This window comes from Bacillus rossius, chromosome 1, assembly GCF_032445375.1.
Source record: "Bacillus rossius redtenbacheri isolate Brsri chromosome 1, Brsri_v3, whole genome shotgun sequence".
NCBI lineage: Eukaryota > Metazoa > Arthropoda > Insecta > Phasmatodea > Bacillidae > Bacillus > Bacillus rossius.
Window position 1 is genome coordinate 237725805 of NC_086330.1, and position 144179 is coordinate 237869983.

A 144179-nucleotide genomic window follows, 5' to 3' on the forward strand; every position below is an offset into this window, starting at 1 on the left:
AAACAGAATAAAAAAGGAGAAGGTAAAAGATGTTTATAAGTTGCTTGAAAAACATTTTGGAGATTTGTGGCAAAACCTGCCAGTGCTTTCATTTTACAAGAATTTAGATAGTGGTAATAATGAGTTTGAGGATTGTTCATACCAGGAGCACGAGTTTTGTGAAGGTGGCTATGAAGAAAACGATTTGAGAATATAAATATTTTTTAAATATGTATATTCTTTACAATGAAAGTGTAACATTGAAAGTGCTTTTATTTTAAGCTACATTTGTTTGACAGATTGTAACTGTATTTTATAGTAATATTTATGTATAAGATATTTAATTGCATGTAATTGTAACATCGTCATGTCTATAGAGATACGTATTTCTTGATTACAACTTCAAATTTTGTATTTTCAAAACACCTCAAAACCTAAATCTGAAAATTTAAGTTTTCTTGTTATTTTCAAAAGCTGTCATATCAATGTGTGTTTATTCCAAAAGTTTCCTAACACCACTGTTAATTCCAAAACATGCCTTCTTCAATTTTGATTTCATTATAATGCTCACAATTAACATTTTTTGAACATTTAGCTTTGAAAAAACTGCCCTTTGATTCATTTTATTTTGATATAAACACAAATCTTGCTAAATTTATTGTTTGATCAATATGAATACGTATTCCTTGATTATTGTAAAAACACCAAAAGTGGAAAAGGCAGGTTTTGGAACTATACGACTCAAATGCTATATCTGGCCTGCTAATCTGCGATAGGTAGATCAGGCTGCCTACTAGTTACCTATATAGGGAACATCCACAACAGCTTCTGTGTCAGTGTCTTCTAACCTATATTCCATTGGTATGGAAACCCCTTTGCATCCACCATGTTGAACTTTTTTGTCATTTTTTCAATAAGATTATGCTGACTTATTTCCATTTGATTTCCAACTAATTTCACTTCTGTCCCGATGAAACAGTGCATGTCTCCTAGGTCGTTGGCACTAAATTCTTCTCTTAGTCGTGTAGATATTTCTTCTATTTTTGATGTCTCACCTAACAGCAAAATGTCATCGACCCATAGGACCAACCCCAAACTATCTCCGATAGATAAACAGACATCAAAGTTGGACCTCCTCAAGTTGTTTTCTGTTGCAAACTGATTGAATTTTTGGTTCCAACAATGTGGCGACTCACGAAGCCCATACAAAGCACGCTGAAGTTTCAGGATTTTTGTCTTTTCTTTTCTTATTTTGGTTGAAATATGTAGGCATCACTGTCTAGTGTCCCATTAAAAAAAGCTGTAGGAACATCCATTTGCTTAACAGTCCAATATTTCTGTAACGAGAAAGACAATGCAAGTCTGATAGTGGGCATTTTTACTACAGGTGCATACACTTGTTCACTTCTGCCTGTCTGAAAGCCTTTTGCCACCATCCTAGCCTTCTTGGTTCCATCTGGTTTGGTGTGGAAAACTCATCTTGTTTCAATTGGTTGAATTTCCTTGTGTGGATCAGCTGTAGTTCATGTCTGGAATTTTTTGTGAGCTTCTAATTCTTTCTGAATTGCATTTCTCCATTCTTCACTTTCTTGTACTGCTTCTTCATAAGTCTGTGGATCACACTCACCCAACAAGCAGTAGGCAACGTAGAGTTCAGAATTTTCTAGATGTCTTGGTTTTATTACTTTTCTCTTAGATCTCGTGGGTGAAGTGCACTCACTATCATCTGTGAATCCATAAATCTTCTCGTCACTTTCTGCCACAGTAGGAGTTTCTTTCGCGGGAGAACGTGTTTCTTTGTTTTCCGATACTGTACTGATGTTTTTAAAGTCTTCTTCACCAAATCTAACAGTTGGCATGACCTGTTTTTCTTCTACTTTATAGAACACATCAGTCTCATCAAATGTAACATCTCTTGATAACTGCACACTATCTGATACAGGGTCCCATACCCTGTAGCCATTTGGTCTATAGCCAACGATCCTTGTTTGTTTGGCTTTTGGATCCATCTTGTCTTTCTGAGGCAATTTCATTGCCCATGATTTGGAACCAAAGATTTTAATTTTTGCAAGGTCCACCTTCCCAAGAAAATGTTGTGCAGGGATTTTTCCTTTCAGTGCAGCAGTTGGGGAACGATTTAGTTGGTATGCTGCAGTGCGTATGGCTTCTCCCCACAGATGTTTTGGTAGATTCGTTCCTACAAACATTGACCACACTTTGTCAAGTAGTGTCTTATTCATTCTCTCACGAACACCATTCATTTGAGGGGAGTAAGGTGCTGTATACTCCAACTGGACACCTTTCTCAGAACAAAATGACTTTAATTTTGCTGAAGAAAACTCACCTCCATTGTCGCATCTTATACGACTAGCACAATTTGTTCCAAACTGGGATTCTAGTCGTTTAATGTAATTGATTACATTTCTGCAGCCTCAGCTTTAGTCTTGAGCAAATACAGAAAACAGAAATGTGAGTAATCATCAATGATTGTCTGGTAGTATCACTCACCATTAGTCGTAGGAGTTGAGACAGAACCCCCTATATCTGTATGTAGTAGCTCTCCAATTCTGTAAGACCTTGATGAAGTACTTCTTGGAAAAGGCTGTCTGTTGGCATTTCCTCGACGACAAGCATCGCACACTTTGCTTGATGATGGCAATCCCATTAACCTCAAACTATGGTGGTTCAGGTGGCCAAGTCTTCTGTGCCACAGGTCTTCGACATTCACTAAACAACACATTTCCTCTACCAGTAAGGCAAACTTTACAACATACAATTTACCATATGTACTACAGAAAATGTTCAGGCCACTGTCATTTGCACTATTGGCACTGAAGATCACCTTCCTTCCTGAGTCAACCACTTTTTTCACCGACAGCAAATTGAATGTAAGTTTTGGCACAATAAGTGCTTCCATGTTTATCTTCACGTCACCCTTATGAAGTCTTACAGTCCCTTTTTGATTTGAAATCAACTCTTCTCCATTTGCAACTCTTATTCTGATAGGATCTTCAATGTCTCTAATATCTGCCATATGTGGTAGCAAATCTGGCATGACCAGATGATCTGTACAACCAGAGTCTAGAACAAACTTGATTTCTTCCACACTTATAGCTTCTTCTGTCTTCAGCATGGCTTCTTCCATCTTTGTTGTAGCCACAAATGAAATTTCCGTCTCGTCAGAACAAACGTAGCTCGGGCCATGTCCGTTGCCTCCACGATAACTGTATCTCTGATTTAGGCCTCTGTAACTTTAATTTACTCGATCACGAAATCCATCTCTAGTGTTGGGGTGATATTCCACTTTGGGGCAGTATGCAATCAAATGACGAGTATCTCCACACCCAAAACATTTTCTGAATTCTTTCGATGTTACGAATGAAGATTCCTTACTCGTATCATATGGTTGTAGATGGACAAGCTTTAGTTCTGCATCAAGAAGTCTTGACTTAACAAAGTCTAATGTTAAGTCAGTATCCATAGTTTCCAGCGCTGTGATAACGTTTTCATAACGTTCGGGAAGTATCAGTAACAGATGACACACTTTGTCATCTTGCTCAAGTGTTGATCCCATTCCCTCTAAATCACGAATCAAGTTATAAAATTTGTTGAATGCTCCTAAAGAGATGTATTGCACTTCAATGTTAGCAATTTCTTTCTTATCAATAGTTTTGAAATAGTACTCTTCCTCTCAAAAATATTACTTAAGGCAAACAACATTTCCGCCGCTGCTTTCGCATCCTTAACATAGTCTATGTGACTATCTGTTACACAGTTTATGAGAAGATTCTTGGCTTTCTTATCTGCTGTTTTTGCCATCTCAAGATCATTTCCTGTAAATTATTGCAGCTTTACTTCTCCATCCACGATCCATCTCACGTATTTTTCATCGAGCAAAGACAAAACTCGGAACTTCCAGTTCTTAAAATTTGTGTCCGTTAATTGTGGCTAAGGTGTAGAAGGAACTGCCGCCATTTTTCAGGACACTTGACGAATACACAATTTTTTTTTCGTTACTTTCCGCACATCATTCACTTTTAATTTTCTTATCGCGTGTTGCGTAACGATTAACATTTACTTAGTTTCTACAGCAATATATCTGGGCCCATAACCTGATAAAGTTAATATATTACAGTCGGGAACGACACACACCACACCATGTTTAGAGGTTACACATTCAACTGTTTTTATTCTATCGTTACATAGGTACATACAATTGCGCATGCGCACGCCAGTGTTCACAAGCCGAACTAGTCATACTATTTACTAAGTTATCTTGACAAGTTCATGTACAATTGTATCTCAAATTCACACAAAGATATGCATATTTTGCATGAAGGCCAATGATTTTCTAGGTGACAATGCTATTTATTCTTTGAAAACACCCACATAGCTGTTTCTGAAATGCCATGATCTTTTAGCATGTGGCTGGCTCTTCATTAAGTCTGTCGAACCTGTGAAGAAACAAATATCAACAAATTTTGAACTGCTTATAGGCAATACACTGGACATACAATAGTGAAGGAATATTTAATGTACAAGCATGTTTAATAAAAATTTTCAGATTAATATAAGGTTATTTATTCTGCAGAGTAACAGCTGCTAGGAAAATGTAAATAATAACTTGAAAGGTAGGTTAGGTTATATATGCTACATTTGTAATACCTACATATTTATTTACATATACATTACATAAGTTATGAAAGTAGCCAACCTAACCAACCTTTCATTTCAATTTATAATTGCCTAATTTTCCTATATAAAAAAGATGGAATCATATTTGATTATATCTGAAACCCCATTTACCACAATGTTAAATCCAGTGTATCATGACTATTCTTTATTAATATAGGATAGTAACTGCAATATTTACTCCTTAAAACATAGTGGTTTTAGTGATCCAGTAATATTATATTGTAAATTCTACTGGAAGTAGTATGTCATTTAGTAATGTTATAAGTGATGTATATTCTTAGATTTTTCTGTAGAAGTTTCATATCATGTAACCAAGTTTATCCCTTGATCCTATGGCTATATCCTGTTTATACTGATCCTGTAGTACTTGCGATGCTTGATGTTTTAATTTATTAATGTTGAATGATTCTGGACATGGCAAAAACTCATGATATAGCAATGTATTATGGTTGTAAGTAGAATACAAATGAAAATATTCCACAAGACCCGACATAATTTGTTTTTATTCTGACAGATGAGTCTGTGCTTGGTCAAGATCTTATGGTTTACTAAATTATGGTGTCCACACAAATCTATAATAATATTTCCCAGACTTCAGATTGTGCGAATACATTTAGCGCGATGTGAATTTTACTGCCGCCTGTCTTGAAAAGCACGTCTGTAAACTTCAGTTAGCACGAAATCTCAGCAGGAAATAAAAAAGTTGAGCTATGGCAAGTTAAATTGCGGCTATGGAGTGTAAAGGACCAAATGTTTTTATGTCCGCGCGTATGCAGCCATGCTGTACCGTTGTCGCCTGGCCACAAACCAGGCCGTTAACTCAGTCCAGCCAGTGGCAAGGAATTCACTCAAAAGCAATGTCTGCCCATTCTGCTACCGGTAACTGTGCATACTTGATCACTCATAATGCATTGTGTTCAAGTATTTGAGACAAAACTAGAAGTATCACAAGATGCAGCTTGTCATGAAGGCCACACTTATGTTGGTCGCACTTTGGTTTCAAGCAAGTCAACTGTGCGCACAATCGTACGAAATAAGGACTCTTACCAAAAGTTTATATAAGTCTGATGCTGTTGGTTGTACTAGTGGGGATATATTTGACATTAGATACCGGAACAGAAACGAACAGATAATTCAATTGAAAAGGATTTTAAATGGATTTTGCAATGAAAAAATAATCATTGGCCTGACAGAAATGGTGTGAACCAGGTGGTAATATGCGAATAAGCACTTTAATTTTTGAAAAATTAAAATGTAACTATCGGGACAGTAATATAGGTTCCACTGTCAGTAAAGGATGGTTGGGAAAGGTACACGATGTGAGTTGAAGGTTACACCCGGGCGGGCAAATCAGCTAGCTGACTGATGATAAATTACATAAAAACGTATATACCTTTACACCAGGGGCGAATATTCCATGGAACCAAGGGAACCATTGGTTCCATACTGCTGACAAATAAATAAAATTTATATATTACTACTTATCTACTATCGTAAATAATTCAACTTGTATTTTTTGAACAGATCGCCCTAACACTTTGTGCAGGCGCGTTCGCGTGTTGAACCTCTTCAGCTATCGCTTTATCTCTCTCACGCCTCTCTTTCTCTCTCTCTGCCTTCCCCGCTCCCACCTCCCTCCCTCCGGGTGTTTCCATTGCTTTCTGTGCCTTCATTGGTGGCCGACTCCTTATCGGATCTCTCCGCCTTCGCCTTCGGGTGTTTCCGTGAACACTCGGCTTCGGCTGCCGACCTGGGGAAGCAAGCCAGAAGGCTGGTTCCATCATGTGCCGCGTGGTCTATTCTTTGGAGAAATTGTGTAATTCGCGTTGCTGCAGACTTGATCACTGACACTAACTGTTCGACCCGAAGGTCCAAATCTCGGGGAGTACGGATGGAGAAGTCCAGGAGTAATTCGCGCATTATGAGCTGCTGGAATTGGCACCAGTTAGCTTGCTAGAAGTTGAACCTGGGGGGCGTATTACGAAAAAGAGGTTGAAGGTGAATGTGGCTGATAACTGGATAGTGATCAGAAGTACCAACACACACAACAGTAACATCAGTGATCGTGAGGTTGCTGTTGGTAATGAAAAAGTCAAGAATATTCGGTAGGCGGTTGGCAGCCGCTGGATAGTATGTGTCCTCTTGCGGGGGAAATATGTACAGCAGTGTGAGACGTAGGTAGGAGTAGAAATGGCCGCCTCTCCGGTTGGTTGTGGGACAGCCCCAGTGGCGGTGTGTGGCATTAAAATCCCCCATCCAAAGAACATGCTGGTCCAGGTGCCGGATGGATTCCATGTCTGCGATGGGAAACCGATGCCCAGGTGGTATGTAGGCTGCGACAACGGTGATCGGAGTGTACATCTCCTGCAGGTGAATGGCAAATGCCTCGATGGTGTCCAGAGGCAGCCGAATGGCATGGCATCGGAGAGAGGAACGCACGAGTATTGCGACCCCACCCCCTCGGTCAATACGGTCCTTGCGATAGACGGTGTAGCCGCGAAGTGACAGTCGATGTTGTGGGGTGAGCCATGTCTCGGTGAGGGCTTCGATGTCGGGGTGACGAGTTTGTAGCAGTGCGAGAAGATTCCCCATCTTACAAGCGAGAGAGCTCATGTTCCAGATGGCCATCAAAGAACGAACACAGCACTTCGAACAAGATCTGGAATTTCTCGCTGGTGGTACGTGCACCAAGCAGGCGGTGGACTGCCGTCCTCACAATGGGTAAGAACACACGGAAAGTGTCTAATAGTGGACGCAGTTCCTGCATGAAGGTAAACATGTCGGAGATCGGAGCAGTAGTCGATTGAGTAGTGTCAAGAGTAGGTACATTGCTGGTCTGCCGAAGGATGGCGGCAAATGTCTTCGGAGCCTCTAGACCGGAAGTCGACGGAGGTCGGTGCACCGCAGGAGACTTCTGAGGACTAAAAGATAGGAGCTTGGGAGCTCGACGCAAGTGGCGGTGCCTTAATGCTTGCCTGTTTCCAAGCTTGTCTTCGAGGGCACAACTGTGAACTACCTACATGAGGGCCCTCGCAGTTAGGACACTTAGGGGTGCGGTCCGGCGGGTGAGGACAGTCCTTGCAAAGGTGGGATTCGGCACACTTCATACATTGAGGTGTCCTGTAGCAGGCCCGGGCTGAGTGACCATACCGCTGACAGTTGAAGCATTGAGTAGGGCCATTTGGTGTTAAGTGCTCCGCTTTCACCAGAAAGGGGCCGATGTGGCGAATGGTGTGTTCGCGTCCTGTTCCTGTGTGTGGCTCTCAAGGGTTATCAAGTAGAGTGGCAGGTATCCTGGCGATCGGGTGATTTAGGGTCACCCAGTTTCCGGATCTTGGCATCGCGGAAGCCCTGGGAGGCCAGACTATCTGCAATGTCTTGAGTGTCAAGTCCTTGGAGAACCGAAATAATGCCTTCGCATTGGATAGGTAAAGGGTTCTATCCCCTTATCAATAAGAAGCTGAAGAAGTGATGTGTGAACTGCAGGTGCAGAGGGGTCGAATCGGATCTTGTGCCCTGCTTGGTGCACTTGAAAAGTTCCCGACTGTTGCTCCAAAGAGCGAAGGAAAACCATGGGCGTGTCGCCCAGAGACCCGCGACAGTAGATCGAGGGAATTTTCGGTGGCCGAGAAGGATGGTGCTCGGTGCGAATAGGGCCAAGATGAGTAGGATGCTCGGTGCGAGTAGGGCCAAGACGAGTAGGTTGCTCGGTGCGAATAGGGCCAAGACTACTCTGGTTTTGGTTTGGTGGTTGAGTGGTGTTGTTCCTCTGGAGCTTGAGTGGATGGTATGTGCCCTGAGATGTGTCTTTTCTCGTAGCCGTCTGTGCTGCAGAAGCCCTGGTCATCGGAGGATGACTGTGTGCGAGCCCTTTTTGTCCTCATGCACACACTTACTAAGCTGATATATGTATAGGACCCACTTGGAGTGCCAATTAGTTATGTGGGGAAACTTCCTGCTTGAGGCCCCACACACTAAAACGTTGGGCTGAATTAAAACTGTGTAATAAATTTTATTTCTTAAATGTGTGACTCTCCACTGGTAGTGTTGATATTATGTAGGTCACAGTTAGGTGTTATTTGACTGGTTATAAACATACATCAATATACACTGGAGTAGGTGAAATCACAAATGACATAACACAACACTTTGAATATTAAATATAGAATTATTTTATTCCCAATGTAAAAACGATTTAAAAGATTTCAATCTTATTAATATATTTAATTTAATTGCTACTCATATTCAAACAACAATATAACTTAACATTGACATCATAGGAATTCAATAAAAGTTCAATTACCAGGAGTTATGTTGCGCACATTTAAAATATTTTCAAAAGTCTTTATTTGGGTTCGTGGACACTACACTGTTTTTAATTAATGTTTTTAGGGAACTTAAAATCAATTTACCTCGGCTAGTTAGGTTCAAAAGTCATCGGCAGAGCTCAGAGCCTCTCATCTATAGGACCACTGAGTCTGTTAATAAATGTGTAAATTCGTAAAATCTATCTCCAAGTATTATTTAAATCATCTATAAAGTCAATTTAATTCATGAAATCAATGTTTATATTACGTTTCGGCGACGATGCGACATAAAAACGGGAGTTGCGTGATTCGTGCATAAGATTAGAGACACAAAAATCTGGGCACTTTTATTACTCACGTTATTCACTCCTATATTATTTATCCTTTTAGATAAATCCTATTTCCATATTCTGAACTCCCTAATGGTTCATAATTATCATCCTCTATCCGGGATGCCTGATGCTAAATAGCTAATTTTCAGGATTTAAAATCGCCGACGTCACGAAGTTGCCGCTCATTCAGCTGGCCATTAAGAACTCTCTTTCTTACTAGCTTCTCAAATAAACCAGTAAGACTCAACTTTTAAATGGTGGCCCGTGATTGGCCAAAAGGACCAATTCGGTTACTTAATTTCTTACCGAAAACGTGAACTCCGAACGCAACAATTGCGCGGATAACAAAATTTCACTTATAATTCAAATACATAAATATTAAAATCATAATTTACATAATAAAATTACGGCGTTAATTTTACCGTTTACAGTTTCCAAGTCCATTAGTCCTTAGAGGGGTATCAACAATACCTCGTTCAAATAGTCCGGTAAAAATCCAAAGAATCACTTTTCCATAGACATACATAACAGAATATTGCCGTTTCTGAAAATAAATAATATTATACATAGAGCAAACAAAATAAAATAAATCGTAAATAATAATAAATAAATAAATTGTCAAAACAAACATGTTGCAGTACAGATTTTGCCGCCCTTGTCAATTACATTTAACAGTGCTCTTTGACCTGTTCAAAACGGTGCAATGTGATTGGCACTTCCCTTTCTCCGTCGCACAATACACAACACTCTTCGTTGCCTAGCAACGCGCGCACAAAACGACAAACAAAAAAAACAACTTGGGAGAGACTACCTCTCCTCCTGGATTCGTTTTTTTACCGTTGCGCGCTTGAAAATCGCGCCTTTTTAAACACTTTTCGTCGGGTCGTCGCTGCTAACAGACCTGCGTGATGAAGTTCACGGATTTTGCAGTGCAAAAATCTTCGAAGGCGGGAACTGCTGCGGCTCTCCGATTGCTTCTGCCTTGAGCCGCTCCTGTTGAGAGGGACTCGGGAGGACTTACTTACTGTGAGTATGATTCACTAAAGGGATTAGAAGGGGTGCAATGTACACGTGAATCAACAATAGGACGTTCTCCAGGTCACGTCACGGCAGTGGGTCAGCGTCCACCTGCGGTGATGACTGCATCCTTGCTGCGACTCCTCCTTCCTGCAGCGGACAGCGGCGTCGAGACGGCGCCTGTCCTCAAAACGACCAACAAACCTGGCCTGGTTCACCACGCGTCGACGGGGTCTGGCGTGGGGCGATGATGCTGTACCAGACAGCACGGCATCTGGCACTGCAGTTGACGTCATCAACTGCTGATGTGGCGGCATACAGCCGCCCTGCCTCACGACTACGCGCGAGACGGCGTCGTGGCGTCTGCGGTGCTGATTGCGTGGGGCGAGGTCACCACTTCTCACAAGGAAGCACTCGTCTATTCCCATCACTGTTAGGTACACAATCGTTGCGAACCGCACTATGTCTAGCTCACTCTAGTGTAACCTTCGCACCTGACTTAAGCATAGGTGTCCGGGTCTTAATCGATAACTTAATCACTATGTGCGTACTTGTACTCTTGCAAATACAAGTGTCTGCAGGCAATACAACTTGTGTACTTGCCGCGGAACCCTATGATGTCAGTGTTAAAACAAAAATATCTTAAATTAACATTAAAATTCCTAGCTTAACATATAACATTCACATTATTAACATCATTGTTAGAAAAAAAATAAATACAATTAATTATTAAATCTCAATTCTTGCATAACAATGCATGGTTATCAATAACCAACAAATTCAATATTAGGACTTTGCTTGCTACTAACATATCACATTGTTAACATGCATCACAGTGTATTTGCTTGTTTGTGTTCTCATTTCATGAGATTTCATACATTTCACAAACCATATCATTATAGCATATCATTATTTGATATTAAACATCACATGTTTTGCTTTTCATAATAACATATTGATAGCTAACACAATTGCTATTCATTACTCAATGTTTGTAACTTACATGTTTACATTTCATTATTAAAAATATCTGCATTTAACTATAGCATATTCAGCTTGCAATTTACATTTGTATTTCATAACACTCGTTAACATTTCATTAAAGAATGTATATCATATCATGTACATACTGACAATTAATAGTTCATTATTATGTTTACATGGCCCATATTAACAATTGATCATAAAATATAACATTTACTTATAATTATATATATTATAACATTTACATAGCATAACATTTACATTTCATTATGTTTACAAGTTAAACAATTCAAATTTCATAATGTCTTTACACATTGTTTACATTATCATCTCACATACAGAGAAATCGTTGGTTTACACAATTACCAACTTAGTGATTTTTCCAACTTCAGTTTGCTGTGTTCAGCTCAACAGCTGTAGAAGCTTTATCTTCCTCTTCTCATCTTTCATTACTGTTGTTTTTCATCCCGTAGCGGTCTCGCTGGGTTGAATAAGTGTTCACATTTCATCTCATCTTGGTTACTATCAGTAACATGAGTCTTGTAACCTACTGAGGCTCCTGGCTTCAGTGTAGCTAAGGTTCCTTTTACCAATCAGCTGTTTCACAAACATGCTGTATCAGGATAGCTTTCAACATATGGTATAACCTGTTTAATATTTTTTTCATTTCTTTTTAAGGAAAGTTTTCTTGCTTTTTCAATTTTATAACTTCTGTTAGGCGAAGTTGCTTGTGGACACTTGTTTGCCGGAGTACCTTCACTTCTCGCGACAAAGGGCTTAGATCCTGAGTTTTTCAGATCCACATTCTTCGCTATTCTTCACATCATTCGAAGAATACTATTCAAGCAACTATAACAGTGCTGCGAGTGAATAGTGTTGAGATGACGTAATTTTCTTGTATAGGGGCTCCTCCAAATAAATCCTCAAAATCATCGATCTCAAAATTTCGTGTTTTCATCTCATAAAATTTCAGTACCTTGACATCCAAAGTTTAATAAACTAAATATTTTCTTTAAAATCTGATTGGATTTGTATGCGAAATGAGTGCATACTTTTCTGATCTGCATTCTGGGTAGAATGCAATCCTAAAGATCATTCTTTTCCCTAAATTCATCCCAGAAATGGTAATAAAATAGTGAAGTTTTAAAATCTTAGTGAGTTCTTCTATAAATATTAGAAAAATTAGTGATTTTCTATTTTTCATCATCAACATCACTACGCCTATTGGATTACTCAGCATCATCAATAAATCAAGGTAACCTGCATTATATTATTCTGCTTGTAGTTGCGAAGTGTTATGTGCTTTTAGAGATGCTTTGCATGCCAGTGTTTACATATGTTTACACAGCAGGATGGGGTATCATACCACATAGTTACATCGACACTAAAAAAGCTTAATTTCTTCTCGTTTGTCAGTACACAGTACATACAGCTTCCCATAGGTATAGGCTAGTCTAGCGTTAAATATATGTCTCCATGACATTTGAGTTCATACTCATACGAAGAATTGTGCAAGCCAACTGATACATAAATACAATACACATTGTACACTGGTAGCTTCGCAGGCTACAATAACATCTGTATGGGTGGCATTTCACTTCACCTCAAATACAGCAATATAGCGGGAATTACACTTCCGCATAACCACAGGGTAAATATCTGCATAGGTGGCATTTCACTTCACCTTTACACAGAAACAAGCGGGAATTACACCTCCGCTTAACATTACAAATTACAGTGGCTGCACTACGCCTCACATGGCGTACTAGATCACATAATCACAGTGACATACACTTACTCCTCTGTACAGTTCAGATCCTTGGTCTGAAACTTACACTTAGACTGCTCTCAGCTGTTTATGGTACTATACCTTGTACCATCACGAGGCATTCACAGCTTAGGTTGGTACTGCTTACATAGTAGTAGGGCTCTTGTATTCCCTTAACTGTGTTATATTATAACGGCCTACTGGTCGGCCTGTTGCTGGCTCTGCTAGTGCATAGCAATTCTCTTGTACTATGTCTGTGATGACATAAGGACCTTCAAATAACAAAAACAATTTCTTGGTTACATGTTCCCAGGCCTTGCTTACTGGAGTTGTTTTCTTCAGTACCTGGTCTCCAATTTTTAAATTTTGCTAATTTTGATGCTGGTTTCCTCTTGCGTCTGATGTCAGCTTCTGCTGTCAACTTCCTCTTCACTAGAGCTTCTACCTCTTCTCCTGTAGGTAGTTTTTCCTCTTCATTAGGGGTTTGTTTACATCGGGGTAAATATTTCGGGTTGATCGCCACCGATCTATTCAGGCTCATGGCTTCTCCAGGGGTAACTCCAATAGAACCATGTACAGTATGGTTAATAACGCACTCTACATATGGCAACTTATCTCGCCATGATTGCTGCGAGTTATGGCATAGCGTACGTAAAAGACTCCCTATTGACCTCATGAGTCTTTCCACAGGGTTACTTTGTGGATGTCGTAAACTGATGGTTGTAGGTATTGCACCTAATTTCCTGACTCCTGTTTGCCACAAATCACTGGTAAACTGGGTACCTCTGTCTGACAATACCACTTTAGGTAAACCAATTTCTTCAACGAAAGTTTTTAATTTTTGCATAACTGCTTTTGCAGTTGGGTTCACAATTGCATACAATTTCGTGAATTTTGTGAAAACATCTTGCTTGTGCATTGTATATGTGCCTGTGCATAGGTTCACTGTACAATATTCCTACAAAATTTTCCCTCACATGCCACTTGCCTGTGAGTGTGACTGGGGTTTCACAGTCATTCGAATGAATTGCACATAGTTTAAAATCTATCACTACACCAAATTGTGATAGAAAGTCAGTACCTATTATTAGCGGTTTTGCTAGGCCTTTCACAACTAGTGCAGTCATGTCTTTTGGTCTGCCTAGGCCGTGTACTGTTATCAGTACCTGTCTGTTTACAATAGGGCTTGCCCTTGATGTCACTCCAATTATCTTGAGTGCTGGCACTGGTATCTTGGGTAGTATTATGCCTTGGTGCTCGAGGTAGTTCACCAACTCCTCACTGATACACGTGACTTCAGCGCCACTGTCAATTAATGCATCCACATTGCATTCTTCAATTTTTAATGTCACATGTGGACAAACTGTACAAACTTGATGAACCCTATTTTCATCATTTTCATTATATAGAAAGTCTCTTTCACTTTCTCTTAGCATAACAGTGCATATAAATTTATCGTAGCTGATGCAGCTGTAAATTGGAGTTTTATCGTTTTGTACCCCTGAGCCTGAATAGTGGGTTTCTGTTCGGGGCGATCCAACTGAAACCCGTTCTAGTTTAACGTGCCCTGGTTGGCACGTCCACCTGGAACACGTTGTTGTTGTTCGTTGTGGTTCCAATTACTGGGTCCTGCGACGCTGGACACTGCAGCCTTGAACTCGGCTGCAACCGGGTTCACTTCCCCTCGTTGGTAGTATGCAGCCTGATGTCCTGAATGCTGCGCCTGGAATGGTGGTGGAAACGTTGCGTTCTGGTAGCGTTGTTTGTTTACAGAGAACTGGCTATTATGGGCATTGCCGCCATGATTCTCTGTCGTCTGGGGGGAATAATGGTGGGGTGGCATTCGGGTTTCTTCGTGCCGGCCCTGGTATCGAGGTTCTTCCGTCTTGCGGTACTTCCTCGCGTACTCTCTCTTGTCTTCAGACGAGGATCTTGGGCGTCGGTCACGGGACTCCCTGGGAGGCCGTACTTCAGGCGAGTAGGAGCAGCGGCGGTTGTCGTTGCGGTCGTCCTTCCTCTTGCGCTGGTACATCTCTTCGTCGCTATGGTAGTTTCTTCCGTTTGACCACCATGTTTTTTTCTTGTTATAAGGGCCTTTGCGTTGGCCCGCAGTGTAACGGCCATATGAACTTTGCTCCCTGCCCTTGGGTTGCCACGTCATAGTGTGGACAGCTGCCTGACGGTTGTCCCTTGGCTTGTTGTCTCGGTTCTGCCAGTAGTTGTTCAGAGGTGGCTGGCGGTTCTGTTGAGGTACTCTGTCGTGGTCCTCCTTGGGTGCTGGCGTCCTGTCCATTTTCTCAAGTTTGTCGTAGTTCAGGAGCCTCTCCCTGAACTCTGTGACGTCTCGGTACGTTAGGCCGGACAACTGTTTTTGGTAGCGCAGCGGCAGCTGAGTCAGTATTGCCGCTACGAACTCCTCGTCCGTCATGGGCAAGTCGAGGTATCTAGTTTTCTCAAACATTGTGGAGAGGTGGGCCTCCAGCGTTGTGCCCTTCCTGGGGTCATACCTCTCAGTATGGAGCTGGGCACGCAGATTGCTCTGAATCCGCAGACTCCAATACTGCTGGCGGAACATGGCCTGGAAGTGGTTGTAGCTACTGGTGGTTGCACTCAGCATTTCCCACCAGTAGAAAGCCTGCCCCTTCAACGCGCTGTTGAGGCACTTTAATACCTCAGTCTCGCTGAGATTGAACGTGGCCGCATACTCCTCGAAGCGTTTCAGGAAACGTATCGGGTTCTCGGTAACCCTTCCTGAAAACGTGGGCATGGCCTCTGCCCAATGCTTGGCCGGGTGGTGGATCAGAGTAGCAGGGTCCATACTCGACGTGTTTACAAACGCCCTGCTACCTGGCCGGTGAGTGATGGGGGTGACACGTGACTGTTACTGGGGCTGGTGCTCAGTGTAGCATTCGGTGCCGCCCTGTCGTTTGCCCGCGGTGGGCAGTGTGGGAACAGTAGGTCCATGGCACTCGCTTGCCTGGGCCTGGCCTATACTACCAGCTGATCCCGCTGTAGGACTTGGTTGGACAGACAGATTTTCAAACCTGTCCCTCAGCGTAGCTGTGGCCACCTCAATATCGCTGAGCCTGCTCTCCAGGTGCTGGATGTGCTCGCGCACCTCTTCCCTGGCATTGGCCTGCCCTCGGTGCTCGTTGGCCATCATGTTTCTTAGGGACGTGACGTGGGATTCCAACCCATATACCCTGCTGTTGTACTGGGAGACCTGTTCTACTATCTGCTGAATCTCCTCGTGTTGTTGTGAGAGCCTAATCTCGATGCTGTGCTCGAGGTTCCTTATACTGGTGCTGGCCTCATCTAACTTTGCAGTGAGCACAGAATTGTTCAGCTCCATGGCAGTACTGTTCTGTTCCAGTCCAGCCCTCAACTCAGCTGTGAGAGCAGTGTTGTTCTGTTCCAATTTCTCACTAAGAATTGTGTTACTCTGCTTCATTTATGTGTTGTTTTGCAGCAGAATCTTCATCAATGACTCTAGTGTCACTGGTGGTGTTGTGGGAGTACTGTCCTGGGGTGCAGCTGTGTGTAAGACAGTGTCATCCATATTTTCCCGCTCCATGATTAGGGGAGATGTGGGCCGCCCTGACCTCTCCTCACAGGTGACTACAGGCGAATTCCCTGCAGATGATGTAGGATGCGATTCACTGCTTGAAGTCTGTGCAGTAGCATACTCCTCACCTACACTTCGTGATCTTTCTCTAAGAAAGTATGTGTTTTGCTCGCTAGCCATAGTGGTGTGCAATGAAATAATCAACAAGATAATATGTTACACAAATAGTGCACTTGCACACAGTACTTGGGTAGTACAGAATTTACACACAAAAAAAATGTTGAGGTGTCCCTTAACCTCAAAATCGTGCCCCACCGTATGGGCTCCAATTAACTATGTGCGAGCCCTTTTTGTCCTCACGCACACACTTACTAAGCTGATATATGTATAGGACCCACTTGGAGTGCCAATTAGTTATGTGGGGAAACTTCCTGCTTGAGGCCCCACACACTAAAACGTTGGGCTGAATTAAAACTGTGTAATAAATTTTATTTCTTAAATGTGTGACTCTCCACTGGTAGTGTTGATATTATGTAGGTCACAGTTAGGTGTTATTTGACTGGTTATAAACATACATCAATATACACTGGAGTAGGTGAAATCACAAATGACATAACACAACACTTTGAATATTAAATATAGAATTATTTTATTCCCAATGTAAAAACGATTTAAAAGATTTCAATCTTATTAATATATTTAATTTAATTGCTACTCATATTAAAACAACAATATAACTTAACATTGACATCATAGGAATTCAATAAAAGTTCAATTACCAGGAGTTATGTTGCGCACATTTAAAATATTTTCAAAAGTCTTTATTTGGGTTCGTGGACACTACACTGTTTTTAATTAATGTTTTTAGGGAACTTAAAATCAATTTACCTCGGCTAGTTAGGTTCAAAAGTCATCGGCAGAGCTCAGAGCCTCTCATCTATAGGACCACTGAGTCTGTTAATAAATGTGTAAATTCGTAAAATCTATCTCCAAGTATTATTTAAATCATCTATAAAGTCAATTTAATTCATGAAATCAATGTTTATATTACGTTTCGGCGACGATGCGACATAAAAACGGGAGTTGCGTGATTCGTGCATAAGATTAGAGACACAAAAATCTGGGCACTTTTATTACTCACGTTATTCACTCCTATATTATTTATCCTTTTAGATAAATCCTATTTCCATATTCTGAACTCCCTAATGGTTCATAATTATCATCCTCTATCCGGGATGCCTGATGCTAAATAGCTAATTTTCAGGATTTAAAATCGCCGACGTCACGAAGTTGCCGCTCATTCAGCTGGCCATTAAGAACTCTCTTTCTTACTAGCTTCTCAAATAAACCAGTAAGACTCAACTTTTAAATGGTGGCCCGTGATTGGCCAAAAGGACCAATTCGGTTACTTAATTTCTTACCGAAAACGTGAACTCCGAACGCAACAATTGCGCGGATAACAAAATTTCACTTATAATTCAAATACATAAATATTAAAATCATAATTTACATAATAAAATTACGGCGTTAATTTTACCGTTTACAGTTTCCAAGACCATTAGTCCTTAGAGGGGTATCAACAATACCTCGTTCAAATAGTCCGGTAAAAATCCAAAGAATCACTTTTCCATAGACATACATAACAGAATATTGCCGTTTCTGAAAATAAATAATATTATACATAGAGCAAACAAAATAAAATAAATCGTAAATAATAATAAATAAATAAACTGTCAAAACAAACATGTTGCAGTACAACTGTCTGGGGGACAGTTTCCGTTTGGGGTTCTTGACACACTGAGAGCCAGTGTTGATATCGTCACGACTGGAAGCCCAGTCGGCTGCGGAACCTACGGTGGACATATCGCCACCATCATCAAAATCTGAGAGGATGCTCAACCGACTGCCGAACACTCGCGACGAGGGGGTGCCATGTTGGGAGTAGTCATCCATCTGTTCCTCTAGGTGAGACTCACCGACAGGTTGAGGCTGAGAGGATGCGAGCCCGCAAGAAGTTGTCTCATCTAGCAGAGGACGATCACCCTGGGTGGCAGCGACATCTATCACTTGAGTAGGTGGCTTCTCAGGGATGAGCCGTATAGTAGATATGTCTGGAGGGGCATCCTGTAGAGCCTGGGGCTTCGGACGAGCAGAGGATAATGCTATGTCACTGGTCAGCTCTGGAGAGCTTGTGTGTCCACTAGGGGAGGGTCAGGTCACGTGCTGCTTCCAAACATTAAGTGAAACAAGGTTCGAGTCCAGTCGGGTTTGTGAGCGGAGGCTTTTCACTACTGCTTTTGCGCACTTGCGGGGGTCAAAACTTACGGGTCTTATGACTACGACTATCGGAACTGTTGGACGATCTGCCCGACCTATCTGATTCTCTGGCCTCGGTCGAAGACCTCGGTCTTCCCCCGGCTTGGGATGGCCGCGGACTATTGCTTGGGCCATTCCAAACCTCAAGCAGTTCGCCCCCTTACCAGAATAGGGTTCGGTGCCAGAAAAAGTCACTACTAAACCTAAATTAACTACAAGAGCACTGAACAAAACAAATCTAAGCTAGAGTCCACAGTTGCACTGCACGCGGAAAAAAAAAATAAAATTGCTGAAATCTGCACTAAAACAGAAATGGAAATATTAGCTTTCACACTACTAGCACCCTGATCCCGCAGATTTCTCTAGGGTAAGGATCTCTAACTGGTTTTTTTTCCTAACCTAAATTAAAACTAAGTGTGTTTGGGAAGGGTCTGGATTAGGGACAGACTCTAAGTGCATCTCAGGCCGAAGCCTATACGCTCTAATCATGCAGGGGTTAGCCATGCGGGAGAGGGTGCATGCATCGTGTGCTAGGAGGGGATTGGCCAGCCATGGCAGCAATTGGCGCCATGACTAACTCCCCTCACTGACTATTCTAGACTAATACTAGATAAGTTAGGCCCAGGTAAAACCTGCACAGACACAGGGATGCAAAATTCATGCATTATTACATGCTTGTTGGCTACGGGAGTAGAAGGATGGCTCAGGAAGAAGAGTTGGAAGAGTAGAAAATATCTACTAAGCAAGGGCGGTCACTTGGACATTTCTGTCCGCATTTGGGGTTTTTGGGCATGACTGGTTTTTAGGGGGCGACTTTCGTCGTTTCCCATTAGGCTGCCAGCCAGCCAGGTTTGCTGAAAGAGAAGTACATGTTACAGCTATAATTATATGGCCGCAGCACCCAGGTTGCCCCAGCTACCACGTCCATGTATGCCCGACACATTGAGCTGCCAGCCTGGGCATGTCAATCATTGGCTAGTCGAATGTTGCATATTTGCACCGCAGGACGTGGTCAGGCACATGGTCGGACACCTATTAAACGAGCGTGAGTCTACTCACCAAGTAACTATAATAATTGCTGGAAGTGTTTGTGTATTCATTAGAGCCCCGCTGGGCCAAAAATTCATTAGGGCCCCGCTGGGCCAAAAATTCGTTAGAGCCCCGCTGGGCCAGCTCGCTGCTGTGTCAGTGTACTGGGAGGTGCGGGAGGACTTAATTCGGCCACATCGTGCTGCCAGCCTGGGCATGTCAATCATTGGCTAGTCCAATGTTGCGTATTTGCACCGCAGGACGTGGTCAGGCACGTGTTCAGAATTTAATTAATGCTAGTATTAAAGCTTAATATTATGGCTTAAAAAATAATATACTTAATACTAATTGTGGAGCTGCCAGAAATACGAGTGTCGAGCTGCGCGATTCTTAGGCAGAATTTTCTCGCCAGTCCACAACCACAGAGTTGGGGTCCGGGCTCGGCTGAGCGCAGGTGCGTTGTGATTGGCCGGAGCTTCCAGCCAATCACGGGCCACTACAGTGGTCGGTGCGCCAGGATGGATTTTGGGCGTTTGTATTTTTGTGTTTCGTCGGGATCATAATTCCCGAGTGAGGAAACATGCGGATTTAAACTATTTACGCATTTATCGTAAAAAGTTTGTGTTGTACGAGTGTAAAAGTCTTGCAAAGTTTCCGACTTGGTTTCACGATGCAAGGCTTCTACAGGGCAATAGCGTGGGGCGTTTGTAGCGATTCGAATACACCTGTTCTGAATTCGCTGTAATTTTAGTAAGTGTGTAGGGGCAGCTGTTGCCCAGACAGGGGCTGCATATGTGATTATTGGGCGAATTAGAGCTTTGTACAGCAGTAGGCCGGTTTTAACCTTGCTGCCGCATCGCCTGCTCATGACTGGATATAGTGCACTAATCCTAGCCTGCGCTTGCGCTCGCTTAGTGTCAATGTGGTGGCGCCAGAGTAGCTTCCTATCCATGTATACGCCTAGATATTTCACTACATCCTTATGTGGTGTTAGTTCGTCAAACAAACGTAATTGCAGCCTGTGTTGTGCTGGCGGGAGATTTTTTCGGGTAAACACAATAGTTTCTGACTTAGTTGTGTTTAATTTGATGCGCCAAGTTGTGCACAATCGTTCAAACTCGGTGAGCGCGACTTGCAGTCTGTTCGTAGCTAGCTGGAGGTTGTGGGACCTGCTATACAGCACTGTGTCATCTGCATAACAGCCCAGCTTCACTAGGCGGTGTGCGGGGCGTGGCATGTCGCTGACATAAACATTAAATAGCACGGGGTCTAGGATGCTTCCCTGTGGAACACCTGCTCGTATTTATTTTAGGTCAGATAGAGCTCCTTCAGTAAATACTCTAAAGGTTCTGCCTGCTAAGTATGATGCGACTAGCTTGATATAGCAGTCCGGGAATCCTGTTTGGTAGAGTTTGTAGATTAGTCCCGCATGAAATACTCTGTCGAAGGCTTTTTCTACATCTATAAACGTAGCAACAACGTAATCTTGTACGTTAAATGCGCTTGTGATTTCTTCAATCAGGCGCACTAACTGATGCAATGTCGAATGTGTACTGCGAAAGCCGAACTGTTCATTCGGTAGTATGTTATTCTCGTGAATGTGTACATTCAGTCTGTGTAGTATAATACTCTCCACGACTTCAGACACAGTGCTTAGCAGACTGATAGGTCTGTAATTCTGTGGCAGTGTTTTGTTTTTGCCTGGCTTGTGGAAGACTATAACTCTAGCCTCTTTCCACTGCGAGGGGAAAATATTTAACCTAAACATTGCATTTATGCATTCGGCTAGATATTCTAGTGTTTCGTTCGGGAGTTGTTTGAGAACAACAGCCTGAATGCCGTCATTCCCGGGAGCTTTTCGCGGCTTTATTTTCTTGATAGCACGCTTTATTTATTGCGCCTGTGTGAGCAGAGGCGCAGAGATTGTGGGTTGTCGCAATTTAACACGGATTTCGCGGTAAATTTGCGCTGTGAATAGCCTGTCGCAAGGCTGCATGTTGGGCTGGAATGCTGTTTCCAGTGTGTCAGCGAAAGCTTGTGCCTTGTCACGTGGCTGGAAGACTATGCCATTGTTTGTTTGGAGGGGCGGGATTTTATCCGATTTGTTTAAATTTCGCTTTGTCATTGTCCAGGCGCTTCCGTCCTGGGTGTCGAGTCTTGCGATTTTAGTTTCCCACTGGCTGCTTCGCCAGAGTGAAATTTCATCGGATATTACTGTTTGTAATTCATTTATTCGGCGTTTGGTCTCCTGTGTGCGACGCCGTGTGTATTCACGCTGCAGTCGATTTTTTTGTGAAATCAAGCTGCGGATGTATTCTGGCAGCTCGTCGTGTGCTAACCTAACCTCCTTTTCCGGGATGCACTGGCTTATACCATCCTGGATTTTGTTTGTTAACTCTAGGATCGCGGAATTTAAATTATCGCCATTTTCAATGTTTATTTCGGTCGCATCAGGGAGATTTATTGTAAAGTAGTTTTAAATCCTTGCCAGTCCGCATTTCTGTAATCCCTGATTTTTCGTGGTGGGTTGTAATTTACGTTGGCGCCATCGAATATCAAATGAACTGGAAAATGATCCGATGACATGTCGTGTACAACCTCGAGTTCGAATCCCGTGTTGACACGTTTGTTCAGGGCGATATCTAAAATGTCAGGCATGCTATTCAGTCTGCCGGTGTCATGTGTGGGCTCGGGGGGAGCATGTACATGATAATTTCTATTGAGTTGGTGGGTGTAGAGTAGTCTGCCGTTCGCTGTAGTGCTCCTGCAGTTCCATTCTATGTGTAGGTGACATTGTAACTGTAGGTGACAATGAACCTGAAAAATTAATTTCTGAGAAGAGAAACGCATTCAGTTCAACAATTTGGTCTGTCTTCAAAGATGACCCTCCCACTAAAAAATGGTGTACATCTGAGGAAAATGATCCAGAAGCTAGTTACAGAAAACTGTATTTTGAAATTATTGATAATATTCTAGTACAGCTTGTTACACGATTCAGCTCACTCGAAAATTTGAAGTTCCTAGTTCTAATAGATCCAAATAAAAACGAAGAAAATGCAAAAATATTTCCCGAGGAAGCATTCGCCTCTTTAAAATCTTCTTATGGCAACTACTTCGATTTACCTAGTTTAAGGAGTGAATTAATTGTAAAATTCAGCTTAGCAGATTTTATATCAAAATCAATTTATGAGATACGTACTGCAGGTATTGAAACAGCCGGGTTTAAGTGTTGATGGTTTTCCTGAGCTGTATAAATTGTGTTCGTTACTAGCTACAATTCCAGCAAAAAGTGCATCTGTCGAGCGCTCGTTTTCCTCACTGAAACGAATCAAATCCTACATCAGAAACGCCCAGAAACAAGAAAGACTGTCAAATCTTGGATGCATTTCAATTGAACAAAAATTATTGCTTTCCCTGAAACAAAGTAAAACTTTCTACAGTGATGTAATTGACAATTTTGTTCGCAAGACACGACGACTAGACTTGGTTAACAAATAACTAAGTAGCAGCCCACCTCAGCAATTCCCCGGATGTGGAATTACCAGACAATGTTGCTGGCCAGCAAGTTTATTCAAGATCTCCTGTGTTCCCCGCTCTTGCATTCCAGTGCTGCTCCACCCCACCTCATTCAACTGCATCAGTTCTCAAGACCACAAATGTTAAGCGCCGCCCAAATCTCTCCACTCCACAATAATGTCTACAAGCTGACAGGATGGTAAGTAGGGAATTTCCTAAATTACAGAGCTTTCTTCAATATTTTGGTTTCAAAATTGTTATGTATGCACAAGACGCACGACACGGTAAGCCAATGGTGTCATCAGCTTTGTGCCGAGTACATTGGAGTGCGTATCGGCGTAGCTTCAGCTACAAAATTTACCTATTACCCAATAGAAATATGCTTTTACTTTTAATTATTTAAGTGAGTAGACTCATTATTGATTAATAGGTGTCTGACCATGTGCCTGACCACGTCTTGCGGTGAAAGTATGCAACATTGGACTAGCCAATGATTGACATGCCCAGGCTGGCAGCACAATGTGTCGGACATACATGGCCGCCGCAGCTGGGGCAACGTGGTTGCTGCGGTCATATAATTATTTTCTTTTCAACTAATTTGGCTGGCTGGCAGTCTGGCGGGAAACGACGATAGTCACCCCCTAACAACCAGTAATGCCCAAAACCACCAATGTGGACAAAAATGTCCAAGTGCCCGCCCTTGCTTAGTAGATAATTTATACTCTTCCAACTCTTCTTCCTGGGCCATCCTTCTATTCCCGTAGCCAACCCGCATGTAATTAATGAATGAAATTTCCATCCTGCATGTAAGTGCCCAGGGTTTTCCCTGTGTCTATGCAGGTTTTACCTGGGCCCAACTTATCTAGTTTTCAACCTAGAATAGTCAGTGAGGGGAGTTAATCATGGCTAAAATGTTGCCATGGCTGGCAAATACCCTCCTAGCACATGATGCATGCTTCCCCTCCTGCATGGTTCATAACCTGCATGCTTAGAGCATATAGGCTTCGGCCTGAGACGCACTTAGAGTCTTCCCTACCCAGACCCCTCCCAAATACACTTAGTTATTAGTTAGGTTAGGAAAAAACATGTATGCACAGATTTGTTAACATTTTGGCAGTATATATATATTGAGATATTTTAAGACTGTTTCGTATGTATTCATTGCTTAAGCGAAATATCCTAACAAACGACCATACATGATCATGCTTGAAAGTGAGAGTTAAGATTATTAAATTCTGTGTGACTTAAACATGTATTGCATTGACTACCAAAATCATAATTTTATGAATTTTGATATATGCTGGTGATGTGTTTCCGAGCGTATCTTTCACTGTTTCACTGATTAAAAAATCTTGCTTCGTGTAACGACGATTGCTCAAGTTTTAGTCATACCAGCTTTTTAATTTTCTTATAATATAGGAAATGTTGACTTAACATTTTATAGAGAAACTCTTAGGCCTAGCTTTCATCGACACTTAAAATTGTTTTGCTGTGGAAGCTGCCTTATTAGTCGAGGCAACAAAAGAAAAATAGATTAAAAACATACTAATAGACCCATTGGTCGGTGGTGAACGGGAGGTGGGAGGGCTGTTTAAAAGTACAATTGATCGCTTTTGCTTAAGTATTTTCCAAACTATGGGTTTTAGCAAAAAAAAAAATTTGATACTAAATTAAAGAGCATAAAATTTCCTGCAAAAGAGATACGTTAAACCCCTTAAATAGTACCAATTTTCACCTTAAAATAAAATTTTTCCGACGGAGGACCTCCGGACCCCCCCACCTTAATAGGGGGAGACAGTGAACATACTTGGTTCCCCCACTTTGAAATTCACCCTTCGCCACTGCTTTAAACGGTGTCGTATTTGTCATACAAAGTGCGATGGGAGGCATGTAAAGATAAATGGTGTGACATATTTATAGTTGAGTGTTAGTCAACACATTTATGTTACGTAAAGTATATATTTTTTAGACAATTTGTAACTTATTAATTAAATTAGCCATTCTCTTTAGGGAAACTAATGCTTCAGAATACGCGATTTCGAATAACACGAGCATTTTTAGGAACAAATTAGTCGTGCTAAGTGAGGTATGGTTGCATGGTTTTATAGGTTAGGTTTGTTACCTTTATATAACATTTACAGAACAACACAGAAACATCAGCTCAAAATTTTGATATTTTAAATAATTCACAAATATACCTGCAAAACAAAACACTGCTTTCATTTTCAAACTTTTGATGACATCCATACGCAACACATTATTCAAATATATACACAGTAGGCTAAAGAACTATCCATTCCTCGAGTTAAGCAACGTAATTTCCAATTAATTCAGACATTCTTCATCAATAATTTATATCTATGCTAGAGGTGGGTTGTTACAGCAATTTTCGGTATCTGTTCCAACCTGATACTGATACAGTAATGTACCTAGTTACAAGTCTCTGATACTTCTGTATCAGACGGTCCCAGGAAGCAACAAAGCTCCGCGTACACAGACCGTGCTACCGGAAGGAGAATCTGATACATTATTTATCACGCCCGGTAATTCTCTACCTCTGTTACTCTCATGCCCGCCTGATACAGCCAGTATCAATCAGTTCAACATTCACTGGAGTTCGTCCTGGCCGTGTATCACCATGTACATTGTTGCGGGCTGTCATGCTTTGTAGTTAGTATCTTTATAGTGAAATAAGGAATGGATAAGTGCACGAAAAAGACTTCATTTGTGTGGAATTTTTTTACGGAAAATAATGAGTTTGCTAATTGTAATTTGTGTAAACAAAATCTGAGTTATAAATCATCATCGACTATTCTGAAGAAACATTTGAAACGTAAACATTGATATAGTATGCTCACTAATATACGTATCTGTTTTTTTTTAATTTTTAGTTTTTTATAAAATCGTAATCTTTTAATGTATGAAAACACTAGTTACTAATTGTTTTCGGGAAAAAAAGTCCTAATGTTGATTACATCTGTTATTAGTGTCAACTGAGAATTTATTTGCATTTTCATAGCTGTTAGGTGCACAAATATAAATATTATATCTTGTATTAATGTACTTTTTAATATTAAAATATCATTAGTTTTATTATTGAACGAGACGGTGCACGCACTGCGCACTGAGTATACTTTGATGTAGGACAATAAACAAAACGACTCGTAACAATTTCGCTCTGCCCTGCGCCTCTCCTTCAACGCATTCCCCTGCGCTTCCTCCCCTACATTATTTCCCTTCTTTATCCCTTATTCGTCGTTCCTGCTCCCTCCCCTTTCACAAGCTCCGCCCAAGTGACCGTCATCTGCGATCGGGTTCTGCGCACATTGGCCGTGGTGTTGTTCCAGGCGAATTCTGAACAGATACTAAAGTACTTGATACTTTTCAAGTGTACTCATTTGTCGTTCCTGATACAGGCTCGTATCAGTGCCAAAGTATCAGGTTGATACTTTTCGACCCACCTCTAATCTATGCACATTTATGTAAACAAACAAAGCCTATAGTCTCTCGTGGACGCAGTTATCCCAAAATAACACGCACGATAGCCGGCCGCTACATCGTTTCAAATGGGAATTTTTCTTCGAGTAACCTTAAGGTGGGTCTACACTATATAACAAAAACATGTTATATTTGTAACATGTTATATAACAAGTTACACAACTTGTTTCATTAAATGTTACATAACAAGTTAAATAATAAGTTATATAACAAGTAATACAACTTGTTTCATAACATGTTACATGTTTTTAAACATGCATACAAGTGTGGATAAACGGCCAACATGTTATACAACAAGTTATTTAACTTCCTTTGATCTTTACCGACACTGCATGGGAAACATATAACTTGTTTTATAACACTTATTTTGTTATAAAACATGGTGTTATATAACAATTTTCTTCATGTTTTCATAACAAGTTATATAACTTTGTTGTATAACTTGTAATATAATTTTCATTCTTTTCATTTTGTAACATGTTGTATAACTTTGTAATATAACATTTTATAACTTGTTTTGTTATACAGTGTAGACCCACCTTTACAACTGCTGTTTGAGATCCCGGTTTCATACAAAAGACGAATGAGCTCTCCATAATATATTTGTTCATTGCTTGTATATATTAAAATATATATATCTACTCTATGGAAAATTTGTAATTAGAGTGCATGAAATAGGAAAATGATGAATCCAACCATTGACGTGTCGTTAAGCGGTATATAAAGCATGGTGTCGGGACAAAGAATTGTGCAAGACTTATGAGAAAATTACTTTATCAGGTGAGATTGAGTTTACATTCTACATAGTGCTTATTATTTTATTTTATTTATTTTTTATTTATTATCTTCTTGTTTTATACACTCACAAGGTGAAATAGTTGTCAATTGATAACAATATTGTAAATGATAAAAATCATAAACAATATAGTAAACATCACACAAGGTATAAAAATGACATATTATGTAAAAGCTAATAAATATAAAACAAAAATACACAATAAAAAAATAAAATTGACAAGACAATTAATAAGTATCTATACATTAATCACAATTATGAGAAGATATTAGATATTCATCCACACTGTAATAGGCTTTCTTAATAAGAAATTGTTTTAAACTTTCTTTGAAAACTGGAAATGTATTTATTTTAAAAGATAATTGAAGATATATAGGAAGTTTATGTATTAATTTTGCTGCTGAAAAATAAGGATTCTTTTCATATAATGTTGTTTGATAAGATTTAAAAAAATATCAGCCTTTTTTCGAGTATTATAAAAGTGGATATCATTATTATGGGGAAACTTAATGTTTGTTAACCCAAAAATTATTGTTTGATACCGAGGATAACTTAGATTCGAATCTCAGATTCGAATCTAAAAAATTCTCGGAAGGCACAATAATTATCGTACACGGCATAAAAAAACACAATAATGCGTTTGTGCAACAACGGCGTAAGTAAATTCCTTTAAATAATACGTGTATAACAGGGGCAAGAAATGATATCTACATGTTTATTCGACTACATTCACCTTTAAGAACTCCTCGCTGTGTTTAAAGCGACGTATCAGGTACGGATTTATATATATATTATATATATGTTTATTTTACAGGCCTCTGAACTTAGCATTTTAACACCATCATGGGACCAAAATGCCAAGTTTGAAGGCCTATAACACAGGACTCGAATTTAGTACAGCATAGAGAGTACATTCACCTTAAAGAACACCTTGCTGTGTTTAATACGACGTATCAGATTCGGATTTATATATGTTTGCGTTGAATTTACCGGCCTCTGAACTTAGCATTTTACAACCATCATGGGACGAAAATGCCAAGTTTGAAGGCCTATAACAAAGAACTCGAATTTGGTACAGCATAGCGACTACATTACCCTTAAAGAACAACTTGCTGTGTTTAATACGACGTATCAGATTCGGATTTATATATGTTTGCGTTGAATTTACCGGCCTCTGAACTTAGCTTTTTACAACCATCATGGGACGAAAATGCAAAGTTTGAAGGCCTATAACAAAGAACTCGAATTTGGTACAGCATAGCGACTACATTACCCTTAAAGAACAACTTGCTGTGTTTAATACGACGTATCAGATTCGGATTTATATATGTTTGCGTTGAATTTACCGGCCTCTGAACTTAGCTTTTTACAACCATCATGGGACGAAAATGCCAAGTTTGAAGGCCTATAACACAGGACTCGAATTTGGTACAATATAGCGACTACATTCACCTTAAAGAACACCTTGCTGTGTATAATACGACGTATCAGATTCGGATTTATATATGTTTGCGTTGAATGTACGTGTCTCTGAACTTAGCATTTTACAACCATCATGGGACGAAAATGCAAAGTTTGAAGGCCTATAACAAAGAACTCGAATTTGGTACAGCATAGCGACTACATTACCCTTAAAGAACAACTTGATGTGTTTAATACGACGTATCAGATTCGGATTTATATATGTTTGTGTTGAATTTACCGGCCTCTAAGAGTAGTATTTTACAACCCAGATCAGTCGAAAATGTCACGTTTGAGGGGCTATAACAAAGAACTCGAATTTGGTACAATATAGCGACTACATTCACCTTAAAGAACACCTTGCTGTGTATAATACGACGTATCAGATTCGGATTTATATATGTTTGCGTTGAATGTACGTGTCTCTGAACTTAGCATTTTACAACCATCATGGGACGAAAATGCCAAGTTTGAAGGCCTATAACAAAGAACTCGAATTTGGTACAATATAGCGACTACATTCACCTTAAAGAACACCTTGCTGTGTTTAATACGACGTATCAGATTCGGATTTATATATGTTTGCGTTGAATTTACCGGCCTCTGAACTTAGCATTTTACAACCATCATGGGACGAAAATGCCAAGTTTGAAGGCCTATAACACAGGACTCGAATTTGGTACAGCATAGCGACTACATTCACCTTAAAGAACAACTTGCTGTGTTTAATACGACGTATCAGATTCGGATTTATATATATTTGCGTTGAATTTACCGGCCTCTGAACTTGGTTTTTTACAACCATCATGGGACGAAAATGCCAAGTTTGAAGGCCTATAACACAGGACTCGAATTTGGTACAATATAGCGACTACATTCACCTTAAAGAACACCTTGCTGTGTATAATACGACGTATCAGATTCGGATTTATATATGTTTGCGTTGAATGTACGTGTCTCTGAACTTAGCATTTTACAACCATCATGGGACGAAAATGCAAAGTTTGAAGGCCTATAACAAAGAACTCGAATTTGGTACAGCATAGCGACTACATTACCCTTAAAGAACAACTTGATGTGTTTAATACGACGTATCAGATTCGGATTTATATATGTTTGTGTTGAATTTACCGGCCTCTAAGAGTAGTATTTTACAACCCAGATCAGTCGAAAATGTCACGTTTGAGGGGCGATAACAAAGAACTCGAATTTGGTACAATATAGCAACTACATTCACCTTAAAGAACACCTTGCTGTGTATAATACGACGTATCAGATTCGGATTTATATATGTTTGCGTTGAATGTACGTGTCTCTGAACTTAGCATTTTACAACCATCATGGGACGAAAATGCAAAGTTTGAAGGCCTATAACAAAGAACTCGAATTTGGTACAGCATAGCGACTACATTACCCTTAAAGAACAACTTGATGTGTTTAATACGACGTATCAGATTCGGATTTATATATGTTTGTGTTGAATTTACCGGCTTTTAAGAGTAGTATTTTACAACCCAGATCAGTCGAAAATGTTAAGTTTGAGGGGCTATAACAAAGAACTCGAATTTGGTACAATATAGCGACTACATTCACCTTAAAAAACACCTTGCTGTGTTTAATACGACGTATCAGATTCGGATTTATATATGTTTGCGTTGAATTTACCGGCCTCTGAACTTAGCATTTTACAACCATCGTGGGACGAAAATGCCAAGTTTGAAGGCCTATAACACAGGACTCGAATTTGGTACAGCATAGCGACTACATTCACCTTAAAGAACACCTTGCTGTGTTTAATACGACGTATCAGATTCGGATTTATATATGTTTGCGTTGAATTTACCTGCCTCTGAACTTAGCATTTTACAACCATCATGGGACGAAAATGCCAAGTTTGAAGGCCTATAACAAATAACTCGAATTTGGTACAATATAGAGACTACATTCACCTTACAGAACACCTTGCTGTGTATAATACGACGTATCAGATTCGGATTTATATATGTTTGCGTTGAATGTACGTGTCTCTGAACTTAGCATTTTACAACCATCATGGGACGAAAATGCCAAGTTTGAAGGCCTATAACAAAGAACTCGAATTTGGTACAATATAGCGACTACATTCACCTTAAAGAAAACCTTGCTGTGTTTAATACGACGTATCAGATTCGGATTTATATATGTTTGCGTTGAATTTACCGGCCTCTGAACTTAGCATTTTACAACCATCATGGGACGAAAATGCCAAGTTTGAAGGCCTATAACACAGGACTCGAATTTGGTACAGCATAGCGACTACTTTCACCTTACAGAACACCTTGCTGTGTATAATACGACGTATCAGATTCGGATTTATATATGTTTGCGTTGAATGTACGTGTCTCTGAACTTAGCATTTTACAACCATCATGGGACGAAAATGCCAAGTTTGAAGGCCTATAACAAAGAACTCGAATTTGGTACAATATAGCGACTACATTCACCTTAAAGAAAACCTTGCTGTGTTTAATACGACGTATCAGATTCGGATTTATATATGTTTGCGTTGAATTTACCGGCCTCTGAACTTAGCATTTTACAACCATCATGGGACGAAAATGCCAAGTTTGAAGGCCTATAACACAGGACTCGAATTTGGTACAGCATAGCGACTACATTCACCTTAAAGAACACCTTGCTGTGTTTAATACGACGTATCAGATTCGGATTTATATATGTTTGCGTTGAATTTACCTGCCTCTGAACTTAGCATTTTACAACCATCATGGGACACAAAATGCCAAGTTTGAAGGCCTATAACAAAGAACTCGAATTTGGTACAGCATAGCGATTACATTACCCTTAAAGAACAACTTGCTGTGTTTAATACGACGTATCAGATTCGGATTTTTATATGTTTGCGTTGAATGTACGTGTCTCTGAACTTAGCATTTTACAACCATCATGGGACGAAAATGCAAAGTTTGAAGGCCTATAACAAAGAACTCGAATTTGGTACAGCATAGCGACTACATTACCCTTAAAGAACAACTTGATGTGTTTAATACGACGTATCAGATTCGGATTTATATATGTTTGTGTTGAATTTACCGGCTTTTAAGAGTAGTATTTTACAACCCAGATCAGTCGAAAATGTCAAGTTTGAGGGGCTATAACAAAGAACTCGAATTTGGTACAATATAGCGACTACATTCACCTTAAAAAACACCTTGCTGTGTTTAATACGACGTATCAGATTCGGATTTATATATGTTTGCGTTGAATTTACCGGCCTCTGAACTTAGCATTTTACAACCATCGTGGGACGAAAATGCCAAGTTTGAAGGCCTATAACACAGGACTCGAATTTGGTACAGCATAGCGACTACATTCACCTTAAAGAACACCTTGCTGTGTTTAATACGACGTATCAGATTCGGATTTATATATGTTTGCGTTGAATTTACCTGCCTCTGAACTTAGCATTTTACAACCATCATGGGACGAAAATGCCAAGTTTGAAGGCCTATAACAAATAACTCGAATTTGGTACATTATAGCGACTACATTCACCTTACAGAACACCTTGCTGTGTATAATACGACGTATCAGATTCGGATTTATATATGTTTGCGTTGAATGTACGTGTCTCTGAACTTAGCATTTTACAACCATCATGGGACGAAAATGCCAAGTTTGAAGGCCTATAACAAAGAACTCGAATTTGGTACAATATAGCGACTACATTCACCTTAAAGAAAACCTTGCTGTGTTTAATACGACGTATCAGATTCGGATTTATATATGTTTGCGTTGAATTTACCGGCCTCTGAACTTAGCATTTTACAACCATCATGGGACGAAAATGCCAAGTTTGAAGGCCTATAACACAGGACTCGAATTTGGTACAGCATAGCGACTACATTCACCTTAAAGAACACCTTGCTGTGTTTAATACGACGTATCAGATTCGGATTTATATATGTTTGCGTTGAATTTACCTGCCTCTGAACTTAGCATTTTACAACCATCATGGGACACAAAATGCCAAGTTTGAAGGCCTATAACAAAGAACTCGAATTTGGTACAGCATAGCGATTACATTACCCTTAAAGAACAACTTGCTGTGTTTAATACGACGTATCAGATTCGGATTTTTATATGTTTGCGTTGAATGTACGTGTCTCTGAACTTAGCATTTTACAACCATCATGGGACGAAAATGCCAAGTTTGAAGGCCTATAACACAGGACTCGAATTTGGTACAGCATAGCGACTACATTCACCTTAAAGAACACCTTGCTGTGTTTAATACGACGTATTAGATTCGGATTTATATATGTTTGCGTTGAATGTACGTGTCTCTGAACTTAGCATTTTACAACCATCATGGGACGAAAATGCCAAGTTTGAAGGCCTATAACAAAGAACTCGAATTTGGTACAATATAGCGACTACATTCACCTTAAAGATCACCTTGCTGTGTATAATACGACGTATCAGATTCGGATTTATATATGTTTGCGTTGAATGTACGTGTCTCTGAACTTAGCATTTTACAACCATCATGGGACGAAAATGCCAAGTTTGAAGGCCTATAACAAAGAACTCGAATTTGGTACAATATAGCACCTACATTCACCTTAAAGAACACCTTGCTGTGTTTAATACGACGTATCAGATTCGGATTTATATATGTTTGCGTTGAATTTACCGGCCTCTGAACTTAGCATTTTACAACCATCATGGGACGAAAATGCCAAGTTTGAAGGCCTATAACACAGGACTCGAATTTGGTACAGCATAGCGACTACATTCACCTTAAAGAACACCTTGCTGTGTTTAATACGACGTATCAGATTCGGATTTATATATGTTTGCGTTGAATTTACCTGCCTCTGAACTTAGCATTTTACAACCATCATGGGACGAAAATGCCAAGTTTGAAGGCCTATAACAAAGAACTCGAATTTGGTACAATATAGCGACTACATTCACCTTAAAGAACACCTTGCTGTGTATAATACGACGTATCAGATTCGGATTTATATATGTTTGCGTTGAATGTACGTGTCTCTGAACTTAGCATTTTACAACCATCATGGGACGAAAATGCCAAGTTTGAAGGCCTATAACAAAGAACTCGAATTTGGTACAGCATAGCGACTACATTCACCTTAAAGAACACCTTGCTGTGTTTAATACGACGTATCAGATTAGTAGATGTATATAGTTCGTATGAAGACAGTGGAGGGGGGAGTGGGATAAGGGGATCCGCGGCAGCCACCTTAAGGCTTCGCTTCATCAGCCATGTTGGATTACGTCAATTCCGCCGGCCATGCACGCACGAAAAAGTTTCCTGTTACGTTCATCAGCCATGTACGCACGAAAAAATGCCCCGTTACAGTAGATGGAAATAGCCGATTCAAGGACAGGCGCAGGATCCAAGAGCCGACCTTGAACATTGACTTTGACCTTGAACATTGACCTTGAACCTTGACCTTTAACTATGACCTTGAACTTTGACCTTGATTTTTAACTATGACCTTGAACATTGACTTTGACCATGAACATTGACCTTGAACCTTGACCTTTGTTCTTGACCATGCAAATTTGACCTTGACATTTAACTTTGACCTTGACATCTAAATTTGACCTTGACCTTGAAATTTGATCTTGACCTTGAAATTTGGTCCTGACATTGGAATTCGACCCTGACCTTTAGCCTTGCGACCCTCGATGTTGCCAACCTGATGACGTCATCTAATCAGTATGCTAATCCATATGCTAATTTATGCTAACCTAACCAAACCTAACCCATGCCAATCTATGCTAATCCATGCCAATCTATGCTAATCCATGTCAATCTATGCCAATCCGTATGCCAATATATGCTAATTCGTATACCAATCTATGCTAATCTGTATGCCAATCTATGCTAATCCATATGCCAATCTATGCTAATCCATATGTTAATCCATGCTAATCCATCCGCCATTTTGTATTTCTAGAATTTTCCACCAACTTAGAATCGTGACATCACCGTTGCACTTTTCGTCACTGCCGCCATCTTTGATTCGAATTTTTTTTCGAACTTCAACTTTTCGAAATTTGATGTAAACATCAGCTGCCATCTTTTGCCTTCCTTAATGCATACCTAAGGCGCCACATTTGAAATTAAAATTATTATACAGCAGCCATCTTTAATTCCAGCACAGACTACCAGATGGTGCTAAATTCAAAAATTAGTTGCCAGAGGCGCCAATATCTTGGTTCTCAAGTTGGCTGGTAGATGTCGCTAGTATCGCGCGCCAAATTCAAAAATTAGTTGTCAGAGGCACCACCATCTTGGTTCTCAAGTTGACTGGTAGATGACGCCTCCGTCGCCATATTTTAGTTCATATAATCGATACCAGATGATGCCACCGTCGCCATCTTTAGTTCCTAGTGCTGCTACCAGAGCGTGCCACCGTCGCCATATTTTAGTTCATATAATCGATACCAGATGATGCCACCGTCGCCATCTTTAATTCCTAGTGTTGCTACCAGAGTGTGCCACCGCCGCCATCTTTAATTCTTAAAGTTACCGCCGGAGCGCACCACCGTCGCCATCTTTAATTCTTAAAGTTACTGCCGGATGGCGCCAAGTGTTATGTAGTCAGTCGAGACAAGTCGGGAACGAGTCGAGACAAGTCTAGACAGTCGAGACAAGTCGGGGGGACAAGACTAGACAAGTCGGTAGCCTGTATTCACCAAGTTCTCCGTTGCCGCCATCTTTAATTCAGAAAGTCGCTACCAGATGGCGCCACTGTCGGCCATATTTAATTCAAGGCATTGTCGCCGGATGACGCCAAGTTTGAATTTAAAAACCTACAAGTGTTATGCAATGTGTAACCAGTCGAGGCAAGTCGAGATAAGTTTGGAACATGAAGCCATATTCTAAACTACATTTATTATATATGTATGCCTTTATATGTTTAGGTTTGATGATAGAGTAATGCAAGGGAATGGCTTTTCATTTATATTTGCGACAAACAAACCATCCATCCGATTACATTATTACATTGGCCATATTGGATGATATCACCGTTACAATTTCCGTTACGGCCGCCATCTTTAAATATATTATCCGAGTTTAATGAAAAAAATTTTAAAATTTATAAAAAAAATAAATTTATAAAATTTTAATAAATTATTATTAAAAAAACAAACTTTTACGACACGGAGCTCGGAGTCCTCGGTTCGAACCTGGCGAGGGCAAAAAAAAATGGCGACCGATCCTTCCCTCGTGGTGGCTGCAGGCAGACTGACTCCCACCACTTTTTTTTTCAAAGTATATATAACGTCATCTAGTATGACGCCATGTCCGCCATCATGTCTTCGATGCTGGAAGCCATCATCATTGTATCGTCGGCGAGAGTACGCTGACGCCATGTTAGTTTAGTTCTTATCCGCTAGAGTGCAGTAATAATTTATTACTGTGACACCAGCCATCTTGAAATTATGCCGCCATCTTGAAAATCCGTAATTATTTAGCTAGGAATTCGGGAAAAAGTTCAAAATTCATTAAATAAATCACTCATTAATTTACATATTGATTCGATCCGCTCCTGTCCTCGGTTCGATACCCGATCGATGTAATAATGTTTAATTTTATGTAAAAAATAATAATTTCAATAAACCATGTTCAACATTCGTAAAGAGACTCTAAATCCTCTACGACCATCATCCTATCAGACATTAAGACCACCATATTGGAAATGCGTAATTTTAATGCTAGAGATTCGGGAAAAAGTTCAAAATTCAATAAATAAATTTGTAATCTATATATTGATTGATTAGATCGACTTAGGTCCTTGGTTCGTTCCCTGGCCGATACAAAACAACTTTAGTATTTTAAAAAAGTACCACTAAAGTGTCAGGTTTGAGAAAATAAAAAACACCGCAAGTTCTTTTAAAAAAACTTTTATTACATAAATTATACACTACCAAAAGTACAAAAAACGCACAGACAAATTACCAAAGTTTCGTGGATCTCTCGATTCAAAAAGTCTTCTTACTATACGGACTATGTCCTTTACATGACTTTAAATGTCTATTCAGTTTATCAGCTCGACATATTGGTACACCACAATTTGCACACAAAGTCGAATTATCGACTTCATTAAAAGGACAGTGATATATTTCGTGTCGTTGTGCACTTCGAATATTTGCCAATGTTTTGTTACAAAATATACAGCTTGATTCCGATGAATGTACAGCCAGTCTATCACAATTCCTGAGGTGCCGTTTTAATCTTCCATATTGTACAAACTTGCTTAAACACCTGTTGCACTGATATTTAATGCGTTCAGAGTTATTACTACAATTGTGTATTACATAATCCCATAATTTCAAGTTTTTGATCTTCTCACAGTTCGTGCAGTCGGGTGATGGAACACCGCTGGTTGCTCCTTCCTTCATCAATGCCACTGGAACTGTTGACAACCGTTGTAACACTGCTGACATGTTAACTTCTGAAGCCGTTGAGGTCTGCTCTGCGGAAGATGTTGCACGCGTCGAAATCTCCTGCTGTGCTGAGAGAGCAGGTGTAGCTGTAGACGTCGTTGTCATCGTGCTCTGCACTGATGATGGTAGACCTTCGATCCAGGTTGGTGTAGATAGTGGTAATGATGCCATCGAGTTCTCAAGAATAGCTAGATACCGGTCTATTATGTTATACAAGTCTAACTATCAGATCCGTTCATCACAGCAGCCAGAGACGGACTGAAGTCCTTATCACCAGGGTCTCACTTATATAGTCTCATCAGCTGGTACAACACACGAGTCAAAACAATAACCAGGTTCATTATACTCGCACTTTACTTTCTCGGAGCATTTTTTATAATGAAGATGTAAGCTATCAAGACGTGAAATTAGTTTTTTGCACTTATTACACTGAAACTGTATTCTTTTAACATTATTAGAACAACTGCTTCTTTCATGTCTTCGAGCATTTGAGGTGATAGTAAATGATGCGTCACAGTATTTGCACTGACGCAATGTACGCTCTTCATTAGTTGAAGAATCCATTGCTGATGATGAAACTTCAGCTGATGGTGGAACAGCACATATCGAAGTCTCCTCCAGTGTTGTCAGAGGCGTTGCCAACGGGATCTGCTCCAACATCGTCCGCGCTGAGGTCATGGTTCCCGTAGTCGATGGTACATCCTCCATCGAGTTCGACGTTAAAGTCGGTAAAGATGCCATCGAAATCTCAAGAACAGCTAATTGACACGACTCATGCACCAGAAGAAACACACTAGGCGATCCTTACACCGCCGACGTCAGTAACAAACTGAGCATCCTGCTGTCTAGGACTCGCTTATATACATGAGTAGTTGGAAAAGGGGGGTTCAAGCACAGGCGGAGGAGCCAGGAGCCGGCCGCCATCTTGGATGACGTCATCGGCGGCCATCTTGGATGACGTCATCATGACCTTTAACCTTGACCCTTGACCTTGCCAATCTATGCTAATCTATGCCAATCTACGCTAATCTATGCCAATCTACGCTAATCTATGCCAATCTATGCTAATCTATGCCAATCTATGCTAATCCATATGCTAATCTATGCTAATATGTATGCTAATCCATGCCAATCTGTATGCCAATCCATGCTAATCCATCCGCCATTTTGTATTTCTAGAAATTTCCACCAACTTCGAATCGTGACGTCACCGTTGCACTTTGTGTCACGGACGCCATCTTGGATTTGAATTTTTTTTCGAACTTTGAAATTCGATGTAAACATCAACCGCCATCTTGTTTTCGTCTGCTGGTGGCCGCCATCTTGTTTCCGTCTGCTGGAGGCAGCCATCTTGCGACGTCATATAGTTCTGTTGGTCGCCACCAGATAGCAGCAGGGATTATTTTATTTTATCTAAAATATTTTCAGTGCCGAGGCTGGGATTCGATCCATGGGACGTGAAAACGTCCAGGATGTCGTGGTTACGAGGCGGACACCTTGACCACTAGACCACGAGACCAATTGGGATATGGTGGAATAAATAATCTATATATGCCACGTACTGACTTCAAGTTTTATGATAAAAGGGGGGAGGGTGTCTTTGCCTTCCCAAATGCATGAAATTCAAATTATTATTATACCATCGCCATCTTTAATTCCAGCACAGACTACCAGATGGCACCAAATTCAAATATTAGTTAGGGAGTCGGCAGGCAGGTGTCGCATGCCGCCATCTTGGTTCTCAAGTTGGCTGGTAGATGTCGCTAGTATCGCGCGCCAAATTCAAAAATTAGTTGCCAGAGGCGCCGCCATCTTGGTTCTCAAGTTGGCTGGTAGATGTCGCTAGTATCGCGCGCCAAATTCAAAAATTAGTTGCCAGAGGTGCCGCCATCTTGGTTCTCAAGTTGGCTGGTAGATGGCGCCACCGTCGCCATATTTTAGTTCATACAATCGATACCAGATGACGCCACAATCGTCATATTTAGTTCCTAGTGTTGCTACCAGTGTGTGCCACCGTCGCCATCTTTAATTCTTAAAGTTACCGCCGGAGCGCGCCACCGTCGCCATCTTTAATTCTTAAAGTTACTGCCGGATGGCGCCAAGTGTTATGTAGTCAGTCTAGACAAGTCGGGATAAGTTTGGAACCTGTAGCCATATTATTATTAATTAATAATGTATGTTTATTAAATATGATAGAGTATTTATAAAATATTGGTGTTGTGTAGAGACTCTCTCTTCTTCTCGTAGTGGCGGAAGACATCTCGAAGGTAGTGTTAGAATTTATGTATTAAAGCAATCACTCTAGCTGAGGAGACTAATAACTTATAGTTACAATTCAATAATAGCGGCAATTAAATGTTTTGAAATTAAAGCAAACAACGTAAATGTTAAACACATATTTATTTAAATCTTATTACAAACAGCAAGGGGTAAGAACAATCGATGATTTAAAAGAAGTAAATAACGAGTAATAAAATCACATAATATTCACACACTACACATCATAGTGACAAAGGCAACATTAACTCGAGACCCAATTATACATAGTAGTATGGGTGGTCGAATAGCCAGAATTTAAGTAGCTGAACATTACAATGGGCGCAATGGAATTTGCCATACAGTTTTATACATTATTCCAGGCGGTTTCCATAAGTCTTTAAAAGTTTGTAGAAGCTAGGACAGTTTCTTTCATTATGTAAATCAACAATGTTGGCACTGCACAGTTCACTAAAGATACTTTTCTGTTTGTCTCCTAGGACGTATACTACATCTCCTTCAGGGTTGACGATGTCACATAACACTGATGAGATTTGGTCAAAGCTCACTTCACCTTCGTTCCACGAGAGTCCATGCACTTCATAAGTAAGTTTACAATTCTCGCTTTGCGACAGCCTGTCTAGTTCGGACCAGTCACATGGTGGTTTGAATATGTATTCATAGGTCCTCAATACATCACCGTCCTCGATGAACATTGCTGCAAGTTGCTTAACCACATACCCCTTTTGTGATGTGAGGCACTGAATGTTGCAGAGAAATAATGACATTTTTTTGCCAGTACTCACGATAACTGATGTGTGAAGCTGTGCTAGCTCTGCAAGGCTGATGCTAGTTCTACAGGTATGACTGCAAGGCTGCAGTGCTGATGTTGTCTCTAGGATGCTGAATGTCAGACTGGTTGTAACAACCTTTGGTGTCGTAGTACACACAAATTTACAATTCGTCTTCATCACTATCCCCCAAGCCACTATCCGTTCCTTCATCCACATCTTCGTTCACCTCTTGCGCTTCCTTTGCGGCCTCGATGCAGGTCATAACAGCATGATATAAATAGGTAATAAATACCTCTTCCTCAGGGAACTCAGTGAGAATGTTGAGGGTGGAGGATGTAAGGTGGTAATGTATATCATTAAAGTCCATACCTATGTAGCGACGTACTACATCCATTACAAATTCCCGAACATCGTCCATCGTAACACTGTTTAAATTACAATCGCAAACACTCTCCGCGTAAACACTGGTGGAAGCCATGATGATGAGAGCGTGGTTAGAAGCAGACTACCACGTTAGCGGAGCGATGCTGTGAGGCCCCAGAACTCGCTCGAAATAACCTGCACAACACATTCCAAAAACATGACGTAGCCTATGGTTGACGGCACAAACACCCTGAGTGGCTCTGCGTGTTTCCTCCTGCCCGAAAACGCTCTGCTGTGAAAGCCTCTTCCCGAGCACAGACGTAACTCCCGCAGCAGACAAAACAGGTGTATGCTACAGGAGCTAGAACAATTGAATAGCCAAATATATATTTAGACTACCCAACTTCATAAATGACATGAGATAATTCCTGTGCGATAATCATACTTTAAATGTTGTAATGTATGTATAAACAATAATCATGACTAAGTACTTGAAAAAAAAAATTTAAGTGAGGTGTTATTCACCTTTAGCGCTTCTCGATTTCTGTATCTGCTACCCACGAATTAAATTGAGACGGGAAACCCCACCATTTCACAAAAGACCGACCATTTCTTCGTTTGAGAACTTTCTCCACCAAATATGTGTCCGGATACATCGTAGGCTGGATCTCTTCAGCATAGAAGCCACCACGAATAGGCTTGTGGTCCAAGTCTTCGAGGTAGTAGGTCCTGGGTTCCGATTCACGAACGTGTGTCACACGGAAAAGTTCAGAACTCCAATTCGCCGTGAAACCTTTCTCAAAGACACCTTTCTGCTTGGAGATTCTCACAATGTCACCAACATTAGCTTTATGCTTGCGTGTATCTTTCTTCTTCGTGTTGGTGAATACAGTCCCAAGCAGACGATCATCCTTTGCATCTTTAGGCTTCATTTTCGTGGTAGAATGCACTGTGGAATTATATTCACTTATAAGTTTCGACAAAAGATCCAACCATTTGTAATTACCATTAACTGTGAACTGACGCCACATCTTGGTGCGCAATGTTCTGTTAAACCTTTCTACTACAGAAGCTTTAACATTACTAAATGTGGAGTAGTGATTGATACCATGGTTTTTCATCAAAACCTTGAAGGCTGCATTGTAAAATTCCTTGCCAAGATCTGTCTGTAGGTGTGACGGTATGCGCCCATCACGCAGAATGTCTGCCATAGCCTTGGTTACATCGGCTGCATTCTTCGATTGTACAGGTCTGGCCCAGGCAAACTTGCTATACACATCGATGACTGTTAGCATGTACTTGAAGCCCTTGTTTATTCGTGAATATGGAATCATCTCAACAAGGTCTGCCTGAAATAAATCATTAAGACCATACACTATAACCTTACGACGTTTGTAGTTCCGTCTTGCAGGAGCATGAAGCTCTCGGGCAATCCCAGCTTTACTCATGATATGTAACCTGCTTCACGCAGTTCTTCCAGAATAGAGAGTATTTCGTTATCATGACCACTATGTCCGGCTGATTGTGAAGCCAGTAACAAGCGAAGTCGAGAAACTAACTCGTTTGGATCATCCCAGTAAATATAGTCTCTTTTGCGCTTCAAATCAAATGTTTTTTGCACTAGTCCACTACCTTTCCGCTGCGACCCGATACCTCCAAACATGTGGTATATAATGCCGAATTTTGGATGTTCCAATGTCTTATACTGTCCAGTCAAAGCATTATTATTTTTAAAATATCCATTCGTGATTTCAAGTAAATGTCTATACTGTTTTAAGGCCATGTCGGAGTATACAGATGGATCTCGTGTGAATAGTAGTTCGTATAAGCCAGGTGCAGCCCGAAAAACTTCATCATTCACACGTACCTCACTTTTGGGGAGAAAGAATATTTCTGAATTACCTATAAACCATCTGTTTTTGCGACGATATACTCCATATATGACATCATTTACTCTAGGGTTAAAATTACTTAGATATGTTTGTGCTTCATCGGTATTGGATTCATCTGATGTAGTAGGTTCAGAATTCTGATGTTTCCTAGACCATAGATTCAGTGGTAAATCATCATCGCTGCTACTAGATGTAGCCTTAGGTTGAGGGTTTTTAAAAGTAGATTGTAAGGGTTCTTGTTTCACAATGGGTGTAGGTGCTACCTTTTCAAGTCGGGAAGTTATTGGTTGAAAAATAGCTTCATTGATTTCATTACGCTCTAGGCGAGCCCGTTTTGCTAATAAATATTTAGCACGTACATTCTTAATGACGTGGTCTAGCTTATCTGCCTCGAGCGACATAACTGAAGACAAACGAGATAACTGAAGTCTTATATAGCTCTAAACCCGAACCGCTAAAAGTGAGAGCAATCGCACTTGTGTACCCAGCTTTACATCCTACGATGTCTTAGGCTTAGTACGAGGAGCTATTGGTTTAGGAGTCGCAGGATTCGGTAGAGCTATTGGTTTAGGAGCAGCAGGCTTCGAACCTGTATTGATGAGAGAAAGTAATTTATATAAATCATTCTTCATGCTATCGACAGTGCGAGCCATTTGTGTAAACCGCTGAGTGTTATCTATGCTACTTACACTTATTGTCTGGAAAGCATCTGTTAAGTTTGATGTTAGCACATCTTTAACACTAGTCAAAATCGATTCACGCAACTTTCCTTCAAATGAAAAGAGCTTATTTTCCAACACCAAAGTAAACATGTCACTTAATTTTATTAGCATTTCAGAAAGATTTTTATTCAGTTGATCCACAGAGTGCTGCTTATTCGTTTCCATAGTATGCAAGTAGTTGGTAAGCTCTAATTGTACACTTCTCATGTTAGTGAGTGAGCTATTGAGTACAGTAAACCATTGCTTCAACTCATCCGAAATGGTTCTTAAGGCATGAGTAATCAATCCAGAAATACCGTCAACATAGTTTTTATTAACAGCATCATCAGGATCTTTAGGTGTAGCCACGCGTTTCAAACGTTTACCATCCGCACTGCATTGTCCATCATATGTAGGAATCAAACACGACTCATACTGACGTTTAAGACTCCCACCACCAAACTTGGAGACGCTATTGTTCATTCTTCAATGATGCACAACTATGAAGTGGTCGAAACCGCAACGATATCGTCCTTTAAGTAGGGGACTGTCCTTTACAATCACCAGAAACCCATGCTCATGTTTCCAGCATAATGAGCACATATCTTTAAAAATATTAAATGCCATGTCTGTGTTTACATGCTCATCATAAGCGTGACGTAAATTAAGTTCGTCCAAGCGGAAAAGTACTATAAAATTCGCGTTATCGCGGAGCAAATGTTTGGGTATACAGCTATATGTCTGACACAGGTATATGCAGTCTACCTTGGCATGTCTGCCCATGGAAAAGTACTCTTTAATTATGCCTTGCTTCTCGCATGCAACATCGTCGAAAATAATCACCGAATTAGGCTTCGCTTCGTCAGAGGGCACCACATTGGTATTATCGTTAAATGGAAAATACTCCACTCCTTCCACCGAGCGTAGAACATTGGCTAAGCGCAAGTACTTTGGCTGTTGTAGTGATTTAGAGTATAGGTACACGTTTTCGAACCGAAGACCATTTGGTTCCTCTAGTAAACTCAGTAGTACACACGTTTTTCCGCAGTTGGATGGGCCTGCGATTATGCATCGAACAGTTGAGGGTAATAAAGACCCATGTCGCGAATCACAAGCATCTACTTCATCATCATTAGTGATGCATACTGGTAACGACTCGCTCTGTGCTACGAGCTCCATGACACTGAGTGTAAACCTATAAAACAGGCATACTTATAAAGAATACTATCAGTTCGTTGTTATGACTCGAGCAAGAAGGAAGGTACAGAAAGGTGGAGGGTTAATAAATTCTGTTATTAACAAGCTACCAATTGAACTACACCTGCCAGGATATCAATACTGTGGTCCAGGGACGAAATTATCGAAACGACTAGCACGTGGTGACTCAGGCATAAATTCTCTAGACAAAGCATGCAAGCAGCATGATATTAGCTATTCGCAAAGCAATAATCTAAGTGACAGGCACATAGCAGATGGTATATTAGCAGACACAGCTGCGCAAATTGCAAAGAATTCAGGGACGAAATTCGGGGAGAAAGTTGCGGCTTGGGGTGTAAATAAAATCATGCTTGTTAAACGTAAACTTGGATCGGGCATGACACAAACCTATGAAGAAAAAACAGAATAGGAAAGCACCCATAAAGAAGGGTGGACTGTTGCCCTTTATTTTCCCAGCATTGGCTGCGCTAGGTAGTTTGATTGGTGGAGCTGCAGGCATAGCCAAATCTGTTAACACTGCTAAGAACCAGGTGAAATTGCTAAGTCAAAATGCTCAGCATAATGCTAAAATGCAGGCACTAGCACACATTTCAAAAAACGGGTCCGGCCTCTTCTTGCAACCTTACCCAGTGATGGGAGGAGGAGGAAGGCAGAAACCAAGAAGCAAGAAGAAGGGAAACAAGAAACAATAATAAAAAACTTACCGAAACGACCTCTTACCAATTTAGACTTAAAGATAGCAATAAAAAAATTAAAAATTCCCTACTTTAGAGATGTGTTTATGAGGAACAACCTACCAAGAAAACCATGGCATAACGAATGTGCTATTATTAATTTAGATTCCTCTGAAGGCCCTGGAAGTCATTGGGTTTCCTTTAGCAAGAAGGGTCTGAATGTTACATATTACGATAGTTTTGGAGATTTACCTCCACCCCTGGAACTAAGACAATATTTGAATCCATCAAATATAACCTACAACTATACTAGGCAGCAGAGAATAAACTCATGGAACTGTGGTCATTTATGCATACAGTTTCTGCTCTCTGTATATAAGAAACACAAGTGAGAGTTTAGGCTCACAGTTCAAAAACGAGGGAAAGTGGCACCACATAGAGAGACGTAATCGTATAACCTGAAATGTCGATCATGTTAATACTAACGGGAAACAGTTCGGAACTATGTTCCACACACTTTCCTCCATTGGAACTTAGTGGTGGAGAGTGGGAAATGGCTCTTGTCGACTTTCACAGCTATAATAGCATTCCTAATGTACATGAAACAAACCATAATTTTCGTTATATCTTAAAGGGTGAAGAGCAGTCCCACGAGCTGATTCTACCAACAGGCAGTTATGAAATTGCGGACATTGAGATGTATGTGAAACAAAAGCTACCAGCTAACATCATCTTCACACTAAGAGGCAACCCCAACACACTACAGTGTGCAATGTATAGTGATGCAGCAATAGATTTCCGTGCTAACGATACTCTACGAAGCATGCTTGGCTTTGAAGCTGGAATCTACAAGGAAGGAATAGTACATGAATCAACACTGGCTGTGAATATCCATCCAGTGAACGTCATACGTATTACAACCAATATCGTCGGTAACAGTTTTCTCAACGGAAAGGTAAACAGCACGCTACATGAGTTTGCTCCACTTGTACCACCCGGATATAAAATAACGGAACTACCAAAAAGCCTCATTTATACTCCAGTCACCGTCAAGAGAATACAGGAACTGATTGTGCGGGTTGTTGACCAGGACGGTTACCTAATTAACTTTCGAAACGAACAAATCACTTTACGTCTACATCTGAGGAAATATGGGCGTGAAATACTTTAATCTGTATAAAGGTAGGGGAGTGACGAAACCTAGAGTCAGTGGATCACGAGACCTCAAGCGACTAACACGTGTAAACGTACGCTTACTTAAGAATTTGGGGTATAAAGTTAATCAAAATGGCCGATAGTATTTTAGAAATTGAACAGCCGATACAATACGATGATGACATTACCAAAAGTGAATACCATTCTTATAGGCCATTCCTACATGGTCCCTATGAAGCAAGCTCTGAGGTAAGAATTTCAATACAAAATGCTGATATCTACACTCTAATCTCCAAGAGCATTCTACGCATACGTGGCACTTTCACCAAGGCAGATGGTACAGCACCGGATAATGCAAAAATTATAGACAATGGAATAATGCATATGATGAGTCGGATAGCATATGAGCTGAATGGTGTTTAGATTGATGAGTGTCGAGATGTGGGGACTGTATCTACCGTGAAAAACTACTTGTCACGCACAAGTGATGAAAATGGACTTAGTGAAATGTCCGGGTGGAGTCTCGAAGAGAACTACAGCATTCCTGTTACTGCAGCTGGACAGTTTGAGATTTGTGTGCCACTAAACCATCTGCTCGGATTCGCAGAAGACTATAAGTATATTATCATAAATGCAAAGCAAGAGCTAGTGTTAGTATTGGCAAATACATTTACTAATGCCATTGTAGATGTAAGTGTCCAACCACAACAAGTGTCACTAACTCTAAATAGCTTCGAATGGCTTGTTCCACAGATCACTGTTTCACCATCCCAAAGAACACGGCTTCTTCGACTGGTGGAGAAGGGAAAAAATATCGACCTAGCTTTTAGATCGTGGAGCATAGAATCATATCCTAGTTTACCACATGCTCAAACAATTTCTTGGAATGTGAAATCGAGTTTTTCCACAGAGAAGCCACGGTATATAATCGTAGCATTTCAAACCGCTAGACATAACACCATTAATGCTGATAAATCGAGATATGATCACTGTGACGTAAAGAATATCAAAGTATACCTCAACTCAGAAAGCTACCCCTACATTGATTTAGAAAACAATTTCACTAATGGATATTACTTACTTGCATATAACATGTATGCAAACTTCCAGTCGAGTTTCTATGGACGGCAATGTGCACCGCTTTTGACTCCTCAAAGTTTCAAAGACAGAGCAACTCTGTTTATGTTTGATGTATCTCGTCAGGATGAAAGGATTGCTTCAAATGTAATAGATTGCAAAATTGAAGTTACAACTTCAAGGAACATCCCTGCTTTAACTCAAGCCTTTGCGATTATACTACATGATAGACTTGTATCGTATAACCCAAGAGACAAAACTGTTAAAATACTGACCTAGAAAGGATATTGGCTTAGTCTCGTCTCGACCGCCATAACGAAATGTGTAAACCTCCAAGGCTTCTCTAGTCAGTATGGGTTTATTATCAAGGAACTTAGCATTGCAGATGAAGAAGGAAATGTAATAACACGTAACTTTCAACCTCCATTTGAATGGCGATATCTCACCAGGAAGCATCAAAAAACAAATGCTTGGCTCACTAGAAATTTTCATGGTTTACATTGGGAACACGGACTCTTTCCTTATGCTTCAATACCCAACATATTGGCAAGTCATCTGACCGGACCTGTATTGGTTGTAGGAATAGAGCAGAAACGGTGGCTGGCTAGCTATTGTAAGCATCATGTGCTAATATTAGATGTACAAGCAGAATATGACTGTCCATCATTGAAAGAATTAAATAAATTGTACACGTGTAATAATAATAGATGTCCAGGTCCGATCTCAAGACACAATGCGAGCATGCTTAGGGCTTGGATGGCTGATCACCGCGTTGGAATGTTGGAGGCCGTCATCAAGGCGGTGGGGACAACAACGGAAGCAACGGTACATGTGACTGGACTGGAGGGGGGTCCTAACGGTATAAATTGACATCAACACCCTAGACACAGCAGTCAACTCATAGTCGAGTGGGTATAGTGATGCTGCTACAATTTCAAGCAAATGCCGTTCGATCCGTCCGTTGAGTATGCAGAGGTAACGTCTGGATTCCGTCGTGTGCACTACGTTACCGAGGATGGCTACTTCCAACTAGAGGTCTGCAACTTCGGTCATCACTGGACCAGTGATTGTGACGAGGAGGCTCCGGACATCATCGAGACATCCTGCAACAAGGTAGATTGTGTCGTCCATTATCTAAGACCTGACAGTACATTCCCTACAACATTAGAAGCGCTTAAGGCTACATCAGCGACTGAAACTATAAGCTCGGAACCAGACTATTCCTCAGTAAGGTGCGAGTTGCGACGCAACACCGATCCGGAGGCAGTTATTAGTTGGAAGGAACAGTGTGACGGGTTTATTCACAACACCACCTACGTTAACCATCATTGGTACACATCCTGCAGCTTTCTACTGTGTAGACTCTACCGCTTCACACCATTCAGTTAAATTTGTAAGCTAAGAAGCAATTTGAAGGTTCGTGCGGTTGTTATTATGTCTTCACGCCATGACAATGATTTCAACAGCTTGTGGCGGAATACGTGTGAATGTATTAGGACCATACCCTTAGAGGACATACCAAGTGAAGCAGAGGATGAGGAAACATTTCTACTCAATTGGTTTGAAATCGAGTACTGCAGACAACGTGGGCGACGGTGGTCACGTGAAGAGCCGTGGGGACGATCCCCTGAGCTTGATCGTTCACCAATAGAGTCATCACGTCAAGTTTTTAGAGATGTACCTACAATTCAACCTGCTCGTGAACCAATGTTACCACCAATCATCGTTAGTAACGATGCTGTCGAACCACTGCCAATTGCATCTCGTCAATCACCTCCTACATCAATCAAAGAGAGACCGTCACCTCCATCAATTGTGGGGAGACCAGCACGGACATCGCATCTCATGCTAGGAGCAAATCTAACGTCTAACTTTATAAACGTAAGTGAATCAGCAATTAACATCTCATAGAGTATAGTATACAACTGAAAATAATTTTAACAATGGACTGTTCTAATAAATGCTCTACTCTATGGAATTGCATAACAGACATATTTATCCAAGTGATACATATATTTTTAAATACGACCCTCGCCTCGTGCGATGGCAGTCGAGCTGAAACTGTGGTGGTGTAAGGACCTACAGCAGAAGTAATTAACCAAGATGTCTAACTTTCAACCGAACATGATATACTCCAGTGTAACGCCCGGTCTAGGTACTGTTGATTACAGTGAGTCTATCGACGGGGTTTTAAAACATTTTTCGGAGAGATGTGACGCTGTGTTTCACGTGAAACAGGTTTTAAACCCAGGACCTCAAGATACACCTCTAGAAGTTATCAACTGCCTGGGCTATGGACATTGTAGTGTGAATATGATGAGAGACGATACAGTTCTCCCTGCAACACCTGAAGAGGTTTTCGCACATGCATTCAACCTACCAGCTATTCGGTCACCACCAGCATCTGCATGTGGCCAGACTTCGCCAGTACAGACATCAACTGCCTGTACCCAGATGGGTGCTACATCGCCAGCACCTACTACATCAGTAGCAGTCCAGCCTAAACGCCGGCATCAGCTTCGCCTTCCTACATCTCGCAAGAGTCGAACCCGAGATCTCAGTCATCTAGGTCCGATCAGTGAAGACACCACTCAAGTATGTTCCACAGAAAACACTAGTGATGAAAGAACTGTTGAGATTGCCCGTGTAGCTGTACGTTCATTACTTCTGGAACTATTGAGCAAAGTATAATGTTATTTATATCAATTTTCTCTTTAATATGTATTTCAGAGTTTATTATACTCTATGTAACTTGTAGTTATGCTTAATATTTAGGTATTGGGTCTCGAGTTAATGTTGCCTTTGTCACTATGATGTGTAGTGTGTGAATATTATGTGATTTTATTACTCGTTATTTACTTCTTTTAAATCATTGATTGTTCTTACCCCTTGCTGTTTGTAATAAGATTTAAATAAATATGTGTTTAACATTTACGTTGTTTGCTTTAATTTCAAAACATTTTAATTGCCGCTATTATTGAATTGTAACTATAAGTTATTAGTCTCCTCAGCTAGAGTGATTGCTTTAATACATAAATTCTAACACTACCTTCGAGATGTCTTTCGCCACTACGAGAAGAAGAGAGAGAGACTCTACACAACACCAATATTTTATAAATACTCTATCATATTTAATAAACATACATTATTAATTAATAATAATATGGCTACAGGTTCCAAACTTATCCCGACTTGTCTAGACTGACTACATAACACTTGGCGCCATCCGGCAGTAACTTTAAGAATTAAAGATGGCGACGGTGGCGCGCTCCGGCGGTAACTTTAAGAATTAAAGATGGCGACGGTGGCACACTCTGGTAGCAACACTAGGAACTAAAGATGACGATTGTGGCGTCATCTGGTATCGATTGTATGAACTAAAATATGACGACGGTGGCACCATCTACCAGCCAACTTGAGAACCAAGATGGCGGCGCCTCTGGCAACTAATTTTTGAATTTGGCGCGCGATACTAGCGACATCTACCAGCCAACTTGAGAACCAAGATGGTGGCGCCTCTGGCAACTAATTTTTGAATTTGGCGCGCGATACTAGCGACATCTACCAGCCAACTTGAGAACCAAGATGGCGGCATGCGACACCTGCCTGCCGACTCCCTAACTAATATTTGAATTTGGCGCCATCTGGTAGTCTGTGCTGGAATTAAAGATTGCGATGGTATAATAATAATTTGAATTTCATGCATTTGGGAAGGCAAAGACACCCTCCCCCCTTTTATCATAAAACTTGACGTCAGTACGTGGCATATATAGATTATTTATTCCACCATATCCCAATTGGTCTCGTGGTCTAGTGGTCAAGGTGTCCGCCTCGTAACCATGACATCCTGGACGTTTTCACGTCCCATGGATCGAATCCCAGCCTCGGCACTGAAAATATTTTAGATAAAATAAAATAATCCCTGCTGCTATCTGGTGGCGACCAACAGAACTATATGACGTCGCAAGATGGCTGCCTCCAGCAGACGGAAACAAGATGGCGGCCACCAGCAGACGAAAACAAGATGGCGGTTGATGTTTACATCGAATTTCAAAGTTCGAAAAAAAATTCAAATCCAAGATGGCGTCCGTGACACAAAGTGCAACGGTGACGTCACGATTCGAAGTTGGTGGAAATTTCTAGAAATACAAAATGGCGGATGGATTAGCATGGATTGGCATACAGATTGGCATGGATTAGCATACAGATTAGCATAGATTAGCATACGGATTAGCATAGATTGGCATAGATTAGCATAGATTGGCATATATTAGCATAGATTGGCATATATTAGCATAGATTGGCATAGATTAGCATAGATTGGCATAGATTAGCATAGATTGGCAAGGTCAAAGGTCAAGGTCAAGGTCAAAGGTCATGGTGACGTCATCCAAGATGGCCGCCGATGACGTCATCCAAGATGGCGGCCGGCTCCTGGCTCCTCCGCCTGTGCTTGAACCCCCCTTTTCCAACTACTTACATGCACCGTATGGAATAATACGCTAGTCAAATCAAGAACCATCAACAATAATACTAGAGTCAAAACAACATTAAAAATAGAAGGACCATCAACGAAAAGGCAGCACAATAAAAAAAGCGGCACATTTGTAAACACCATCAACAAAAAGGAAGCACATTTTGGAAGCACAATCAAAAAAGGCAGCACATTATGGAAGCACAATCAAAAAAGAGAGCACATTTGGAAGCACCATCAACAAAAAGGAAGCACTTTTGGAAACACCATCAACAAAAAGGAAGCACATTTTGGAAGCACCATCAACGTAAAGACAGCACATTTTGGAAGCACAATCAATAAAGAGAGCACATTTGGAAGCACCATCAACAAAAAGGAAGCACATTTTGGAAGCACCATCAACATAAAGCCAGCACATTTTGGAAGCACAATCAATAAAGAGAGCACATTTGGAAGCACCATCAACAAAAAGGAAGCACATTTTGGAAGCACCATCAACATTAAGGCAGCACATTTTGGAAGCACAATCAATAAAGGAAGCACAGTTTAGAAGCACCATCAACATAAAGGCAGCACATTTTGGAAGCACAATCAATAAAGGCAGAACATTTGGAAGCACCATCAACAAAAAGGAAGCACATTTTGGAAACACAATCAATAAAGGCAGCACATTTTGGAAGCACAATCAATAAAGGCAGCACATTTGGAAGCACCATCAACAAAAAGGAAGCACATTTTGGAAGCACCATCAACATAAAGGCAGCACATTTTGAAAGCACAATCAATAAAGGCAACACATTTGGAAGCACCATCAACAAAAAGGAAGCACATTTTGGAAGCACCATCAAAAAGGCAGCACATTTTGGAAGCACAATCAATAAAGGCAGCACATTCGGAAGCACCATCAACAAAAAGGAAGCACATCTGGTATCGATTATATGAACTAAAATATGGCGACGGTGGCACACTCTGGTAGCAGCACTAGGAACTAAAGATGGCGACGGTGGAGTCATCTGGTATCGATTATATGAACTAAAATATGGCGACGGTGGCGTCGTCTACCAGCCAACATGAGAACCAAGATGGCGGCGCCTCTGACAACTAATTTTTGAATTTGGCGCGCGATACTAGCGACATCTAACAGCCAACTTGAGAACCAAGATGGTGGCGCCTCTGGCAACTTATTTTTGAATTTAGCGCCATCTGGTAATCTGTGCTGGAATTAAAGATGGCTGCTGTATAATAATTTTAATTTCAAATGTGGCGCCTTAGGTAAGCATTAAGGAAGGCAAAAGATGGCGGCTGATGTATACATCAAATTTCGAAAAGTTGAAGTTCGAAAAAAAATTCGAATCCAAGATGGCGGCCGTGACGAAAAGTGCAACGGTGACGTCACGATTCAAAGTTGGTGGAAATTTCTAGAAATACAAAATGGCGGATGGATTAGCATGGATTAACATATGGATTAGCATAGATTAGCATATGGATTAGCATAGATTGGCAAACAGATTAGCATAGATTGGTATACGAATTAGCATAGATTGGCAAACGGATTGGCATAGATTGACATGGATTGGCATGATTTAGCATAGATTGGCATGGGTTAGGATAGGTTAGCATAGATTAGCATATGGATTAGCATACGGATTAGATTATGTCATCAGGTTGGCAACATCGAGGGTCGCAAGGCTAAAGGTCAGGGTCTAATTTCAATGTCAGGGCCAAATTTCAAGGTCAAGGTCAAAGGTCAAGGTTCAAGGTCATAGTTAAAGTTCATGGGTCAAGGTCTAAGTCCAAGGTCAAAGTCAATGTTCAAGGTCATAGTTAAAGATCAAGGTCAATGTTCAAGGTCATAGTTAAAGGTCAAGGTCAAGGTTCAAGGTCAATGTTCAAGGTCAAAGTCAATGTCGGCTCCTGGATCCTGCGCCTGTCCTTGAATCGGCTATTTCCATCTACTGTAACGGGACATTTATCCGTGCGTACATGGCTGATGAACGTAACGGGACACTTTTTCGTGCGTGCATGGCAGACGGAAGTGCCGTAATCGAACATTGCTGATGAAGCGAAGCCTTAAGGTGGCTGCCGTGGACCGCCGGATCCCACTCCCCCCTTTCCCCGCCCTCATACGAACTATATACATCTACTAATCTGATACGTCGTATTAAACACATCAAGGTGTTCTTTAAGGTGAATGTAGTCGCTATACTGTACCAAATTCGAGTCCTGTGTTATAGGCCTTCAAACTTGGCATTTTCGTCCGATGATGGTTGTAAAATGCTAAGTTCAGAGGCCGGTAAATTCAACACAAACATATATAAATACAAATCTGATACGTCGTATTAAACACAGCAAGGTGTTCTTTAAGGTGAATGTAGTCGCTCCAAATTCGAGTTCTTTGTTATAGGCCTTCAAACTTGGCATTTTCGTCCCATGATGGTTGTAAAATGCTAAGTTCAGAGGCAGGTAAATTCAACAAAAACATATATAAATCCGAATCTGATACGTCGTATTAAACACATCAAGGTGTTCTTTAAGGGTAATGTAGTCGCTATGCTGTACCAAATTCGAGTTCTTTGTTATAGGCCTTCAAACTTGGCATTTTCGTCCCATGATGGTTGCAAAATGCTAAGTTCAGAGGCAGGTAAATTCAACAAAAACATATATAAATCCGAATCTGATACGTCGTATTAAACACAGCAAGGTGTTCTTTAAGGTGAATGTAGTCGCTATATTGTACCAAATTCGAGTTCTTCGTTATAGCTCCTCAAACTTGACATTTTCGACTGATCTGGGTTGTAAAATACTACTCTTAGAGGCCGGTAAATTCAACACAAACATATATAAATCCGAATCTAATACGTCGTATTAAACACAGAAAGTTTTTCTTTAAGGGTAATGTAGTCGCTATGCTGTACCAAATTCGAGTTCTTTGTTATAGCTCCTCAAACTTGACATTTTCGACTGATCTGGGTTGTAAAATACTACTCATAGAGGCCGGTAAATTCAACACAAACATATATAAATCCGAATCTGATACGTCGTATTAAACACAGCAAGGTGTTCTTTAAGGGTAATGTAGTCGCTCCAAATTTGAGTTCTTTGTTATAGGCCTTCAAACTTGGCATTTTCGTCCCATGATGGTTGTAAAATGCTAAGTTCAGAGGCAGGTAAATTCAACAAAAACATATATAAATCCGAATCTGATACGTCGTATTAAACACAGCAAGGTGTTCTTTAAGGTGAATGTAGTCGCTATGCTGTACCAAATTCGAGTTTTTTTGTTATAGGCCTTCAAACTTGGCATTTTCGTCCCATGATGGTTGTAAAATGCTAAGTTCAGAGGCAGGTAAATTAACACAAACATATATAAATACGAATCTGATACGTCGTATTAAACACAGCAAGGTGTTCTTTAAGGTGAATGTAGTCGCTATATTGTACCAAATTCGAGTTCTTTGTTATAGCACCTCAAACTTGAAATTTTCGACTGATCTGGGTTGTAAAATACTACTCTTAGAGGCCGGTACATTCAACACAAACATATATAAATCCGAATATGATACGTCGTATTAAACACAGCAAGGTGTTCTTTATGGTGAATGTAGTCGCTATATTGTACCAAATTCGAGTTCTCTGTTATAGGCCTTCAAACTTGGCATTTTCGTCCCATGATGGTTGTAAAATGCTAAGTTCAGAGGCAGGTAAATTCAACGCAAACATATATAAATCCGAATCTGATACGTCGTATTAAACACAGCAAGTTGTTCTTTAAGGGTAATGTAGTCGCTATGCTGTACCAAATTCGAGTTCTTTGTTATAGGCCTTCAAACTTGGCATTTTCGTCCCAAGATGGTTGTAAAATGCTAAGTTCAGAGGCAGGTAAATTCAACGCAAACATATATAAATCCGAATCTGATACGTCGTATTAAACACATCAAGGTGTTCTTTAAGGGTAATGTAGTCGCTATGCTGTACCAAATTCGAGTTCTTTGTTATAGGCCTTCAAACTTGGCATTTTCGTCCCATGATGGTTGTAAAATGCTAAGTTCAGAGGCAGGTAAATTCAACACAAACATATATAAATCCGAATCTGATACGTCGTATTAAACACAGAAAGGTGTTCTTTAAGGTGAATGTAGTCGCTATATTGTACCAAATTCGAGTTCTTTGTTATAGGCCTTCAAACTTGGCATTTTCGTCCCATGATGGTTGTAAAATGCTAAGTTCAGAGACACGTACATTCAACGCAAACATATATAAATCCGAATCTGATACGTCGTATTAAACACAGCAAGGTGTTCTTTAAGGTGAATGTAGTCGCTATATTGTACCAAATTCGAGTTCTTTGTTATAGCTCCTCAAACTTGACATTTTCGACTGATCTGGGTTGTAAAATACTACTCTTAGAGGCCGGTAAATTCAACACAAACATATATAAATCCGAATCTGATACGTCGTATTAAAGACAACAAGGTGTTCTTTAAGGTGAATGTAGTCGCTATGCTGTACAAAATTCGAGTTCTTTGTTATAGGCCTTCAAACTTGGCATTTTCGTCCCATGATGGTTGTAAAATGCTAAGTTTAGAGGCAGGTAAATTCAACAAAAACATATATAAATCCGAATCTGATACTTCGTATCAAACACAGAAAGTTGTTCTTTAAGGGTAATGTAGTCGCTATGCTGTACCAAATTCGAGTTCTTTGTTATAGGCCTTCAAACTTGGCATTTTCGTCCCATGATGGTTGTAAAATGCTAAGTTTAGAGGCAGGTAAATTCAACAAAAACATATATAAATCCGAATCTGATACGTCGTATTAAACACAGCAAGGTGTTCTTTAAGGTGAATGTAGTCGCTATATTGTACCAAATTCGAGTTCTTTGTTATAGGCCTTCAAACATGGCATTTTCGTCCCATGATGGTTGTAAAATGCTAAGTTCAGAGACACGTACATTCAACGCAAACATATATAAATCCGAATCTGATACGTCGTATTAAACACAGCAAGGTGTTCTTTAAGGTGAATGTAGTCGCTATGCTGTACCAAATTCAAATCCTGTGTTATAGGCCTTCAAACTTGGCATTTTCGTCCCATGATGGTTGTAAAATGCTAAGTTCAGAGGCAGGTAAATTCAACACAAACATATATAAATCCGAATCTGATACGTCGTATTAAACACAGCAAGGTGTTCTTTAAGGTGAATGTAGTCGCTATGCTTTACCAAATTCTAGTTCTCTATTAGAGCCCTTCAAACTTGGCATTTTCGTCCCATGATGGTTGTAAAATGCTAAGTTCAGAGGCAGGTAAATTCAACACAAACATATATAAATCCGAATCTGATACGTCATATTAAACACAGCAAGGTGTTCTTTAAGGTGAATGTAGTCGCTATATTGTACCAAATTCGAGTTCTTTGTTATAGCCCCTCAAACGTGACATTTTAGACTGATCTGGGTTGTAAAATACTACTCTTAGAGGCCGGTAAATTCAACACAAACATATATAAATCCGAATCTGATACGTCGTATTAAACACAGCAAGGTGTTCTTTAAGGTGAATGTAGTCGTTATGCTGTACCAAATTCGAGTCCTGTGTTATAGGCCTTCAAACTTGGCATTTTCGTCCCATGATGGTTATAAAATGCTAAGTTCAGAGGCAGTTAAATTCAACACAAACATATATAAATACGAATCTGATACGTCGTATTAAACACAGCAAGGTGTTCTTTAAGGTGAATGTAGTCGCTATATTGTACCAAATTCGAGTTCTTTGTTATAGGCCTTCAAACTTGGCATTTTCGTCCCATGATGGTTGTAAAATGCTAAGTTCAGAGACACGTACATTCAACGCAAACATATATAAATCCGAATCTGATACGTCGTATTAAACACAGCAAGGTGTTCTTTAAGGTGAATGTAGTCGCTATGCTGTACCAAATTCGAGTCCTGTGTTATAGGCCTTCAAACTTGGCATTTTCGTCCCATGATGGTTGTAAAATGCTAAGTTCAGAGGCCGGTAAATTTAACGCAAACATATATAAATCCGAATCTGATACGTCGTATTAAACACAGCAAGGTGTTCTTTAAGGTGAATGTAGTCGCTATATTGTACCAAATTCGAGTTCTTTGTTATAGCTCCTCAAACTTGACATTTTCGACTGATCTGGGTTGTAAAATACTACTCTTAGAGGCCGGTAAATTCAACACAAACATATATAAATCCGAATCTGATACGTCGTATTAAAGACAGCAAGGTGTTCTTTAAGGTGAATGTAGTTGCTATGCTGTACAAAATTCGAGTTCTTTGTTATAGGCCTTCAAACTTGGCATTTTCGTCCCATGATGGTTGTAAAATGCTAAGTTTAGAGGCAGGTAAATTCAACAAAAACATATATAAATCCGAATCTGATACGTCGTATTAAACACAGCAAGGTGTTCTTTAAGGTGAATGTAGTCGCTATATTGTACCAAATTCGAGTTCTTTGTTATAGGCCTTCAAACATGGCATTTTCGTCCCATGATGGTTGTAAAATGCTAAGTTCAGAGACACGTACATTCAACGCAAACATATATAAATCCGAATCTGATACGTCGTATTAAACACAGCAAGGTGTTCTTTAAGGTGAATGTAGTCGCTATGCTGTACCAAATTCAAATCCTGTGTTATAGGCCTTCAAACTTGGCATTTTCGTCCCATGATGGTTGTAAAATGCTAAGTTCAGAGGCAGGTAAATTCAACAAAAACATATATAAATCCGAATCTGATACTTCGTATTAAACACAGCAAGGTGTTCTTTAAGGTGAATGTAGTCGCTATGCTGTACCAAATTCGAGTCCTGTGTTATAGGCCTTCAAACTTGGCATTTTCGTCCCATGATGGTTGTAAAATGCTAAGTTCAGAGGCAGGTAAATTCAACAAAAACATATATAAATCCGAATCTGATACGTCGTATTAAACACAGCAAGGTGTTCTTTAAGGTGAATGTAGTCGAATAAACATGTTGATATATTTTCTTTCCTCTTTAAACAGGCATTTTTTAAAGGAATTTACTTACGCCGTTGTTGCACAAACACATTTATGTATTTTTATGCCGTGCACGATAATTATTGTGCCTTCCGAGAATTTTTTAGATTCGAATCTGAGATTCGAATCTAACTTATCCTCGGTTTGTTTGATATATATAAACTTGGCACAGTAAGAATTTTTAGGTATTCAAAATGGGGTTTACATGTAATTGAAGATTTAACGTTTTGAATTATCCGTATAATTTTTTTTTTGCAAAATGAATATGTTTTTCCAATAGCTAGATTCCCCCCCAAAATATAACCCCAAAGCTGATAATAGAATTAACATTAGCAAAATACACTGTTATTACTGTATCATGAGTACATGTATTCCTAAGAGCATTAAAAGCATAACATAATGAGCTAAGTCTGCTACATAAATTTGTGATATGTGTTTTCCAAGACAAATTATTGTCTATTGCTAATCCAAGTAATTTAATATTATCATTTATAGGAAAAATGTCATTTTTTAATTTTATTGGAGTCACAGGTACTTTTTTCATTAAGGAGTAGGTACTATTCGAGAAAAAAACCAGTGAAGATTTATGTATATTAAGTGTTAATTTATTAATTCTAAACCAGTTATCCATCTCTTGTAGAGTAACATTTACATTAGAATGGATTATCTCTATATTCCTATCACACAGTATTATGGAAGTATCATCTGCAAACATAGTGGGTTTGCCAGATGTTAGGCAGTTTGGGAAGTCGTTAATGTACAGTAAAAATAATAAAGGACCTAGTACAGAACCTTGAGGAACACCAATTTTTATATTACAAATATGTGATTTATATTCTATAAAATGAATTTTTTCATTATATTGAGTAACACAAACAAGCTGAGTTCTGTTAGTCAAATATGAGTTAAACATTTCCAATAATGTTTTTGTAATACCGTAATTTTTCATTTTATGAATCAGTATATCATGGTCCATACAATCGAAAGCTTTAGATAAATCAGCAAATATTCCAGCAACAAAATATCTATCTTCTATCCCTTGCATGACTTCATTTATAAGATGATATAAAGCAAGCTCAGTTGATTTTTTTGGTAGAAAGCCAAATTGGTTTCCAGAGATAAGATTATTCTTATTGAGATAGGCAAATAGCTGATTGTAAATTATTTTCTCCAATATTTTGGAGAATACAGGTAGGATTGAAATTGGTATATAGTTACTAACTTCCATTTCACTCCCCTTTTTGTGTATAGGAATAACTTTTGAGGATTTTAATCTATCTGGAAAGATGCCTTTAGACAGACATTTATTGAAAATATGACTAAGTGGGCCTTTAATGCTATCAGCACAATATTTTATAACTTTAATGGGAACATCATCCAATCCAGCTGATTTTTTATTCTTTAATTTCATGATAATATCTGATATATCTTTTTCATTACCTAACATAAGCAAATGAAAAATCTTGACAATATGTTTTAGAAACAAAAACTTGGCCAGAATTTTGAACAGGTAATTGTAAGGATGATGCAAGCTTTAATGCAACTGAAATAAAATAGTTATTAAAATGCTGAGCAATCATATGTTTATTAGTAATAATAATAACAGTATGATTATGGTTTAGGGAGATATCTTTTAAGATGATTTTATTTTTTATCTCATTATTTATTAGTTTCCACATATCTTTGGATTTGTTATTAGATTTCTTTAAAAATTTGTCATTATTCAATTTCTTAGCAGCAGATACAAGATTTTCATATATATTTTTATATTTCTTGTATATAAAAATATCATTTGTGTTGTGTTTATTATTTATCTTATTTTTTAAGGAGATTAATTTATTAAGAGAGACACCTAAACCTTTAGTCATCCAAGTGGATTCCTTCCCAGGAATAGATCTAATTACTTGATTAGGATAAACATTGTTAAAAAATAACATAAATATATTACTAAAAATATTCCATGCTTTATTAGGATCAGATTCATTATATACTTCACACCAGCTTTCCATTAACAGGATATTGTTAAAGGTTTGCATATTGTTAAAACTAAAATTTCTTTTAGTTTTATGAAAATACTATAATATTAGACATACGATTGAATAGCTGTTGTGTTACAGATGGTGTGCAGACTAGACAATGAAATGTCAGTAGTTGTAACAAATATTCTTCAATATTCAATGTAAATGGAGAACAACTTAGGGCCCCGGCCGTAACGTATTGACATTAAAATAAATGTTTCGGTAAAGTTAAATTCCTAAGGAGGTAATTCTGAAGTAGAGCCACTGTTCCGTAAAAATAAATTTTTACGTCGCGGCTTTTCCGGAAATTAATAATAAAATTCCGGAAAATACTTTTTTCGTACAGTTGAGACGGTCCAGGGTAAATATGTAGTTGGGCGGTATTTGCGAAAAAAAATGTTAAAAATCCGAAAATACTCTTATTCTATGCTCTTTAACTTCCTCTTTTCATTAAAATCGGCGGAGGTAAGAAATTCCAAATACTTTAGGAGATAGAGAATTTTTAAATTTCATCATATGTAGTTGAGCGGTATTTGCGAAAAAAAATGTTAAAAATCCGAAAATACCTTTATTAGATGCTCTTCAACTTCCTCTTTTCATTAAAAGCGGCGGAGATAAGAAATTCCAAATACTTTAGGATATATCGCAGTTCTTATTTTGCTATACAAGACCTGTGTAATCAATCGACCGTCGCAATTTTTTTTATTGCCATGTGTTTGTGAATGCCTAATTAATGAAAATGGTCGATTAGGTCAGGTCAGTTACATTATAAATACTTTCAAACTAAGCGGACATTAAAAATAATATGAATTAATTTCAATGGTTCTTTATTATGGTCCAGTATTTACCTTAAAAACAGCCATTATAATTCCCACAGGTTTTTGAGAAATAACCGTTTACAGCTTACATTACCATTAAGCTGGAGTCACGATGCCACAACAAACCTGGCATACTGTCGTACAGCTTTCTATCACTACAGATTTAATAGCGTAGGGCCACAATACGACAACATTAACACGACGATTTCTGATTTGGCTGTCGGAAAATTGTTCCAAACCAAATACTTCCATAAAATGCAGTACATAATGCACTAAAAATAGTGTATAAGAGAAAAAAATGCTACCTCAACCTATGCTTTTTTGTTGCAGATTTCTGTAGTTCTTTAATTCGATGTCATGAATACCATGAGAATGAAATTTATTGAAAGTTCTTTGTTTAATTTTCCCGTTTTTATAATAAAGGTAAATAGGTATGTAGAGTAGCGGTATTTGCGAAATAAAATGTAAAAAATCCGAAAATACTTTTATTATAAGCTCTTTCACTTCCTCTTTTCATTAAATCCAACGGAGATAAGAAATTCCAAATACTTTAGGAGATATTGAATTTTTTAATTTGCATAGTTGGGCGATATATGTTTAAAAAAATTTTAAAAATTCCAAAAATACTTTTATTCTATGCTCTTTAACTTCCTCTTTTCATTAAACTCGGCGGAGATAAGAAATTCCAAATACTTTAGGAGATAATGAATTTTTTAATTTTCATCACAATACCTGTGCATTCATGCGGCGGTAACCATTGTTTTTTCTTGTTTACGAGTATGAAATTTTTTTTTTTCCTTGCGGCGTTCACCATTGTTTACCCGCCTCTAACTTATGTGAGTTTTTAACGTTTCAAATTTTAATGTTTTATTTGTTGTTTTGATATTGTTGCGCAAGTAATAAGTAAAAAAAAAATTGTGTGAGTTATTACTGTTCATCCTTTGTCCTGTAGGTATATTTCTTCACATGTTTTTTTTTTTTTTTTTTTCATTTATATGATAATCATTATTAAGTGGAACCCACAATTTGCATCTAGTTTTATACAACTCAATAACCCATTCTATTCTTTCATGATTCCACTACATGTAGCAAGTTGTTTCAAATGCCATGCACACCACGTGCACACAAACAAACAATTTCCTTTGAAGTATCAACAGGGACTGGCTCATGTTCGTTGCACAGCTCTGCGTAGTTCACCGTCCACACCACACGCACTGCGCCGTGCAGTGTACATTTGAACGGTTCGGCACAGTGCAGCACATTTGGAGTGGACGTGCCTTTAAGGAATAAAAACGTGCTAGAAAGGTTTCCAAATAATTTTTTATAGACTTAAAGTGACTGATAAATTGGCGAATAGTCCAGATACATTTAAAATCCTTTAAAAAAGTATGGATGGTTTATTAGGTTAAGTTAGCTACATTAAAAATACTGTGAAATTGTGTGAATGGTGTGTTAGGTCAGGATAGCTGCATCATAAATTGGTCATTCTTAACAACCATTAAAAATATTTTGCAGTATTTTTTATTATGGCTGTAACTAACCTAACAAACCATACACAATGTTATAAAGTATTTTTAATGTAACTAGTCTAACCGAACATTCTCAATATTTGACTAAAGTTTCCAGAACATACCCAAACCCACACAGGGAAGTAAAAATTGCGGCAGCTGTGTGGGTGCACTGGTATTGTACTGTAACCTATAAACTATGATTTCTTAGAAACCAGTCTGAATTTTAAAACACTGTTTTTAAGGTAATAAGAGGAATGTCTTTAGTGTTTGAAAAAAAGTATGTTTGGAAGTTTATTATTTTATTCACGGAAAAGCTGTCTCGCAACAATTTTACCCCAATGAGCATTAAACTTCTAAGTATCCTGTGAATGGAATTTGAAATTCAAATCCTTGATGTGTTCATTGTAGGTAAACTAAGAGAAATAATTTAGGAGGAAAAAAAACATGTTAGGTTTCCTGAGTGGGTCTGTGTGTGTATGTTTTGGAATACTTTCTCAACAGAGGTATTTTATACATAATAATAATGAAAATAGATAATATTACATGCTATCGCACATCGTAAGTCTGCACCCAGCGCTTCTATACTACTTATAATGAACATTCCTGTCATGGGTTGTTGCTTGGGTTTGGATGCGCAGTGGGAACAATGATTTTTAAAATTTTTATTAAACCTTCCACTGTATCAGAAAATCCAAATCCTGACTAAACACTTTGTAAATGCATAATAAAAAGATTGGAAATGCAATTAAAGCATAAAAAAATTGGGCGGTAACGTCAACTTACAGGTAGTGTAATGTAACTGTCCCGCCTCGTCAATAGACATGATGACTGAGGGGAACGAGTGGATCATTAAGTTCCAGAAGGTAAAACAATGATTTTTTCCAGGCGTTAGTTTCTTTGTTTTTATTTTACTTTTGGTTATTTGTCATAATGTTTTTGTTACATCAGTTGAGTTAATTAACAGAAAGCATATACAACATGGAATTGAGATTACATTAATAAAAGAATGGGTACAAGAATGGGCCGGCCCTTATTAGGTCATTAACATACATAGCTTAACCATTTTTACTTAAAAAGTTTGTGACAAATAAGTTGTTAAATTATCTTAGTGAGGTTCTGGATTTCAGATCAAAAAGGCGTCGTAGCTGGATGCTAGTCTGAAAAAGGTTTTACAAAAAAAATTGCAAGGCTGGCGTTTCGGAGATTGTTGGATGAAGTGGGACAGGTGACGAGACGTCAAGAGGCCCTGGGCCATCCGCCCCGTGTAGGCGGATTTGGTCCTTGGCCTAGGTACCCAGGTCCGGTGTTCGGTGCCTGGCATGAGTACTCTGGCACGAGAACCCTGTCTGTGAACAGAGCCAAACACACATGTTTAGGACTGAATCACAAACAGTAGAAGGAACAGGCAGAAAATGCCTTCTAGTTACGATGACAGGTGGGGAAGGGGTGGTGTTAAAAAATCACCAAACAGGGTGATGTCTTTCAGGGTCTGCCCGATGGTTGACCAGGTGAGTGCGATGTGGATGATCCATGATTCTCCAAAAAAAAAAAATATCTACGATGACTTACACTTGACTACTTTAGCTAGATTTACGTGGACTGACTAACGCCTAAACACTACTATGTTGGGAAATATCCCTTGTCTAATATGATCACATCTTAAGAGAACAACACGGCGAGGCGTTCCGATGATGTCTGGTTCTATGCAGTCTGTCCTGAATCACGGCGCGCAGTGAGCTTGGGGCGGCCGAGACTCGTAATTAAAAGCGATGTTAACGGAAGAAAAAAGAGGGGGGGAGTCTTCAGCTTTTGAACCGAAAGGTTCCGAACATTACCGAGGTGCTTGTCTAGGAAGGCAGACTTTGATATCTTGAAGTTGGTGGTACTGCCCGATGTCAGCGCAACCTACTGAGGTGTGGCTGAACTGAGTAGAGATCGACTCGCGCGGGTCAGCTGGTAGCAGCATTGGGCTTATGGAGAGGACTGAGCCAACGCTCTGGTGGCCTGAGGAGTAACTATGTGAACTGGTTCCTGCGGGAGATGCCAGAGGGCAGGCGTTCCGCAGGCATTTAAACTCCCAGGGGAAGGGATTCGTAAAACTACCGCTAGAAGGGGCATAAGTATGTACTTCATGTACTAATGTTGTGGCCTTGGAAAGAGGCTGAGCCTGCCGGGGTTAGCGGCCGGTCAAAGACCCGGGGCAGCGTTCTCAGGAAAACTGGGAGGGGTGGGGGTGTGGTGCAGCTGTTGACAGTGGGAACGTTGGTCTACAAGACCCAGAGGCGGAACTATACTTTGGCGAAGATGATTCGCGATCATGCCAAGGAGTGCTCGCGTCAGGCGAGGTCTAGGAATTGGTCGGTCCTGAGAGTTTGCAACTCATAGCAGTTCTCGTCACGAATCAGGAACGAATTACAGGAGACTTTCATGCGCCAAGGCAGGAATAATGGGATCGCCCTGCTGGGTCATTGAATGGTAGAGGCTGGGAAAATTAGGGGAGACGAGTCTGACAAAGGTTGGAAGGGAGAGTACAGGAGGAGGAACAAGATTGAGTTCTTGCAGCAGAGGAAAGATTGGAGACATTATTTAAGTTGAAAAAAAATTCAATATTTACTTGTGCCAAAACTACAAGTTGGTGGCACATAACCTATATGATATAGCATCTAAGAAACCAGTGAGAATGTACCAATGTATTTTCAGGGTAAATCAAGGAATAACTGTAATATTTTAAAAATTTTATTGTTTTGTTTACAGAAAAGAAGCAGCAAGGTAAGAATTTTACCTTTACATACTGTTACGATCGCGCTTGGCTGCAGTGCTTGGCATCGCCGCGCTCGTTCGGCCTGTCTGCGCCCCCTTCCACCCGCATCCTCTCCCTGGTATCTCGTGTCATACTATCTCGCGACATCCTGACCTTCGCAGCGCGCACCTGCCTCAGATCGAGTTACTTAAAAGAGGCCGCACTGTGGCATAAAAGGACTCAGACATGTTTATCGGCGCGTTTTGTGGGAACCCAATGCTTGTTGCGTTTATCAGCGTTCTTTGAGCAGCCACCGCGTCCTTCGACAGGACTCACAATGCGTTTCTGGGCATTTCGACGGCGAAGGGGCCCAGGGGCTATATAAAGAGGTGGGGCCGACCTTCGAGTCAGTGAGCAGTGAGAGTTCAGTCGGGAGCCTTCGCGCTGCGGAGCTTCCGGGGCGATAGTGCCGCGGGTGCGGCAGAGTGGCGAAGTCCTTGGACAAAGGTTCCAGGGCAGGGAGTGAGTGAGTTCAGTGGAGTTGGGAGTTTTCCCGCGGCGGAGTCCCAAGTGAAGTTCCGAGCGAAGCGTCGAGTGGGATCTCGGCGAAGGGTGCGGCGGCGGCGGCGGAGACCCACGAGGGGTGCTGCGGCGAGAGTTGCGCCAGAGGTGCGGCCCAGCGAGGTGTGCGGAACGAGTGACTGGGGAATTGATATTTCTTTAAGTGAAATTAATTATTTGCCAATTTAGAAGATTATTTGTAAGTGACAAGTAGTGGTAATAAATAAAACTGTGTGTGATAAAAATCTTTAATTGGGCTATCCTTTACAAACCCGCAGGAAAATCGTAACAATACATTAGATATACATTAAAAATGTGTGAACGGTTTGCATAGCTACATAAAAAATATTATAAAATAGAGAAGAGTTGGTTAGCCTCAGTTAGCTGCATTTTTATTGGTAATTCCTAACCAATCATTCGAACAACTTCACAGTATTTTATGTTGAAAAGGAGCTTTTAAAAAATTCAGAAAATTGTTTTTTAAGTTTTTATTAGTAATGTTTAAAAAAATAGATATTGGGGATGAAGAACTTGCTATTGTGAGAATTAAAATATTTGAATAATTTTACAGTGTTTGAAATTTGGTTGATTTAACCTAATCTAACCTATCTTTTCATCTAAATTACAATCACCTTTACTTGTAAAAACCAGGCTTTCCCGAAAAAGGGTCTCTTCGGAAACAGCCAGCTTAGAAAAAGTATATCACCTAAACTTCCTGGAATCTCATTACTACAAGGCATTGTACAAAAAAAAATGAAAAAAAAAAAAAACAACACAAAATGCAGACTTTTTGTAGTTGCTGTAAAGCCCCAGCTTTGCTAGTTTTGGAGTTATTTAAAAAAAACATGTGATGTAACATGTTACAAGTTAAAATTTCTGCATTCACTAACAGAACATTTTAAATTTAAATTTCTACACAACCAGACTGGGGATGGTACTGTAGGGACCACGAAAGTAGCGAGCTGCATCCCATAGTTCCGACAACGAATATTGCTCGGCACGGATCGGCAGAACGAAGTGGCGGCAGGGCGGCGCGCACGGAACTAGGCACGGCCCGGCTATATATTAGGCGTTATAAAAACATTCAGCGCAGTAATGAAAGCGCAACATTTAATTGTGTACCTATCTGTAAAAACTTAATGGCATTTTGTTACACTGAACACACATAAATAGACACTTATAATTCTAACATGACGTGACTGTAAAAAAAATTTGACTAAAGTTTCGAAACTCACCACAGTGAAGGCAGTGTTGGTTAGATCTGCAGCTCATGTAAGCCAAGAGTGGCACAATTGTACCTCTTAGTTATGTGAAACGAGGCGATATGGAAACATTAAAATATTACCAGAGCTCTATAAGTCAAAGAATAAATACCAGTTCTTACAAATGCTGAGCCAAACACGATGTAGCACTGTCATTATCACTATTTTCATCACTGTTGTCCATTACATTGTTACTTGTTGATGAAAGGAATTCTTCATCGTCACTGTCGTCATGTAAATTTATTAAGAACTGGTCCATTGCCATGTCTATGATGCAGTCCCTCTTCCAGTATTGGTCTTCTAATTTTTGAACATGATTGCAGTAGCCTACCCAGTCATCCTTTGTTACAGAGTTAACAGCATCCAGTGTGTGCGTCTGAAGTGCATGCGCAGAGAACTCTCCCACGGTATTACATTCCCGAATGCACCTCTTTATCTTTGCCCACGCTAATTCAATAGCGTTGAACTCGCACATGTATGGTGGGAGTCGAATGACATGATGTCCGGCATTTTTTAAAAGTTGATCAACCCGAAATATTTTCCTCTTTTGGTTTGTGTTTTTCTACTAGTTCCATCAACATACATTTCAGCATTTTTTCATCACACTCTACACTTCTGCGTTTTAGCCATTTAATCATTTCGTTTTTTGTACTGTATTTCAAAGGAGGCTTATCCTCTTGTTTGGAGTGATATGGCGCATTGTCCATTACTACAGCAAAAGATGGCGGCAAGTTTGATTGAACACGTTCGGACAGCCATTTTTCAAAATTAGCAGCATTCATTTCCCCGTGATAATCTCTGACTGTCGAACCTGACTTGTATATCAATAATCCCCCTGGGAGAAATCCACATTTTGAACCAATATGAACCAATATTAGCCTCTTGGTTGCATTTCCTTTAGTTACTCCCGTTACGTCATTTTTGCGTTGCCAACATTTCTAGAATGTCAGATTAGTAATGAAGGTAAAACACTTCCTTACCTTCAGACCTACACTGGCTAATTTGAGTGAGGTATTTGGAGCGCCACGTCACTATGTCAGCTCGTTCGATTAACAAACACCGCCTGTCTTCGCACCGTTTTCAGACGAAGCCCATACTTCGCAATAATCTCTTGAGCGACGAAGGGCTCCACTGCCAACTTATATTTTCCTTTAATACAGGAATCAATTTGTGTACTGTGGAGGAAACTTTTTTAACCACATACAATTCCTGGATTGTGTCCCTTGTGACACTTTTATCGAAGCTGTCGATCTCAATCTTGCGTTTTTTTTCCGTGGCCTGCACATAAAAAAATTATGCTGTAGCAATCTTAATAATAATATAAAAAAACATATGCACGTCTGATATATTTTGTAAAACTAACATAACCAATGATAAATACCCTTTGTTTAATATCACTAATGCATATTACACATGTTTAAAATGCATGGCTTACCTCTTTTTCCCTGGTGTTTTATGCGGTTCATTTGGCATTGCAATTTGTTTCTTTTGAATATGCATCACTGTTGCTTTGCTTACATCTGTATAATTTGCAGCACATTCCGTTGCTTTGTGAATAGGAATCAAAAGGCATTTTTCACGAGCTTCTTGCTCACAAATTGATATTACTTTACTAATAATTTCTTTCTCTTTGCTGTGAATCACTTTATTACTTTTCCTACGCTTTACATTCGCCTCCATTACTCGTCGCACACTACCTGCCGATATACTTCACACGGTTAGTAACGCAGGAAGGGAGACATAATTTCCTATCTCATGACACTCCCTTCCCCTTCAACACCTACTTCCCCTGCCGGCCTTGAACCACTCTTTCCCCTTCACCCCCGCTCACATTTCGCAAGATTCCTGGCCCATACAGTACATTCTAAAGACTAGACATTAATAAAAATAAGCGAGATAGATGCAGATAATCAGTTTTTAAATGCCAAACTCAAATATATAAAATACATATAAATAAACACTTGACAGATGTGTTAAAAAGATTAATACAAAGAAAATAATAAAAATTATAATTGTAATAATTCCAAAATATTTTTAAACACATGATCATACTTTCATAATCATATGGGCATTTGCACAGATGTTGTAAATATCAACCCGTCATTGGTCGAACTTTGAGCAATTCTCTTACACTAAAAAATATGGTTTTATTTTTGAAGATGAGTCAGAGCAGTCTTGTCCTCTTGTCTAGCTGAGTTCTCAACTTTCATGTGACAATGCCCAAACTGGTTGCGATGAATGATACGTTCCTGACCTTGAGACAGTTCTCTGTTTAACGGTGTGCGTAGTATATGAGAACTTTTCTCTTCACGTGTCCACCCACATTTGTGAAACCGAAGGAGATCATTTTGAATATTATTACTGTGATCATTCTACAAATTCGGTCAATTTTATGTTTTGATGCTGGAACAGTATTTCCTGAAAATTTGATTTGTTCATTTTATCTCGCAAAAAAAAAAAAAATAGAAAATTACAAAAGTTTGTGCCACATGTTACACACCCATTTGTCCAGAATTTTTTACTTATTCTGGTCAAGCCTGCATAGATAAAAACTCTTTGTGGTTGAAAAAATTCACTTATAATAATTATACTTCATCAGTTTGTTTAATGTAATGTTTTGTACACAGGCTTAATTCAATACTTAGATATTATAATGAAGTGTAAAAAGGAAACTAATTATATTTAAATAGGTTTTGTTGTTTTTAAACACTTATGTTTATGTAAATGATATACAAAAATAAATTTTGGGCCCCAAAATATACAGAATAAATAATAAAGTAATCAATAAGTACTCCTTTATTTACTCAGATCAGTTTTTATAACTAAAGAAGGGAATTAAAAAATTCTCACGCATGACCAATAGTGTAACATTTTAATACTCTGCCAATGACGTGTTAGGTTTCACTTCCATATATGGAATTCACTATGGCAGATATGGTGGGAAACATAAACAATATAGTGAGATATAATGCTTTTGGTGTAAAAGAAGGCTTGTAATATTACAGTGCTCTGCAGAAAAATAACGTAATGATTATTGGAAATGCTAAAGTAAAAAATATTGTTGGTTAAATCACATTTTGAAAAATCCACTACCTACCTTTAGCAAGTACCCTTACGCTGAATGCGAACAGGGAGGAAAGGGAGTTATTACCAGCTCATGCTCAGGGAAAAGCAACGAGACCTCGTGGCTCTCAAGAGTGCTGGTTTAAGTTCAGTCCTCTTATCGTTGTTTGTTACCCATGGCCTAAGGATTATGATAAATAGTTAGGTGACACTGCACAAATACACAACATGATGTCTTAACTTGTTACGTTGTATGTTTTGCCCAGCTAAGCACACAGAGAAACGTAACAAAACAAAACAAACAATGTTCCTGAGGAATTACGATGGTTCTGCGTTATTTGGAAATAAAAGAGTTTATTAAATTATCTTTGTTTATTTCTTAAAAAAAAATGTTTTTTCTCATCGTTACATGGCCTCAATACACAATTTTACAAATGAATTTAGTTAGAAAAACTTCGTTACTTGCACAGTTTTTGCCTTTTCTTATACAAATTTTAACGATGTCTAAATACATACCACAGCACCATACATCTTGCCGTTTATGGTCGAGGAGTCTTGTCACTCGCCAAAGAAAAAAAAAACTTAGTAATGTCCCTTGGTTAATTAATTACATAACTCAAGGTACCGTCGATCGCGGACCGTAATCTCACGAAGTCGGGCCGATGCCGACGTCTAGGGCCTAAATTTCTAGTTAATTAGTCCAAAAAACAATGAACTTAAGTTGAAAAAATATGGCCTTGCCCCAGCCCCTAGGCGTTAAATTATCTCTTAGTAATTTTCCATTTGTCTTGCGACTTGCCGACGACGCGACCGAGTTCGGCGACGATCGAGCAACAAGTGACCTGGTCGACGAGATTACCTTCCCTTGTAAAGGTGAAAACAAGGGAGGCAACCCCGTGGGCCAACTGACCAATCAGCGCACATAATTCCAAAACATGACCATATAAGGAAATTCGTACGGGCACATCACTTGACGCCAGGGATCGCCCTGATTGGCTGGCTAGTGTTAGCCTCTAGAGAACTTACCAGACGGTTGCTACAGCTGTGCGTACGTGACGCGTAAATCCCAAACACGCATTTACAAAGTGAAAAATAACTTTTTGGCGCCAGAGTGTCGCACCTGTCCGCTCTTCCTTCTGTACCTTCCAGATTATTCTTAAGATATTACACTAGCAATATCCAATAGAATTTAAAATTACCCAACAAATTCAAATACAATGTTCAAAATGTAGTAAACAAAGTTGAAATTCATACCATATTAAAAACTTTTGTTTAAAATGATGTCCTGTAAAATTATCATCTATACTGCTTTAAACAAAACAATTACTGACATTAATTATCAAATATCAAAATTAATTATTATGAACTGGAGTTAACCCTCAAATTAATAATTAAGTATCTCAAGGAAATAAGTATTTTAAGGCTTTCCATGAAATTTAACCAAAGTAATTAATAACAATTCTTAACAACTCTGAACTATCCTTATCTACATATTAAATAATTACTATCTTTCATATCAAAGTGATTATTAATATTCTTATGACACCAAAAAAAAATATATACGTATATCACAAATCCTCATTGTGCAATGCTACATAACCCCCCCTACGTTTTGATTGAATTTATAAAAAATTAAATAAAAAAGTACACAAGTGTCAATTGAATACAAAAGAAATACCATAACAAATCAACAAAGTGTAAACAATTGCAACAAATTAACCTGACCATGAGTATTGCAATATCTTTTTAACACAATAACAACATACCATTACTTTTCATATGATTATAACTCCTTAAAACAAATTTACTAAATTATAACCCAAACATTGAAAAATTACATACACAAAATTATTTCAATTCTCCATACCAAATTAAAAAGTAACAAATCAATCTAGCTCAAAGAACACAATTAACACTTGATTATAGAGCAAATATAACCTTTAACAGGTTATACCTCGACACTACCAAACATTTCATTGGAATTTCATGTTCATTTATCATTTAAAAAATATACAAAATATTCACTATAGTGAAGTGTCTTTAGTCCAACCTTATAAAATTCTTGATCACAATTTGTTTACAATATCAACATAAACATACTTTACACAATAATCAAACATGCACAGCTGATTGTCCATAATAATGTTTCATTGAATTATCCTAAAAAAGTACATACACAACTGGCTTAAATTTATTAAATTTTTTTTTAAATTTTTTCCATTCATTCTTATGCATTGCCCACTGCATTGTAACACCATCCAATTTAGTGATAAACAATTCTACCTGTTGCTCATCCGAACCCCTAAAATAGCTAACTACTTTCTCACATTTGGTTACAAATTGTATCGGAGTGACCCCTCGATCATCTCCAAAAAATTTAATCACTGTCCCTTCAAAAGTGTTCACTTCATCTACAGTCAAAACTGAACCTCCAATGCTACCCTGTCCATCCCCTCTAATCTTACTCAGCCCTTCCTCGATTTCCTGTAAACATTCTCTACCCACATCATACCTAAAATTCTCCAACTGGCCACACACCTTTGAACTTTCTGTAAACGTCCTTTCAACATTAGCTCCAATATTCCCTTTAACTTCCTGAACCACTTTCAACTGTAAATCTGTGACATCATCTTGATTTTCGACAATTCTGTTTTGTACACCCTCACTATGTTGTACCAACTCAGAAATTTTTTTACTATGCTCCTGAACTGTTTCACCTGTTTGTATCAAATTTTCCTGAACTGGGCCCACTATTCCTTCACATGTTTTTAACCTAGACTGTGCCTCCTCCATCTGCACTTCACAATTATTTACTTTACAGACAGAGGAAGAGATTTGTTCGTTAAGATCATTCCTAAGTACATTAAATCCTATCTCAACTGTCTTGGTTAGTTATTGTCTTACTTGTACAATTTCCTGTGTAAAGGCATCTAATTTTTGTTCCATCATCTGTCTGAATTCAGTCTGACCCTGTAACATGTTATGCATCATTAACATTAATTTTTTTAACATTTGATTAGACCTTTCTGACCCCCCCATAACCTCTACTGTACTACCATTTGCTGGCTGTTCCACGTTTTCTAACTGCCCCTGTATCAATTAAATCAGGGCCGCAACTAGGGGGGGGGCAAGCGGGGCATACGCCCCGGGCGCAAAGCTGTGGGGGTGCCGAAATCGCTTGCATTGTAATTCCTACTACAACTGGTAACTGGTAAAAAGTTTTGCATGGAAGTTACAGTAGCACAGAAACTGTTACATGTAGGTATAGAAAATGCTTAAATAGCACCATTTTTCCGTGGGAAAGCCCCCGGACATCCGCTTTATTGGTGTGGTATGTGCAAAAAAAAAGAGCGTGGAGGGGGGGGGGGGGGGGGCGCATGAATCCATTCATGCCCCGGTTGCCAGAGACTCTAGTTGTGGCCCTGAATTCAATATTCAAATTCAGGTCGGAATTTCCTGAAGTTTCAGGAAAACTCGTCAGGTCATCCTGACTGTCTGTACTCATTTTATTTTTATTATTATAAAAAATGTAAACAACCCTTTTAAAAACACCAAAAAAAAAACCTTGATACAATGACAACTATAAATACAAAAATTTAGACCATAAGAATGTAAGTTTTTGTCCAATGTTGGGTAAATATGTAGTGTACGGATTAGCGCCAAAAAAAATCGTACAAATATAAAATAACTTTAATTATATGCTCTTTTACGTCCTCTTTTCATAACCGCCTGTGGAGATAATTGCAATACAAGCCCTGTGTAATCATTAAACAGACGCCATTTTATATTTTGCCTTGTGTGCGTGAATGCCTAAATAACAGAAATTTTCCATTATGTAAGGTTAGTTACATTATAAATACTTCAAAATAAACGGAAATTAAAAATAATATCAATTAATTTTACTTGTATAGTTTTAAGTATTTATAATGTAACTGACCTGACCTAACAAAACGGGACAAAGGTAGATTAGGTCAGGTCAGCTACAGTATAAATACTTTGAAACTGAACGGACATTAAAAATAATAAAAATTAATTTTAATGGTTGTTTAGTTTTAAAGTATTTATAATGTAGCTGACCTGACCTAACAAACCGGGAAAAAGGATGAACAGTAGGAACTCGCGTAATTTTCTTTTTACGTGATGTAGTCGTTCAACTACGTCGCGAAAAAAATAAATAATAATACTTGTAAACAAGCAACAATGGTGAACGCGGGAAGCCTACGATTCACTCATACTTCTGGACATACCCGAATACTCACGTTGGCAAGCCTTCTTTCAACAGACGAGAGGCAAACGCCCGATCGTGCATCTTCGGTTTTTTTTTTTTTTATTGTAAATAAATATGCAACTCATGAAAACTAATGGTCAATTAGGTTATGTTAGCTACATTATAAATACTTTAAAACATTGTGGATGGTTGATTTGGTTAGGATAGCTACATTAAAAATACTGTGAAATCATGTAAACTGTTTCCTAGCGCTGGATAGCTACATATTAAAAAGTTATTTGCTAAGCAACCATAAAATGATTTTACAGTTTTTTTAATGTAGCTATACTTACCTAATATAACCAACCATCCACAATGTTTTAAAGTATTTTTAATTACTTCTTGCTAATTTTAAGAAAAGAAGGCTTGCCAACGTGAGTATTTGGGTATGTCCAGAAGGATGAGTGAATCGTAGGCTTCCCGCTGAACGCCGCATCAGTGCACAGATGAAAATTAAAAAATTCCATATCTCCTAAAGTATTTGGAATTTCTGATCTCCGCCGGGTTTAATGAAAAGAGGAAGTTAAAGAGCACAGAATAAAGGTATTTTTGGAATTTAAAATTTTTTTTTAACAAATATTGCCCAAATATGAAAATTAAAAAATTTGATATCTCCTAAAGTATTTGAAATTTCTTATCTCCGCAGGCGGTTATGAAAAGAGAACGTAAAAGAGCATATAATGAAAGTTATTTTATATTTGTACGATTTTTTTTGGCGCTAATCCGTACACTACATATTTACCCAATTTAGACTTGCTATTTCCGGCGATTCATCCCTCGTTGTCCCGCGAAGTACCGAGATGATTTATGTTGCTGGAATTATGTCCCACGATGTTCTGCGAAGCGCTGTTCTACGATGTTCTACAATGTAGTTCTCGTCGCATTCCTTTCCCACGATGTCTCGCGATGTTCTTATACGGTGAATGCTCGCTTCTCATGCTCGTTTTCGTTTGTTGATGTTTACAAGTACGACACGAAGATCACACAATCCACTATCGAATCACTCGTTCACAAGTTATAATTTTGCTGATGTTCCAAAAGGTATTACCACAGTTAATTTAGCCATGATTGGCTTTTACTTGATAAGTTTTTACTGTTTTTCTGAATGTTAATTTTATTATCATCAGGCAGTGTCTAAATTGGTGCCCCACGACAGGGCAGCATGTTGTTACGTTGTAAGTTGTATGTTTTGCCCGGCTAAGCACACAGAGAAACGTAACAAAACAAAACAAACAATGTTCCTGAGGAATTAAGATGGTTCTGCGTTATTTGGAAATAAAAGAGTTTATTAAATTATCTTTGTTTATTTTTAAAAAAAAAAATGTTTTTTCTCATCGTTACATGGCCTCAATACACAATTTAACAAATGAATTTAGTTAGAAAAACTTCGTTACTTGCACAGTTTTTGTCTTTTCTTATACAAATTTTAACGATGTCTAAATACATACCACAGCACCATACATCTTGCCGTTTATGGTCGAGGAGTCTTGTCACTCGCCAAAGAAAAAAAAACTTAGTAATGTCCCTTGGTTAATTAATTACATAACTCAAGGTACCGTCGATCGCGGACCGTAATCTCACGAAATCGGGCCGATGCTGACGCCTAGGGCCTAATTTTCTAGTTAATTAGTCCGAAAAACAATGAACTTAAGTTGAAAAAATACGGCCTTGCCCCAGCCCCTAGGCGTTAAATTATCTCTTAGTAATTTTCCATTTGTCTTGCGACTTGCCGACGACGCGACCGAGTTCGGCGACGATCAAGCAACAAGTGACCTGGTCGACGAGATTACCTTCCCTTGTAAAGGTGAAGACAAGGGAGGCAACCCCGTGGGCCAACTGACCAATCAGCGCACATAATTCCAAAACATGACCATATAAGGAAATTCGTACGGGCACATCACTTGACGCCAGGGCTCGCCCTGATTGGCTGGCTAGTGTTAGCCTCTAGAGAACTTACCAGACGGTTGCTACAGCTGTGCGTATAACATGACACGTAAATCCTAGAGGTGGGTTGTTACAGCAATTTTCGGTATCTGTTCCAACCTGATACTGATACAGTAATGTACCTAGTTACAAGTATCTGATACTTTTGTATCAGATCAATAGCGGTCCCAGGAAGCGACAAGGTATCAGCATTCTCGTTACAGAGTACACATCCTCCGTGCCGTCATCACCAGCGTAAAAAGGTATCGGTGTCTCTGATACACTATTTATCACGCCCGGTAATTCTCTACCTCTGTTACTCTCAGCCCGCCTGATACAGCCAGTATCAATCAGTTCAACATTCAGTGCAGTTCGTCCTGGCCGTGTATTAATTACCACCATGTACATTGTTGCGGGCTGTCATGCTTTGTAGTTAGCATCTTTATAGTGGAATAAGGAATGGATAAGTGCAGGAAAAAGACTTCATTTGTGTGGAATTTTTTTACGGAAAATAATGAGTTTGCTAATTGTAATTTGTGTAAACACAAACTGAGTTATAAATCATCATCGACTAATCTGAAGAAACATTTGAAACGTAAACATTGATATAGTATGCTCACTAATGTACGTATCTGTTTTTTTTTTTTTAATTATTGATAAAATCGTAATCTTTTAATGTATGAAAACACTAGTTACTAATTGTTTTCGGAAAAAAAAAGTCCATATGTTGATTACATCTGTTATTAGTGTCAACTGAGAATTTATTTGCATTTTCATAGCTGTTAGGTGCACAAATATAAATATTATATCTTGTATTAATGTACTTTTTAATATTAAAATTTCAGTAGTTTTATTATTGAACGAGACTGTGCACGCACTGCGCACTGAGCGTACTTTGATGTGGGAAAATAACCAAACGACTCGTAACAATTTCACTTTGCGCCTCTCCTTCAACGCCTTCCCCTGCGCTTCCTCCCCTACATTGTTTCCCTTCTTTATCCCTTATTCGTCGTTCCTGCTCCCTCCCCTTTCACAAGCTCCGCCCAAGTGACCGTCATCTACGATCGGGTTCTGCGCACATTGGCCGTGGTGTTGTTCCAGGCGAATTCTGAACTGATACTAATGTACTTGATACTTTTTAAGTGTACTTATTTGCCGTTCCTGATACAGGCGCGTATCAGTGCCAAAGTATCTGGTTTATACTTTTCGACCCACCTCTAGTAAATCCCAAACACGCATTTACAAAGTGAAAAATAACTTTCTGGCGCCAGAGTGTCGCACCTGTCCGCTCTTCCTTCTGTACCTTCCAGACTATTGTCAAGATATTACACTAGCAATATCCAATAGAATTTAAAATTACCCAACAAATTCAAATACAATGTTCAAAATGTAGTAAACAAAGTTGAAATTCCCATATTAAAAACTTTTGTTTAAAATGATGTCCTGTAAAATTATCATCTATACTGCTTTAAACAAAACAATTACTGACATTAATTATCAAATATCAAAATTAATTATTATGAACTGGAGTTAACCCTCAAATTAATAATTAAGTATCTCAAGGAAATAAGTATTTTAAGGCTTTCCATGAAATTTAACCAAAGTAATTAATAACAATTCTTAACAACTCTGAACTATCCTTATCTACATATTAAATAATTACTATCTTTCATATCAAAGTGATTCTTAATATTCTTATGACACCAAAAAAATATATATACGTATATCACAAATCCTCATTGTGCAATGCTACAAACTGTACCTTTGTTGAGACGACATGTGCAAAGGGCTTAACCTACCAAACATAAGGAATTTGCACATTAAAGCACTGATCAAAACATCTTGATGTGTAGTACTGTACAATTATAATTTTTGAATAGTTTATTTTGAGATGAGACTAAGTAGTGTGTTTTCCTAGGAGCTGTAGTCAAGTGGAAGCTGTAGCAGTAGTGTAACCATGGCGACACTTGCGGTAGAAGAGGCTGATCGACAGGCGCTGCACACGATCTCTGCCAAGTTCACTGAAGAGGTGTTACTGGAGGTGCTGCAGAAGTTTGCCAAGCGTAAGGACGTGTGCCTGTCCTGCTACAAGGTCTGCTCTGCGACCTCCAAGGGGGACAACTACCTCTCCTCAGTCTGGCGCATCTCGATAGAAGGTGCCTCGAAGCCAGGCGACGAGAAGTACTCAATGTCACTCATTGTCAAGAGCTTGCCACCTAACATCGGCCGAAGGAAGACATTTCGCTCACTTGACTTTTTTGGCAATGAAGTGGCTTTTTATGAGAAGGTGAGTGTCTGGCAAGTTCTTTGGCTTTTGATTTAGTCGGAACTATTGGAAAATTATTATTATTATTACATTTTCTAATTTTCCTTATCGTCCTTTATTATACAGATTTCCTTTTGTAACCAGATTTTAAATACTAAGATATTTAATAATGGCTTTTAAATTTTTTATAAATACTGTGTGCATATTAGAATAATACATTTAAACACTTTTCTATTTTTAGGGAAATTTGTTTAATTTTTTTATTCTTTGAAGCTAACATAAATAATGCCATATTTGAAGTGCAATGTAGTCTTCTTTTTCTAACGTCTACTTAAGGGCCTATATGTCCATAGCCCTAAGTCCTAGCGTAGTTTACACTAGCAGCATAATTTTCATGTTATTACATACAAGGTCCATGCTGTAATGGACAAGGGAGCTTGGCACTGGGTTGTGAACCATAAGGAAAAGTTTATTCAAGTCGACCTTATTTATTCCACTCTAACCAGACATTAAGTGTCATTTCACAATTTTATCCGAATACAAAACTTTATTACTTATATATTTATCTTGACAACAGTAAATAGAAAACTTTAAGTTTCCGAGATAATTAGCACTAGGACAAAATAGTGCTCATAAGACATTAAACATATATTCTCAATCACATTAAAATAGATAATTTACAATGATCGTAACACTTATGTTGACACGCATATGATACGCCACAGGGACACAAACGTCCCGCGTGTATAACAATCTACAAACTTATTTAAACGACAATTACACGACTGAATATGCTGGGCATGAAAGGCAATACAGGTTTAAGCACTGAATGCCCATTAAACCCGCCTGTTTTCTTTCTAGCGAATAAACGCTTCATCTAATCCCTTGCGAACGAACATGCAACTTTATCAAGACTGAACAGGGGAATGAATCCTTATCATATTCCCACTACAAACAATCTTCTTAATAGTTACACCAGCATCTACAGCTCGATGCAACTGGCCACGTGGACCACTTACTGATTCAATTTAAAATGGAAAAGTTAAATGGACAATTACATTTACAGTGACTCGTCACGTTAGAATATACGGAAATATCAATTAAGCCAACGTGATATTAAAGAGCGACTTTACAATTAAGATCCACGCACGTGGCTGCGGTTAACGACCCATGGCAAGGTCTCGAGGAGTGAAGCTCCCTAAGGAGTATTCAAAACATTAAATTCTCACAAACGCAATCCAAAACCGATATAACCCAAACTTTAATTTTTTCCAGGTGGCATCCAAAACATATAATTTAGAGGAAAAAACTATCATTAATTTAAATCATGGGTACGCAGAGCCACCGTCTGCCACGAACACCACAGTTATCGAATACTTGCCATGCTCGTTTTTCGCTGCCACGCCGTCACTCGCCTAAGTCTTTTCTAGACCTCTACATTCGATTAGTAATTACAACAGTTACTAGTCGGTGCAGACCTAAACGAAGAATAAGAACGAGTCCGGGCTCTCCCGGGCTTAAATAACATGGCCCCGGCCAGGCGCGCACGCGCAGAACCCAGACTGGAGGGGATACAAGAAAGGAGTGAGAGGTGGAACTAGAGAGAGAAAGCCTAACGGAAGACGGGATAGCAGTGGCCGCGCCCTGACGTCATCGTCGACGTGGCTGTTTCAGGTTTCAGAAGTACAGTAATAAAATATAAACTCGTGTATCTTATGAATAGAATAGGCTCCATACTATACAGGTATATACATAGACAGTTTGAAATTATTCCATTTTATTACCAAATTTATTCATCCAACTGATAGAAAAGTTAATTATTTAAAATTATTAATTTTATTCTTTCACACTCTTTTAACAAGTTTTACAGACTCAATAACTGGATTTTAAAAATAAAAGCTAAGAAGGAGGTACTTAATTAAGTGTTAACATATTCATGAATTAAGTTTTTTTTCTGCATGTAAATTTTTCTTTATTTTGTATTTGAACTTAACTGTGGTGGTGTCCTTGCTCTCCTTCACCTTCTTGCTCCTGCTTCTCTTCCACTTCATGCGCCAGTTCTGGAACCAGTTCTTCACTTGCAACAACCAAGAGCGCTGCGGGAACTGTGGTGGTGTTAGAATATGTTGCCCTCCATACAAAGAGTCATCAGTTGGAATGACTGGTCAGTATTTTAATCAAGATATGTAAATTCTAAGCCTTTAATGGTATTGAAAAAACCAAGCAGCACTTTCAAAATGTGTTCTTTTATCACAATAATTAACCTTTAGTTTTGGATACGTTATTCGATTTTAGATTTTTCTTCTCTCTCTCAAAAAGAACCTAAGGTATTCTTCATACCATACTCCAAATGATTGAAAACTATGCATGGTTACATTCACCAATAACTTTTATAGTTTTACAATTATCACTATGAAAATGTATCGTGCGACAATACAGTGTATATGCAGTGTAACATGATTTTGTTACATTTTCTAGGTGCTGTCAAAATTTATGGCATTCCAAGAAAAAAAGAAGCCCAAACATCCATTTATTGAAATACCTGGGTAAGAGTATAGTTCAGGAATATCCTTTATGCTGCCTAAAGTTTAATAGCATGAATATGAAAGTGATTAGTTTTGATTTACAATGATAGATTACATAGCTTACATTATTATAAAGTATTCTACCATATTTTTTACAAAGAATTTTCTCCATGAGAAATTACTTTTAATTATGCTACATTCCATGAATTCTCTATGCACTTCATTTCAAACATATAATCATTTACATCTTTATTATCGAAAAACGGTACAAACATTATGCAAGAAGTTTTTCTTTCATGGGACTTGAAAATTTAAACTCTTTAACCGTAATAAGTTAAAGGGGGTTAATTACATTGTGTTTTAGGTTAAGTGCAAAATAATTTAAATGTATTAAGCAAGAAAACTTCTTAAGTGGTTACTTTTTAAACAGGTTTCTGTATCTCCTTTTTATTTCTCAGAAATTGACCACTTACACTTCCTACCAATTAGCATATAACTAAGGGAATTCAATTTTGTCCTAGGCAACTCACCAATGTTCCATGTGTGGTGGGGTAGGTGGTAGTTGTGTTTTTGGGTAGCGCAGACACGGGTGTATATACCCTTGGGTTAGTGTGACATTGCATGCTTTTCACATTACTCAGTTGCCCCTGCCCACTGTGCAGACTCTGGAAAACTTACATTGATTCAGGGTGTCTACTGACCTGGAAAACCTGGAAAAATCAGGGAATATTGTAATCAGGGAAAAATCAGGGAATTTTTTTAAAAATCAGGGAATTTTTGTTTGGTAGGTTGTAGTTGGCAATATGTTTTTTGTTTATTGATCATTTTGCATTGACGTAGCATCAAGTGTATATCCCCTCCCGTTTTTATTTTTGAATGGCAAATAACGAACAGTTCCCACGTCCATTTTCTTTTGTTTACCATCGGATTCGGAAGTGGTATCAAATCACGTGATACAAACTGGTTCAAGCTGGTTTGTTATCCTGCTGATGTGACGTGCTGCGGCATGTGCTTCCCGCGCTCGAATAAGACCAAGTTGTTTCAGCTTACTTAACATCAATGTTCTTGGGGCATACCACATCTGTGTTTACTGCAAGCATTTTTGGGAGCTCTCTCCTCCGTTGACATTCGAAATATTCTGCAGGTATCTATGGATGGCCCCAACGTAAACTGGGCATTTTTGTTAGCTTTAAAAAAAACATATCACAGACACTTTTTGTGAAGATTCGCCATCATTGCTAGAAATTGGTAGCTGTGGGCTTCATACGGTCCATGGTGCTTTCAAAACTGGATTTTCTGCTACACAATGGGACATTGTTAGTTTTTAGAGGCACAGTTACTATTTGTTTAAGCATGTACCTGCAAGGAGGGCAGATTACATTATAATAACTGGATCAGAGCTTTTTCCCAAGAAATTTTGTACAATCAGATGGTTAGAAAATACTGCAGTTGCTGAGCGTGCCATGAAAACGTTACCCCATCTAAAGAAATTTATTAGTGAAGTTTCTATTTTATCTGTCTCTTTCAATGTAGTGAAAAGTGCCTTTGAAGATAATCTTCTAGAAGTACCTAAAATTGACATTCTTCCACTCTTTGGCATCAGAGCTGGAATTGTTTCTGACAATGTTCCAAAGTGAAGCACCCATGGCACCTTTTCTATATGATTCACTGGTAGAAAGTTTATTAGCTTCGGCAGGAAAGTTTGTGAAACCAGAGGTACTGAAGAGCTTTAGATAGAAACACAATGTGTCTCGATTGGATGTAGATAACCAGGAAAGTCTATTGACTGCTAACAATATCAAGTTGGGTTATGCAGTACACCATGCCATCAAGAAAGAGAAAGTACCAGAAAAGTCTGTCCTGTTACTGAAAAAAGGTTAGGACTTGTCTAAAGGTTATGGTAAAGGAACTTCAAGACAAAAGTCCCCTGAAGTACAAACTTACCATGGGAATTTCCTGCTTATGTCCGTCTGTGGCTTTAAATTCGGGTGTGAGGAAACAGCGTGTGAATTACAGATTAGAATGTTGTCTTAAAAACAGGTGGCTATCAGGACAAGAAGCTGATAACATTGAGCGATCATATGAGTTGGTATGTTCCTCGCAAGATTCTGAAGCACTGTTCTCGTCTTTTTCTCGAGAAGACGGGCACCTTGATCACTTGTGGATGCTCATTCGTAAGGCACTTACAGTAGCTGCCAAAACAGGCCTTCTAAAGTTTGTGAGGCTGATGTTGGTACTTTCTCATGGAAATGCATCATTGGAAAGAGGATTTTCAGTGAATTCTAATCTGCTGACTGAAAACTTGCAGGAAGAAACACTGATTGCACAAAGACAAGTGTACAACTTTGTTGAACGTTCTGGAGGTGTAGAGCATGTTGATATCACCAAGTCCATGTTACAGTATGTAAGAAATGCTAGTTGTAGGCATAAGGAAGCCCTGCAAACAAAATAAAAAGAAAAGGAAGCTACAGACAAGATGAAGGCAGGAAAAATTATAGTTGAAGAGGAGATCAAGGCATTGCAGTTGAAGAAGGCTCGAGTGTTTGGATTTGGCTCATTCTGAAGCAAGTGCAATAGACGCAAAAGTTGAGTCACTGCGAAATTGATGGAAGCTTCCTTTTACTAATGTTTTTGCAAAAGTAAGTGTGTGAAATATTTGTAGCAGCATGTTTTATTTGCCATCAATTGAGTCACTTTGACCACATCTGGAAGAAGGTTATTTTTTTACTAATTTAAGTGAGTTGAAATACTTACTTTGAAACTCGTCAATGTACTGTTATGCAGTTTTTTCAGTTTCATGGAATGTCGTAATTGTGTTAAAGAAAACCTGGAAAAATTAAGTTTTAGACCTGGAAAACCTGGAAAAATCAGGGAATTTCATTTACTAAATCTGGTAGACACCCTGTTGATTGGATAGTGTGGCTTGGCGAGGATTACTTAAAAAAATATTTTGTGCTAAAAAAAACCTGGGAATGTAGAATAGTAACATGTTTATACACTGTTACAACCTTCACATTTGTAGACCTATGCATCATGGTCTTATGAATAATTTATGTATATTTTTTTTTATTTTAAATATATTACAGACCTGCAAAAAACAAATGATCTTTGAGGAACCTCATATAAATTAACAAGAACAACAACTGATGATGTAACTTTGGCTGAGTTTCACTTTTAATTCATACATTCACAAAAATTGCTTTCTAAACATAAAAATGTATGAATAAAATTTCTCATATTTAGAAAGTAACATTGCGTATATTTGATGGCAAGATACTAGTGGGAGGGGGGAATCAGATAAATCTTCCATTAATTGTTTACTGTTATGATACCTAAAAACATATATTTTAAATGGTTTTAATGGTCTTACATTTAGTGCAGAGTTACAAAAAAATTAGTGACAGCAAATTTTTTGTAACTAATATGTTAGATAATTGAGAAGTCTATTTTCAACATTTTAAAGTTTCCACTGAAATCTTTCAAACTGAATACTATTTTGCAGTATTGCACATCTAGCAACTTCAGACCAGAGTTTTTTTCACCTGCTAGTATCTGTAATCATCATTCCACGTACGTGACTGTTTACAGACAAACTGTACATGAATGATACAGAGAAAGTTAGGTAACAATTTATAGTACACTATGTTTAGTAGGTATATTTTTATCCCTATGATACTCAATACATATTAGTGTAAATAAAATTCATATGGTTAATACAAGAAATAAAGACTGTTACAAATGCCACTGGTAAATTTAACATCAAAAAGGGCATTCTTACTCAGCAAGCAAGCTATATCAGCTGTTTCTAATATGCTTTTCTTAGCTTTCTAAAGAACCATTGAACTAAAAGTAAGTATTGTTAAGCTAACCTCAAACCATAAAATAGACTAATCACTATTGGTGTTCGATAGTGACAGCGAAGATACATTCTTATTTTATATTTCAGCATTATTGGTATTCATTTATACATGTTATGATAGTGTAAGTGTCATTTGTTTTTAAAAGTCTACAGTTTTAACAAGCAATATGTTCGCTGCCATGCTTTATTTATATTATAGTTGGCCCTTTAACTTTTGAACTGCTAGAAATCTTAACTTTTGAACTGCTAGAAATCTTAACTTTTGAACTTATAAAAAAAACTACTACCAATTTATGAGAGGAACAGAGAGGCACCATTGGTTCCAACAGTGTATGTAGAGGTCAGGCATGGTAAAAATTCAAGAATTCTATTAAAATATCTGATTTTATTGAACGAATACAAAAATTTACTGAAAGAAATTATAGCCTAAAAATTGTTGAAACTAAAATGGCATCTTTTTTCTTTCTCATCGCTCCCTAAATTTTTTTAAAGAAATGTACTTTACTCTAGGGCATAACGAAATGTACTTTACTCTAGGGCATAAAATTTTTTGTGAGTTATTACTATGCATGACATTAGTAACACAACCAAAAATTAATTTTTTCTTTGTTTATCTTTCCCTCAGGATAAACATTTTACCAACAATATAAATCGTGGGATAACAATCGCACAAAAATACTTGAAACTAAAACCGAAGAGTTTTGAAGTTGGATTTAAGATCAGTATTTTAAAGGAACCAAAAAATTGGGGAACCTCAGACCTACAGTCTATGATATATGATAATAATAAAAACCCAAAATGCACAACCCATCCTTGCTGCTCACTCTGATATGCTGGCAATATGTTTTAATAAACCAGTCAGTGTTTTTGTGTGTGTGCATTTTGTTGAGCACAGTGACCGTATCTCCAGCAGTGTTAATAGCTCTCCCTGCCTCTACCTTCATCGTGAATGTTCATGAACTGGTGACATAGGCAATATTAAGTCTTCACATATCTATTGCGACAGGTTTGATACATCTGTGCCCCATTAATATTGTTTTCACTAACTGAACATTTGTGCTAGTTTTTATAGAAGGAACTGACAATGAAAAGGGGAAAGAGGATTGGTATAAATATAAAATACAATAGACAAGAGGAAAAAAGAGGTGTAAAAAAATTGTCTCCGTAATGTGCTATATTTAGGGGTATGCAAAATTCGCATTTGCGATAAAACAATTTTTTACGTGAATTTTGACATTTTAAAGCGAATAATCACGAATTTGCAATAAAATCATTTTTACGTGAATTTTAACATTTTAAAACGAATAAACCCGATATCCACATTATAGGATACTATTTTTACGCGAATCTTAACATTTGGAAACAAATAAACCCGATATCCATAACTATTTGATTAAAATATGCTAAAAATACGTACTTCTGACGAAGTCTGTAATGTAAGCCTAACCTGGTGCAGAATTAGTAAACGCAACACGGCCGCCATAATTCAACTAGATTACTATGCGCTGCTTCCTCTCACATGCGAACATGTGACGATGTTTTTAGTATTTATGGTAAGAAAAACTGTGTAAACATGTATAACTTGATGTAAGCTTTTGGACATACACCATTGCTAAGCACTTTTTCTGTAGAAGAAAACTAAAAAATACCCAAGAGACAAAAAACACAAATTAAGCAAAAAATTGCTGTTGTCAACAGGATATAAACACCACATAATATTCCATAACAGGAATATGGTCAACAAACAAAGAAAAATGAACTAAGAGAATGAAAAAAACCTCCACAAATGATAGCACAAAAAAATTTGAAACCAAAAAAATTGAGCACAACAGTTGTAATGAGAAAAAAACACAACAAAACAAAACACAATAGTTTTTCCAAAACAGAAACAACGATGTTTCGGGAACTGCTATCTGCTCCCGTCCTCAGGCAGAGACGCATATGGTACGAAAACACAGGTGTGACTCTGTGTGACTATTATGTTTGTTTCGTCTTTTCGTTTTGTCGTGTTTTTGTCTCGTTTCAACTGCTGTGCTGAATTTTTTTTGGTTCAATATTTTTGTGCTGTCATCATTTGTGTTTTTTTTTTGTTTAGAAAACTATTATGTTTGTTTTGTCTTTTCGTTTTGTTGTGTTTTTGTCTCGTTTCAACTGTTGTGCTTAATTTTTTTGGGTTCAAATTTTTTTGTGCTGTCATCATTTGTGGGGGTTTTTTCATTCTCTTAGTCCATTTTTCTTTGTTTTTCTTTATTTGTTGACCATATTCCTGTTATGGAATACTATGTGGTGTTTATATCCTGTTGACAACAGCAATTTTTTTTGCTTAATTTGTGTTTTTTGTCTCTTGGGTATTTTTTAGTTTTCTTCTACAGAAAAAGTGCTTAGCAATGGTGTATGTCCAAAAGCTTACATCAAGTCATGCACTCCCATTGCACAAATCTTTCAAAGATAATAAACATGTATAGAGGCGAAATTGTATGTTTTGAATAACTTGAACGATGTAAGCAAAGACGTAAGTATAGTTTGATACACTTGTACACAAAACATCAAACAAATACGCAGTAGCTACACAACACATCGTTACTCGCTGAGCTCACACAATGATGCAATCAGCAGCAGCAGTGCAGCTGACAGCTGGTAGGCTGCGCGCGCAGTCACGCTCACGCACACTCACACGAAGTCACAACAAAACAAAGCTGTTTAGGGCCGTGCCCGCGCGTGGTTGAATACGACAAACTTGTAAACGGTATGAATTGAACTTGCGTGGCATGGTAGTTGTGCTCTAATACCTACGTGGCGTAGGCCTACATACTTATCCGAAGTAATAAATATTTTTAACAAAAATGCGTTAATTTACCGTAGTTACTTTTGTTAACAAAAATGCAGAAACCTGTAGTGACTGCCAAACAATGGGCCGGAGAGTTTTCACAACACGGTTTGTATGCAAGCGATGAAAAAACCATTTTCTGTCGTTTTTGTAATGTGTCTGTGACATGAGACCGCAAAGACTCATGTGCAAAGCTTATTGGCAGTGAAAAACATAAGAAACGGGCAACAGAAAGTGTTGCTGAGCAAAGTGTAAACCGGCAGTGTTCGATATCGGCATCTTTTAGTAACATCGCAATGAAGACAGATTTCAAGACTAACTTCATCAAGGACACCACAGAGGCTTTCATTAAAGCAAATATACCTTTACAAAAACTTGATAATCCCAACATTAAGAAATGGCTTGATAAGTACATAGAAGGAGCTGGTGATTTGCCGAATGCACCTACTATGAGAGAAAAATACGTGTAAGACTTGGCACACCAGCAAGTAGAAGACCTAAAGAGAGTCCTGAAAGAGAAACGAGTGGATGTGTTTTGTGATGAAACGACAGATCATATGGGAAGATGTGTGTTTGTTGTTTTATTTTATTTTTTTGTTGATGATTTTAATAAGCCACAAATTGTTGTGGGTGGGTACATTTTTTAGCTGCAGCTAATGCAACTACATGCACAAGAGCAATTGTTGTTTCCTTGCATAAGTACGACATCAAATATGACAATGTGAGATCCTTAGTTACAGACTCTGCAAGGTACATGGTCAAGTGCAGCAAAGCTTTGGAAATCATTAGCGATCATTTACAGTATGTGCAGTGCTGGCCACATAAACTCAATCTTGTTGGTGGGGTGTGGATCAAAGAACTGTCCGAGCTGAATCTTACTGTTGTTAAGGTACAGAAAAAGTTTTTCAATGCTAGGAAGAAGCAACACCTGTACGCAAGTTTCCTAGAAGAGAAGTACGGAGAGAAACGACCTTTGTTCCCCATTCCTGTAATTACTAGGTGGAACTCTTGGTTCACATCTGTGTTTTACCTTGCAGATTATTTGCTTGATATTGCTGACTTCTGCCAAAACGACGAGATCAAAGCGCTTCAGAATGCTGGTGTAGAATACTTCAGTGCCATCAGCAAACAGCATCTGGCAGCTGTTCATGTACAAGCAATTTTCGTAAAGGAGCATGCCAAGGAATTGGTGGATTTGATGCTAAAGTTGGAGGGTTCATCATATCCAACTTCACATTTGCTACATGGTGAACTGGAGCATCTCAAAGAATGCTACACAGCTGTTTCAAATGGTGTTTACTTTGATAACACCCAAAGTGCACTAGTCTCTCTTGCCCCAACTAAGGCAGCAGAAGCAAAACTGTCACTTCAAAGAATAGTTTCACAAGCCCAAGCAAAGTTGACTTCTTTAATGGCACAGGATCCCAGCAAAAAAATGTTTGAACACCTTAAAGTATTGGATCCAAAATATATCATCCCAGCAACAGTAAACCCAAGCCTGGTTGAAAATATTAGAAATATTTTTGGATTTACTTAACTGGATACTGAAGAAATAACTTCAGGTTTCTGTCAGGTGCAAGTGGCACTGAACCAGCAGGTTTCAGAAAGTAATCGCCCAGACATTCTCGCAGCTTTTTAGAGTTGTGAAATTAACGAGGCCAGATTTTGCGACCAAGTGTTTCGAAGCAATTTGGTTCCGTTGTGCCAATGTTGACTGTGAACGGTTCTTGTCTTCGTTTAATACAGTGTCGACGGATAGAAGAACAACACTCACAGAGTCAAAACTTGCAACAATGGCCATATTATCTTTTGAAGATTTGAGCTGTGAATAACTTAGTTAGTGTAGCCTACTTACTGTGTTGTTTTTAATTGATATTCATTTATTTTAAGTTACTTTCATTTTAAATAGTCTTTGCTGTGTTGATTAAGTGTTGTAAATTGTAATAATTTTGAAGCAATAAGGTCCCAGTTTGTCAATGGTTTGAAGTGAACAATTCAGTGAGTACAGTAAGTATTTAAATAAGAATTGAGAAATGACTTTATACTTCTCCAAATACTGGACATTCAATTTCAATTATACCTTTTTAATGTCATATTTCTTAATATTAAGTAGTTAGTATTTGGTGTGTATTAAGTGTTAAAACAATTTTCACGACACTTGAGATATGAAATTGGTATTACTGTTATCCATTTTGGTAGTCAAAATAACCTACCTTTCAGAGAAAAATAACATTGATTTTCCAGAAAAATAACCTCGAATTCTGTGAACAAATAAACATGAAAAGTGCATATCCCTAGCTATATTGTATTGAGCAGCTTTTCCTCCTTCACCATTTTCCCTCCAATCTTCTCTTGTGTAAATAGGAGCAACCCTACAAAGGGGTGAGAAGCAAGCACGGGAATTCTGTCTCCCTAATGATAAAGTAGGACAGAAATTGAATGGAGAAAGACCACCCTGTGACATAAGTGGAGTTGTTTACGCACCAATAAGCTGAGAAGCTGCACACTAGACTTCACTTGTAATTTTCCAAGCAGCATTAAAATTGTGTAACCGATATTATAGATTTTCTTTTTACCGAAAGCAAACACTGGAAAAGGTACTTATATATATATATGTATATATATATATATATATATATATATATATATATATATATATATATATATATATATATATATATATATCCAACAACGGTTATCGGACATGAGACTGTCACTATTGTATAGCTTGCTTGCAAGTCACCTTGAACGTGAATGCCACACTGATGGTGGCATCACATTAGAGCAGCTTAGGCACTGTTTAGTGACAGACCTCTGGCCAAGCCTTTATAGAATGGTGGTAAAGAAAAAAATAAAATAAAAATTTACCAGGGAAGCATCAAAGTTAAAGAATGCTAATTCGTGGTAGTTGTAGAGTTTACCATGATAAATGTAATTGTGAAATATGTGGTAGATAACTTCTAAAGACATCACAGCACATAGCACTAAATCAACAAAGGAAAAAATCCTTGATAGACATTGAAAAAATTTTATAAACACAAACTATGATAAATGTAGCACTGGTGTTAGGGATATGATTGTTGCAGGTTCTACAAGGCCTTGGTAGATGGAGAGAATGACTTCATATCACTGGAGGATCTTGCTCCGGCTGGGTACAAGAGCACGTCGCGATTGGAAGGGCTTGATTATGCCCACACTTCCATGGCCATGAAGATTCTCGCTCGCTTCCATGCACTGTCGTTTGCAATCCGAGACCAGGAGCCCGACATGTTTCGTGAAATGGTGGACAGTCTCCAAGTAAGTATTTGCCAGTACATGAAGAAACAGTCTACCCTAGACTATAGGTGTACGTTCAAAAGTGGGTCTTTACCAATAAATAATCAGTATTAGCAAAATATTGACCACCGATAAGTAGTCACCTGTTTTCTGTGAAAAGTAAAGACAAATTTCGTCATTTTTTCTTGTTGATTTCGGTGTATTTTTCGTTGATTTTAAAGTGAATTTCGGTAATTTTTTCATCATTTCTAAAACTTTTTTTTGCTCTTTTCGGCAGTTTTGTTAAGTAAAAAGTTTTAAAAATTGATAATGCACTTTGGAAAAAAATGGTTTATATTTTTTTAATTGGAAATTTTCTTCATATAAAAAAATGTTTAGTCTTGAAATTTTGCTAGAAATATTGACTACTGCTATCTATCTTGATGGGAAAGCCATTGCAGCCATTAATTCCATATTTTCTGCTGTGATGTGGGTTCTTTTGTCTGACATAATGTTTCCATAAGACGAGAATCCTCTTTCACAATCCACATTACTAATGGGAATCCACAAAGCCTTTATAGCACACTCAACAAAACACTGAAAATCACACTTCAATGACAACAAAATATTCAAAACATCTACATCAATCCCACTCTCAACTTATTTTTTAATGGTATCTCTGAATACACTGTACGCTTCAAGATACTGGTTTGAAACAAGTTGTTCTAAAATGGGCACACATCTTATAAAGCAAGAAATGTCACAAGGAACACTTTTAATAACATTCCTTGGATCAAAAAGTGTTCCAATGGCTAAGATGAATGTTTTTGCATTGTCATTTTCCCTGAGACTTGATAGTTTGTTCAGGCACTATACAGAAACAGATTTGAACTGGGATGACAAAACAGATTTGAACTGGGATGACAACCATCCCTGAATTGCTTGGGTACAGTCTCCAGTAGTTCTGATGTGCTTTCGAAAAAAAACCATCAGAGAGCAAAGAAAACAGTTTGGATATATCATTTAGTTTTGACTGAAGTGTATGAGCAAGACGAATTGAAGAGCTTTCTAATAGTTGCAGTAAATTGCAACATTTGCTGAAGTGTTCGACAATAAATACAGCTTGACACTGGATCACTTACACTTGTGGTGATGAAGAACTGTGGGAATACTGCACTGCTGAATTGTCATCCTGGTAAGTTTGGACAAACTCGACAATGTCACACAAGTGGTCTTTCAGGTAATCAACGCTTCTAAACCAAGAGGTCCACCGAGTGATAACTGGCATTGGGAACAGTTTTACCTTTTCAGGTTTATCAGGGTATTTTTGTTGGAGAAATGTTAAATATGCATTTTTTCTTTTGCGTGTGTTCAAGAAAAGATGTTTTGTTTGCCTCACACACTCATTGAGCTCTTTGAGTTCACTTGCCCACAAATTCGCTAGCAAGTTAATTTTATGTGCCCAACATTGTATGTTCAAGAGTCCCTCAGAAACTAACACTCTAATTGCATTGATACATTTACTCATGTACCGAGCAGAATCGGATGTTATTGAAACTATATTGTCATACAAAATACTTAGTTTCTGAATTACAGAAACAATAGCTTGAGAGCACTCTTTTGCATTAGCAGTGCTGCCAACCTCTGAACACACCCATCAGTAATCACAGTAATGCAAATAAAATATGTGTAAATCAGGAGTGGCAAAATTTCATCCCCAAGTTAATTGCAAACATTCAAAATTGTCCACATACACTAATACATTCATAAAATTATAAAATACATTTTCAGGTATAAACATGAAAAAATAAAAATTGAGCTTAATACACAATCATAAGGCTATGTTAAAACAGAAATCGGACACATCCATACCTTTCTACATATCACTGCAACTGGTAAGGAAGTTCCCAGTAGCATGTTTAGCTTCTTCGAGTTCCTTGTTGGTGAATTTTTTTTGTAACACACCTCACTGTACGATTTACTTTTCACTTTCTCTACCATCAGAGCGCCTAAAGTAGAAGTTGATAGAGACGCTCTATATTCAGTTTGATTGCGGCGTGCATTGCTGAATATTCTTTTTGTTGATGCGTTGCTGTGTGTGACTGTCAACAGGACTAACATAATTTTAGGGAGAGTTTTGTACTTTGGTTGGCCACTTTCATTTTTAATATTTGATATTTTGTACCAGACAACATCCATTCTTTTTTCCTTTAGGGTATCACTTGAGAAACTATCACATTGATACTCAACAAATTCTTGTTCCAGAATATCCAATTCTGAAACATTTATAAGTCTTGGAAATCTCTCGACAAAATACAGTACAGAGGAATAAGATGCAGTTGTTCTCAATGAAATATCAAACACTTCAACATGCTGCAGAAAGTCCAAAATGTAACTACTTGATGAAACATAAAAGGCCCGCACAGAAGAATAAAATGTCTGGCTATCAGACTGGCTTGTTGAAGCTTTTAATTCTGCTCTACATTTGGCGCCAATAACTAAATCGGTATCATCTTTCTGGAATTTCCTCTTCTTAAAGTTAACATCAGTGATTGATGTGGAGCCTAATAGCAAAGCTGATGGCTTAACAAATCTGACCAGTAAATCTATAAGAAGACCTTGCAATTTATGTCTTTGGATGTGAATGGCAGGAGCCTCTTGTTGTAAAAAAAACATTAACAGCATTGAAAACAGGAACAGTGTTTCCAAGAAACAGACAGTAGAGTTTTATTAAAGGATTTTGCATCAGTGGCTTGATGCTCTCAAACTGAGAAGTGGCAGCAGTAAGTTTACTGTCTGGTTCACAAAATAACAGTTTGAGAGGCTCCCACTGTTCCAAAACTCTTATGACACTTTCTAGAAGTGAAAGCCACCTGGTGTTTACACACTTCAAAATTTTATGTGGTTTATTCCCCCTGAGTTCTTGTTGCAATTTCAAGATGTTCTGTCTCTTACTACTTTAGTCCAAAAAATAGAACACCTGAACCAAAAACTGTTCAATGTTTATACTGAGCTGGGTAGAAACTTTCTGTGCTGCCAAATAAATTAAATGGCAAGAACAGCGCTGAAGAATTATGGAAGGGTGTTTGGCCTTGCAAAATGAGAATACTCCTTTGTTGGATCCTATCATAGTGTTTGCATTGTCTGCAGAAAAGGCAACACAGTTTTCCCAACTTATATCCAAGGAAGTTAATTCATTATCTAGGACAGTAAAAATTCCTTTGCCTGTATTATTGGTGCATTCAAGCAGCAACAACAGAAGAGTGCAAACTTTACCTAATTTTTCATTAAAAAATGAAACTACGACAGGGTACAATTTAACTGCATTCTGGTCAGTGCTACCATCAGTAGAAAGAGAAAATGATGACATTTTCAACACAGAGGCAATCTCTTCCTTTGTTCTGACTATACATATACAGTAAACTCTTGATATCTCGTACTTCGATATCCCGGACATCAGATAACTCGGACATCTGCAAAAGTGGGGTGCGCATCATACGTGGGTATTTGCTGGCGCGAGGTGCGAGCGACTTGGCAACAGTGTGTGGTGGGCGGATTGGGAGACGTGGCAACGGTGCGCGGTGCGCCGAGGTGGCTATTTTTATTAGTCACGAGCCCGTCACGCCGGCGGTAACAACGGCAGTTATTGATGCACTTGTGAACTAATGGGTAGTTGGAAAAATAAATCGACATGTAGCAGTATCTTTTTTGTTTATGTTCAGTTAATTCTTTGCACATTATAATGGCACCTAAACGAAAATGTGTATCTTTAAGTATCGCGCAAAAGTTAAAATTGATTGAAAGGCTAGAGTCTGGCGCGTCTATGGCTAGTTTGTGCGTAGAATTTGGGATTGCTAAACAACTGTTTCGGCTATACAAAAGCAAAAGGAAAAGTTGAAGGTGTTTGCTGTGAAGTGTGATGCTGAAGAAACTGTTGCTAGCAGAAAACGTTTAAAGTTGCCAGGCGATACAAACTTGGAAGAAGCTGTACACAGATGGTACGTATAGCAAAGATCCAGTGGTGTAGCAGTTCGTGGTGTTGAGCTACAAGTAGCTGTCGACAAGTTGGCTAAACACATGAACATTCAGTTCAAAGCAAGTGACAGATGGTTGTGGCGTTTCCGACACAGACACGGCATCGTAAATAAAAAGATGTTCGGAGAAGCTTTGAGTGCAGACACTGCGAGTGTCGAGCCATTCAGAAAACGGCTTTGCACTTTAATTGACGATGAAGGACTGACAAAGGCGCAGCTTTACAATGCGGATGAGACGGGCCTATTTTGGCATTCACTGCCTGAAAATACACAATCTTATAAATACCAGGGTACTGCGCCTGGGCGTACACTGAGTAAAGAGAGGCTGTCTGCTCTACTGTGCGCCAATGCTGATGGCAGTCATCGTCTTAAGTCGGTTGTCGTGGGAAAATCACGCCGACCTCGAAAGCTAAAGGATATAATGACTGATCTGCCAGTTCACTATACCAGCTCACAAAATGCTTGGTTTACACAGGCAATTACAGGTGACTGGTTTCATAAACAGTCTGTGCCTGAAGTAAAGAAATCTCAGACGGAAGTTTTAGGCATTGATCCAGAAGATGTCAAGGCTTTGCTAATTGTTGACAATGCACCATCCCATTCCGATAGGGAGAAGATGTGTAGCCAGGATGGACAAATTAAATGCTTGGCATTGCCTCCTAACACCACATCTCTTATCCAGCCCATGGACCAGGGAATAATTTTAGCATGCAAGAGAATATACAAAAAAAAATTTCTAGACAAAGTGATGGTGGTGTTGGAAGAACCAGAGGACAAAGAGGATGATACCCGAGGAATGAGAACACTGCAGAACATTCGAAATTACAGCATTAGGTCTGCAATTTTCAACTGGGCTTCTGCATGGAAGGAAATCAAGACAGCTACACTTGCAAATGGGTGGAATAAACTGCTCTTTTATGGTGACAGAGCCAGATTTTCTAGAGTTTGAAGCCAGTGACTACCAGCGCACACTAATGGCTGGAGGCGAAACAGGTGTCACAAAAGAAGACGTCACTGAATGGTTGGATGCTGATGAAGGAGATCTTGGTAATCAGTTTCAGACTGAGGAAGAGATAGCTCAAGATGTTTTGTCTCCTACTACCACACAGCAAGACACTGGCGAAGAGGATGAATTAGAGCCGCTATCAAAGCAGGACCTTTCCAGTGCTAGACAAGCCCTGGATACTCTTATCAACATTGTTGATTCAACTTCAGATGCTGACCTTCAGTCATATTACAGACATTTCCGAGCAGCATGGGAATTAGTAATCAGTAAGCAGCAACACAAAACCATCCAGAAGAAGATTGACATGTACATTAGGTTCACACCTCAAATTTGCATCAATACTCCCCCAGGCAGGTAATCCCATTAGGGCATAGTCCTGGTTAGGAGAAAGTTGGGTCTTTTACATGCCAGACACTGTTACCAGAGCCTAACATGGGTTCCTAGAACCGGGAAATAGATTCACCATTTCCAATCGCTGCATGTTACTGGAGAGCGCCCGGCTAGGTCGAGAGGTTGAGGAGACCAGAAGAAGATTGACAGCTTTTTCAAGCCTTCAAAGTCAACAGAATCTGCAGAAGCTAGGCCAGCTGATTTACTCTCCCCTTCATGTTCTTACAGTGACAGCCGCGAAAGTGTGTTTTACTCAGACTGTGACTAAATGATGTAAAATCAGAACATGGTACAGTGATAATTAATGTTTATTTTCACAGTTAAAAATTTACATTACATGCGCTCATAAAAACCTTTATCGGTTCGTATTTTATCGGTACATATTTTGTATCATTATCTCCCACGTTTTCCGTCCGCCCCCTCCATTCCGTAAGAGACGTTGAGAAACAGACAGCTGACCTCGCCTCTCTCCGTCTCTCTCTTTCATCTCCTCCCCTAGACCATTCCGTAAACAACACGAGTCTCTGCAGCAGGCAAACAATGGATTCATTATTCAGCATATAGCACAGGCTTATCTTATCACCACGTCCCTTACATTTTTTGTATTTAAGATGCGCAATGTAATACCACAGCCAACCGTAGCCCTGATATAACTTGCTGTGTTGCCACTTCCCTCGTGCCATGTGTACTAACAGTATAGTCTGTTCCGTTAGTTAAAACATATGCTGTCTTCTCTCCCTTTATTTCCCTTCGGTATCTTGGACAAACAGTAACTCGGACCACCTCTCACCCCTTTTAGTCTGAGATATCGAGAGTTCACTGTACTGGACTAATGCAGAAGTTTTAGTCCTTGCACAACCATATTTTTTTGCTATTTCCGAGTCTGGCAACATAGCCCGGAACAGATGACCAGCATGGTCAGAAACTGCCAACGGAATATTGTGTTCCACAAGAAACGAAGTGAATAACAATTCAGCGTTCGTAGATTCATTTACACCGCTCTTTACAAAAAAAGATGAAATTGATGGATGAACACTTCGTACTTTACCATAATCTTTATGCTTTTTACACTCCACATGGCGTCGGCTATCATCTCGTCCCCCATGCGAGATAACAAAATCGCATTTGCACACGTTACAAAACACATGTTCCTCAGATATTTTCGACGCAATAAGGCATGACCATTCTTTTGTATAACTACGACGAAACTTTTGCAAAACCTTCTTGCTAGCTGATGCACACGAATCCGACACACGCTTCATATTTTGTTCATCTACACAATGGCGTACATTGTACATGTACACGCATACAAGTGTACGACACTTCGTTTTCCTACAACAGTGGACAGTGCTGCCATGTCTTCCTCCCATATTCTACGACATTTACCGCAAAAAACAGAATTTAACGTGCCGCTTTTCGGGTTGGTGCCGAAATGTTTGACATACTGGTATGCTGGCATTGTTAAGATACCAAGTTATCCTCACAGTATTTACTGCTCTTTATACCATATTTATTGCACTGTTGAGCTATGTGATTTATCGTATATTTATTATGTCATTTACATTTTTGTGGCCTGTTTTACTTGATGGACTTGAACTTGGTGGATGTGGCATCCATTGGTGGGACCTAGGAGATAAATTACTGGATAGTCCTGACAGATTGCAACCATGCTCTGTTGAACCAGTTGCCACGACCAAAGGTGTGTAAGTAGGCTCATTGTGGTGAGTGTTGACTTGATTAATGTTCTGCGCATACCGACCCATTGTCAAATCTACACAATCTACACAATGGCGTACATTGTACATGTACACGCATACAAGTGTACGACACTTCGTTTTCCTACAACAGTGGACAGTGCTGCCATGTCTTCCTCCCATATTCTACGACATTTACCGCAAAAAACAGAATTTAACGTGCCGCTTTTCGGGTTGGTGCCGAAATGTTTGACATACTGGTATGCTGGCATTGTTAAGATACCAAGTTATCCTCACAGTATTTACTGCTCTTTATACCATATTTATTGCACTGTTGAGCTATGTGATTAATCGTACAGCAAACAATGCATCATATTGTAGATAATTCTTACGATTCCAAATAAAATTAAATTCCCCCATTTCCGTAATAAACAATGACGTCTCCATAATTCCGTAACTAGAGGTTAAAATCCGTAATAATTACGGAAAATCCGTAATACTTGGCAGCACTGCATTAGTATTCTGCAAAACTTTCACCCCACCTACGTACAGTTTTTGAAGGGAACTGTCACCACATGTGAGCACTTTGATGGGCACCATAAATACACATTGGCCTTTTCTGTCTGTAGTTTCATTACATAATATAGAAACCAGTCTATCTCGAACAGCTTCTTTCATCCTTTCTTCCTCCTCCTGAATTAACTGTGGCACGTACCCTTCTTGAAGCCTACTTGCTGTAGGTAAGTCACCAGCACCTGAGAAATGTGAATGAGTCATTGTTAGGTCTAAAATGAATTGTAGTTCATTAACAATTCAAGGGATTTTAAGTTAAAAAAAAAAGTATGTTTTGCATTTGGAATATTAAGTTAGGTTAAAGGACTATTTATATTTTTTGAGGGTTTCGGGATTGTGCATAATTGAAAATATATCGCTTGCAGAAACTTATTTATCGAAAATTGATTGACAGAAAAGAGTGACATATTTTCTTATAGAATAAACACAAGCATAATACCAATACCACCTTCTATAAACTTGTTTATCCAATCTCGTAATTTCGGGGGATCAATTTTTTCCAACGAAATATTCGCGCCCTTGAATGCGCGAACAATAGACAAAACAAATTCTTGTTTGTCTACTTTGACTTTTTTTACCTGGGATACCATGTCAGTGAGCGAAACTTGTTTTATTCCTGACGATAGGCCTGCTTCATTCATTTCCCGTGCTAACACCTTATTCTTTTTATGGGTGACGCTCCCATGAATATGCTTCACACGCGTATCTTTTCTTGCCCACTCGATTCGGACATTACAAAACTTACACATTAAAATTTTGTTGAATTTGTCAAAAACTTAAAATCCCTCATGCGCGAATTCTTTAGCACGGTCGTATACTGTGACAACCATTTTTCACGAACGTGAACTTAACTGCCAGTAATCAACATACAATTTTACGGTCACAGTTCTTTAATAATCTATAGTGCTCAAAAGAAAACCTACTCCAATACGCGCGAGAAGCAAGTAAACAGAACATCACTTTCTATTTTCATTTGTTTTGTACCAACGCGACATTGAAACATCGATAGTAACTCCGTAACAACCAATAGTTAGTAGTTACGTAAATATCTGTCATTGGTACACAATTCTATATATATCGCCACAAATCTATACGTTTTGTTACTTTTTCACAAATTTTTGGCAAATAAGCAAATTTCGCGATTTCGCGCATCGCGAAAAACAGGTGACTCTACCGATAAGCTTACACAGGGTATCTACGGTCACATATGTAACAGAAGTTACGATAAAGTCACGTGTCATCTGAGAGTGCCTGTAAGCTACTCTCATATGTAATTTTCTTGAATCAAAAGTTTTTGTCTGCATTATGTATTTAAATTTTGATCACTATTGCCTCATACTTCACCTTGAAGATAACTTATCAATCAACGAATACTTGTAAAATTTTTCTCATATACTTGGGTAAAGCTAGTTCTAAGATCGACCAGCAGATGTCAGGGTGCTGCAGAGCAACAGGAGCAGTGCCCTGGCCAAGTGTTCTTACTAAGACAGCGCGAGATCTAGGACCCAGGATGAAGCACCAGAACCATGCGCTGTCTGCAGGACCAACTGAAAGAAAGTGTGTTGAAACACAACGCTGGTGTCCTACCATGCATGCCGGAGACACTGTGGCATGTCTGAGAGCATGACGTGAAACCGTAGGTGCATCGAGGTCACATAATGTGAAACGCTGCGTAGGATGAGGTACAGCGAGCCACCCGGCGAGCCATCGCTGAGGAGCTAGCATCGGTTGGCAGCCACCCCTAGAAAGCTCTATTTAAAAAGACCATAGAAAATGTCAATATTCAAACATTTTTTTGGGATAAATCTTGAAAAATATAACTTTAGACTATTTGAAATGTCCTTAGTCGAAAAATTAAATAATACCCAGAAGTAACTATAATTTTTTTATGAAACTAATTAGCGACATAATCTGGCATGGAGGACCAATATTGGGTCACCATCATGATAAACACTTAAAATAAACCCTGTCCTTTTTCCTTGTGACCCATGGATTAATGTATGCCACTCATGTAAGGTTTGCTTTATTTAATTGTACCATAATTATTGTCGATATTCAAAAAGGATATGATATAGCTTAGCATTAAATTAAGTGGCAGGGAGGAAAAATATCAACATGAAAACCAACTAGTGATGGGATTTTCGATACTTCGATACCTTCGATACTTGACGGTATCGCAAAGTATCGAGTATCGAAACTGTAAGTTCGATACATTTTTTCGATGCCGGAATGCTTGTTCATTTGTATTGAATTAAGTTTTGAGTCGCCATGGTACAAAATACAACTACAGTAAAACCTCGATGATAGTTCCCGTTTCATACATTTTCCCGTGTCATACGCAGATTAATTTTGGTCCCGCCGAAAGTACTACTATATTTACAAGGTCCCGCCGAAAGTACTACTATATTTACAATGGTTTACTATCCCGGAACATACACTTATAAAATCATTAATTTCCCGTTTCATACGTTTTTACGAAGCGGAAAAGTCCTTCAATTCACATATTTTTTTTTAGATATATTCATCCTGATAAATTACGTTTTAATAAATGCTTTTATTTTGAAAAACGTTCATTGTTTACCTTTGCAAACGTAAGAAAATAACTTTATCGCACCATAGATATGGATAGTATCAGGAAGACTGTGCACTTCACTAGTAGCATCTATGGCCAGCACCAAGCGAGACTAGTGGCGCAAACTAGCAATGATTATGAAAATGGTGCACGCGCTTTACCAAGGCACGGATCTCATATTTTGTGCATTCATTAATCTTTGAACTGAATATACCAGTTTGTTATTGTTTTCTTACGATCGGATTGTTTTGTATTTTACGTTTCTCAAGTTAAAATTTTATTGAAAATTGTTCTTTTGCATAAAGTTGTATGCAAAATGAAACAAACAAGCAAAAATTTCTGATTTTCTATTTACAATAGCCTAATTTTTTTATTTCTAATTTAGGCTTGGTGACTTTTCCCTCCCTCCAAGAAAGGACTTCAAACATTTTGTAAGGCCACTGTTTCTCATGTCAGCTTTACTTGATTATGGACTGTATTTTACATTTCTGGTGGTTTTATTATATGTATATATAATGATAAATTCATATCTTTCATTAATATAATGCAATTATTTACACGTTATGTATTTAAGTTTAATCTGACATAATGCTGGTATGATAGATTGAATTTATATAGTTTAAAACTAATTTATGTTATTTGTAATAATTGTTACTTAAAGGTAGAGCTGGGCGATTAATCGAAAATTACGATTTCGATTCGATTCCGTAAATAATCGAAATCGTTTCTTCTTTAAAATTAAGATTCGAAAAATTCGAACTTTGTCTAGGTCATTTGCATGGTGACAATTTCCACACATTCCGTTAAATTGCACATAAACTTTGTATGTACGTAAATCCTCAACGAATATTCCATTTAGCGACGTTCTTCATATCTACGAACTTTGGTTCTGCCAAACACTCATGATTCATAAGCAATATTTACCTCCAATCCTCTAAATAACAACACTCATTTTGTTCAAAATGGGGAAAAAAAAAATCTTTATTACAAACGGCCGGGAAACACATTAATTATGCAATTGAAAAGTCCACGACCCAATCGTCCAATAAGTTTAATTTCTGGGCTGTGAATATAACCTCAATCACCGAAAGCGGTAAATAAACACTACCTTAGCTTCATAGATATGATACCGACGTGCACGCAACACTTCCACAAAATGGCTGCCGAATTGTCTGCAACTTGAGCGCTAATGGTGGCAGACTTCAGTACCACGGCTTGGACATAAAAAAGTCTGATTCTTCCATCGAAGCTGTGCAGTTGTTGCACTATATCTGTGATAACCACTTTGTTTTGATTCTGGATTCCGCTTTTATACGTTTTTTTTTAAGTGAGGAAGTTTGATAGCTACACATGTGGCATGTGGTAGTTGTGTTCTTTTTCTTTGTCTTAACATATATGCCTTCACTGCAGTATCACAGATGCCGACGACATTAATGGAAAATGCAAGAGCGTTAGTACTGTGGAAATGAGAAATGATCCATCATGTTTATTTTATTTTGTCACGTCCAATACCGTGTTGAGTTTCTCGTGTGAAAACAATCTGTGCTGATTGTAGAAATGAGTGAAAACGTGAAAGGTGCATTTAAAGGTTGTTTACCTTATGCATTTGCTCTAGAATTAAAGAATCGAATCGAAATCGAAATTTCAATTTTTTACAGTAATTTGAATCGGAATCGAACCGAAATTAAATCTGTGGAATCGCCCAGCCCTACTTAAAGGGAAAATATTTTCCCCTGGAGTATCGAAAGTATCGAACTGAAAAAACTATACAGAATCGAGTATCGAAAGTGTGGTATCGTCCCACCTCTAAAACCAACCCAAACCAATTCAAAAAAATTTTATGTTCTAGATGTAATTCTATTTTTTTTTCTTTCAGGAGGTTTACTACAAGCCAGCTCTGAAGCCTTGGTACAAAAACATGTTAGACAAGTTTGTGAGCCTGGCTACGGACGCCATGGCTCAGGAGATGCCCGGGTCGGTGTACGAGGAGAAGCTGAGGCAGCTGGTTGCCGGAGAGGACTTCTTCGACCGCATCTGCAAGCTGGTGGCGGACAGCCGGGAGCCGCACGGCGTCATCAGCCACGGCGATGCCTGGTCCTCCAACTTCATGTTCCTGTATCCGGGGGGCGACGCCACCTCCTCCCCACTGGCCGCCAGGATGATCGACTACCAGATTGTGCGGTGCAGCTCGCCGGTGCTGGACCTGTCCTTCTTCCTGTACTCGTGCACGGGGCAGGAGTTGCGAGAGAAGCACTATGACGGGCTGATGCGGGAGTACCACACCGCCTTGTCGGAGTTGATCGCAGAGCTGGGCTCCAACCCGGACCGCGTCTACCCCTTCTCCGCCTTCCAGAAGGAGCTGGCCACTTACAGCAAGTACGGCCTGTACATGGCCCTGGAGTCCTTGCCCATGTCGCTGCTGAGCGAGGAGGACGCGCCGGACATCGACCTCATAGATGGAGACGATGCTGTTCCGCTGGAGCAGATCTGGTCGCTCAAGCCCATCAAGACCCAGGCCGGACGACTGCGCATCTGCAACATGGTGAAGCACCTGATGCAGTGTGGCTTCGTGTGAAGCTCGTCGGAGACTGGCATTCCTCTCCGACCTTCCACTCTACGGCTTTACCTCTGTAGTCTTGACTGTAAGGCATTAAGGGGCCCACATACATGGAGTTTCCAGCATGTAAGACATGGCAAATGAGAAAAAATAAGTTTTTCAGAAATGAAAATTGAAAAATACTTTTCCACTTTCATAAGACATGTAACTGCTTGGCATAGACTTAACTTATTCACATAGATTAAATAAAAATTATCAGTATTTCATGAGGAAATATGAGTGTGTTGCAGAGCTATAAAAAAGTACATTGCTTCAGTTCTTTGCTCGCTTGTTAGTTACGATGGACACAGCAGAGAGATCAAGATTATTTTTTTAGCCACTTAGTTCTGTTTATCAATAGTTTTATAAACAAAACAACAAAAAGGGAGAAATAGATGCAACTGCCCTCCTAGTATATTCTGTTGCAATGTGAGACAGAGGGAACACCAATAGGTGAAGTTTGTAAATTTTAATGTATAGGTAAAATGAAATTTTGAACTAATAAAGTATTTTTAAAAATAGCCTTTTCTGATTGTAATTTGTACTCTGACAAGTCAGTACTTTCAACTTATCAATGTTGCTTGTCTGTTTTGCAAATCTCTTGCATATCTTCTTTCATGGCTTTGTAACCTTGAAAAGTTCTGTGTCCTCAAAATGATGTTGATTTTGGGAATTTTTTTATTAGTGAAATTACATCTTCTGACTTGTTAAGAATGATACTTTTGGGTTAAAACACTTATTTTAAGTCCTGTATACTGGTTAAGTCTTTAATAAGGGTCATTATCCAAAATCATTACCACTGGAGTAGTTTTGCCTGGCATTCATATGTTTGTCACTTTTTACGTGCTTTGCAATGAATATTTTTTTTAAAACGTAATTCAGCAGTTGCAGTATTTACACATTAGTGTAATGGCATCGGATGCGTAAACACAGTCACTTTTAATCTCATCAGCTCGTTGACTTGTACTAACCACATTTGTTTGACATTTTTTATGTGGAGTAATTAACATTTAAGATTAGAAATGTTGAAATGGTGTTATTTACATGGCCTTTAAAACCGCAAACGGGCAGTTATAAAAAAATAGTTTGGTTGCTGCAGCATAAAAGACGTTCAGAAAGCAAACGTGTAAACGAAAGTGAAGAGTGTAGGTGATTCAGAAGGGGGAAGGTGTTGCCTTCAAAGCAGTAACCAAGAGACGGGAAGAAGGGAAAAGGATCCTGTGACAGCGTCATTAGTGCTCTCCTCCCTTCCCCTTTCAAGGAAATTCTGAAGTGTCATCCATCACTCAAGACGACATTTCAAAGGCAGTAATAAAAACAGTAGTCAAAACATTCATAAGTAATGCAGTTTGGACGCATGTAGTTTTTCAACTAAGCTGTTCCAGCCCTCGGCTTGGCATTTGACAATAGGGTGATGCTTCCTTTTTTGGAGAGAAGAGGTACAAATGAAGAGCACAGTAGGAAATATAAAATTTATTTAATTGTGTAGAAATTTGTGGAAAAGACTGAAAAAATTGGAAAAATGCATTTTAACTTAAAAAATCACAGTTCGTGTAATTAGTTGAGTTTGTTGCAATCATGATCTTTTCAGGTCTGTAGGTGTAGGTAAGGAACCCAAAAAAAAGGTAAATAAAATTAATTAAAACAGTATTAAAATTTAAATAAGTCAAATGCAGTTCAAAAATTTAGTGTAACAACTTAAAAGCAGTACATAAAATTAATGTAATAACCTTTCTATAAGCTATGCCTAAATTAATTAAAAAATGTAATTTTTGAAAGCTGGTACCATATGTTAATCTTGGCCTTTTTTTCTTGACATTTTTAATTTTATAGCAACAGTTTTAGGTTAAAACTATCCTCAAAATTGATTGAAAAAATTAGGTTTCGTCGCTATAGTCCTCATTAATTTCAACCAATAAACTAATTTAGTTACTACTGTTAATCATGTAGACACATGGTAAGTAGGTACTAAATAACTTAAAACCCACTAACATCTATAAACTGGGTAGAACATAAACAATGTATGTTTTTAGGTGGTATAAAGTTAATGTAATTAAATTGCCGTCACCCGCGGTCTCGTGATCGAGACTCGGGGCGGTCCTAGTGGTTTTAGTGGCTCTTAATGAAATCTCCGGCGGGCGCCAGGTTAATTTGAGTATTAACCGAGGTGGTCGTGGGTTTTTGCCCCTGCGTGTTCCACTAGGATCGGCGGCTGTTGATGGTGGAAGGGAGTCCCTGCTTTTAATACGCACTGGCCCTAAACAGTGTAGAGGACTGTTTCCTAACTGTTCAGGGGACGTCTATGAAATAAAGAACACGTTAATTAGGTGCTGGTTTTTAATCCTGCATCTCACAAAGTATGGATGGGCACAAGTTATACAATTACACTGGACAAATACGCTGACACTACACACACTCGCACTGAATAATTAATTACGTGTTACGTTGCGGCACTTGCAAATAAGATCCCTACATGGGCTTGGGGGTCGTCGCAGAGTTTGAGTGGGTTAACAGCCACTCCCGTGATAAACTGGAATTAGCTTCGTGCCCGGGCTCACCTGTGTGAGTCGCGGGCCCACGAAGGTAATATTAAAAGAAAAGTCTTTACGTTTGTAGCCGGCAGGCGTCTGCTCGACGAATTAAATTAAGTTCTGTTCGCGGGAGTCGGCCCGGACCGTAAGGTGACTGCGTCGCGAACCGTTGTTGCGCCACGAGCAAAAATTAACGCGGCCGGGTTAAGCCCTGCACCGGAAAAGGGCACGGGGGCACGCGGGGAAAGGAAAAAGAGGTTTTAATGAATTATAATATTTACCAGTATGAAGAAATCAGTAGCACAAAAGTTGAAGTCTCCCCGCGGGATCACGTGTCCGCCCCGGCCCGTGAGTAAAACTCTACTGCCGCTTTGTGCCGGCTTGGGGAGGGGGGGGGGGGGGGGGAAGCGTCATGACGCGCCGAACTTTCTAATGTGCCGTTATTCCAAATTTATAATTATAATTAGACATTATTATTTCTAGAACCCTCGTAATTTAATGACATCTGTCTGAATTAGTTGGCGGAAGGCCTATAATAATAATACATAATAAAATTGAGATTAATAATACTATTTGAAATAGAAAGTCAAGCTGGAGACTGTCTCACTTGTTGACTACTCCAGTGGCTATTTGCAGGTGAAAACGGGGAGGCTAATTAGGTTGATTTATGCTGTTGTTAATTATTGGCGGAAGGCCGCAAGGGATGTTCTGAACGTTTATTAATTGCGGTTTCCCACGGGGAAACCGCTGCACCCCTACGACGCACTTTCACTCTTACGGGTTGTTTTGATAATTAAAAATCACTTAATTACTCCCCGTAATTAATGAAGCATAAGAGCTGTTTGGTGGAGTTGGCATACGGGCGTAATCTATTTAAACACTCACCGATGTTGTCGTCTCGCTTGACTCACGTGACCTGGGCTGGGGTTGCGTTCCGTTAGCGGGGTTTAATACTGGCGGGTGGAGGCCGGGCTTTATGGCCTTCGGACGGACGACGACAAAATGCAAACAAAGGGACAGGACAAAACACACATAAAACTCAGAGTAAAGTGACTTCTCGTACCATGAAACAGCCATCTTGGCTACCTAAACTATGATCTTACGAATAACTAGATTTTATTAATACAATAATTTTCACTTTTTTCAAATGCTTTCCAGGATCCAAAAATTATCGTAACTTGAAAAAACCACAGATTTTTAAGTTTCAAGTGTATCATAAAAACAAGTATAAATATAAAAAAAGGTAGTAGTTTTACTCATAAGCAAATCCGTCGTGCTCTTTCAAAAATAACAAAAGATATGAAACTAAAAGATGTGTTGCTAAGTTGGACATGAACCGCAAAGTTTCAGGTTTCTGCCATCTATCAGTGCTATATACCGTTTATACTCGTGTATAGTGCACCCTTCTTTCTCCTCCAGGAAAGGAAAAAAACATCAAGGATGTGCGCTATACACGAAAAAAAGTTAAGAAGGTGGGGGGGGGGGGGGGGTAGGTGGGAAGGAGTAGTGGTAGTCGTTAACTGCCGGGTGATTGACGTTTCTGGCCAGCCCCCACACATACGCACAAGCAACGAGGCCTCTCTTTCACACGCACCCACACATGCACACACACAGGCAGACGCGTGCACGGGCTAGCTCGCACATCATGGTCTCGTGTTTAATTTTAGACCTCCCCCCTCTACGGAAAGCCAGCGCAGCAGCTAGTAAAAAAGAGAGAGAGAGCATGTTGTCACCAGTCCCCCGCCCACTTCCTTCGCTTTCTCGTTCCAGCAGCTACCTGTGAGTCATCTAGTCCTCGGCGCCAGCTTAGCAACGTAGCGTGACGGGAGTGGTGGTGTTTAGTCCTGTCAACTGTCAAGTTACTTGATGTTCATAGTCCCGTTCCTGCCTGCCTCCCTCCCTCCCTCCCTCCTGCCCGCTCTTGTACCAGTTGTGACGATACAGTGCTTCATTATCTTCCGTCTACACAGCAGAGTTTAGCTTGCTCGGTCGTTTCAGATGGTACAGTAATCCACAAAAGTTTCGCTTTCAGGTGGAAGAGTATTTAATTTAAGTATTTTCCTGACACATCACCACACATCAATTTAAATAATCATTTGTTTCATAAGTAATTACGTAACAGGTACCACAAAAAGTTAGAAAATTAATTTATGGGGGGGAGGGAATTTTTAATTTTTTTTCTTTGGAATTTGTTACAAAAATCGTGGTGCGCACTATACACGAGGGTGCGCTATACACGAGTAAATACGGTATATGCACTGTTGAAGACAATATTGAAATACTTTGGAATCAAAAACGTTTGTTTTGTGTTCAATGTTTATGATGTGCCACTTGAGACTGTCAGAAATGGTATTAATCCAAATATGAAAAATAGCCATATTTTGTGCTATATATTGTTTTTCCACAAAAATGTTGAGATTTTTCAACAAAAAAAAATATAACTGCTTCACCATCTTTGGGGTCTGTAGGCATGGGCTTAATGTTTATGTTTAAAGAGAGTATATTTTTGGTTGCTTTTGGTAATTAATTTTTAAATGTTAGTTTATTGGTGTATGTATTTTTGGTTTTGAGAATTTGTTGTGCTGCTTTTACGTGAACAGCACGCAGTGTCGCATCAGTGGATATCTCCATCTGTGGGATGATATTGTCAGGCACTGACAAAAACCTTTTTAGCATTAAAATCACTGTAACATGAAATTCCACAGGTCAGAATATGATGTTCTGTGAATTTACTTCCCCAAATTGTTAACCTTTGAAAACACTTTTTTTCCTCTGGAAGTCTTGAAGTCAAGTGATGAACGGAGAGAGGAGGTAGTGGTGGCGGTGGTGTAGCTTTTGGCGGTGTTGAGCAGCCTACTGTTGCACAGGATTATTTATGAAAACTGCCACATTTGCCATTTAGTTTAATGTTTAGAGAAATGTTTGTTTAGATAAGTCTTTTTAAAGAGAAATCAAATGTTGTGCACACATTTTTTACTGATACTTCAGATACTTTGGTATTGATGTCAGATAACCCGTCTCTGGTATTAGAACAGCCCTACTGTAAATTCAAATTATTCCAACCGCAACATACAAGTTTGTGATTATAATGGGAGTCCCCTCTTAGTTTTAGTAGTTTTTATGAAAATCACTGCATTATTTTCAGGTTAATTATATATATATATATATATATATATATATATATATATATATATATAAAATCAGTTAAAATATAGCATTATATTAAAGCTATTATATGTCTTGTAAAGATGCAGCAATTTATATCAATTAAAGATTACATTTTTTACTTACCCAATGCAATTTCAATTAGTTTTCAAACTAGTAAAACTGCAAAATTTAGTTCATTTCAGGACGGAATGGCAGCTCCAACTAATTTTCTTGGACTTGTCATATTAATTAGGTAAGATTATGTGAAAGTGCGTATTACCTATATTTGATATTATTGCTGTGTCTATCTCTACGAGAAACAATTATGTACATAAAGGTAAGTGGCGCTAAGAAAAGTCATAAATAGTTGTTTATATGACTGAATTCACAACAAATCAACCCTTTTTAAACAGCTTTTTATTTTTCGTTACTTCCTTTGAGCAGGGGTTTTTCAAAAATTTTATTTAATCGTTTTTTTAAATACAATGTTTACATCTGTCATGCATGGGTTTTTACAAAATTCTTAATTATGCTATTTTTGACCATAGACATTGGTGTTTGTCTTACAGCAACCATCTACTTACAATGCAGCATTGACCCCCTGGACACTGTGCCCTGGTTATGCGGTATTGAAGTAACTGGACATTTTTCATAAAGTTTATTTGTAATTATTTTTCCTGCTTTTGAATGAACAGAAAGTCTTCTTTAGCTCAAATGATGTCACTTAAGAAATTTCGGAAACTGTGCATTAGCATATGTGTGTGTGCAGGCACATACGTGTGTATGCATATGTTACGAGTAGTGTTGTCTGCTGGGCTGTTACGTGGGTGAAGTTAGGAAAGTTTATGCCCGGTGAGTTCTCAACGAGGATTCCTGGCCACTTGGTGAGAGACAGCAATTACAAAATGAACAAAATAAACAACATTTTAATGCAGAAAAGACACTCTACATGGTGCTACAGCAGCACCCAGCTCATTGTGTTTTGGTGTCAGAGCATGGTCCTACGTACTTATAGAACATGAGTGTTACGGTTAGGAATCAGTACTCGGAATTAGCAGTTTTAAGATGTTGCGGAGTGGAGTCTGCGAGTGACAGTACACCTATCCCTCACTTAGCACGGCTTCAGATTGTGCGAATTCATTTAGCGCGATTTTAATTTTACTGCCCCAGTCTCAAAATAGCACGTCTGTAAACTTAAGTTAGCACGAAATCTCGGCAGGCAAAAAAAAAAAGTCAAGCACGCAATGACACACAGTCTGTTTCAACTTCTGTGAACATGTGCTGTGGGATACATTTAGCCAGTGGCATGTATTCAATAGATGCTAGGTAAGCAGTGCTTACCCTGTTGTTATGTTGCTTGGCATAATGTAATAATTTTTGCTATCTGGTAATTTCATCTCGTGTGCCAATGTGATGTGATCACCGTAGCGGGTGCGTCTGTTAGTGTGTCACCCGGTTGTCATGGTAACGTTAAAGCCGGGTGGGTGAGGAGGTCGGGCTGGGGGGGGAAGGGTTCGCGTATCTTCGTGAGACTACTTTGGTAATGTTCGCTCAAGGCCCGCTTTAGCCAGAGCAGCTGGCCTTAGCTGCGTGTGCGCGCGTCGGCAGGCAGAAGTTGTGTTGTGTCGTGCAACAAACAAATACCGGTACAAATTTTATTTTTACAACTTATAAGGCAAGTTTTCATTGTGCAACAGTGTCCGTTTTAAGAACATTTTATTCTGTTTTGGTGTTTACTGTTTTCGTTTGAAGTGCTAGCCAGTGAGAATGTAAACTTCATCTGCGACTGCCGTCCACGTACCAACAAGGTAAGCTGTGAGTTCCGAGCGTATGCTGTCCGGGATGGAGCAGGACTCTCAACCTGGCCCTAGCCGAGAACACAGCCACTGCGTTGTTTGCAATTTTTTGAGTAGGTACTGATTTTAATTCTTTTTCTTTTGAAGATAAAAAATAAGTGTTTGGCAGTGGGGAGACCGACTCCTGATTTAGACATAAAAATAACAGTAAAATCTTTTGTTAGACATTTTAATTATAATTTATATTCGAAAAATGAGTGGTTAACAGGCTGCCCATTACTTGGAAAACTTTTTTTCTGGCCATGTATGCTTTTTGCCAAAGATTAAATGTGTGGAGCAAAAATGAATACAGTGACATGGGCAATTTGTACAAAGCTTTAAAAAAAACATTGCTTGTCCCATACCCATTTGCAAGCTATTCTTTGTGGAAAAACCTTTGGCAAGATTAGGATAGAGGGCCATTCCATGCGAAACTGGACAAATCTTCAAAAAATTAAAAATTATAGTATAGCACTTTTTGTGGTTTGTTTAGGATACTTAAGTATTGTATTTAACATTTTTGGTACAGAAGTAACAATTGTTTGTTTTTAGGTTATTATTTTAAAACGTTAAAGGAAACCATGTACATAGAGAGAAAATTTTTGTAGAGATATGTTAAGTTGGCATGCTTAAATCTTCCCTCCAAAAAGGTTGTTTGTAACATTCACTAGGTAGTGTTTACAGTGCTAACCTTGTTGTAAAGAAACATCAACATATCCATTCTGTAGGTAAGTTAATCTGTCATGAATTTGGTTATTTAGTAACTGTATACATATCTGTCACACCCGTAACAAAAAATTGATAAAAGTTGACATGCTTGGTTAAATAAAGAACTGAACATGTTTTCATTATGTGAATGAAAGGTTATATATGACAATGTTTAATGTGACCATCCCTTAACTGGCTATATTTTGATTAACTAAGTAAAGATTAATATTAAAAAGTGTCACACCCGTAACACAAATATAAAAACTTTTTTCATTTAAGATATTAAAGCATGCTTTTAAGAGTAAATCATTTTGGAATGTGTCAGGACTACAGGTAACAATTAGTTTTGTTTTATGAGCCATGTATAGTAGATGTGAATTTTAAGTTTGCATGTATATTTATTATTACATTTTACAGATGAAGGTAGGTACAGGACAGCAAAGAACATGTACGTAAGTGGAGAGAGAGATTGAAAGCTAATCCAGATAAATGGAAGGAGCACCTAAGTAAAGAACAAGAGCGAGATAAGACAAGACAAAAGAAAAATATGGATATCTTGTGTAGGCCTAATAACAGAAGACAATTGAAATTAAAACGTTTGAAGGACTCGGAACGCCAGAGGAAGCACAGGAAGGAGTTGAAAGAGAAAAAAGATACAATTTATTTAATTTATGTTTCTTCTTAGATGATTTTGGGCTCATTGGAGAGTGGCATTTTTTTGCCACTTCTCATGGCAAAGGGGCAGTGGATGGTATAGGAGGAATGGTCAAATATAAAGTGTGGAATGAGGTGAAGTGCCACCGTAGGATGGTTTATTAATGCGAAAGAGTTTTTCGATTGTGCTTCGGAAATCATTTCAGGAATAAAATGCATTTTTGTAAACATGGAAGAAATTCACAATTTCAAAGGGATGCTAATGGTCTGATGGAACAATGCACATGCTGTACCTGGACTTCAGTCAAAACATTGTTTTAAACCATTGAACAACAAGTTCTGTCTCTTAGTGAGCCGCACATCTTTCTCCACGTTAGAGAAATGCAGCATGACGAAGGAAAAAGTATCATACAATGACATTTCTGCAGAAACAGAATCAAGTGATTTCAGTGACGATGAACCCATCCTTTCAGTTTCAACAAATCATCTCAAACCAGGACAATGTGTTTTAGTAGAATATGAGGGAAAGAAGAGAACATACAAATTTGTAGGGATGTGCCAAAGTAAGCCTGATGGTGAGGAAGTTGAGGTACTGTTTTTAAAACTTCATGATAAAGACAATAAAAGAATATTCAAAATTAATGAAAAAGACAAGTGTTTTGTTTTTATCAAACAAATTTTGAAGTATCTTCCAGAACCAGTAATGAAGGTAGTCTGTAACAGAGTGTACTATGAATTTCAAAATGATATTGACGTCATTGAAACGTAACATGTTTGTTAAGATGCAAATCTGGAGTTAAATTTTAAAAAATTGTTTAAGACTTAGCCTATACTTGTGTGAGATAATGTAGTTTCTTAAAATCCTGTATAAATTTAGAGTTTGACTTTTTCTTGTACACATTTTACACCATACTAAAATAGGCTAGAAGTGTTTTGCATTAAAAATTGTTGTAAATTTGTTACATAGTATTATGTAAAATGTTTAATATAAGAAGTTGGTATGACATAAGTGATTTAGTGTAATTCAAATCTGTCTACAAAAGTGACAGCCATGTTGATGTACAGTCTCACACCAGTAACAGATGTTGTCACACCCGTAACATATGATGTCACACCCGTAACGACACAATATAATTTATTGTAAAAAGAATGGAACATCTTCATACAAATTGGCACAGGAATAATTATCTACGTTCCTTTTATTGGCCACATATGGTTAGATTTGGCAAAAGTCCTTTCATATTTCACAGAGAATTCAACATAAACATGTAATTTTGTACTGTGGTGTCCATAATATGTCACACCCGTAACATAAATACAGATGCTTGTAAAAAAAAATGTATAAATTTTTTTTAACAAATGAAAATGCAATCAATTAGCCCATTAACTGCAGTGTTTGTGCATATATGCCTGGAACACATTTAGTTATATATAATACATACAAATATTGTTTTTTGCTTGAAAAATATCATTCAAATGTCACACCCGTGTGCATGGAATGGCCCTAGACCACTTGCTTGATGGCAAAAAAATCAAAAACCAACGAATTGGTTAAAAAGAACAGAATTCTTGAGATGTTTTGTAGATGTTTTTTATCTAGCAAAGCAGGAACTTCCTTTCAGAGGTCACAACGAAGAACATGACAAAAAACAAAGGGAATTATGTTGAACTAATTAACCTCATCAGTCAGTGTGATTTAATTTTGAAACATCATCTTGAATCGTCCTCAGTTTTTACAGGACTATAAAATCTAATACAAAATGATTTGATTTCAAGTGTAGCCACCGTAGTCAGTGAACACATTAGAAATGAAATTGAAAAAACTACAATTGTTTCTATCAGCCGAGACGAAACAATAGATATAAGCAATCAGGCTCAACTTTCGTAGGTACATATTTCGGTACATTGGGGAGGATGGTAAAGTACAAGAGATGTTTATGGTTTTTTTTTTTTTGATGTCTGAAAATCGCTCTGCTGAGGCCATTTACAACATTGTTGACCAATTAGTGGCTGATTACAGCTGCGAGAAAAGACGTAGCTCAAAGCTGTTATGGCTGGTCATTTGAATGGTCTGCAAGCGAAAGTAAAACAAAAATATCCTCAGGCTAAATTTGGTGTTATCACAATCTGCATGTTCAATAAAAGACTGCAGAATATTTTTCAGTACATTAAGTGGATTGGCTGCATTTTTTACGAAGTCCACAAAACGTACAAAGGCCCTTGATGTTGTAAATAAGAGATTACCTCGAGTTTCAGCCACATGTTGGAACTTCAAGTCACGCTTAGTTGGCTCAGTGGGTACATATGAAATTTGCCTATAAAATGTTATCCTACACAATACGTGTCCTTAATAAAATGTAGGGTCCCAACCTGCTCTGTCTCACTCGGAACAAACTGTCGCGACCACCATCTATATCGTTAATGTTCTACTGTAGCGCGACATCCATGGGACAATTAGTACCTACAGACGCCCATATATGGTAGTCACAAACTTAAGGAATAACAACACAGACTGTTAATGGTTTACTTGAAGTGTTATATAAGACATGTGTTGTGATTACTGTGTGTGTTAGGTAATGACTTGTCCCGGGCTGCTGGGAGGGGCACAGAGCAGGGGTCGCTGCCCAAGAGCAGGGAGAGGTAGGAAGGAGGAGCGGTCCTCCAGGGAGGTTGCTGCCTAAAACAATACTGCTCTAGTATTCGGTCACTTTTATTGGCCCAGAATTACTGGGAAGAGCTTTCTGCCTGGCTTAGCTCAGCCAGGGTAAATATACAATGTATGTACATATTCAGTAGGGAGGGCACATCTGTACCCTTCCTGTGCATACATATTCGAATTACAATACTCTTTACATTCACTTGTATCATTAACAGGTTTCTTGTCACAACACTGGGTATTTACATAATTGTCCTGAATTAGGGCGCGGTTACACGGGACCCTGAACTACTTCAGGTGAACATGTTTAAGTAAACACGTTTACAAACGCGAAAGTGTGCGGTTACACGGTAGTTGCTGAAAAGTGAGTTTAGCTCTAAAACCGATTGTCTACTGTCAACGAATCACTGTGTTGTTGATCTCTATTTTTTAATTGCATCCAGAAAACGCGGGATTTTCTCTCTTGTTTATACAGCATTATCAGCAGAAATGAAATGTGTTTACATATTGCTCAATATTTTTTTACAAATCGGGAATTCAAACATGCACAGTAAAATTTTTAAACTTATTTTTTATTATTTTTTGAGCGAGAGTACCTATCTCAGTTTTAAGAAAATTAAGGTCAGGATAAATTAAAACATATGTATAATTATCTGTTGGTTTTTTTGTTGCATTCGGTAAAATATTACTCGAACTTGCGCCAGAAACACTTTCCATCTAGAATTTCTGCAAAAGACTGTTTATATTCTAACCAGCCAATCAGAGGCTAATGTAGAAGATATGTCGATCTGAACTACTTTGCCAACCTGTTTAAGTTAAATGAGAAATGGCCTCGAACGAAACATGTTCAGACTGTGTGTAACCGCACTCAACAGCTGAACATGTTCACCTGAAGTGGTTCAGACTCCCGTGTAACCGCGCCCTTAGGCTGGGCAGGTAGACAAAGTTTCCTTAATTTACATTCCCCTTTGTCTGCCATCTAGGGGTGGGTTGCGAACTAACTTTCATCCCCATAGATTATGTAGGATGGGTGGCGCACTTGGGGCTTGTGCTATCATACCAGCCGAGGCCAAACTGGTGGACATGACAGTAATATAATTTTCCTCCAATAACTTATAATACTCTCTTCATGGTTGTAGACGAATAAGGTAAAGATAGACCATGGGCACTCTTCTGTCCCCCTCCCCTTGATGAAGAATTAATAAAATAGTTAAAGCATTCAGTACCTAGTAGTGAACACCGAGGAGCAGGGGCGGAGCCAGGGGGGGGGTTTTAGGGGTTCAAACCCCCCCCCCCCTTAGCACCAAATCTTTAATTAATTTCTTATTCATCACTGAAACAAATTTCATATTAAAATTAATAAAATTTTTACCATTACAATATTTTAATTTAAGTACCGAAAACTGCTAAAATAGCACTATTTTACACCTTAAAATCCAAATTTTCCCGGGGGAGGACCCCCGGACCCCCCGCTTTAATACGGGGGGGGGCCATGCTTCTTAACACCCCCCATACACAAATCCTGGCTACGCCACTGCCGAGGAGGTGTCACTCTAAGTGTGCCAGTTGAGTTAATTCACATGAGACTGGTGGAATGTAGTCTTTCGTATAGCCTCTCACTAGTCCCCCACTCCTCCGAGCGCCTGCTGACACCCTGTTCCCCTATTCATCTACACCACTCTCATCGACATTTCGATTCCTTATGCTCTTCCACACTGTCTGCCAGTGCCTCGCACACCAGACGACAGGTTATTACTGCAAGGCTGGCAGCCCACCTGCAGGAACAATTTGGCAATGATGTCTGAATGTGCCGCAGTCCCGGGGGTTTTCACTGTCACCTAAGCATAGCACCATCCCTGGCCAATACCAGGGGTAGACCAGGCTCCCATTGCAGAGCTCTCCGACATGGGCTTGTTCTCGGTCAGCCACAAGGTCCACCCCCGCTTCTTAGTGTAAGACTGTTCTCCCATAGAGCTGGCACAGGGCAACCAAATTTCAGTTCCACAGTCGAGCGACGTTCCGCACATCTCCACATCCTTTGCGAAGACGGTCCCGCGACAAATATATAGTTTGCACTGTATTAGTAAGAATGTTTTTAATTTCTCTATTTGTAACAGTGTTGATGTTAGTTATTAGTGTTTGGGTACCGTAATTGTTTGGACTGAAATATCACTTTTTTTTTTTTTGTTATCTGCTTTTACTTAATGTTAAAATTTATCTTTCATTTGTAAATAAAAACATTTATTAAATTCTTCTGAAGTATTCTTACTGCCTATATCATAGAATGCTTTGACGCCATCCCCGCTGCCTGATTTGAATTTACGTGAATTAGAAATGTTTTGATTAATTTTGATCTCAAGGGCGGGGTTCCTGGCCTCGTGGCTGCAGGCAGGGACGCGTCGGCAAAGGGCTCCCCGGGCTGTTATGGCCTCCCAGGATACCGTATTAAGAAAAACACACACGTTCTTTTAACTGGTTTATTACGCCGCACACGTTACACTTGACACTTTCACGCCACTGGCCGCTTCATCGTCGACCTATGCTCAACCTACACCACCCTCTCTTGGTGGTACTCGTTACGATCGTCCAGTAGCCCGGCGGCTAGTACATTAAGAGGGGTAGTTACCCGGCGAGTGGCGAAATGAATGCTCAGGTGAGCGGCAAGCCTGGTCCTGCGTCCGAGAGAGTCTGGGTGGGGCGTGATATGAAGTACGCTTACGGCGGGTTACACAACGTTACAAAACACAGAAACAATACACTAAAGTCACTAGGGCTAGTCCCGGGTTCGGACCAGGTCCGGGTGTCCCACACAGGTGGTCACACAATGGCGGCTACTCCGCGTGGTGGCGAGGGCCACGTTATGCTGGGTACGGGCACGGCGGAATTCGGCGGGATATCACGTCCGTGACCGTCACACGTCCCAGTTGATGAATCGTCCGTAAACTTATTCTCGCGTTTGGCGCAGTGCCGCCCCGCGTGAGCGATGAACTAATTCCCCGTGGGGATTTTGATAGCGTGAGGCGCAGGCGCCACGGCGGGTCGCCTATTTAACTAACGTATCACAAGAAAGGCTCGGTGGTGAGCCACACATTATATTTAAAGACCGTACGAAATCTCATACGGCCGGTTAGGGCCGACCGGGAAGCTGTTGAAACGGTTTGACTATAATAACCTATTGTAGTTAATGATGATTTGGCGCGAAAGGTGAGTGCTTCCCGTGCGCGGGGCTGCCGGCCCTGGCGAGTCACCGATGACGACTGACTAACCTCCTTGGCCACCAAGGCCAGGGAGGGGGGAAATTCCGCCGGAAACTGCGGAGCGCGGGAAGATGATTTCGGCCAGTTTTGTGAATGATACTAGTTTATAAAATGATTATTGAATTAACATTAATTATTCGTTATTTTACAAGTATTAGTTTTTGTTTGTTTTATGGAATGCATGAACAAATTATTTAGTTGCGCAGTGCCACACCCGGCCGGGCGCTTTGCACATGTAGGAGGCCGTGACACGTCACGCCGTTCGAGGCACTGCACTACGTTGCACGCACGGGCGCGTTCGAGGCACGGCACTGATCAGGTGTTGAGGACACATAACGGCCTGTGCTCTCAGAGGGAGCACTGACGGCGGCGTCAGCTTAATGTAAAGATTATGGCACTAAACTATCCAGACTATTTCAAAATAATACAAGATCATTATGTGATACTATTAATGTTAAATTGTGCATAGTTACAATATCCAACATAGAATAATGTGTATGGTGCATGCAATGTGATACCGTACATAACTTCTTAGTGATGTAATTAAAACAAAATTTGTGTGCTAAAAGTAAGATATTTGAAATGTTTTATTAATAAACATATTTCATTTCCCCAAATTTAGTGTTGTGTATTTGGAGAACCTGAGGGTTTTTTCCCCCTTGAGAACAGGTTCATATGTTCTATTTTGATTACAGATACATAAAAACATTAAAAAAAAGTAATATATTACGGTTATAAAAACTATAATTGTCATAATTATCTGCATTAGAACTGCTGTACACTGAGATTTGATTTTGTGTGTACTTAGTAATAATAGTGAATTTCTGAATAATTTTTTTAGGTAAAAGTTTTTGCACTGGTTTGTATGTACCATTGTTTAAATTTTAGCTCTAATTTTATATATACATATATATATATATATATATATATATATATATATATAACACATATATTACACATATATATACATACATACACATATACATACTGTCGTCGTCCAGGCTGAGCCCCTGTGGTGTACTAGGTGCTCTGGCTGCTCTGGGATAGAGGGATTCGAGCCATGTGGCCATGTCCTCCCAACTCCGCCTCTCACACTCCCACAACCACTCGCTCAAGGCCGATTGCTGCGCCGCGCGCCCGATACTTTCCTGCCCCCCCCCCCCTCCTTGTCAGCGCTACACTGCCCCGCACATGCGTAACTGGCAGGAGGGGCGTAGGTGCGTCATAACGGCCTGTAGGAAGCCAGGGCGGCACCTGGGTCGACGTCAAATGCCCTGCCTCCCGCGAGGCCGCTATGTGCACCGACGTCTCTCAGTTAGGCACAAAACTGCGCACGTGGGTACTCGTCGAACACTGTGGGAGTCGGATCTGGGGGGCCTACTTCACACTGCTCCCAGGAGGGTAGCAAGTTCATAACACTGCACCTGGGTCTCTGCTTGTTGTGGCATACTGGCATGGTTAGTGTGGGGCACACATAATCGCTCAGGTAGTAGGGGATCCTATGTGACCTTAAGGGACGTCCTGAAGGGTCGGTTTCGCTCCCCGCTGACCTTTTGGGTGCTGCCTGCGAGTTGAGGATCATATACGGTGGCCGCACACTAAGGGTGGGCGTCGCCTGCGGATACAAGTCAAACAGTGTGGGGGTCGGGTCGTCAGCGATGCACTCGCTTACAGCCTGCTGCCTCTCTGGCTTCGGGTAGTACCCCTCCTCATCACTTATATTCGTCTCGCCATCCAACAGGTTGCACTCAGATATGTCGACACCATTCTCAGAGATTGGACGTAAGAGGCCCTGTCCTTCCTCGAACTCCTCCCCTTCGTCCTCAGAGTCCGGCTCCACGACAGTCACCCAGGACTTGTTCGTTCCCGTACAGGAGCTCTGAAGGCAAAGAGGCGCCTCAGCTACCCGCCCCTCACACTCACTGTCCCTGTGGCCGCCACTGTTGGCTCCCTATACTTCCTTTGCCCACCATCGCTCGCGGTCCCTCCTCTCCATCCTGTCTCCAGGTAGTCCAAGGTCGCTTCCAGGCCCTGCCAAAAGTCCTGGGCATGAGGCCCCTGACATGCCCCCTCCCCTCTAGCTCTACTGGCACTCTCACTCCCGCAGCCGTGGGCATTGAGTCCATTGTTGTGTCAGGTGGTGTGAAATCCGGTGAGGTGTCAACTGTGGCCGAGTCCGACAAGTCCATGTGTTCCGCAATGTCTGTGTCAGTGGGCGATGGGTCCGTTTGGGAGTCCCCTGCCTCCCTAGGGGCCTGTGGGCGTCTTCCCCTATGCGATTTTGGAGCTCTGGTTTTTGCAGAATGAGATGTTGTTGGTACAGTTGGTGGCTTGTCCTCCCCTCTGGACAGCCCTGTGTCCACCTCCGTGTCTGTCACACGTTGCAGGTCATCCCTGTGTATCTTTGCAGGTCTACTGCTTGGCGTCTGTACAAGGTAGGATGTAGGTCCAGCCTGACACAGAACCAGTCGGGGCCCCGCCCATTTTGGCACCAACCCAGCGCAGAACTTCTTGGTGCCTGATGACAGGGGATGTTGGCGCACGTACACCTGCTCGCCGGGCGTCAGCGCGGGTGGCGATCTGCCCGTCTGTGGTGTGTGCTGATGGAGGTAGGTTTCCTGCCACAGCCTGGCCTGCTCCCGCTTCACTGCCAGCTCCGCCCGGAGCGACTCGCCCCACCCGCCTGCCGTAGCAACAGCCACCTGCGGCACTTGCCCGGCAGTGCCAAGTTCTGCCCTTGGACTAGTTCTGCCGGCGTGTATCCCATGACCGTACTCATCCTACATCTAGAGCAGTACAGGAGGGCCGGAATATGTGTGTCTGTCCCACTTGCTGTGGTCCTCACCCAACCAGAGATGGAGCTGCGCCTTGATCTCCTGGTTCCGTCTCTCAGTTGGGTTGGCCCTCAGGTGGTATGTGGGGGTAGTGTGGTGGTCTAACCCCCACATTCGACATGCCTGCTTCCCCCTGCCTCCTGTGAACTGGCAGCTGTTGTCGTTTAAGACCACCACCGGGTAACCAAACTGGGGGTAGAGCTCCCCTTCCAACATGGCAATCAGCATGCCTGAACGGATATTGGAGACGGGGTAGGCCTCCAACCACCTGGTGAACAGGTCTGTGACAATCACAAGGAACCTTTTCCCCTTGCTGCTCCGAGGATAAGGGCCCATAATGTCTAGTGCTATGGTGTGGAAGGGGTACTGGGGTCATCTGGGACGCTGCTGCTCCACTCCATTCAACCTCCTCGCCTTGCAGTGCTGACAGTGAGGACACCTCCCCACATAGTCCCTGACATCCCGGGAGACCCCCAGCCAGTGGAATTTGGTGCGCAGCGCTTCTGCCATCTGCTCCGCGCCGGGGTGCCCCGCGAGCTGGTGGTCGTGGAAGTACGTGAGGATGGAAGCTCGAGCCCCCTCCAGGGCATATATACGCCACGACTCCATGTCTGCAAGTGCCCCACTCTGCAGGGCCCCATCGACCACCCTCTGGTACGGCAACACTTGGGTGCCACACACCTCCACAGCATCTTTGGTGGCAGAGTCTCCCTGCTGCACCTGCTGAACCACACTGATGAGGTCGGCTAGGGTGTCTACTTGTTTGGGACTGGGGTTCTTGGGCTGGTGTGTCACTGTATACAGGGCCGCACAACAGGACGACTCCCCTATGGAGGAGGAATGGCCATGAGAGGAAACCAGGTCATTACCAGGACCCTTCATCCTCGTACGCATTGATCGGGTAAGGGTGCCGGGAAAGCTCATCAGCGAGCTGGTTCGCCTTCCCCAGCACATGCTCAACTTGGAAGGCGTAGTACTGGAGGGTCATAGCCCACCTAGTAAATTTGGACTTACGCCCCTGCATGGTATTCAGCCATCTGAGGCATTGGTTATCCTTGCTCAGGGTGAACTCCTTGCCTTCGATGTAGTGCCTGTAGCACCTGACCGCCCACACTATACCAAGCATTCCTGCTTGTTTATGTCATAATTCCTCGCAGCCGGCCCGAATTTGGAGCTGGCATACTCCAACACTCTCCGCTCCCCTTTGGGACCGACCTGGTATAGCACCGCCCCCATGCCCACCTTGCTGGCGTCCATCTGCAGGTACAGGGGCTCCCCTGGTGCTATATACGTGAGAGGACGTGACTCTCCCGGAACAGGCACTTGACGGCAGCCAGGGCGCGGTCTGTCTCGGTGGTACACCTTTACTTCGTCTTGGGCGAGAGTAGGTCTGTGATAGGGGCAGCCACCGTCGCGAAGTCTGGGATGAAGGAGGGTAGCCAATTCAAGAGGCCCATGAGGCGCTGCAATTCCTTCCTCGTGTGTGGGGCGGATTTAGTCTCTATCAGGTCCAAGTGCTCTGGTAGCAGCCGGCAGCCCTCCACAGTGACAATGTGTCTCAAGTATCGGAGCTCCGCCGCTTCGATGCGGCACTTGTTAGGCCATGCCTGGCTACCTTCTCGAGGACCATGGTGAGGTGAGGCGCGCGGTCCTCCCATGAATTGGACCAGATGATCATGTCGTCAGGTAGGCCATGACGAATTCGCCCACGAACCAGTCCAGGATGTGGACCATAATGGTCTGAAACATCGTGGGGGCATCCATCAGCCCAAACAGCATGGTGAAGAACTGGAATCTGCGGCCATCCGGGGTGGTAAAGGCTGTTTTGGCGCGGTCCTCGGGTTTGACTGGTACCTGCCAGTAGCTGTTCTTTAGGTCAAATGATGTGAAAATGGTGGCGTCCCCCAGCCCCGTGAGTGCATCTGCAATTTTTATGAGGGGTGGGGGTGCAGGGATAGTTACCAAGTTTATGGACTTAAAGTTCACACAGAAGTGGAGAGAACCGTCTTTCTTGGTGGCCATAACCACTCGGCTATTATAGGGGGATTCACTATGCTCTATCACCCCATCCCTGAGCATCTCCGCAAAATGCTCCTGTATGGCTTTCTGCTCGACAGGTCCAAAACTATGGGGCTTCATGAAGATGTGCTGATGGGGCCGGGTCGGAATAGAGTGCTCTGCCATCGTCGTTCATCTCAGCATGTCCGTGGTGGCGAAGACTTGGGGATGTTGCGACAGCATGTCCTCGAACAGGGTGACATACTCAGAGGGCACGTCATTTGCGATGTCTTCCAGTCGGACCGGATTGGAGGGAAGGGCTGGAAACGTTCGACCTACCCTATACACTGTGCGATGGCCCTGGCGACTCATGTGCAGCCTACCTTGCCATATGTCGATGGTGTGTCGGTGATATGACACAGGCAGCCACCAGCGCTGGCACGCTACTGACGTCCGCTGGCTGGTCGTTCCTATCCGCTAAGAGTCTGGATGGAGTTGCTAGTCGACAACCTTTCCCTCGGTTCATCGGTGGTGGCTGGTGCTGGTCAGTCGGGCGGGTGTGTTGGGGACCGTGGCTGGCTAGATCACTGCCCTCTACCGGAAGTTTCCCAGCAGGTGTCCTTCGACCTCCATCTTCCTCCATACCTGCTCCTATGTCGGACAGTCCACGTGCCAGTGGTATTGCTCACAGGGGCAATAGTGACACCGCGGTGGCCTGCTGTTACTCGTGCTTCTGTCTGAGCGGTGCTTGTACCACCATGCCGCTTGGTCCAGTCTGGCCTCGAGTTGCAGCCTTGAGTGACGTGGGGAAGGCTGAGGCATGTATGGCACCACTGCTAAGGCGTCCTCTGGTGCCACTTGACACTGAACACGCGCCTCGTGTGTTGGGAGTGACGGCGTCCACACTTCCCATACAGCATGCAAGTCGCCTTCAATTTCCCTTGCCCGCTCGACAAACCTGGACAACTCCAATTCGGTTGCGCCCCGCAGGAATGGTCTCAAGTCCAGTGACATCTGCTCGCCGATGAGTGACAGTATTTCGCTCGGCAGCCTCCCAGTGTCCAAACTGCGATATAGATGCAGTTTACTGTGAATAAAGGCTTCGACGCTTTCACCATCTGCCTGTGACGTACAGTACAGCTGCTGACGACAGCTGGCCTGCACCTGTTGCCTGTGGAAATGCCTCTCACATGTCCTCACAAATTCCTCCTAGTCCATGAGGTAATCTCCGGTGGCCGTCCACCAAGTCCGTGCGCGACCCAGCAGTTGTCCACTCTCTCTGGACACCCAACTGTCCCGCAGCGCCCTCACCAATCTGTCCCGAAATGCAGCTAGGAACGACCGCAGACACTCGTGCATTTCCCCCGAAAATTCCGGCAACAAAATCGTGCTCTCCGTCACTCGCATCACTATTGGTGAAAGACTGTGGCATTGTCCGTAACTTTCCCGTGTCCCTGTCGGCTTCACTGTCATGTTCCATGGACAGGTGTTCACTTCACTGTCCTCGGTTTTCGCACCTTCCGGTTTCGCGGTAAAAACCAGTCCGCACCCGCTCCTGCTTTCCCCTTCCGGCACTTTCACATTAGAGTCTTCACCCGATACCGCAGAGCCCATCGGCGAGCTCGAATATTATCTTCCACGCGATAAGCTCGTACGCGAAGACGTGGCTACACTCGACATTTTTGTATGACACTCCTCCCATGGCTGGCTACGTCGATCCCCGTGTGGGCTGCAACACGTTATCGCCCGTTGTCGCGCCCACTTCCGCACCACACCACCCTTTTTTCCTGCATGGTTAACGGCCCGTCTTACGACTCTGTACGCCACTGCAATTATGCACTTTTGTCCATTGCACTGGGTAAAGATTGTGGCCACACTATTTTGGCGCCACTTGTCGTCATCCAGGCTGAGCCCCTGTGGCATACTAGGTGCCTCGGCTGCTCTGGGGTAGAGAGGTTTTGAGCCATGTGGTAGTGTCCTCCCAATTCCGCCTCGCACACTCGCACAACTACTCGCTCCGCTCGCTCGCAGTTGACTGCTGCACCGCACGCCCGCTCCTTGCCTGCCCCCCCCCCCCCTGCCATACATGGCTACACTGCCCTGCACACGTGTAACTGGCAGGAGTGGCGTGTTTGCATCATAACGGTCTGTATGAAGCCAGGGCGGCACTTGGGTCGACGTCAACACATATATATTTAGTACCTTAAAGGAGGAGAGAGTTATTAAAGAAATATTCTTACTAATGGTTATAATTATAAAACAAATACAAAGCCAAAACAAATGTCGAAATGAAATTGTGTTGTAAAAGAACAAGTGAAATTAAAACTACTAGTTCAATGTTTTGTATGAGCACTGTGCTTATCATTTTAAAAACAGCTAAAAAAAAATTAGCAAATATAATTATTTACTTTTTTCAGGAAGTAAAAGTTCATTTAATTTACATAATTTACTCTCTAACTATAAAAAAAATAATAAGTCAATAGATTGTATAGTTTAATTTTTTAATCCCGAAATATACTATGCACACTATTTACTATTTTAGAGTAAACAATTATATTGACAAAAAATATATATAAAAAGTTGACGCTAAAATATTTTTGTTTTAAAAACTGACACCGCCGCGCTGTATTATGTTTCAGTTCAGATTTGGAAGCGTGACGTGTATATCCTGTGTTTTATCCAATTTGGCCGTGGCAAAGATAAAAGTTTTGTGTTGTGGCTTTTTTTTTTCCCATTCCATCGGAGTTCGCGTTTGGGTTCGGACGTTTGTACGAACAGTTATAGCGAGTCTGGTGCGCCTTTCTTGATCTACAATTATGTCTAATTTCGCTACGAGTGATCAAGAGTATCCATTCACCAAATCGTCGTTTCAACTGACATCGCAGATTGACATTGGCCAGAGACCATGGATCCGACAGGTGGAACCTAGCAATAGAGGTCTGAAACCCCCAGTAAAATGGGGGATACAACAGGCGACATGGAAGTCCAGGTATGTAAGTCCATTGAAGGCATGACTTCTCCACCGGAGCATCCCCTAGCTCAAGACCATCCACTTTCATCACGGCAGGAACTACCTAAGCAATTCCCTGCTAATGACTATGATCATGACTTGGACCCCAATAAAGCACCGAATCTGCCCGTTTCAGTCTACAGTCCAGCTAGTTTAGGACCGTATGTTGTTTTTGTGGAGAGTGTCGACAAAAATGTCAGGAATTTACATCAAATTTCCTTGGGAAAAAAATTACACAATCTTTCTAATGACATCACTGAAATTCGTAGAGTGGGACCAAACCGGTTCAAGGTTACTATGAAAACGGCCTCGGCCTCTAACAAGCTTGTGACAGTACATACTGAAAACACATAACCTACGAGGCACTATCCCTCTTTCTATGATCCAACGGCAGGGATTGGTGTATGGGATCCCCTTAGAATTCACAGAGGCAGAAATTCGTGATGGCATTGAAACGCCTTATGATATATCTAAAGTTGAACATATGACTCGAAGAGTAATTAATGAGGGCGAGAACATGTATGTACCTACAAAACTTATTTGTCTTACATTTAAGGGCCAACTGCTACCGGACAAAGTCATAATTTATAAGACGCTATTCACGGTAAAACCCAAAGTCCAGTCTGTTCTCCTTTGTTCAAAATGTCAGCGTTTTGGACATTCGGCAAAACATTGCCGTTCAAAGCAACTACGGTGCACTGGATGTGGCGAAAATCACAATACCCAGGATTGTCAAGCCTCACACTTAAGATGCCCAAATTGCCAAGGTACACATCACAAGAGAGGGACCACTCATTGCACATCACCACTGTCCCCACGTCCCAGAAAAGCACTTGCGTCATTCTATGCACAATTTAGACCAGACACGGACATATGTGGTAATGGTCTTGCGTTACCCATTGCCAATACTTCAGGATCGGGTGTCACAGTCCCTTGTGTGGATAATACATATGCTGGGAATGACTTTTACAAATTGATTGCAGAATTTACTTGCCTCCTTTCTCATGTCCACATAACTGTGGTGGAAACGACGCCTGCCATTCAAGAGGCACTTCAACTTATCAAATCAATTGCAGCTCCCACTAATTGATCCCCTTATTCCTTCGGAGTGCCTTACCTGGCCTGCATAGTTAACACTTCCTACTCTTCATTCTCTGCCTGTATGAAACTACTACAGTGGAACTTTCGCTCGATCTCTCTTAAACGAGGGATTCTGCAAGAATATCTGTACAAAATGTCAGTGGACATCATATTGCTGCAGGAAACCAATTGGACAACCTATTCTGACAATATGCAATTCTCGGGCTACCAGGTCTATCACAATACATCCGCTGTCCATCGAGGAGTCGCTGTTCTGGTAAATTCTGCACTGCCATCGCAGGAAGCCCATCTCCCACCTTCTTGCCCCAATGTTGAGATAGCAGGTGCTACTATAACATACAACAGGCAGAAAATGCATTGCTTCTCTGTTTATGCTCGGCCTCAACATTCCATTAGCACTGCGGACTGGGAAAGCCTATTTGGATCGCTGTGTACTACCACGATTATAGGTGGGGATTTTAATGCTCATCACACTATGTGGGGTGACCAGAAAATAGATTCTGCAGGGAAAAACCTGACTGCCTACATTGCGGCATCTCAGCAGGTGGTCATGAATGATGGGAGCCACACTTATATGGGTACACATCAGCAACGGTCCTCTGCCATTAATATTACTCTCTGCACGCAAGACATAGCAGCAGACTTCACATGGGCCCTGCTAAGTGATCCACTGGGGAGTGACCATTTCCCTATAGAAATGAACAATGACTCATTGCGGTCTTTCCAACCACAGCTCACAGCTGACTTTTCTGTCCTATAGTACACCGGTTATAAACATCAGCAATGCCTATGGGAGGATTATCGCACCTACATAGAACACAACCTAACCGACGTTCGAATGGACTCTAAATACGATGTTCAGGTGGCATATGATACTCTGCAGGAAGTCATCACATCGGCCATCAATGTGAGTACACCTCTCAAAGACCAGTGCTACCACCTCTTAAAGCTTCAACGGCCATACTGCGGCTGGTGGACGGCAGAATGTCACCACTTGAATGTGCTTCGTAAACAGGCTCTTCGGGGTTATCGACGATGCAGTAACAAGGTAAACTTCCTTCTCTATTTATCTGCTCAGGCTAAATTCAAGTTGGAAGTCAAAACCACCAAGCGGCGACACTGGCGGACATACTGTGGCTCACTTTCGAATAGAGCTCCTTCGCCTGACGTTTGACGTGTCATCCGCACGCTGAAAAAGGGGACCGTAAAGTCTACTACTCATATGCCATCAGAAGACGTGATCTATGATTTTCATCGTTCCGTGGCACCTGCCTATGTGCCATCAGCTGATGAAGTCGGATTTCACGCTGACAGTATCATCATGGAAAACCTTACACCAAAAGGTTCCAGCGATGTCGATATGTTACTTGCACCTATCACAGCGAATGAATATAGTTCGGTACTTTGCACTAGTAAAAGCTCCTCAGGAAAAGATGGGATTCACTACTCACACATTTTCAATCTCCCGCAAAATGCTCACAACTTTTTACGCAACCTGTTTAACGGTATATTAACTTATGGATATATACCACTGCAATGGAAAGAGAGTATTGTTATCATGGTTCTAAAGCCTAACAAAGATCCCAATCTGGCTGCCTCTTATAGGCCCATAACACTCCTTTCCTGTATCACCAAAACTTTTGAACGCATTGTCAAAAACAGACATGAATGGTGGTTGGAAGCACACCATCTTCTCCGCAGAGAGCAGTTTGGATTCCGTCGGGGCAGATCCACTATTGATGCCATAACTATTCTAATACGCTGGATACGGGAGGCTCTGGATAGTAAGAAGATTCTCATTACCACTTTTCTAGATCTATCTGCTGCATTTGATGCCGTCCATATTCCCCGCCTGGTGTACAAGTTGGGGGCCTTGGGTATCCCGAGTCTACTTATTGATGTCTTGCATCAGTTAATCGCCTGCAGAACCACCTATATCAAAGTTGGGAACTGTCACACGTCAGGCAGGTGGGTGTATCAAGGAACTCCCCAAGGAGGGGTGTTGAGTCCCCTACTTTTTATTATATACACGCAGGACCTCATATTTCACATTGGGCCTTATGTTCGATCAGTGGCATATGCTGATGATATCTTCCTCTATTATCTGGCGGAAAATGTCACAAATGCGGTGGAACGTATGACTGGTTCATTTCTCCACTTGGGTCGATGGGCATCGGATAATCATCTTACCATCTCGCCTCAGAAGACTCGGGTCGTACTTTTTACGAGAAAACGCCTAGATTTAACTTAAATCAATCTTTTCATATTTAACATCAGAATACCTGTGGTGAAACACCACCAATACCTCGATATGATAGTGGACTCTACATTGACTTGGAAGCAACAAACACAACGACTCAAACTACACCTACTACAGTCTATCAACCTACTCAAAATGGTTAGTAACACTCGTTCGGGTGGTGATCCTTTTACTCTTCTAATATTCTATAAAGCCTTTAAAGGGCTAAAATGGATTACGGCTGCATGTTTATGATGACTCTCTCCCCAATCAGGCTATCTGAACTACAGGTATTACAAAATCAATGCCTCCGCATGTGTCTCGGAGTGATGAACTCATCTCCAATTTCAGGAATACATGTTGAAGCCAATGTTGAACCATGTCACTTCCGCCGGTTACTACTATCGAACCGACTTTGGCTCAAGGCAAGTTACTACCTGAAGATTCCACTTCGCACCGTTATTAATAATGTGGGCATAGATGTTTTACCCAAGTTAAGGGCCAGTACTAAACATTTTCCAGTACAAGATACCACTACCGTTTTTATGTTACCTTATGGGGTACCATTCTTTCAATGTTCTGCTCCACAATTGTTTCCTGCGGCAAAACACCAGCTCCACGCCACTGAAGTATGCAGTCTGCACAAGATACATGTTGCGGCCACTCCAGGATATCTGCACGTATACACGGATGGATCAAAAGTGGGTCATCTAGTTGGGTGTGCCTACTTCATTCCTGATATTAAAGTATCTGGTCTCTACAAGCTTCCCCCATACAGCAGCATATTCTACGCAGAAATGTATGCTATTCACCAAGCAGTGAACTATGTCTCATCCAGAGTGCATGAACGTGTTTGTCTTTATACTGACTGATATAGTGCAGTCTCCGCACTTACGTCTATCCAGAAATCACTAACTGATGATACGGATCTCATACTGAGAATCAAATATATTGTATCTACTATATGTAAGAATGGAGGGGATTATCGCCTTATATGGATACCGAGTCATATGGGGATAACGGACAACGAGCACATCGACAAACTTGCTAAAATGGCTACCCAATGGAATGGGACGCTTCAACGACAGGCCGGGCGGGTATACATCGTTTGCCCTACAGGCGTTTGCCCTAAACGTAGGGCAAATGCCTGTAGGACAAACGACTTTAGGGCAAATGCCGTTTAGTGTAAACGACTGTAGGGCAAATGCCGGCAAGCACTTATGTTTTGGATTAACGAAACCACACCAACTTTTAGGGCAGACGCCTGTAGGGCAAATGTCTGTAGGGCAAACGACAGTCGAAAAACTTATTCTAGGGCACACGCCTTTAGGGCAAATGCCGGAGCTTGGTCCGAATGGGATTATCAAACATTTTGTGCAAATGCCTTTAGGGCAAATGCCTGTAGGGCAAACGCCTGTAGGGCAAATACCTTTAGGGCAAATGCCTGTAGGGCAAATGACTTTAGGGTAAACGAAGTTTAGGTTATTTTGGGTAATGTAGGTTTTTTCAATTATGTATCGATTCAAACAGTGTTCTTGTAGTTTATATTTCCTCCGAAGGTGGCAGTACCTAAATAAATGTTTTCCCTCTAAATGCAAAGTTTACAAAACCGTCGCTAGATGGCACTTATGTAAGCCTATATCGAGGTTTGGTGGGAATTCATGTGGTATGAACTTCCTAGATTCACCAACAGATGGTTCCCTGCGCTAAGTTCAATGTTATCGAATATTTTTTCTGTAAAATAATTCGGAACATTAGGTGATGTAAGGTCTTCGACCAAAAAAAATAATCGTATAATAATAAAACAGTATTGGCGATTTAACAAAAATATCGCTGTAAAAAGGTTAAACTTTTTTTCCGGGGCTTTGCTTATTTTAATTTCAGCTGTCAGACGTGCATTACACTATGATTACTTAAAATATTACGAGCATATAGGTAAATAATGCGAATACTAGCTAATACATTTTCTTAATTAGCATAATAGTACTAATGCGGTTAAACTCCTACATATTGTTCATACTATTTTATTCTGGAATGTATACACAACATACAACTGAAGTACACAATGAAGAAGTAGTCCAGTTCGTTTTGTTCTGGGTTTTCCATAATTTGCATTTAGTTTGTAATGTTTGTGTTAGATCATTTTGACATTCAGTTATAAGAGTTGGCCGATAATAGTCATTGGTTGGCACGATTCTTAAAATAGGCTATATCCGTAATATAATATATATTTAAATATATCTATAATATTTCCCATATTTCCATAGTGGATTCCACTTATATTCCCAAAATAAAATAATGAAGATACGGAATGGTATTTCTCAATAATAATAATAATAATAATAATAATAATAATAATAATAATGTGACTTTATCCCACCGCACACAGAACTACTTTCCTTGCGGGATTGTATGCATATTTGTTTGTTCCACAATATTCCTTCCTTCTTCCAAAGTGACTTGCAGTAACGTGATGTAATGTTCACACTTACTTAATAGTTCATTTTCAGGAAGATCACACCCTTGTACATCAGTAACTAGCCCTGATGAGGATCCATAGTCAACATTTGGTTTAGTCGATTGGAGTTCACGCCGTTTTAGTTTCAACCGACTATCTTCTTGGTAAGCCAGTTTACGCTGAGTTGTGCCGTGTCGAATCTTTTTACGAATGACTTTCTTGATTATTGAACCAGGGCTCCTACCTGACATTTTTTTGAAAGGACTCTTCTCACAAGCTAAACCTTTCTTGAATCTTGTCCTGCCATGTAACATTTACGCTGAAAAGAGCCTCGCTGTGTCTGTGTGTAGGTAATTTATTATTTTGCGTCCATTAAATTTGGCAACGAGGCTCGTATAGAATTCTGCCGAATTACTGGTTTTGTTTTCTTTGAGATATCTGTCACAAAAAAAATGTCTTATTAAAAAATTAAAAACCTTTTGTTTGAACAAGATTGTTTTAGATATGAAGCGTCTGTGTGCATAATAGTGTGAAATCATATATCCCATAATTATAAATGAAAAATCCTCGATGGCAGCCAGTCGGAAAGGTAGATTTCGCCGTGCGGCCTACCAATATAAAAAAAAACTTTCTGAAAAATTCCAGAAGTTTAATAACTATGTAAAATCTTATGAATATTTCTAGAATATCCAATGTAACAATAAATTGCAATTTAATTGTTGGCTCAACAATATGTATGGGATATAAATCCAATCCAACAATACATTAGACATTCATATTTACCTCAATTAGAAATTCTGAAATTCGTAGGACCTAGATCGGAGAAAATATCGTGAAATTTTCTGTGAGTCGCTCTGCGAAATCTACCTAAAAACGATCTCATGAGAAAAAAAAAATAGTCACGTACAAACTTAATTTGTGGAGATGAACTGTGCGTGCACAACTAATACTATTTTTGATACATGATTGTTATGCTAACAGTTTTTATTATGTTTTGCTGTCCTGTAAGCCACCCCGCACGACGCCCAATTACTGCTTTATATTCTATTATACCCATGGGTATAAAAGTGGGTATATAAATTTAATTAGCAGAAGTGAAGAAAGAATTAATTACTCCATACTCACGATACCCAGAGTTCTAACAGAGAAAACAGCCAACATATTTGCCGACCAAGGCAAGCAAGTCGGGTTGGATAAACCTATTGCGTACATTTAACCAAAAACTGAATATATATACTGACGCTGTCCCCGTTGCCTGATCTGAATTTTACGTGAATTTGCTAGGTTCGATGAATTTTAATCTCAAGGGCGGGGTTCCTGGCCTCGTGGCTACAAGCAGGGACGCGTCGACAAAGGACTCCCCGGGCTGTTTTGGCCTCCCAGGACGCCTTATTAATAAAACACACACGTACTTTTAGCTGGTTTATTCCGTCGCACACTTTACACGTTACACGCTCACGTAACTGGCCGCTTCATCGTCGACCTAAGCTCCACGCACGCCACCCTCTATTGGCGGAATTGTTACGGCCACACGGTAACCCGGTGGCAAGTACGTTGATAGGGGTTGCTCCCGGCGAATTGCGAGTGGGATGCTCTGGTGGACGATAAGTCTGCTCCTATCTACGTGAAAGTCTGCGGAACGCAACGTGGAATGCATGGGGAGGTTGGTCGCACAAAATTACTTAATACAAAACACTACACAATAGTCACTGTGATTAGTCCCGGGTTCGGGTATAGATAAAGTGTTCCACTCAGTAGGTTAACTAATTGCGGCTACTCCGCGAGGTGGCGAGAGCCACGTTACGCTGGGTATGGGCGCGGTGGAATCCTGCAGGATATCACACACGTGACCGTGGCACGTCCCAGTTAATGACTCGTCTGAAAGTTTAGATTCGCATTTGGCGCAGAGCCGCCCTGCGTGGGCGATGAACTAATTCCCGAGGTGGGATTCCACAGCGTAAGGCGCGGGTGCCACGATGGGTCACCTATTCATTTACATAGTACATGAAAAGTCCTGTGTCGGACTGCACATTTTATTAAAAGACCGCGCGGAGTCTCGAACGGCCGATTCGGGCCGACCGGGGAGCTGAATTAAAACGATTTGGCTATAATTACCTATTGCAGTGACTGGTGATGTTGGCGCGAAAGTTGAGAGCTCCCCGTGCGTGGGCTGCCGGCCCGGGCGAGTGCTGGATGGCGACTGACTAACCTCCCTGGCCGCCGGGCCCAGGGGGGGGGGGGGGAAATTCCGCGGGAAACTGCGGGGCGCGGGAAGATGATTTCGGCCAGTTTTGTGAATGATGACAATTTACAAAATGATTATTAAATTAACATTAATTATTAGTGATTTTACACATATTAGTATTTGTTTATCTTATCAAATGCATGAACAAATTATTTAATTGCGCAGTGCCACACCCGGCCGGGCGCTTAGCACACGTAGGGGGCCGTGACTGACGTCACGCCGTTCGGGGCACTGCACCACGTTGCACGCACGGGCGCGTTCGATCAGGTGTTGAGGACACATAACGGCCTGTGCTCTCAGATGTAGCACCGACGACGGCGTCAATATATATATATATATATATATATATATATATATATATATATATCGTGCCCACTGTTAAAGTCGTAAGACTGTTTGTGGGCATGTGACAAATATGTAATTAACTAAATAAAATTGCAACGGTTTATTTAGAAAATTATGTAATTCGGTGTATTATTTTTTTAAATATTAATTTTCTAAGCTTCACTTGCAAAAAATTTAGAGAAGTTTATTCAGTGTTTTAAAAACAAGATCATAGCAATTTTGAAACTAAATTGTTTTCAAAATATATTAACTGAAATTGCACTTTTTTGCTGATTAATTAGCATCTGAAACAGAGTTATATTTAATGATCTTTCTTTGTGGATTATACATTTACGTAATTCATTATTGTACAGTCCACGACATATCAAAATCGTTCCTAGTTTACACTCATACCTATGACTTTCATTCAAATATTGTGGCAATATGGGTGATATAATTAAATGCATTTTGAAAAGTTGTACATTTCATTGGCTGTCACACATAAAATCATTCTTTTATTATACTTCACTTGTTCCCATAACACTTATTAGGGGTTAAGCTATAGATGGTCTGGGCGAATTAGCAAAATATGCACACTCTCGATGGAAGTATTTTCACCGCATTCTACAAACATATTAATAAAACGACAGATCCAGTTGGGCACATGTTATATAAAAATTGAAAATAGGCATGAAGGTCTCGGAAGCTATTTTAACAGTAACTTTTAAACACTGAAAATGTTTTTATAAATGTGACGTCGTCTGGCCGACGACCACCCCAGAGCCCGACCTGCACCCGCCAGTATACGGTCCCACTAACGGAACACACCCCTGGCCATGGCCCACCCGAGTCAGGCGAGCCGAACAGCAATTAAAGGCAAAACCGCGGAAACCTGAGTAGACAAGAGAAGAACCGTACCCATTCCTCCTGAAGCTTTAAATTAGGATTTTAGCGACAGTAAAATCTCTTCCAGACACACCCGTTTGGAGTCTAGCGTAATGAGGTCATGCCTGGCGCGAGAGAGGCCGAGCCTCCCTCGGACGCCATGCCAGTTCGGCAGTTCAGCGCAGTTCACGGACCGGGGCGGACCTACGTCCCACGGAGAGGCAACATCCTTTGTCTACACTGAAAGTAACGTCCGGTAAATATAGTCACTAATTAACAAAACCCCTTTTATTACTTAACCTCTCCGTGAGTACCCGGTCCCTTTTTTCGGTCCAGGACCTAATCCGGCCGCATCAATTTAAAGACACCCCGCACCACACTTGGTCAACGGGGCTGCTCTTCAGCATACGGCACGGGCCGTCTCCCGCAACATACAGAACTTTATTTAAGGTCACGCGCACGGCGCTGACCACAAACCCGCAAGGGAACTTGGACAAACTTAATTGCGGTGCGTGTTTCACCACAGTGGGCACAACACCCGCGCCGAGACATTTGCATACGGGATTGGCCGTCTCCAATCGCCCGCCCCCTTAATTCAGTGTATTTTTGTATCCCGTATTTTGTACTGCTAACTTACGTTACCCGAGTAACGAGTGCCACGTAACTTGTGCGCACCCCCTTAATTCAGTGTATTTTTGTATCCCGTATTTTGTATTGCTAACTTACGTTACCCGAGTAACGAGTGCCACGTAACTTGTGCGCGCCCCCTTAATCCAGTGTATTTTTGTATCCCGTATTTTGTATTGCTAACTTACGTTACCCGAGTAACGAGTGCCACGTAACCTGTGCGCGCCCCCTTAATTCAGTGTATTTTGTGTCCCGCCTTTGTGTTACGAAATTACGTTACCTGCGTACCCAGTGAGACGTCTGAGACGTAACAGCATCCGAGGCCACGTAACGCGGAACACAAACAATACGGCTCCACGGAATAACAAGTAAAAACCCCCCCGGGGACCTCTGTAGAGTGTTGTATTGTGTACGACCCGCTCCTCTGAATAAAAGGTACGATACCGCCACCTCAACTCCACGTCTCTTATTTAAAATCATCTCACGCAACACCGCCGCCGGCCCTAGTGGGCCACGCAGGGGCACACACATCCACGACCCCAAATTCACGACTAGAAACGAGCTAGTCTGGCGCCCACCCGGACAACACAGATCAAGAACCGCCTTTTCCCACTAGGAGCCACACCGGGACTCGAGCCCGAGACCCCGGACGACGGCATTTGGCGCCCGCTGCGTGGGGCAGAAATAACGTGAAAATTTTTTTTTCTCCACCTCCTGGACATTTTCGAGATAAATTCACCAACAGGCGACAGCGGAGACACGAAACGGCCATTTTGGACACAGGAAGGGTCGAAAGCCAGGCAGACCGGCGCGACGAGGCGAGCGGACAAAGGACACTCCAACCACCCCCACCCCCGCACGTCATCACGGCGAGGCGAGCAACGGAGCGACGTCACCACCCCCACCCTGCGCGGACCGTTTTCGCCTCCTCTTTGTGCGGCTGTCCGGGCGCCTGCCCCCATCTCGCCACCCCTCTTCACGCTCTCCGCTTCGGGCAACCATCCTGATACCCCCACCCCGCACGGACTCTTCGCGTTCCCTTTTGTGCGGCTGTCCGGGCACCTGCCCGCCGCCGATCTCAAACCCGCGCGCTACAACACGCGCTCGGACTACAAACAGCCCGTCGCAAACGGCGAACTCGAACGTGCAACATACGGCTCAACATGCAGGCACCACCTACAGACCTCGTGTGCACGCGTTGCCTATTACCAAGGGAAATAGACCTATTGACGGGATCACTGCCGTGGTATAGGACATGCCAATGCACGAACACCCGGGACAACGTCACCGACCATACCTGGGGCAAGCCCTGGAGCGATACGTTACTCGGCGAGCCGCACACCCAATTACCGTGGTCATGGGCACCGCTCAAGACGGAGGCACCAGCTAACGTCACACTGGGAGGCATACTACCGACGATGGGCCTCACGAGTGCCCGGACCAATCTGGCACCCAAATACATCCCACCACCAAGCGCAATCACCGGACCAAACACGGGGATGCATACACGCAACCCGTGCTACACAGGGAAGTTAGCACTACCCGAGTTCAGCGGAATAGGGCACGAAGTACCCAGAGACTTCCTAACACACTGCGAGGTCAGACTGGCACGGTCCAGAATACCGACCGATGAATGGTCGGGGCGAGCGAGCGAACAGCTGAAGGGGACTGCCCGCCAATGGTGGAACATCTGGGGACGCTTAGGCATGCCCTGGGAGGAGTTTGCCACGTCATTCAACCGCCGATTTGACACGGAACACGCACTGGTCCAATGCACGACACAGTTCTATGGCGAACGCCAACGCGACGGCGAACCCATCGAGCAGTTTCTGGCCAAGAAAATGCAGCTGTTCAACCGAGTAGCACCCGGTGCCGCGCCAACCACTGTGCTCGCAACCATTACCACCCTCCTACACAACGAACTGCAACCGTTCATGCGGTGTTACCGCGCAGAGGAAGTCGAGGACTACGTCCGACAAGCCATAGACACGGAACGGAACATCCGGGGACTGCGGCACTACGACCCCCCGAACACCGACCGGGACCTGGCCAGACGCCCAATGGGTCAAAGAATAGCCAGCGTCCAGAACCGGGAAGCAGGGGGCTACCCACCCGACCGCCCGCGACGAGCCATCGAGGACGCACCACCACCTGGTAGGCCCGATGTGACATCGACACAACAGGAACCCCCACTACCGCGATGCCAGTTGGGCTGCCCCGCAGGTACCCGCCACTGGCACGTCGACTGCCCACGCCGGCAAACACCACCCGTCACCAACACGTCGGGAAACGCCCACCCGGGGGCACGGCGGTAAAACCCGCGCCACCGAGCAACCCGAGCCAACCCACACCCGCTGCGGAAACAGCCACACCGCAGCTAAACCAGCTAGTCCGCCCACGCGACGGCCTACTCCGCATCCCAGTGGAAGTCGACGGGCGACCCACGGCAGCCCTGGTAGACACGGGCGCGAGCCACGTGTTCGTGGCCCCCCACCTGGTACCCCCCGGCGCGCTGCAGCCCCACCAAGCCCAGTTGCGGTTAGCAACCAGCACACAACCGGGAAGGACAGTGGGGCAAGCCGAACTCGAGGTACGCATTCGGGACGACGTCACCACGGTAACCGCCCTGGTGGTAGAGGACTTACACGAAGGGATAGTACTAGGCCAACCATGGTTAGCGAGACAAGATGCGGTGATCGAAATGAAACCCAGACGAGTTTACATCGGCACCCGCGAGCGGCTCACGGTGTACGCCATAGGCACTACCCCCGAGAGTCAGGGGGAGAAAGTAACCTTAGACCAGTTCCGCCACAACGTCCCCCACAAGTACCGAGCAGCAGTGGAACGCGTGTTGGCAGAAAGGCAGGACGTCTTCGCGGTAGCCGACCCACTGAAGCGCACCACCATCACCGAACAGAACATCCCGACCACCCACGACAACCCAGTACACGAGGCCCCGAGAGGCTACGGGTTCAGGGAGCAGAGGGCCATCCGGGAGCAGGTGGCGGACATGCTTCGCGACGGGGTAGTCGAACCGTCCAACAGTCATTACAATGTTTGCGTCGTATTAGCCCCAAAGAAAGACGGTTCGCTACGCTTCTGGGTCGATTTTCGGCCGCTAAACGCGATCACGATTAGCTTACCCCCACCTCAAATCAGCGTCGACGCCGCCGTAGCTGGACTCGGCCACGCGAAAGTCTTCAGTACGCTCGATCTGAAGGCTGGGTATTGGCAAGTGCCCATACGGGCGGAAGACAGGGGGAAAACCGCGTTCACGATACCAGACGGGCGGAAGTTTCAATTTCGCGCCATGCCTTTTGGGCTAAAGTGCGCACCGGCCACGCTCCAGGGAATGATGACCCGAGTGTTGGAGGAGTACCTGGGCCGGTTTGCGATCGCGTACCTCGACGACGTGATCGTCTTCTCCGAGACGTGGGAGGATCACGCCAGACACCTGGCGCTGGTCCTAGAACGCTTGGCCACACACCATCTCACGGCCGCACACCACAAGTGTCATATCGGGACCCAGGAGGTCGAATTCCTGGGCCACCTAGTAAGCGCAGCTGGCAACCGACCCCAACCCGTTCACTTGCGCAAGATCGCTGAAGCGGCACCACCGCGGACGAGGAAGCAACTCCAACGGTTTATCGGCCTGGTGAACTGGCTCAGGGGGTACATCCCCGACTTCTCCCATACCATCGCACCACTGACCGAACTCCTGTCACCATGGGCACGGTACCATTGGGGCGAACCCGCGCAACGCGCCTTTGAAGAAATAAAAGCCGCCTTCACTCGCTGTCACACCCTCACACGAGTAGACCCCGGACGCCGCCTCTACCTCCAGACCGACGCCAGAGCACTCGGTGTGGGCGCGGTGCTTTTCCTCACGGACCCGAATGGGGTCCGCGAGGTCATCGACTACGCTAGCGTAAAGCTCGGACCGGCCGAACGCCGGTATCACAGCAACGAGCAAGAGTGCCTAGCCGTAGTCTGGGCCATGAAAAAGTACTGGCCCCACCTGGAGGGGAAGTGCTTCACACTGAGGACGGACAACAGCTGCCTCACCTGGCTGCATACGATGCAGGGGCGGAAAGGCAAACTCATACGATGGGCGCTATTCCTCCAGTCGTTCGACTTCGACGTCGAGCACGTTCCCGGCACAGAGAACCAGCTCCCCGACTTACTGTCGCGGGAACCCGATGCCCGAACAGAGCTGACGGACGAGGACGACTGGGAGGAGATTCTACCCCCGGACACACCACACGGGCACGCATCGCACGACTCTGCATGCGCGCGCATCACGGCCGACGCGGACGGGGACGAAGACCCACCCAACACCGTGGCCGACGTCCAGGACCGGGTACGTCGAGCACAGGAAACGTCAATAGACGCGGCAAGACGCCGCCAGCATGCGACCGCCGGACATGAGGCGTGGCGCGTGCAAGACGGCCTGATTCAGACTCACACACCCGGACACCAGGAGGACTGGAGGACCTACGTCCCGACGGAGGCCCAAGAAGCGGTCCTTCGATTCTTCCACGACCACGACCTCGCTGGACACCCGGGAACCAATCAGACACGACGAGAAGTCACCCGACACTACCACTGGCCCCGCATCACGTACGACGTACGTACGTGCGCGAATGCGAGATCTGTCAGGCGAGAAAGGCGAGGCGGCGTGACGGCGAGTAGCAACAACGACCCAGGGAACCCACCACCGCCTTCCAAACGATAGCCTTAGACGTGATGGGCCCCTACCCCCGCACGCCGCGCGGCAAACGCTTCCTCCTCGTCGTGACGGACCTCTTCACGTGGTGGACGGAGGCGTATCCATGCGGGAACGTGCGCACACCTACCATCATCAGCCTGCTGACCAGGGAATTCCTGTCACGTTGGGGATACCCCCAGTCGGTGTTGACGGACAACGCCAGTCAGTTCCTGGGGCGACATTGGAAGGGCTGGTGCGACGAACACCAGATCGAGCACCACACGACGCCCGCCTACCACCCGAGAGCGAACCCGACAGAGCGCCGGAACCAGGAACTGAAGGCACAGCTCCGGATCCGGCTGGGGGCGGACCACACACAGTGGGACCTGCACATGGCTGACGCCCTCTTCTGTGTACGACGCCGCACCAACGCCGCAACCGGCCGCACACCGGCCGAAATGATACAGGGCCACAACCTGCCCTTACCGGGAGAATGGGCCACACACGGCACTCCACACCCCGACGAGACGACGGAGGAACGCGACCAACGACGGGTGACTCTGCACGACGAGGCAAGACGTAGGCAGGAGAGGTACGCCAACCGGATCACCCCAACCACAGATCATCCTCCACCCACCGTGCAGGTCGGCGATCAGGTGTTCGCGCGACTACACCCACTTTCAGCCGCACCCCGCAACTATTGCGCGGGACTGGCCCCGCGCTGGGGCGGGCCATACACGGTACGGCGACGACTAGGCAGGACGACGTACTTAGTCCGCACAGAGGGACGGCGCCTGAAGAAGGTGCACAGGGACGACATCCGGCTCACCGCCCTACCTGGGGAGAGGAACCCAGACAGAGACACAGGACCCCCCACTCCGGACGAAAACGGACGCCGTACGCCGGAGAGCGACGCCGTCCAGGAAGAGGACGACTCGCCAGAAGCGACCCCCGCTAGAAGCCGACCCGAACCACGCCCATACCGCACCCTGGTGTTCACGAACACCACGTCCAACAGGCTCCGCGACGAACCCGCGAACACGCCCGGGACATCACTTGCAGAGGCCGCGTCAGACGACGAGGCGAGGCCACGACCACGGCGGTGGCGGCGCCCGCCCACGTACCTCGACGATTACGCCCTTAGCACGGCCACGGGGGACACCGGGGGCGACCCCGCCCACGACGTGCCAGACGAACCGGAAGAGGTCCACGAGGATGCACCGGAGATGGCAGTGGTACCCTGGGAGGGGAGCGGGTTGTATGAGAGCCCCCCACCGCAATACTACCCACGGGGCGATGAAGCAGAGGCTGTGGAGATCGCCGAGCTGTCGCACAGCATAGGTCAATCCGATGCGTGCAACGACGACGGGCCAACGCCGATCGTCACGCAACCCGGAGAATTAACTGAATAGGGGTGTCCCCCCTTTTGGTTTGTTAACCCAGCGCTCTTAGCTTTCGCCTTACCGCCCTGGGGCCCCCACGGGCGTGGATGCGGATCACGCCGCATACGCAACCAGGAAGAGCGTTAGAGCTTTTGGCTATGCAAAGGGACTGAGGCTACCCATCTCAGTTTATGCACCACCTCCGGCCCCCTACTCCACTCAGCTAACCAGAAAGTTGGATGCTCCCTTGCCCTGTGGAGTATCACTTCTGGCGCCTACCCCGGTCTCCCGCCTCACACTGGGACTCCTCAATCACCCAGCAAACCCGCGGTCCGGTGGAGGTCTACCCAACCTCTTCCAGCTGTCCAGGCTGGTTACCGGAGCTGTCCTCGTCGCTCACAACGTCGGTACTTCAATGGGCTAGGGAACCCTGATACCTGCCC

The 144179-nt window shown here is 40.9% G+C and overlaps 2 protein-coding genes across 3 annotated transcripts; one reads left to right on the forward strand and one right to left on the reverse strand.

Annotated features, from left to right (window-relative positions):
- The first annotated feature begins 27462 nt into the window (after nt 1–27462).
- On the forward strand, nt 27463–105656 carry LOC134527388 (uncharacterized). Of its 2 annotated transcripts, XM_063360039.1 has the most exons (6): nt 27463–27786; nt 66479–66493; nt 79459–79827; nt 82285–82352; nt 92104–92314; nt 104418–105656. In XM_063360039.1, the coding sequence occupies exons 3-6, from the start codon at nt 79498–79500 to the stop codon at nt 105114–105116; spliced, it is 1308 nt and encodes a 435-aa protein (XP_063216109.1). In that variant the 5' UTR covers nt 27463–27786; nt 66479–66493; nt 79459–79497; the 3' UTR covers nt 105117–105656. The 2 variants fall into 2 exon arrangements, with proteins under 2 accessions (XP_063216109.1, XP_063216108.1); XM_063360038.1 differs by lacking the exon at nt 66479–66493 and having other exon boundaries at nt 27467–27786.
- Nucleotides 81714–95123, reverse strand: LOC134527389 (uncharacterized). Its single transcript, XM_063360040.1, has 2 exons — nt 94145–95123; nt 81714–81866 (listed from the first exon to the last, which is right to left on the reverse strand). Exons 1-2 carry the CDS (start codon nt 94955–94957, stop codon nt 81741–81743), a joined length of 939 nt encoding a protein of 312 aa, XP_063216110.1. The 5' UTR covers nt 94958–95123; the 3' UTR covers nt 81714–81740.
- Nucleotides 105657–144179: the final 38523 nt, after the last annotated feature.

What these genes read in the sequence shown, in the direction of transcription:
- LOC134527388 (XM_063360039.1), top strand. Translation starts at nt 79,498, where the DNA reads ATGGCGACACTTGCGGTAGAAGAGGCTGATCGACAGGCGCTGCACACG. An exon ending in AAGTGGCTTTTTATGAGAAG is followed by an intron (nt 79,828 to 82,284) that starts GTGAGTGTCTGG and finishes TACATTTTCTAG; the next exon opens with GTGCTGTCAAAATTTATGGC. An exon ending in AAATGGTGGACAGTCTCCAA is followed by an intron (nt 92,315 to 104,417) that starts GTAAGTATTTGC and finishes TTTTTCTTTCAG; the next exon opens with GAGGTTTACTACAAGCCAGC.
- LOC134527389 (XM_063360040.1), bottom strand. Translation starts at nt 94,957, where the DNA reads ATGCTGTTAATGTTTTTTTTACAACAAGAGGCTCCTGCCATTCACATC. An exon ending in TTGCAGTGATATGTAGAAAG is followed by an intron (nt 81,867 to 94,144) that starts GTATGGATGTGT and finishes AACTGGTTCCAG; the next exon opens with AACTGGCGCATGAAGTGGAA.